This window comes from Tachypleus tridentatus, chromosome 3 (genome assembly GCF_004210375.1).
Source record: "Tachypleus tridentatus isolate NWPU-2018 chromosome 3, ASM421037v1, whole genome shotgun sequence".
Taxonomy (NCBI): Eukaryota; Metazoa; Arthropoda; class Merostomata; order Xiphosura; family Limulidae; genus Tachypleus; species Tachypleus tridentatus.
Window position 1 is genome coordinate 48,418,492 of NC_134827.1, and position 109,812 is coordinate 48,528,303.

The following is a 109,812-nucleotide window of genomic DNA, read 5'->3' on the forward strand; positions in this document are numbered from 1 at the left end:
CAGGAAGAGCTAATCTTGTGCTAATTTGTATTCCAGACTTCATTTCTGGCACCAACATAATTGTAACCGTCATCTCCTTTCACCAACAGTCAATACTGAACCATGATGTGGAATCAGCATAGGTTTCACTAACCGACACAAAATTGATGGCACCTTGACTGCTGGCAGCAACAAGGAGATATTTCTACAGTAACGTTAATTACCGTCTTCCAGCAGACCGTAACCCTACAGTGAAAATTTATCTTAACGGTGAAAAAGACAATGGAACTATGGTTTCACCTGGACAAAGTCCTTATGTGACCAATCTTGAAGAAGAAAGACGGACAAATAGAAGTTTCATCTCCTACCATCCAGTGTGCAAAATTCAAATCTCTTATTAACTTTAAATACATGAACGGGGGTCAACACGAGCATGTTACGACCTTTCTACAGCATGTCATTCAACACTGAGATATCAACCATTCATTTCAGTTTACAATGTTGATTTAGCAACATAGAACTTATCAGATACAATAGAGTTATACTGTAAAAACTGTAGTTATCGATTTCGAAAGTTCCAGAGATTACGAAAACAAAACACACAAACTGAAGAACAGACAAAATATTTTTATTATTCAAGTTAGTTCCATCTTACGCTACGCCTTCTCGGACACAACATCACCAGTTCACAGGCAAAACTTGAGGTAAAACAATTTTCTAAAAAAAAATCATCATTTACGTACAACAGACGTGTACACTTATCACGTTTCCTGAAAATACACTTAATAAATTTGTAACTATAGACAGCATTCCCTTTCCAATTGGACAGATCTTTTTGACATCATTTGTTAATTGGTTGTTGCATTTTCAAACGCACAAATATTAAAGTTATTTTCCCGAGTCGAAGTTCAACCCTAACCTACATATCTTCCAACCAAACCTGTCACCAGCTTCTGATAAAATAGTTTCTAGTATGTTGACAAACTTTGTAAAGTACAGTTTTACATCTGACATCAGTAGGGAAGTAACACATCAGATAAACAGACGTCCATAATTTCAAATCCCTGATGGATACAACATTCAGATCAGTAGTAAATTTGAAGAATAACTGGCCATGCAGAATTAACTTGATAATTATAGTAAATAACGTACATAAAAGACGAAAACAGGTTTCCATAGTCGATAAAGTTCCATCACTCGGTCCGTAAGATTTTATGTTGTTTTCAACACGGGGCTAAAGTTGCTATTAGAACTACAGAAGAGGCTAACTTGGAAGTTGAGTCATTTCTTTAGGTCGGAGTTTCTTAAGAAAAAAAATCTTCCAAATTGTCAATATTGCTAAAGCAGCGTCATCTGTGTTCAGATGATTGAAACATCTATCAGCGCCCCCTATCTATAAGAACAAAGTTTTTGTACAACGAAACGTCAGCCAACTTCAGTCTTTCTATTGTGATTAAGTTTATGTTACCACACAAAACTTTTAACAAATTATCGTAACATAACAATTAAACATAATGTCACCAATCGAAGCTCTTCTTACTCGAATAAACTGATCTTTGGAATCGCTTCCACATTACTAAACCTTATGAAAATGATTCAAAGGAAACACTTCCACCTTAATAAACCTTATTAAAGTATTCTCTCGAATAAACCTCCATGCTAATAAACTTTAATAAAGTGATTCCTGGATTCACTTCCATATTATTAAACCTTTTTAAAGTCATCTCTGGAACCACTTCCATGTTAATGAGCCTTGTTAAAGGGCTTCCTGGTTTCACTGTCACGTGACCAAGTCGTAATGAAGCGATCGCTGAGTTTGATTTCCTACATATGATCATGTACTCAAGGGCCATCCTTTAAAAAATCATTATTCTTGTGACATTAAACTTTGTCCAGAATAAAAAATGCAGTTCCGTTATTAATACAGAAATTTGTCCAACCATCGCTGTGATGCAATTATTAACACAGAAACTTGTCCCTAACACAGATTCATGTCCAAATGGTAATGTGATGAGTTATTTTTACAGAAGCTTGTTCCTAACACAGGTTCACGTCCGAATGGTAATGTGATGAGTTATTTTTACAGAAGCTTGTCCCTAACACAGGTTCACGTCCGAATGGTAATGTGATGAGTTATTTTTACAGAAGCTTGTCCCTAACACAGGATATATCTGAGACTGACTTCTGTACTTACCTATATGTTCATTTTATCTTACCTTTGTTTTTACACATATTTCACTCTTCGTTCTAGTGATACAACATCAATTTAAACCCCAGGTCCATAATGTGGTCACCACTAAGGACAACACTGCACTTCTTCAGTGTCACGTTCCATCTGTCGTTCGTCAGTTTGTAAGTGTAGAATCGTGGTCACGTAGTGATGGTGTCGTGTACAGACAAAACCACTCGGACGGTAAGTGGACAGATGAACAAATGTTTGTGGTAAGATTTTAACTACATCAATTTATTATTTTTATTATTCAAGCGCCAATTAGTTTTAATATTCTATTTAAGAAACCTTTTATTCATAGCCAGAAATAAAGAAGTCCACCTTGATAATTGTAGTTCACACATGTCCTTCCGGGTGCATGATTGTAGGTTAGTGTCAAGTTTTTTTTCTATCTAAGCCTAAATTTAATATCATGTTTGAATATCCATGTGACTATCATGCTTATTTTTTCTCTTGTAACATGTAATGTTCAATCATGTTACTTAATGTTCCACTTCATGTACAGAGAGATTATCGAGTCATTTCCTTTCGAATCTCATACTTAAAGGATTGGACTAGCCCTAATCCCTTTTCTTTAATGCGCATGCGTTGAATGTTTATGGTAATAAGATTGGAGATTATGTGGCTCATTCAGGACAAAATTCCATCTCTCAGTAACAGTATAATCCTGTTCGCCTTTAAGACGATAAAAATAAATGTTACTTTCAAAGAAATGTTATATAAGAAATCATCTGTCTGTTCTGTCATCGTTTTCTTAGATAGCGATTTGAAATTCGACGGATATTCACAGACTGGGATTTTGTCTTCCATCATTTTGCGAGGGTTTTGTGAAAGAAATGTTTTATATTATAACAAAGATCTACATTAGGATATTTTACTTGTTTACCCTGGAATACAAAATATTATCTTGTAAAATGAAACGGGTAGACACAAATATAGAAGAAAGCATGTGTTTTCTTATAGCAATGCCACATAGGGCTATCTGCTGAGCCCACCGAAGAGAATCGAACCCCCAATTTTAGTGTTGTAAATTCGTAGACTTATTGCTGTACTAGCGTGTGGCTAGAAGAAAGCTGTTTAGATGAAAGACTTCTGATTTCTGACACTCTTAATTGTACTATGACTATTGGAATTAAAGATAAAGTGTCTATATGACATTACTGGTCTTTACGCTAACAACCAGTGGAATACGGACCAAAATACAAGAGTGTTCAGTATTCGTTTATCTTCAAGTGTTCCGGCGGAATTATTAGGATGTTTTTTAAAAAGACATTTTTCCAGATATGAGTTAGTGGTCAATGTTGGATTACGGTTGAAGATCCAACGTTCGAGATTTGATAACGTAAACAGCGTACTCGTTATTTTTTAAATTTTAATTCAGACAAAGAACGTCTTTGTGGCGGTATATGGTACCGGGTATGTACCTCTGGTTTTGTCAATAGCTAAGAATTAGATACTTGCTTGTTTGCTTGCTTGTTTTTGAATTTCGCTCGAAGCTACATGAGAGCTATCTGCAGTAACCGTCCCTAATTTACCAATGTAAGACTAGAGGGAGGGCAGCTAGTCATCATCACCTACCGCCAACTCTTGGGCTACTCTTTTACCAACGAATTGTGAGATTGACCGTTACATTATAACACCCCCACGGCTGAAAGGGCGTGCATGTTTGGTGCGACGGGGATTCGAATCCGCGACTCTCAGATTACGAATCGAACGCCTTAACCCACCTGGCCATGTCGAGCCGTCAGTGTTTAGTAGTTCTTATTGGAAACAGTAAACCAGAATCATACGTGGATATCTATAGAAAGAAATGCTGCTCAACTATTCAAAGTTTGTGTCCTTTAGAGTATCGAAATTATGTTAAATTAAATTAACACTAAAAACAAATGATTCTCTCAACCTTCATAACTATATACACATCGCTTTGAATCGATACCCGTTCTTCAAAGGTTCCCTTTTTGTTTTCTTTCTGAAACAAAACACAGAATCCTAAAGAAAGATTGGAAAGCCTAAGTTGTAATAAAGAAAACTAAATAGCGATTCGTTTTTGATCAAACCCCTCATTTGTTGAACGCATGCGCACATTGTATCCATCTTTTCACTCTAACTAATTAGTGATTGGAAGCTACATAGAATAAAAAATAAAATAAAGTGAGACAGTCCACTCACTGTTACTGTTAATTAGATTATATTAACGTATTTCGTCTCTAGTTTAATAAAAAATAGCGACTTTTTGAATCAGCATTTTTATTATTTTTTTTTTCGTTTCACAAGATTTTTAGATTTGTTGTCACAGCAAGAAAGAATTCTTATCCGGATAAGAGTAGACTAAGAGTTGGCGGTGGGTGGTGATGACTAAATGCCTTTCCTCTGGTCTTACACTGCTAAATGAGGGACGACTAACGAAGATAGCCCTCGTGTAGCTTTGCGCGAAAGCAAACAGATAAAATTAAGCACTTTGTTAGCAGATTTCAGTACAATATTCAAATAAAAATCATAATTAGTATTCGACACAATTTGAAATAAGAACTGTTTTCAGATTCGATGTTAAAATAAACAACTTATCAATAAACATACTGTTTGCTTTTATTGATTTCAGATAACGTTCGTGTTCTTCAGACAGGAGAAATGCTTGTATATAATGTGGTAAATGATAACACACAATACACCTACATGTGTAAAGCCAAGCACAGACTGACCGGATACATCGCTACTAGCGCCACCTATGGGAAGCTCACAATACAAGGTACATTATAAATGGAGTTGTTAAAGCCAGCGATGTCTGTGCGTTAAGATAATTTTAATTTGCATATAAATAGAAGGTTTCACAACAACATTAAGCTATTAAAGCTAATACTCGTATTGTTTATAAATATTTAAAAATCTAGGAGATTAACTTATGACCTTCAACATATTCAAGGTATCAAAAACCACTATTGTCAAACCATGCTAGGACTACATCAAGTTGCTTTGACAGCTGTGAGTCACGCATTCTAATAATCACATGACTGGCACAGTTTTTTTTTATGTCGTATATTATTTACATAAGGTCAAATATTAGTAAAATAATAATTGTATTTACATTTCTACAGGCTGCTAAAACCTAAAGTTGTTAATCCTATAAAGTTATTTTTGCAGAACGACACCTGATATCTTAAATTCTATAGTCACTATTTACATCTCATTTTGCTTTGCTATTTCTAAGGTTTCTAGTTTTGTTCATCTTCGATATTTTTGCTGCTTGCTTCCTGTGAAAGTTCTAGATTTAATTAGTTAATTAATTAGACTGTCTCTTGAAGTGTTCGCCAATTTACTAAGAAATGACAAGGAGCAAAAAACTCTAAAACCGATTATTCTTGACACAATGAATAACAAAATATTTAATTGTAAGCTTTATATTTTTACTCGTAATACAATAGAACACAATCGGTCTGAAAATAAATTATTATTAGCAAATACTTGTCTGCAATGTATGCAATTAAAATGAGTATTTTAATATACTGTATGTAATTAAAAAGGAGAAATTATGTTCCCAAAATCTTAAATAAAACGAATATTTTTCAGGAGGTTCAAACAGTTATTGCTTCGTACAACGTTTAGAAAAAAAGAATTTATCGATATATATAGATGTACAACTATTCTCATTTTTTTTTGTTTTATTTATACAATAATATAATTAGAATTATGACGAATCTGTTTGGCTTATGTGTTTTTATATTTTCGCTCAAAACAAGAATGGAAAGCTATATTTTCGTTAGAACATCTGTACTTATCTATTGTTGTATTTGTTTGTGTTTAGTCAAACATTGTAGACGTAGAAACAAATACCTCGGTATAAACATTTTACAATATTACACACAATAGTCATAGTATCTCACAGAAGTCACAATGTTTTATGAAACTACGAGAACCGCAGTATTGTAAGTCGCTAGAGTCACGTACATTAGTTACAGTAGTCACACGTAAGTTGTGGTGATACGTAAGTTGTGGTGTCTTACAAAGAGTCACAACTCTTTGTCGAGTTTCACAAGAATCCCAGTATCTTAAAAAGTCACAGAAGTGTTACAGTATATTACAGTGACGTGTAAGAATTACAACATTCTAAAGTTTGGAGAATAAATTTAACATTATAATGAAAACTTTATTTTATGTCAAAAGTTACAGTTCTTTATTATTGTCCCTTCGTGTATCATATTCTGTTGTAAATGTGTTTAAAATAAACGCGAACTGGAAGATATGTAATGATGCAGTTTACAGTAAAATATATATGAACTATTCTTATATTAAAGAAGGAACAGTTTATAAAACTGTTATCAATGTTTTTATGAAACAACTCAATAGGAAATGAGAATAAGTTTATTGGGTTGCAGTGAAACAAAATGAGTTATTTGGGCTTTACTCACCACGGGTATCGAAATCCGGTTTTTAGAGTTGGGTTTCTAGACATGAACATATTTAAAGGGAAATACAAATAGGTTTTTAGTTACAAACACATTCAACTGGTAATATGAATGGATTTCTATACATCAACACATCCAACTGGTAATATGAATGGATTTCTATATATCAACACATCCAGCTGGTAATATGAATGGATTTCTATATATGAACACATCCAACTGGTAATATGAATGGATTTCTATATATCAACACATTCATCTGGTAATATGAATGGATTTCTATATATCAGCACATTCAACTGGTAATATAAATGGATTTCTATACATCAACACATCCAACTGGTAATATGAATGGATTTCTATACATCAACACATCCAACTGGTAATATGAATGGATTTTTATATATCAACACATTCAACTGGTAATATGAATGGATTTCTATATATCAACAAATCCAACTGGTAATATGAATGGATTTCTATATATCAACACATCCAACTGGTAATATAAATGGATTTCTATACATCAACACATTCAACTGGTAATATGAATGGATTTCTATACATCAACACATTCAACTGGTAATATGAATGGATTTCTATATATCAACACATCCAACTGGTAAAATTAATGATTTTCTATACATCAACACATTCAACTGGTAACTTTAATGGATTTATAAGGTTTTTGGGATATCCTCATGTTTTCAGTATACATATTGTAATAACCAACTGTATCGTTTTGTTTTATGAATTTCTAACAAATCAGGGTTGAGGTAAGACAGCTTTCCTACTTTATTTAGAGCCTCATGGACCATCGAGCCCAAGGTTTGTTTTAAAATGCTCATCTGTGAAAGTACTTGAGGGACAACAATCCGAGTTACCATGTGTTACAGAAGGCTGGCCTGTTCCAACTGTTAGGTAATTAAGTCAAACATGGAAACGTTTATGTTAACTATAAATGTATTTCTTTTATCTTAAAACACTCGTTATATTGAAAGGTGATTGTACTTCCAATTACCAACCTGGCTGTCTACTTATATTTACCTGTTTCTATGTGATTGGCTGTCTATCTATCTACGTATTTCTGGCTGTCTGGCTGTCTACTTATATCTACCTGTTTTTATGTGATTGGCTGTCTATCTATCTATGCATTTCTGTGTGTCTGGCTGTCTACTTATATCTACCTGTTTCTGTTTGATTGGCTGTCTACCTATCTACGTATGTCTTTCTGTTTCTCTGGCTGTTTACTTATATCTACCTGTTTCTATTTGATTGGCTGTCTATCTATCTATGTATTTCTGTGTGTCTGACTGTCTACTTATATCTACCTGTTTCTATGTGATTGGCTGTCTATCTATCTACGTATTTCTGGCTGTCTTCTTACCAGCTAGTTTCTCTCTGTCAGTTTAACTTTATTTCTTCTCGTTGTATTGGTTGTGCAGCTAAATGTCTGTTTTTTTTTTCTCTTTATCTGCTTGTGTGTATGACTGTCTATTCACCTGTACTATTATTCGCTCATTATCAGCTAATATTTTACTTTGGTTTTCAATTTGCTTTTGTCTGACTCTCTTTGTTCTATTGTCTTTTCTTTGCGAATGTATTTCAACATATTTAAATATCTATATACTCAACATAGAACCTTTAATCTGAACTGTTATTATTGTGTTATTAAAAGTTAAATAATAACATCAAATATTTAATAATTTTGTTTATTTTAATGCAAAGCCAAGCATTTAATCTAAGAATGTTAATTCAAGTTTAACTGTAATTGTTTCTTTACTTCTCTGGAAGTTAGTTCTGGATAGTAATAATTCATCATAATTCATTTAAAGTGAATACGTTGAAGAAATTATCGCAGTAATAGTTTACCTAACGAAATTATGAAGACTGTGAGAAATCACTGATTAAGACAGGTTCTGGTTAACACTTACATCTGTTACTTTGAATAATTCTTAAATCAGTCAAGTCTAGTTCACTGGTTAAAACAGGTTCTGGTTTAACTCTTACATCTGTAACTTTGAATAAGTCTTAAATCAATCAAGTCTAGTTCACTGGTTAAAACAGGTTCTGGTTTAACTCTTACATCTATTACTTTGAATAATTCTTAAATCAGTCAAGTCTAGTTCACTGGTTAAAACAGGTTCTGGTTTAACACTTACATCTGTTACTTTGAATAATTCAAACATGTGGTCAGCTTCCGGTCAGTTACATCTTCCTTTCTTTGTGAACCTGACGATGACCGAAACAGGTCGAAACTTTGTTCGCTCCTCTACTTAAAAAAATTTTCTCAACCCAAACGAGCCGTTTTTATATACATGAAATCTTAAACCGTTCATTATGGAACCTTTGTTAATGGATATGGACATTAAACGAACACACAGACATATATAAATGTATCTTAGACCCTTTATATTCTACAGTGATGAAACTTTAACTTCGACAGATGGTATAAAGAGTATAATGGAAAACTTGAGTCTCTGCCAGCCACAGAGAGAGTGTCGTCTGACCATGGTATATTGACCATTCGTGACACAGAGAGGTATGATGAAGGGTTATATGTCTGTATCACCAATAACAGTGTGGAAGAGAAGAGGGAAAAAACTATTCTCAAAGTAACCAGTAAGTCACCTTTGAATTATCTGTGTTAGGGCTGACCCTCTTTGGAATGGTCAAAACGTAATTACATGTGTTATGGGCTGACTCTCTTTGGAATGGTCAAAACGTAATTACATGTGTTATGGGCTGACCCTCCTTCGAATAGACAAAACGTAATTACATGTGTTATGGGCTGACTCTCTTTGGAATAGACAAAACGTAATTACATGTGTTATGGGCTGACCCTCTTTCGAATGGACAAAACGTAATTACATGTGTTATGGGCTGACCCTCTTTGGAATGGACAAAACGTAATTACATGTGTTATGGGCTGACCCTCTTTGGAATGGACAAAACGTAATTACATGTGTTATGGGCTGACCCTCTTTGGAATGGACAAAACGTAATTACATGTGTTATGGGCTGACCCTCCTTGGAATAGACAAAACGTAATTACATGTGTTATGGGCTGACCCTCTTTGGAATAGACAAAACGTAATTACATGTGTTATGGGCTGACCCTCCTTGGAATAGACAAAACGTAATTACATGTGTTATGGGCTGACCCTCCTTGGAATAGACAAAACATAATTACGTGTGTTATGGGCTGACCCTCTTTGGAATGGACAAAACGTAATTACATGTGTTATGGGCTGACCCTCCTTGGAATAGACAAAACGTAATTACATGTGTTATGGGCTGACCCTCTTTGGAATGGACAAAACGTAATTATCCGTGTTAGGGCTGACTCTCTTTGGAATGGACAATGTAATTATCTGTGTTAGGGCTGACCCTCTTTGGAATGGACAAAACGTAATTATTTGTGTTAGGGCTGACCCTCTTTGGAATGGACAAAACGTAATTACATGTGTTATGGGCTGACCCTCTTTGGAATGGACAAAACGTAATTACATGTGTTATGGGCTGACCCTCCTTGGAATAGACAAAACGTAATTACATGTGTTATGGGCTGACCATCTTTGGAATAGACAAAACGTAATTACATGTGTTATGGGCTGACCCTCCTTGGAATAGACAAAACGTAATTACATGTGTTATGGGCTGACCCTCCTTGGAATAGACAAAACATAATTACGTGTGTTATGGGCTGACCCTCTTTGGAATGGACAAAACGTAATTACATGTGTTATGGGCTGACCCTCTTTGGAATGGACAAAACGTAATTACATGTGTTATGGGCTGACCCTCCTTGGAATAGACAAAACGTAATTACATGTGTTATGGGCTGACCCTCTTTGGAATGGACAAAACGTAATTACATGTGTTATGGGCTGACCCTCCTTGGAATAGACAAAACGTAATTATATGTGTTATGGGCTGACCCTCTTTGGAATGGACAAAACGTAATTACATGTGTTATGGGCTGACCCTCCTTGGAATAGACAAAACGTAATTACGTGTGTTATGGGCTGACCCTTTTTGGAATGGACAAAACGTAATTACATGTGTTATGGGCTGACCCTCCTTGGAATAGACAAAACGTAATTACATGCGTTATGGGCTGACCCTCTTTGGAATAGGCAAAACGTAATTACATGTGTTATGGGCTGATCCTCCTTGGAATAGACAAAACGTAATTACATGTGTTATGGGCTGACCCTCCTTGGAATAGACAAAACATAATTACATGTGTTATGGGAATAATAAGCGAATGTGAATCATATAAAAATATTTTTAAGTTATTAAAGTGACTTTAAGCCACTGACATACATATATATATATCTATTCATTCATGTTGTTTTGTTTGACTGTTTGGAATTAAGCACAAAGTTATTTGTGCTCTGCCCATAATATGTATCTAAACCCAGTTTTTAGTGGTGTGAGTCTACGCACATACCGTTATACCACTGAGGGGGATTATTTGTTTTTTCTCAATTCTCACTCTAAATATTTATTGCATTTTCAAAGTAAAATCGTACGAGCACTGAAACCAGTCAGTAATTAACCCAAACACCGTGGTTAATCAGTAACATATGAAATTCATAATTAATCCAATTAAAATAGATCCGGTTAATGTTCTATTTGTTATTTGACTAATGAAAGTTGTTAAACAAACTGAAACGGTTCCTGCTTATCAAATATTCGGAAAAATTACTTTTAAATTGGCGCATGCGCATAAGAATTGAAAAACACGTGATTAAATGTAATTATTCAAAAGAGAATGTAACTACCTCTAATTAACTAACATTTACACGTTCAGTAACACTTTTAAAACCCAGCTGACAATTATATACATTTGTATCTAACGTATTAAGTTTGATACGAGATAGCTTAGATAATTTTCTAAGAAAGTGATTTATATGCCACTTTTAATTGAGTTGAATTATATGAATGCATTATCCAATAAATAGCATTATCGAATAAATAATTTTGTTTCTCTATATTTAACGTATGTTTGCATTTTCTTGCAGGTCGATTAAAGATCATGGTTATACCTAAAGTCCAAGTAGTTCAGATAGGTGGTGCAGCTGTTCTCAACTGCACCATTAATGGTTTTCCCATTAACGCCATCACATGGCTGAAAAATGAGCGACCTCTAGTGGTAAACTCAAGAATTTCCTATTTGTCTAAGACGGTAATGAAGATTTCATCAGTTGTAAGAAGTGACAGTGGAATGTACCAGTGCTTTATCTTCAACAACGATGAATCCGGACAAGGAACATCTGAATTAACAATAAGAGGTCCCAAGTCGTTCGTTTTACTTGTTTCTTGTTATTATTAGTCCTAAGAATGTTTTACTTGTTTCTCCTAACTGTTAGTCCTAAGAATGTTTTACTTGTTTCTCCTAACTGTTAGTCCAGAGGAAGGTTTTCTTCTTTCTCCTAACTGTTAGTCCAGAGGAAGGTTTTCTTCTTTCACCTAACTGTTAGTCCAGAGGAAGGTTTTCTTCTTTCTCCTAACTGTTAGTCCAGAGGAAGGTTTTTTTCTTTCACCTAACTGTTAGTCCTAAGGAGTTTTCTTGTTTCTTATTACTGTTTGTCCTAAGAAGTTTTCTTGTTTCTTATTACTGTTAGTTTTAAAACATTTCTTGTTTGTATTTACTGTTAGTCCTAAGGCTTCGATTTACTTGATTCTTTTTATTGTAAGTCCAAAGGCGTTCGTTTTACTAGTTTCTTCATGTTGTTAGTCCTACGATGTTTTCTCGTTTCTTCATGTTGTTAATCATAAGGTGTTTTCTAATTTCTTTTTAATGTTAACCCTAAGGTATTTTTTCATTTTCTCATGTTGTTAGTCCTAAGGTGTTTTTGTTTTCTGTACTTTTACAGAAAAGTAAAAAAAGTCTTAAGGATTTTTTCCACCGTTAACCCTAAAACGTATTTTCTTGTTTCTTTTCGCTGTTAATCATAACGCCTTTTGTACCTTATATTTTTCTTTAGTGGTGCATTTCTTTAATTAGAAACGTTCATCAGAATGTATGTTAGTAGGACCTAATGGAAGTAGTCAGTAATTTAAGTTTATAACTATCCAGACACAGCTACAACTAGCTGTTTTTTTACTCTGGGCTACCAATCGCAATTAACTTTCTATATTAGTCAGTAATATTCTTTTTATAATTTCATTTCAGATGTTGCACCAATCTTGGCTTCCAGTTTTCCAGAAACAACTGTACACCCTGGTACGTCAGTATCTCTAATGTGCACAGCCACGGCTAATCCAATTCCAAACATTGCATGGTTCGTGGATAAACAGCCTCTCCATGATACCTACCGAATATCTCTGAGTAGCCACCTATTTGTTGAGGATAGCGTAGTGGGCCAACTTAATTTGACGGACACGAGAGTGGAAGACGGTGGAAGATACACATGCGTTTCTTCCAATGGGGTTGGTTCGGTTGAACACTCTAATAGACTTAACGTTTATGGTCCTCCATTTATCAGACCTATGTGGAACATGACTGTGGTATCAGATCATACTCTCGTGCTCAGATGTCCCTTTGGAGGGTTTCCAGTGGAAAGAATTACGTGGGAAAGGGGTGAGAACGCGCTTCAGAGTAGAACTCACTTTTCATTTTTAAACTCTAAGTGTAGCTCATAGCAACGTGTTTCTATGACGTTTTTTATTCCATTGTTTTACCTTTTTATGTCGTGTCTTTGCAATATTACGGAATGTTTATATAGAAAGCTATATAGACTTTGCTTTCCTAAGCTGTTTACGATACACTTATCTAGCTGTATGGTACATTTTTTTAGTTGTATGGTACATTTCTCTCGCTGTATACTACATTTCTCTAGCTGTATACTACATTTTTCTAACTGTATGGTATATTTTTCTAGTTGTATACTACATTTCTCTAGCTGTATGGTACATTTTTCTAGTTGTATACTACATTTTTTTAACTGTATGGTACATTTCTCTAGCTGTATACTACATTTCTCTAGCTGTATGGTACATTTCTCTAGTTGTATACTACATTTCTCTAGTTTTATGGTACATTTTTCTAGTTGTATACTACATTTCTCTAGTTTTATGGTACATTTCTCTAGTTGTATACTACATTTCTCTAGTTTTATGGTACATTTTTCTAGTTGTATACTACATTTCTCTAGCTTTATGGTACATTTTTCTAGTTGTATACTACATTTCTTTAGCTGTATGGTACATTTTTCAAGTTATATACTACATTTCTCTAGCTTTATGGTACATTTTTCTAGTTGTATACTACATTTCTTTAGCTTTATGGTACATTTTTCTAGTTGTATACTACATTTCTCTAGCTGTATGGTACATTTTTCTAGTTGTATACTACATTTTTTTAACTGTATGGTACATTTCTCTAGCTGTATACTACATTTCTCTAGCTGTATGGTACATTTCTCTAGTTGTATACTACATTTCTCTAGTTTTATGGTACATTTTTCTAGTTGTATACTACATTTCTCTAGTTTTATGGTACATTTCTCTAGTTGTATACTACATTTCTCTAGTTTTATGGTACATTTTTCTAGTTGTATACTACATTTCTTTAGCTGTATGGTACATTTTTCAAGTTATATACTACATTTCTCTAGCTTTATGGTACATTTTTCTAGTTGTATACTACATTTCTTTAGCTTTATGGTACATTTTTCTAGTTGTATACTACATTTCTTTAGTTGTATGGTACATTTTTCTAGTTGTATACTACATTTCTCTAGCTTTATGGTACATTTTTCTAGTTGTATACTACATTTCTCTAGCTGTATGGTACATTTCTCTAGTTGTATACTACATTTCTCTAGCTTTATGGTACATTTTTCTAGTTGTATACTACATTTCTCTAGCTTTATGGTACATTTTTCTAGTTGTATACTACATTTCTCTAGCTTTATGGTACATTTTTCTAGTTGTATACTACATTTCTTTAGCTGTATGGTACATTTTTCAAGTTATATACTACATTTCTCTAGCTTTATGGTACATTTTTCTAGTTGTATACTACATTTCTCTAGCTGTATGGTACATTTTTCTAGTTGTATACTACATTTCTCTAGCTGTATGGTACATTTTTCTAGTTGTATACTACATTTCTCTAGCTTTATGGTACATTTCTCTAGTTGTATACTACATTTCTCTAGCTTTATGGTACATTTTTCTAGTTGTATACTACATTTCTCTAGCTTTATGGTACATTTCTCTAGTTGTATACTACATTTCTCTAGCTTTATGGTACATTTTCTAGTTGTATACTACATTTCTTTAGCTGTATGGTACATTTTTTTCAAGTTATATACTACATTTCTCTAGCTTTATGGTACATTTTTCAAGTTATATACTACATTTCTCTAGCTGTATGGTACATTTTTCTAGTTGTATACTACATTTCTCTAGCTTTATGGTACATTTCTCTAGTTGTATACTACATTTCTCTAGCTGTATGGTACATTTTTCTAGTTGTATACTACATTTCTTTAGCTGTATGGTACATTTTTCTAGTTGTATGCTACATTTCTCTAGCTGTATGGTACATTTTTCTAGTTGTATGGTACATTTCTCTAGCTTTATGGTACATTTTTCAAGTTATATACTAAATTTCTCTAGCTTTATGGTACATTTTTCTAGTTGTATACTAAATTTTTTAGCTGTATGGTACATATTCAAGCTGTATGTTATAATTTTCCAGCTGTATCTCACATTTCTCTAGCTGTATGGTACATATTCAAGCTGTATGTTATAATTTTCCAGCTGTATCTCACATTTCTCTAGCTGTATATTACACTTCTTTAGCAGTACGATACATTTCTCTAGTTGTATGTATATCTAGCTATATGTTATATTTACCTAGTGTTACATAATGCTGATATATAGTTGATAGCATTTAGATTTTTTCACAGCTTCATACTCTGATAAGTAAGTCACGTGTTTTACAATGTACGTTGTTACAGATACATACTCCGATATGTAAGTCACGTGTTTTACAATGTACGTTGTTACAGATACATACACCGATATGTAAGTCACGTGTTTTACAATGTACGTTGTTACAGATACATAATCCGATATGTAAGTCATGTGTTTTACAATGTACGTTGTTACACATACATACTTTGATATGTAAGTCACGTGTTTTACAATGTACGTTGTTACAGATACATACTTGGATAGGTAAGTCATGTGTTTTACAATGTACGTTGTTACAATACATACTTTGATAACGAAGTCACGTGTTGTGAATTTTTTTCCTTTCTGAACGTTATATGTATTCTAAAAACGTGATTATCTCACGTCTAAACAAATCAGTTTATTTTTATAAGCTGGATACCTAAAACAAGTGTCCACGTAAACCGTCATCTGACTTTCAAAGCAAGATATTTAGAAATAATGAGACATTCCTAAACTTTAGAACAGGTAAGGAGCAATCTATGTAGGAACCTAACAGTATCAGTATCCAGTATCAAATCCACTAGTTTAACAGTATCAGTGTCCAGTATCAAATTTACTAGTTTGACAGTATCAGTGTCCAGTATCAAATCCACTAGTTTAACAGTATTAGTGTCCAGTATCAAATCCACTGGTTTAACAGTGTCAGTGTCCAGTATCAAGTCCACTAGATTAACAGTATCAGTGTCCACTATCAAGTCCACTAGTTTAACAGTATCAGTGTCCAGTATCAAGTCTACTAGTTTAACAGTATCAGTGTCCAGTAACAAGTCCACTAGTTTAACAGTATCAGTGTCCAGTATCAAATCCACTAGATTAACAGTATCAGTGTCCAGTATCAAGTACACTACTTTAACAGTATCAGTGTCCAGTATCAAGTCCACTAGTTTGACAGTATCAGTGTCCAGTATCAAGTCCACTAGTTTGAAATTATCAGTGTCCAGTATCAAGTCCACCAGTTTGACAGTATCAGTGTCCAGTATCAAATCCACAAGTTTAACAGTATTAGTGTCCAGTATCAAGTCCACTAGTTTGACAGTATCAGTGTAAAGTATCAAGTACACTAGTTTAACAGTATCAGTGTCCAGTATCAAGTACACTAGTTTAACAGTATCAGTGTCCAGTATCAAGTGCATTAGTTTATTTATTACAGGACGAATTCTTCTTCCATTAAGTCATCGTGAAGAGGTTGGAGAAGACGGGACTCTGACTATTCGTGGTGTCCACAAGCAAGTGGACGAAGGGAAATACACCTGTACAGTACAAAATTCGGAAGGTCAGATAGCCAGTGGCTCAACATTCATCTCAGTGGTAGGTAGGTCACAAGAAGAAAATCATTTTACTTATCAGTGTATAGTGGGTTTGTAGTTTAGTACAACGTGTTTCAGTAAGAATTCTAAAGTGATGGGTTTAATTGGTCAGCAGTGAATAAAAGCTACTTAATTATTTCAAACTGTTGGTCAGCAATCAATAGTAGCTACTTAATTAGTTTACACTGACAGCCAACAATCAATAGAAACTACTTCATTAGTTCACACTGATAGCCAACAATCAATAGAAACTACTTAATTAGTTCACACTGATAGCCAACAATCAATAGAAGCTACTTTATTAGTTCACACTGATAGCCAACAATCAATAGAAACTACTTCATTAGTTCACACTGATAGCCAACAATCAATAGAAACTACTTCATTAGTTCACAATGACAGCCAACAGTTAATAGAAACTACTTCATTAGTTCACACTGATAGCCAACAATCAATAGAAACTACTTAATTAGTTCACACTGATAGCCAACAATCAATAGAAGCTACTTCATTAGTTCACACTGATAGCCAACAATCAATAGAAGCTACTTCATTAGTTCACACTGATAGCCGACAATCAATAGAAACTACTTAATTAGTTCACACTGATAGCCAACAATCAATAGAAGCTACTTTATTAGTTCACACTGATAGCCAACAATCAATAGAAACTACTTCATTAGTTCACACTGATAGCCAAAAATCAATGGAAACTACTTCATTAGTTCACACTGACAGCCAACAGTCAATAGTAACTACTTGATTAGTTCACACTGATAGTCAACAGTCAATAGAAACTACTTAATTAGTTCACACTGATAGCCAACAATCAATAGAAACTACTTCATTAGTTCACACTGATAGCCAACAATCAATAGAAACTACTTAATTAGTTCACGCTGATAGCCAACAATCAATAGAAGCTACTTAATTAGTTTACACTGATAGTCAACAGTCAATAGAAACTACTTGATTAGTTCACACTGATAGCCAACAGTCAATAGAAACTACTTAATTAGTTCACACTGATAGCCAACACTCAATAGTAACTACTTGATTAGTTCACACTGATAGTCAACAGTCAATAGAAACTACTTGATTAGTTCACACTGATAGTCAACAGTCAATAGAAACTACTTGATTAGTTCACACCGATAGTCAACAATCAATAGTAAATACTTGATTAGTTCACACTGATAGTCAACAGTCAATAGAAACTACTTAATTAGTTCACACTGATAGCCAACAATCAATAGAAACTACTTAATTAGTTCACGCTGATAGCCAACAATCAATAGAAACTACTTAATTAGTTCACACTGATAGCCAACAGTCAATAGAAACTACTTAATTAGTTCACACTGATAGTCAACAATCAATAGTAACTACTTCATTAGTTCAGACTGATAGTCAACAATCAATAGAAACTACTTAATTAGTTTACACTGATAGTCAACAGTCAATAGAAACTACTTGATTAGTTCACACTGATAGCCAACAGTCAATAGAAACTACTTAATTAGTTCACACTGATAGCCAACACTCAATAGTAACTACTTGATTAGTTCACACTGATAGTCAACAGTCAATAGAAACTACTTAATTAGTTCACACTGATAGCCAACAGTCAATAGAAACTACTTAATTAGTTCACACTGATAGCCAACACTCAATAGTAACTACTTGATTAGTTCACACTGATAGTCAACAGTCAATAGAAACTACTTAATTAGTTCACACTGATAGCCAACAGTCAATAGAAACTACTTCATTAGTTCACACTGATAGTCAACAGTCAATAGAAACTACTTCATTAGTTCACATTGATAGCCAACAGTCAATAGAAACTACTTAATTAATTCACACTGATAGCCAACAATCAATAGTAACTACTTGATTAGTTCACACTGATAGTCAACAGTCAATAGAAACTACTTAATTAGTTCACACTGATAGCCAACAGTCAATAGAAACTACTTCATTAGTTCACACTGATAGCCAACAATCAATAGAAACTACGTGATTAGTTCACACTGATAGCCAACAGTCAATAGAAACTACTTCATTAGTTCACACTGATAGCCAACAATCAATAGAAACTACTTGATTAGTTCACACTGATAGCCAACACTCAATAGAAACTACTTCATTAGTTCACACTGATAGCCAACAATCAATAGTAACTACTTGATTAGTTCACACTGATAGCCAACAATCAATAGAAACTACTTGATTAGTTCACACTGATAGCCAACAGTCAATAGAAACTACTTCATTAGTTCACACTGATAGCCAACAATCAATAGAAACTACTTGATTAGTTCACACTGATAGCCAACACTCAATAGAAACTACTTCATTAGTTCACACTGATAGCCAACACTCAATAGAAACTACTTCATTAGTTCACACTGATAGCCAACAATCAATAGTAACTACTTGATTAGTTCACACTGGTAGCCAACAATCAATAGAAACTACTTGATTAGTTCACATTGATAGCCAATAGTCAATAGAAACTACTTGATTAGTTCACACCGATAGCCAATAGTCAATAGAAACTACTTCATTAGTTCACACTGTTAGCCAACAGTTAATAGAAACTTCTTAATTAGTTCACACTGATAGCCAACAGTCAATAAAAACTACTTAATTAGTTCACACTGATAGCCAACAGTCAATAGAAACTACTTCATTAGTTCACATTGATAGCCAATAGTCAATAGAAACTACTTAATTAGTTCACACTGATAGCCAACAATCAATAGTAACTACTTGATTAGTTCACACTGATAGTCAACAATCAATAGTAACTACTTGATTAGTTCACACTGATAGTCAACAGTCAATAGAAACTACTTAATTAGTTCACACTGATAGCCAACAGTCAATAGAAACTACTTCATTAGTTCACACTGATAGCCAACAATCAATAGAAACTACGTGATTAGTTCACACTGATAGCCAACAGTCAATAGAAACTACTTCATTAGTTCACACTGATAGCCAACAATCAATAGAAACTACTTGATTAGTTCACACTGATAGCCAACACTCAATAGAAACTACTTCATTAGTTCACACTGATAGCCAACAATCAATAGTAACTACTTGATTAGTTCACACTGATAGCCAACAATCAATAGAAACTACTTGATTAGTTCACACTGATAGCCAACAGTCAATAGAAACTACTTCATTAGTTCACACTGATAGCCAACAATCAATAGAAACTACTTGATTAGTTCACACTGATAGCCAACACTCAATAGAAACTACTTCATTAGTTCACACTGATAGCCAACACTCAATAGAAACTACTTCATTAGTTCACACTGATAGCCAACAATCAATAGTAACTACTTGATTAGTTCACACTGGTAGCCAACAATCAATAGAAACTACTTGATTAGTTCACATTGATAGCCAACAGTCAATAGAAACTACTTGATTAGTTCACACCGATAGCCAATAGTCAATAGAAACTACTTCATTAGTTCACACTGTTAGCCAACAGTTAATAGAAACTTCTTAATTAGTTCACACTGATAGCCAACAGTCAATAAAAACTACTTAATTAGTTCACACTGATAGCCAACAGTCAATAGAAACTACTTCATTAGTTCACATTGATAGCCAATAGTCAATAGAAACTACTTAATTAGTTCACACTGATAGCCAACAATCAATAGTAACTACTTGATTAGTTCACACTGATAGTCAACAGTCAATAGAAACTACTTAATTAGTTCACACTGATAGCCAACAGTCAATAGAAACTACTTCATTAGTTCACACTGATAGCCAACAATCAATAGAAACTACTTGATTAGTTCACACTGATAGCCAACACTCAATAGAAACTACTTCATTAGTTCACACTGATAGCCAACAATCAATAGAAACTACTTCATTAGTTCACACTGATAGCCAACAATCAATAGTAACTACTTGATTAGTTCACACCGATAGTCAACAATCAATAGTAACTACTTGATTAGTTCACACTGATAGTCAACAGTCAATAGAAACTACTTGATTAGTTCACACCGATAGTCAACAATCAATAGTAACTACTTGATTAGTTCACACTGATAGTCAACAGTCAATAGAAACTACTTGATTAGTTCACACTGATAGTCAACAATCAATAGTAACTACTTGATTAGTTCACACTGATAGTCAACAGTCAATAGAAACTACTTAATTAGTTCACACTTATAGCCAACAGTCAATAGAAACTACTTCATTAGTTCACACTGATAGTCAACAGTCAATAGAAACTACTTCATTAGTTCACATTGATAGCCAACAGTCAATAGAAACTACTTAATTAATTCACACTGATAGCCAACAATCAATAGTAACTACTTGATTAGTTCACACTGATAGTCAACAGTCAATAGAAACTACTTAATTAGTTCACACTGATAGCCAACAGTCAATAGAAACTACTTCATTAGTTCACACTGATAGCCAACAATCAATAGAAACTACTTGATTAGTTCACACTGATAGCCAACACTCAATAGAAACTACTTCATTAGTTCACACTGATAGCCAACAATCAATAGTAACTACTTGATTAGTTCACACTGATAGTCAACAGTCAATAGAAACTACTTGATTAGTTCACACCGATAGTCAACAATCAATAGTAACTACTTGATTAGTTCACACTGATAGTCAACAGTCAATAGAAACTACTTGATTAGTTCACACTGATAGCCAAAAGTCAATAGAAACTACTTAATTAGTTCACACTGATAGTCAACAGTCAATAGAAACTACTTGATTAGTTCACACTGATAGCCAACAGTCAATAGAAACTACTTCATTAGTTCACACTGATAGCCAACAATCAATAGAAACTACTTGATTAGTTCACACTGATAGCCAACACTCAATAGAAACTACTTCATTAGTTCACACTGATAGCCAACACTCAATAGAAACTACTTCATTAGTTCACACTGATAGCCAACAATCAATAGTTACTACTTGATTAGTTCACACTGATAGCCAACAATCAATAGAAACTACTTGATTAGTTCACATTGATAGCCAATAGTCAATAGAAACTACTTCATTAGTTCACACTGTTAGCCAACAGTTAATAGAAACTTCTTAATTAGTTCACACTGATAGCCAACAGTCAATAAAAACTACTTAATTAGTTCACACTGATAGCCAACAGTCAATAGAAACTACTTCATTAGTTCACATTGATAGCCAATAGTCAATAGAAACTACTTAATTAGTTCACACTGATAGCCAACAATCAATAGTAACTACTTGATTAGTTCACACTGATAGTCAACAGTCAATAGACACTACTTAATTAGTTCACACTGATAGCCAACAGTCAATAGAAACTACTTCATTAGTTCACACTGATAGCCAACAATCAATAGAAACTACTTGATTAGTTCACACTGATAGCCAACACTCAATAGAAACTACTTCATTAGTTCACACTGATAGCCAACAATCAATAGAAACTACTTCATTAGTTCACACTGATAGCCAACAATCAATAGTAACTACTTGATTAGTTCACACCGATAGTCAACAATCAATAGTAACTACTTGATTAGTTCACACTGATAGTCAACAGTCAATAGAAACTACTTGATTAGTTCACACCGATAGTCAACAATCAATAGTAACTACTTGATTAGTTCACACTGATAGTCAACAGTCAATAGAAACTACTTGATTAGTTCACACTGATAGCCAACAGTCAATAGAAACTACTTAATTAGTTCACACTGATAGTCAACAATCAATAGTAACTACTTCATTAGTTTTTCTTTTGGTAAGAAATCAAAGTTTTCTTAAGTTATTAGACATCATACAGAAGTAAATAAAAGAACCGAATGTTAAACTTATGTTTTAGTCGGAGAAGATAATGTAGTTTCCTCTTTTCTCTACTTAGTTTTAAAACTTGTTATTTTGCTTCAGTTCATGTTGTTTTTATTTTCTTCCTTATTATTGAAGTAGTTTCACGAATATCAGTGACGCCAAGTGACTTCAACTATTATTAAGCGGAATTCTAAAATAAATTATTTTGCAAAGAGATGAATCATATTGTGCAATAAGTCCATCAAACAGGGATTACCACTCACTGTATACGAGAGTACTGCTAGAACTCACTGTATACGAGAGTACTGCTAGAACTTCATGTTTTATTCAGCAATCTTACGTCTCAATTATTTAATCAAACAATTTTTATATTAATACTGAAAACTCGGAGATTTACAGACATTTTTTATTTGTTTATTACACGAAACGTCTGACAGTTGGTTGTTGTAAGTCCATTAACAAAACGCCTGTTTTCATTTGACAATTATTTTTGATCTGTTTTTCCCAGTGGCTCCAGTAATAGATGACAACTTTTTTCCTGATAAAGTTACCGTAACAGAAGGAATGACGGCTCGGCTCTACTGCAGTGTGGCTGAAGGAGAGCCCCCCATAAAAATACACTGGGTGAAGGACGGAGAAATACTGATGACCAAAGGTCACGTGAATGTAGATAACTCTCAGGAATATTCAGTGGTTGTTTTCAAGCACGTGACCGCAAGAGACAATGGGAAGTACACGCATTGCCTCCAACAGTGCAGCCTCTGTTAACAGGACCACAGAGCTGATTGTCAATGGTTTGTGGTATTTCTTTCTGTACCTACATTTCTGTACAGACTAACTGAGTCTCTGAACATCTCGGGTGCAAGCTAACCCGTGGAATTAAATTGGTGCGTCAGTTGTTCATCTTATGTTGATCTATTTAACACTAGTTTCGGCACGTTTTTGTAACGCATTATTACACTGGCGCTAATATTTATAATAGTTTTACTTATTTTCAGGCCCGGCATGGCCAGGTGGGTCAAGGCGTTCGACTCGTAACTCGAGGGGCGCGGGTTCGAAACCCTGTCACACCAAACATACTCACCTTTCAGCCGTGGGGGCGTTATCATTACGTTACGGTCAATCCCACTATTCATAAGTAAAAGAGTAGTCCAAGAGTTGGCGGTGGGTGGTGATGACCAGCTGCCTTCCCTCTAGTCTTATACTGCTAAATTAGGGATGTCGCTCGTCCACAGCTCTCGTGTAGCTTTGCCACCAGATTGTTTTATCTTATCACTTACTAGCAAATGATAGGAAAAATGTGCTTCTATTTTTTATTGAGATAATAAACATTAAAAGTGCAACAAAATACATAAATGTGCCAATATTGAAAAAAAGACCTACTGTTTTCAAGAAGTCTCTCAATATGAAATTTGGTGGGGGTCTAACCCTCTCATGACTATCTTCATGCTATCCTGTGTCACTGCACCAAGTTTGATGCTTATTGTTCAAGAAATGTTGAAATGTAAACGTTGGGTAGATATACAACATGCATTTTTTTTTCCCCCGTACCTCTGCCCCCTCTAGTGGCACAGCGGAATGTCTGCGGACTTACAACGCTATAGACCACGTTTCGATATCCGTGTTGGACATAGCACAGACAGTCCGTTTGTGTTTCACTACAAATATGTTTAGTGATTCCAAAACTTATGTCTGTCATTTGATGTTAAGATAAATAATGGGCTGTTTGTGATATGTCTACTATAAATATCGAAGTCCACTTCTTAAGCTATAAACTTTCAAAGTTACAGCCTAGCCACCAGGAAGCTATCTATTAAAACATTTTTTATACTCACATATTTTATTGTTTTACCTATTTATCAACAGGCTTAGTTTTTAGTTCACGTTTTTCAGAATAAAACACAGTAAATGTATTTTTTAATTACAAAATGTATTAATACTGATAATAAATACGTCAGTGCACCAGATATAAAGTAGAAATTCAGCCCCTCATCTTCAACGATACTGATCGCCATCAAGCGGTAAAAATATAAACAAATACTAGTTGTATTTGGTGATTAAAAATGCTTAAATCACCGCAAAAATACATGTTAAGTCTACGGACTTTAAACATGAAATTCCATAATACCAGTGCACAAATAGCTCATTGTGTAACATTGCGCTTAAAAAATAAAAACAGCATGAGAAAATTATTTGTTTATTTTCACCATGAACATTTTCTATAAGACAACCGTACGTTTTGGTACCAATATTTTTTACATTACTTGAAATATTCATGAAATAATAAATAAAGTAAATTCTGTTTCCTCATGCTCAGTGCCACCTAGGTGGATTATTTCTCCCACTAACAAATCAGCGGTCGAAGGTCGAGACATTTATTTAGACTGCTCAGCTAGTGGTTCGCCGCGACCCGTGATAACATGGAGAAAATCCAAAGGTAAAGTAATAATGAGATTTGTAGTTTCGTTATAATTTATGTAAAGAGAAAGTCGAACTCGGTACAAAGTGTTTAACATGTAATAGGCCTAACTGTAATGTCTTGTGGAAAGTGTAATTAATTACGACCGTGCGTCACTGGCTTGGGAATGTTTATAAAACACCGCAAAAACAGTTTTCTGTAACTTTATTTAAAATCCAAAGGTAAAGTAATAATGAGATTTGTAGTTTCGTTATAATTTATGTAAAGAGAAAGTCGAACTCGGTACAAAGTGTTTAACATGTAATAGGCCTAACTGTAATGTCTTGTGGAAAGTGTAATTAATTACGACCGTGCGTCACTGGCTTGGAAATGTTTATAAAACACCGCAAAAACAGTTTTCTCTAACTTTATTTAAAATCCAAAGGTAAAGTAATAATGAGATTTGTAGTTTCGTTATAATTTATGTAAAGAGAAAGTCGAACTCGGTACAAAGTGTTTAACATGTAATAGGCCTAACTGTAATGTCTTGTGGAAAGTGTAATTAATTACGACCGTGCGTCACTGGCTTGGAAAAGTTTATAAAACACCGCAAAAACAGTTTTCTGTAACTTTATTTAACGTAACTAAAACCAATAAACTAGACAAAGAAGGTTTTTAATCAAACGTTACTCACTGTAAATATGTAAACATGTGTAACAACCGTACAGAGTGAATAAAAGAACTTGTGTAACACCCGTACAGAGTCAATAAGTGAACTTATGTAACACCTCAACACAGTAAATATGTATATTTGTATAATATGTTTACCGTGAACTCTCAAAATTGTGTAACGTGTACATATGATGTGAACTTGTATAACGTGTATATATCATGTAAACTTATGCAACATGTGCAGACAGCTCCTAAACTTCTATAACATATGTATGTGTTCATGTAATATGTGTATATGATGGACGTGAAAACTTGTGTAACGTGTGTAAAAAGCTTATGTAACATGAGTATACATTCAATGTATGTGCATGTGTAACACTGGTCTTCTGTGAATTTACATCTATGGTAAACAATATACTTCAACATAAATATATATATTTTTGTTCTTAGAACGTCACATGATTTTTTATCCAGTAGTTATTACAATATAACTCCCATCGTGAAGTACTTGAAACTGTATAATAGTCGAGTTTCCGTATGAGACTGTAATCGTATTTGATGTACAGATCAGAAAGACATTACTCTGATTAAAATGTAAGCTAAGATAGGAGACAAAAAATCAGTCATGTTGTGATACTTTCATGTCTTCCAGGAGAAAATCCAGGAGATTTTGTTTATTTATACTCGAACTCCCGAGTGCAAATCTTTGGAAACGGTACACTGCTTTTCCGAAACGTTCAGGAATCAGATGAGGGTTATTTACTGTGTCAAGCAACGAACCGTATCGGTATTGGACTACGACAGCTTACTTTTCTTGAAGTTCAGGGTAAGGAAGTTCATGTATTGTTACTAGTTTTATTGTGGTCTGATATCACCTGTGATTTATTGATAAGTAATGTATTGTTACTAGTTTTATTGTGGTCTGATATCACATGTGATTTATTGATAAGTAATGTATTGTTACTACTTTTATTGTGGTCTGATATCACATGTGATTTATTGATAGGTCATGTATTGTTACAAGTTTTATTATGGTCTGATATTACCTGTTATTTATTGATAGGTCATGAACTGTCACTAGTTTTATTGTAGTGTGATATAACCTGTGATTTATTGATAGGTCATGTATTTTTACTCGTTTTATTGTGATCTGATATCACATGGGATTTATAGATACGTCATGTATTGTTACTAGTTTTTTTATGGTCTGATATCACCTGTGATTTATTGATAGAACATGTATTGTTACTAGTTATATTGTGGTCTGATATCTCCTGCGATTTATTCATAAGTAATGTATTGTTACTTGTTTCTTTATGGTCTGATATCACATTGATTTATTGATAGGACATGTATTGTTACTAGTTTTATTGTGGTCTGATATATCCTGTGATTTATTCATAGGTTATGTATTGTTACTAGTTTTATTGTGGTCTGATATCACCTGTGATTTATTGATAGGTCATGTATTGTTACTAGTTTTATTGTGGTCTGATATCACCTGTGATTTTTTGATAAATTATGTATTGTTACTAGTTTTATTGTGGTCTGATATCACCTGTGATTTACTGAGAGGTCATGTATTCTTACTAGTTTTATTGTGGTCTGATATATCCTGTGATTTATTGATATGTTATGTATAGTTACTAGTTTTATTGTGGTCTAGTATATCCTGTGATTTATTGATAGGTCATGTATAGTTACTGGTTTTATTGTGGTCTGATATCTCCTGTGATTTATTGATAACTAATGTATTGTTACTAGTTTTATTGTGGTCTGATATCACCTGTGATTTATTGATAAATAATGTATTGTTACTAGTTTTATTGTGGTCTGATATCACCCGTGATTTATTGATGGGTCATGAACTGTCACTATTTTTATTGTGGTCTGATATAATCTCTGATTTATTGATGGGTCCTGTATAGTTACTAGTTTTATTGTAGTCTGATATCACCTGTGATTTATTGATAGGTTATGTATTGTTACTAGTTTTATTGTGGTCTGATATCACCTGTGATTTATTGATAGGTTATGTATTGTTACTAGTTTTATTGTGGTCTGATATCACCTGTGATTTATTTAAAGGTCATGTATTGTTACTACTTTTATTGTGGTGTGATATCTCCTGTGATTTATTGATAAGTAATGTATTGTTACTAGTTTTATTGTGGTCTGATATCACCTGTGATTTATTGATAGGTTATGTATTGTTACTAGTTTTATTGTGGTCTGATATCACCTGTGATTTATTTAAAGGTCATGTATTGTTACTAGTTTTATTGTGGTCTGATATCTCCTGTGATTTATTGATAAGTAATGTATTGTTACTAGTTTTATTGTGGTCTGATATCACCTGTGATTTATTGATAGGTCATGTATTGTTACTAGTTTTATTGTGGTCTGATATCACCTGTGATTTATTGATAGGTCATGTATTGTTACTAGTTTTATTGTGGTCTGATATCACCTGTGGTTTATTGATAGGTTTTGTATTGTTACTAGTTTTATTGTGGTCTGATATCACCTGTGATTTATTGATAGGTTATGTATTGTTACTAGTTTTATTGTGGTCTGATATCACCTGTGATTTATTGATAGTTCATGTATTGTTACTAGTTTTATTGTGGTCTGATATCACCTGTGATTTATTGATAGGTCATGTATTGTTACTAGTTTTATTGTGGTCTGATATCACCTGTGATTTATTGATAGGTCATGTATTGTTACTAGTTTTATTGTGGTCTGATATCACCTGTGATTTATTGATAAGTAATGTATTGTTACTAGTTTTATTGTGGTCTGATATCACCTGTGATTTGTTCGGTCATGTATTGTTACTAGTTTTATTGTGGTCTGATATCACCTGTGATTTATTGATAGGTCATGTATTGTTACTAGTTTTATTGTGGTCTGACATCACCTGTGGTTTATTGATTGGTTATGTATTGTTACTAGTTTTATTGTGGTCTGATATCACCTGTGATTTATTGATAGGTTATGAATTGTTACTAGTTTTATTGTGGTCTGATATCACCTGTGATTTATTGAGATGTCATGTATTGTTACTAGTTTTCATGTGGTCTGATATCAACTGTGATTTATTGATAAGTAATGTATTGTTACTAGTTTTATTGTGGTCTAATATCACCTGTGATTTATTGATAGGTCATGTATTGTTACAAGTTTTATTGTGATCTCATATTTCCTGTGATTTATTGATAAGTAATGTATTGTTACAAGTTTTATTGTGGTCTGATATCACATGGGATTTATTGATAAGTAATGTATTGTTACTAGTTTTATTGTGGTCTAATATCACCTGTGATTTATTGATAGGTCATGTATTGTTACAAGTTTTATTGTGATCTCATATTTCCTGTGATTTATTGATAAGTAATGTATTGTTACAAGTTTTATTGTGGTCTGATATCACCTATGATTTATTTTAAGGTCATGTATTGTTACTCGTTTTATTGTGATCTTATATCACATGGGATTTATTGACAGGTCATGTATTGTTAGTGGTTTTATTATGGTCTGATATCACTTGTGATTTATTGATAGGACATGTATTGTTACTAGTTTTATTCTGGTCTGATATCACCTGTGATTTATTGATAGGTTATGTATTGTTACTAGTTTTATTGTTGTCTGATATCACCTGTGATTTATTGATAAGTAATGTATAGTTACTAGTTTTATTCTGGTTTAGTATATCCTGTAATTTATTTATAGGCCATGTATAGTAACTAGTTTTATTGTGATCTGATATCATCTGTGATTTATTGATGGGTCATGTATAGTTACTAGTTTTGTTGTGGTCTGATATCTCCTGTGATTTATTAATAGGTCATTAACTGTCACTGGTTTCATTGTGGTCTGATATCACCTGTGATTTATTGATAGGTCATGTATAGTTACTAGTTTTATTGTGATTTGATATCTTTTGCAATTTATTGATGGGTCATGAACTGTCACTAGTTTTTTTGTCGTCTGATGTCACCTGTGATTTATTGATAAGTAATGTATAGTTACTAGTTTTATTGTGGTCTGATATCTCCTGTGATTTATTAATAGGTCATGTATAGTTACTTGTTATATTGTGATTTATTGATGGGTCATGTATAGTTACTAGTTTTATTGTGGTCTGATATCTCCTGAATTTATTGATAAGTAATGTACTGTTACTAGTTTTATTGTGGTCTAATATCACCTGTGATTTATTGATAGGTCATGTATTGTTACAAGTTTTATTGTGATCTTATATTTCCTGTGATTTATTGATAAGTAATGTATTGTTACTAGTTTTATTGTGGTCTGATATCACCTATGATTTATTGTAAGGTCATGTATTGTTACTCTTTTTATTGTGATCTTATATCACATGGGATTTATTGACAGGTCATGTATTGTTACTGGTTTTATTATGGTCTGATATCACTTGTGATTTATTGATAGGACATGTATTGTTACTAGTTTTATTGTGGTCTGATATAATCTGTGATTTATTGATGGGTCATGCATAGTTACTAGTTTTATTGTGGTCTGATATCACTTGTGATTTATTGAAAAGTAATGCATAGTTACTAGTTTTGTTGTGGTCTGATATCTCCCGTGATTTATTAATAGGTCATTAACTGTCACTGGTTTCATTGTGGTCTGATATCACCTGTGATTTATTGATAGGTCACGTATAGTTACTAGTTTTATTGTGGTCTAGTATATCCTGTGATTTATTGATAGGTAATGTATAGTTACTAGTTTTATTGTGATTTGATATCTTTTGCGATTTATTGATGGGTCATGAACTGTCACTAGTTTTATTGTTGTCTGATGTCACCTGTGATTTATTGATAAGTAATGTATAGTTTATAGTTTTATGTGGTCTGATATCTCCTGTGATTTATTAATAGGTCATGTATAGTTACTAGTTTTATTGTGGTCTGATATCTCCTGAATTTATTGATAAGTAATGTATTGTTACTAGTTTTATTGTGGTCTAATGTCACCTGTGATTTATTGATAGGTCATGTATTGTTACAAGTTTTATTGTGATCTTATATTTCCTGTCATTTATTGATAAGTAATGTATTGTTACTAGTTTTATTGTGGTCTGATATCACCTATGATTTATTGTAAGGTCATGTATTGTTAATCGTTTTATTGTGATCTTATATCACAAGGGATTTATTGACAGGTCATGTATTGTTACTGGTTTTATTATGGTCTGATATCACTTGTGATTTATTGATAGGACATGTATTGTTACTAGTGTTATTGTGGTCTGATATCATCTGTGATTTATTGATGGGTCATGTATAGTTACTAGTTTTATTGTGGTGTGATATCACTTGTGATTTATTGAAAAGTAATGTATAGTTACTAGTTTTGTTGTGGTCTGATATCTCCTGTGATTTATTAATAGGTCATTAACTGTCACTGGTTTCATTGTGGTCTGATATCACCTGTGATTTATTGATAGGTCATGTATTGTTACTACTTTTATTGTGGTGTGATATCTCCTGTGATTTATTGATAGGTCATGTATTGTTACTACTTTTATCGTGGTGTGATATCTCCTGTGATTTATTGATAAGTAATGTATTGTTACTAGTTTTATTGTGGTCTGATATCACCTGTGATTTATTGATAGGTCATGTATTGTTACTAGTTTTATTGTGGTCTGATATCACCTGTGGTTTATTGATAGGTTTTGTATTGTTACTAGTTTTATTGTGGTATGATATCACCTGTGATTTATTGATAGGTTATGTATTGTTGCTAGTTTTATTGTGGTCTGATATCATCTGTGATTTATTGATAGTTCATGTATTGTTACTAGTTTTATTGTGGTGTGATATCACCTGTGATTTATTGATAGGTCATGTATTGTTACTACTTTTATCGTGGTGTGATATCTCCTGTGATTTATTGATAAGTAATGTATTGTTACTAGTTTTATTGTGGTCTGATATCACCTGTGATTTATTGATAGGTCATGTATTGTTACTAGTTTTATTGTGGTCTGATATCACCTGTGGTTTATTGATAGGTTTTGTATTGTTACTAGTTTTATTGTGGTATGATATCACCAGTGATTTATTGATAGGTTATGTATTGTTGCTAGTTTTATTGTGGTCTGATATCATCTGTGATTTATTGATAGTTCATGTATTGTTACTAGTTTTATTGTGGTGTGATATCACCTGTGATTTATTGATAGGTCATGTATTGTTACTACTTTTATTGTGGTATGATATCATCTCTGATTTATTGATGGGTCATGTATAGTTACTAGTTTTATTGTGGTCTGATATCACTTGTGATTTATTGAAAAGTAATGTATAGTTACCAGTTTTGTTGTGGTCTGATATCTCCTGTGATTTATTAATAGGTCATTAACTGTCACTGGTTTCATTGTGGTCTGATATCACCTGTGATTTATTGATAGGTCATGTATAGTTACTAGTTTTATTGTGGTCTAGTATATCCTGTAATTTATTGATAGGTAATGTATAGTTACTAGTTTTATTGTGGTCTGATATCTCCTGTGATTTATTAATAGGTCATGTATAGTTACTTGTTATATTGTGATTTATTGACAGGTCATGTATTGTTACTGGTTTTATTATGGTCTGATATCACTTGTGATTTATTGATAGGTCATGTATAGTTACTAGTTTTATTGTGGTCTAGTATATCCTGTGATTTATTGATAGGTAATGTATAGTTACTAGTTTTATTGTGATTTCATATCTTTTGCGATTTATTGATGGGTCATGAACTGTCACTAGTTTTATTGTTGTCTGATGTCACCTGTGATTTATTGATAAGTAATGTATAGTTAATAGTTTTATGTGGTCTGATATATCCTGTGATTTATTAATAGGTCATGTATAGTTACTAGTTTTATTGTGGTCTGATATCTCCTGAATTTATTGATAAGTAATGTATTGTTACTAGTTTTATTGTGGTGTAATATAACCTGTGATTTATTGATAGGTCATGTATTGTTACAAGTTTTATTGTGATCTTATATTTCCTGTGATTTATTGATAAGTAATGTATTGTTACTAGTTTTATTGTGGTCTGATATCACCTATGATTTATTGTAAGGTCATGTATTGTTACTCGTTTTATTGTGATCTTATATCACATGGGATTTATTGACAGGTCATGTATTGTTACTGGTTTTATTATGGTCTGATATCACTTGTGATTTATTGATAGGACATGTATTGTTACTAGTTTTATTGTGGTCTGATATCATCTGTGATTTATTGATGGGTCATGTATAGTTACTAGTTTTATTGTGGTCTGATATCACTTGTGATTTATTGAAAAGTAATGTATAGTTACTAGTTTTGTTGTGGTCTGATATCTCCTGTGATTTATTAATAGGTCATTAACTGTCACTGGTTTCATTGTGGTCTGATATCACCTGTGATTTATTGATAGGTCATGTATAGTTACTAGTTTTATTGTGGTCTACTATATCCTGTGATTTATTGATAGGTAATGTATAGTTACTAGTTTTATTGTGATTTGATATCTGTTGCGATTTATTGATGGGTCATGAACTGTCACTAGTTTTATTTTTGTCTGATGTCACCTGTGATTTATTGATAAATAATGTATAGTTACTAGTTTTATTGTGGTCTGATATCTCCTGTGATTTATTAATAGGTCATGAACTGTCACTAGTTTTATTGTGGTCTGATATCACCTGTGATTTATTGATAGGTCATGTATAGTTACTTGTTATATTGTGATCTGATATCATCTGTGATTTATTGATGGGTCATGTATAGTTACTAGTTTTATTGTGGTCTGATATCTCCTGTAATCTATTGATAAGTAATGTATTGTTACTAGTTTTATTGTGGTCTGATATCACCTGTGATTTATTGTTGGTCATGTGTTGTTACTAGTTTTATTGTGGTCTGATATCACCTGTGATTTATTGAAAAGTAATGTATAGTTACTAGTTTTGTTGTTGTCTGATATCACCTGTGATTTATTGAAAAGTAATGTACTAGTTTTATTGTGGTCTGGTATATCTTGTGATTTATTGATAGGTCATGTGTAGTTACTAGTTTTATTGTGGTGTGGTATCATCTGTGATTTATTGATGGGTCATGTATAGTTACTAGTTTTATTGTGGAGTGGTATCATCTGTGATTTATTGATGGGTCATGTATAGTTACTAGTTTTATTGTGATCTGATATCGCCTGCGATTTATTGATGGGTCATGAACTGTCACTGGTTTTATTGTGGTCTGATATCTCCTGTGATTTATTGATAAGTAATGTATAGTTACTAGTTTTATTGTGGTTTGATAACTCCTGGGATTTATTGATAAGTAATGTATTTTACTTGTTTTATTGTCGTTTGATATCACCTGTGATTTATTGATAAATAATGTATTGTTACTGGTTTTATTGTGGTCTGATATCACCTGTGATTTATTGATAAGACATGTATTGTAACCAGTTTTATTGTGTTCTGATATATTCTGTGATTTATTGATAGGTCAAGTATAGTTACTAGTTTTATTGTGGTCTGATATGACTAATGATTTATTGATAGGTCATGTATAGTTACTAGTTTTATTGTGGTCTCATATATCCTGTGATTTATTAATAGGTCATGAACTGTCACTAGTTTTATTGTGGTCTGATATCATCTCTGATTTATTGATAGGTCATGTGTAGTTACTTGTTTTATTGTGAGCTGATATCATCTGTGATTTATTCCTTGGTCATGTATAGTTACTAGTTTTATTGTGGTCTGATATCATCTCTGATTTATTGATGGGTCGTGTATAATTACTAGATTTATTGTGGTCTGATATCACCTGTGATTTATTGTTGGTCATGTGTTGTTACTAGTTTTATTGTGGTCTGATATCACCTGTGATTTATTGGTAAGTAATGTATTGTTACTAGTTTTATTGTGGTCTGATATCACCTGTCATTTATTGATAGGTTATGTATTGTTACTAGTTTAGTGTGATATGATACCACCTGTGATTCATTGAGAGGTCATGTATTGTTATTAGTTTTATTGTGGTCTGATATCATCTGTGATTTATTGATGGGTCATGAACTGTCACTATTTTTATTGTGGTCTGATATCATCTGTGATTTATTGATGGGTCATGAACTGTCACTGTTTTTATTGTGGTCTGATATCATCTCTGATTTATTGATGGGTTGTGTATAGTTACTAGTTTTATTGTGGTCTGATATCACCTGTGATTTATTGAAAAGTAATGTATAGTTACTAGTTTTGTTGTTGTCTGATATCACGTGTGATTTATTGAAAAGTAATGTACTAGTTTTATTGTGGTCTGGTATATCTTGTGATTTATTGATAGGTCATGTGTAGTTACTAGTTTTATTGTGGTGTGGTATCATCTGTGATTTATTGATGGGTCATGTATAGTTACTAGTTTTATTGTGGAGTGGTATCATCTGTGATTTATTGATGGGTCATGTATAGTTACTAGTTTTGTTGTGGAAGTATTATCATCTGTGATTTATTGATGGGTCATGTATAGTTACTAGTTTTATTTTGGTCTGATATCTCCTGTGATTTATTGATAAGTAATGTATAGTTACTAGTTTTATTGTGGTTTGATAACTCCTGGGATTTATTGATAAATAATGTATTGTTACTGGTTTTATTGTGGTCTGATATCACCTGTGATTTATTGATAAGACATGTATTGTAACCAGTTTTATTGTGTTCTGATATATCCTGTGATTTATTGATAGGTCAAGTATAGTTACTAGTTTTATTGTGGTCTGATATGACTAATGATTTATTGATAGATCATGTATAGTTACTAGTTTTATTGTGGTCTGATATCACCTGTGATTTATTAATAAGTAATGTATTTTTACTAGTTTTATTGTGGTATGATATCACCTGTCATTTATTAATAGGTCATGAACTGTCACTAGTTTTATTGTGGTCTGATATCATCTCTGATTTATTGATAGGTCATGTGTAGTTACTTGTTTTATTGTGAGCTGATATCATCTGTGATTTATTCCTTGGTGATGTATAGTTACTAGTTTTATTGTGGTCTGATATCATCTCTGATTTATTGATGGGTCGTGTATAGTTACTAGATTTATTGTGGTCTGATATCACCTGTGATTTATTGATGGGTCATGAACTGTCTTTATTTTTATTGTGGTCTGATATCATCTCTGATTTATTGATGGGTCGTGTATAGTTACTAGATTTATTGTGGTCTGATATCACCTGTGATTTATTGATGGGTCATGAACTGTCACTAGTTTTATTGTGGTCTGATATCACTTATGATTTATTGATAAGTAATGTATAGTTACTAGTTTTATTGTGGTCTAGTGTATCCTGTGATTTATTGATAGGTCATGTATATTTACTAGTTTTATTGTGATTTGATATCTCCTGCGATTTATTGATGGTTCATGAACTGTCACTGGTTTTATTGTTGTCTGATATCACCTGTGATTTATTGATAAGTAATTTATAGTTACTAGTTTTATTGTGGTCTGATATCATTTGTGGTTTATTGATAGGTTATGTATTGTTACTAGTTTTATTGTGGTCTGATATATCCTGTGATTTATTGATGGCTCATGAACTGTTACTAGTTTTATTGTGATGTAATATTCCACATGTACCCTGTTTTTTTCAAGTTAGGTGTTTTGCCTCTTGGTTCGTTACCATAAGATGTAAATTGTAGAGTGGTTTTCTATCACCAGATGACTTGCAGTCAGTATTGATAATTTCTAAGCCAAAAGTTTTTTGATTGGCTATTAGAACTTTAATCAACGTCTGGAATCACTGCACAACAATTTTTTTGAAAAGTTTTGCTTCCTGAAAAGTTTTTGCTGATTGTGACAGGTACCTGGTGGGTTTGCACAAATATAGTTTTGGTTTTGCTTCATCACGTAGGAACTCTGAGAAATAGACAGTTTACTGTTTACCGGCAAAAACATATTTAATTGCCATTATGTTTCTAATATGCTGTTAAGTTCAACATAATTAAAAGAGTTTTGCTCCTGACTTTCGTTTGTATTCAGTGTCCGGTGCATCACGTTGCAGTGTCCACAATAGTCAGCAAGCATTGAGAATTCCAGTTGCTCTGATATCGTTTTTCCATTGTAGCAAAACTGAAAATTTCAATGAAACGGTACGTGATGGGCAAATTTGGATATGATTTTCGTGATCAGCATCTATATATGTAGAGTAACACCCAACAGTGTTCAAGAAGCAAAAACTTTGTTGTGCAGTGAAATGAAAGACAAGTCAGTGTTGTGAGATTAAAGTTAGCCTTATACTGTTTTATCTCCAGCTCTACCTCGATTTGACCTGCCATATAAAAGTGAGACTACTTTGAAGGGTCAAGATACACAGTTAACCTGCTTATCAAGAGGTGAACAACCAATGAATATTGTTTGGAAGAAAGGAAATCAATACGTAAAGAATTATAAATACGGACGGTGCGTAGTTAATTTAACTCATTTCTTTCTTTAAGAAAAGAAAGTGTCACTTACATAAGTGTTACTATGAGACTGGTACATTAATGTTCTAGTATCTCACACACATAAAAAAAATCCAGAAGTATAAACTACATTAAAGCTGGTCGTATTAAACAGTATGTATTTCGATTACCTACGTACTCTGTACGGCCATTCTTACAATGCAAGGTATAAAATAAGACAATCTTCTAAAATGTAAACATCTATAATAATCTATTTTCATTTTCTATATGATCATACATTAAATCAGGTAATCTTTATTTTGTATGATCTTCGCATGAGATAGTTGAGAAAAGATAGTTGGTCGCTCCATATTTAGTATTGTATTTCTGAGAAATGTTATTACATGGTTAGTTTTTTGTATCAAGTGTTAGGAGTTAGGTTTTAACGTGAAACATAGTGACAACATCTCTGTTGTCTTTACGTTGTCACAGCAGGAACATTCTTGGTTTTAAGACCTAAATAACTACTGAGGTCTCTACAGAATCACAACAAGTTCTATTCGGATTACTTTAAAAGTCTGAACTACTCAGATATTTAAACAGTATTACATCAACATCTGTAAGAATCTCTGTGTGAGTTTAACATGTATGTTGTAATAAGGACCCCACACAAAACAATATGTTACAATATTACCTTATCACTAGTGTAATTTAACTTTCACTTCCAAATGTTGTAATTGTATCCTTGAAATATATCTTTATCAGATTTGCTAATCTTGAGACTTTTTCAGGTGTGTGCAAAGGTTTAAAAACTTTTTGTCTAAAATAAGAATGTGGAAAAAGCTTACAGTAAACTTCACTTTCCAAAACAGGTTTGTAATCAGAGAAACGGATGGTGATAAAAGTAAAACGTCAACATTAACCATCCTGAAGTCGTCCAGAGATGACTCTCATCTCTACACCTGTATCGTAACCAACAGTTTTGGAAAAGACGAGATGAACATTCAGTTAATTGTACAAGGTAGGCTAAAACATAGGTGCTTCACGGTTTTGTTTGTGTCCGTTGATTTAGGTTAATAAAAAAATACACCACTCTTTAACTAGGGTTAAAAAAAAAAGGAACTTTATACAGAAATCACATGATTACATTTTACACGTTATCAGTTACTGTGGGAAATAGTTTGATCATGTGTGGGAGTTTTGTAAAAATTAATTAGAATTATACAGGAGTGATAGACGTGTAGTGTTCAGTTATGATAAAGTACCTAGAATGTCAAGGTTATACAGTAGTGAGACACGTGTAGTGTTTAGTTATGTTAGAGTAACCAGAATGTCAAGGTTATACAGTAGTGAGACACGATTAATGTTTAGTTATGTTAGAGTAACTAGAATGTCAAGGTTATACAGTAGTGAGACACGTGTAATGTTTAGTTATGTTAGAGTAACTAGAATGTCAAGGTTATACAGTAGTGAGACACGTGTAGTGTTTAGTTATGTTAGAGTACCTAGAATGTCAAGGTTATACAGTAGTGAGTCACGTGTACTGTTTAGTTATATTAGAATACCTAGAATGTCAAGGTTATACAGTAGTGAGACACGTGTATTGTTTAGTTATATTAGAATACCTAGAATGTCAAGGTTATACAGTAGTGAGACACGTGTAGTGTTTAATTATGTTAGAGTAACTAGAATGTCAAGGTTATACAGTAGTGAGACACGTGTATTGTTTAGTTATGTTAGAGTAATTAGAATGTCAAGGTTATACAGTAGTGAGACACGTGTATTGTTTAGTTATGTTAGAGTAACCAGAATGTCAAGGTTATACAGTAGTGAGACACGTGTATTGTTTAGTTATGTTAGAGTACCTAGAATGTCAAGGTTATACAGTAGTGAGACACGTGTAGTGTTTAGTTATATTAGAGTACCTAGAATGTCAAGGTTATACAGTAGTGAGACACGTGTAGTGTTTAGTTATGATAAAGTACCTAGAATGTCAACGTTATACAGTAGTGAGACACGTGTAGTGTTTAGTTATATTAGAGTAACCAGAATGTCAAGGTTATACAGCAGTGAGACACGTGTAGTGTTTAGTTATGTTAGAGTACCTAGAATGTCAAGGTTATACAGTAGTGAGACACGTGTAGTGTTCAGTTATGATAAAGTACCTAGAATGTCAAGGTTATACAGTAGTGAGACACGTGTAGTGTTCAGTTATGATAAAGTACCCAGAATGTCAAGGTTATACAGTAGTGAGACACGTGTAGTGTTTAGTTATGTTAGAGTACCTAGAATGTCAAGGTTATACAGTAGTGAGACACGTGTAGTGTTTAGTTATGTTAGAGTAACCAGAATGTCAAGGTTATACAGTAGTGAGACACGTGTATTGTTTAGTTATGTTAGAGTAACTAGAATGTCAAGGTTTTACAGTATTGAGACACGTGTAGTGTTTAGTTATGTTAGAATAACCAGAATGTCAAGGTTATACAGTAGTGAGACACGTGTAATGTTTAGTTATGTTAGAGTAACCAGAATGTCAAGGTTATACAGTAGTGAGACACGTGTAGTGTTTAGTTATGTTAGAGTAACCAGAATGTGAAGGTTATACAGTATTGAGACACGTGTATTGTTTAGTTATGTTAGAATAATTAGAATGTCAAGGTTATACAGTAGTGAGACACGTGTATTGTTTAGTTATGTTAGAGTAACCAGAATGTCAAGGTTATACAGTATTGAGACACGTGTATTGTTTAGTTATGTTAGAGTACCTAGAATGTCAAGGTTATACAGTAGTGAGACACGTGTAGTGTTTAGTTATATTAGAGTACCTAGAATGTCAAGGTTATACAGTAGTGAGTCACGTGTAGTGTTTAGTTATGATAAAGTACCTAGAATGTCAACGTTATACAGTAGTGAGACACGTGTAGTGTTTAGTTATGATAAAGTACCTAGAATGTCAACGTTATACAGTAGTGAGACACGTGTAGTGTTTAGTTATGTTAGAGTAACCAGAATGTCAAGGTTATACAGCATAGAGAGACGCGTGTAATATTTAGTTATGTTAGAGTAACCAGAATGTCAAGGTTATACAGTAGTGAGACACGTGTAGTGTTCAGTTATGATAAAGTACCTAGAATGTCAAGGTTATACAGTAGTGAGACACGTGTAGTGTTTAGTTATGTTAGAGTAACCAGAATGTCAAGGTTATACAGTAGTGAGACACGTGTATTGTTTAGTTATGTTAGAGTAACTAGAATGTCAAGGTTTTACAGTATTGAGACACGTGTAGTGTTTAGTTATGTTAGAATAACCAGAATGTCAAGGTTATACAGTAGTGAGACACGTGTAATGTTTAGTTATGTTAGAGTAACCAGAATGTCAAGGTTATACAGTAGTGAGACACGCAGTAGTGTTTAGTTATGTTAGAGCAACCAGAATGTGAAGGTTATACAGCATTGAGACACGTGTATTGTTTAGTTATGTTAGAGTAATTAGAATGTCAAGGTTATACAGTAGTGAGACACGTGTATTGTTTAGTTATGTTAGAGTAACCAGAATGTCAAGGTTATACAGTAGTGAGACACGTGTATTGTTTAGTTATGTTAGAGTACCCAGAATGTCAAGGTTATACAGTAGTGAGACACGTGTAGTGTTTAGTTATATTAGAGTACCTAGAATGTCAAGGTTATACAGTAGTGAGACACGTGTAGTGTTTAGTTATGTTAGAGTAACCAGAATGTCAAGGTTATACAGTATAGAGACACGTGTAATGTTTAGTTATGTTAGAGTAACCAGAATGTCAAGGTTATACAGTATTGAGACACGTGTTGTGTTTAGTTATGTTAGAGTAACTAGAATGTCAAGGTTATACAGTAGTGAGACACGTGTAATGTTTAGTTGTGATAGAGTACCTAGAATGTCAAGGTTATACAGTAGTGAGACACGTGTAGTGTTTAGTTATGTTAGAGTAACCAGAATGTCAAGGTTATACAGTATTGAGACACGTGTTGTGTTTAGTTATTTTAGAGTAACCAGAATGTCAAGGTTATACAGTATTGAGACACGTGTAGTGTTTAGTTATGTTAGAGTAACCAGAATATCAAGGTTATACATTATTGAGACACGTGTTGTGTTTAGTTATGTTAGAGTAACTAGAATGTCAAGGTTGTACAGTAGTGAGACACGTGTAATGTTTAGTTGTGATAGAGTACCTAGAATGTCAAGGTTATACAGTAGTGGGACACGTGTGGTGTTTAGTTATGTTAGAGTAACCAGAATGTCAAGGTTATACAGTAGTGAGACACGTGTAATGTTTAGTTGTGATAGAGTACCCAGAATGTCAAGGTTATACAGTAGTGAGACACGTGTAGTGTTTAGTTATGTTAGAGTAACCAGAATGTCAAGGTTATACAGTATTGAGACACGTGTAGTGTTTAGTTATGTTAGAGTAACTAGAATGTCAAGGTTATACAGTAGTGAGACACGCAGTAGTGTTTAGTTATGTTAGAGTAACCAGAATGTCAAGGTTATACAGTAGTGAGACACGTGTTGTGTTTAGTTATGTTAGAGTAACCAGAATGTCAAGGTTATACAGTAGTGAGACACGTGTTGTGTTTAGTTATTTTAGAGTACCTAGAATATCAAGGTTATACAGTATTGAGACACGTGTAATGTTTAGTTATGTTAGAGTAACTAGAATGTCAAGGTTATACAGTATTGAGACACGTGTAGTGTTTAGTTATGTTAGAGTAACCAGAATGTGAAGGTTATACAGTAGTGAGACACGTGTAGTGTTTAGTTATGTTAGAGTAACCAGAATGTGAAGGTTATACAGTAGTGAGACACGTGTAGTGTTTAGTTATGTTAGAGTAACCAGAATGTCAAGGTTATACAGTATTGAGACACGTGTTGTGTTTAGTTATTTTAGAGTAACCAGAATGTCAAGGTTTTACAGTATTGAGACACGTGTAATGTTTAGTTATGTTAGAGTAACCAGAATGTCAAGGTTATACAGTATTGAGACACGTGTAGTGTTTAGTTATGTTAGAGTAACTAGAATGTCAAGGTTATACAGTATTGAGACACGTGTATTGTTTAGTTATGTTAGAGTAACCAGAATGTCAAGGTTTTACAGTATTGAGACACGTGTAATGTTTAGTTATGTTAGAGTAACCAGAATGTCAAGGTTATACAGTAGTGAGACACGTGTAGTGTTTAGTTATGTTAGAGTAACCAGAATGTCAAGGTTATACAGTAGTGAGACACGTGTAATGTTTAGTTATGTTAGAGTAACCAGAATGTCAAGGTTATACAGTATTGAGACACGTGTAGTGTTTAGTTATGTTAGAGTAACTAGAATGTCAAGGTTATACAGTAGTGAGACACGTGTAGTGTTTAGTTATGTTAGAGTACCTAGAATGTCAAGGTTATACAGTATTGAGACATGTGTAATGTTTAGTTATGTTAGAGTAACCAGAATACAGAAGGTTATACAGTATTGAGACAAGTGTAATGTTTAGTTATGTTAGAGTAACCAGAATGTCAAGGTTATACAGTATTGAGACACGTGTAGTGTTTAGTTATGTTAGAGTAACTAGAATGTCAAGGTTATACAGTAGTGAGACACGTGTATTAACCTCTTAACAATTCCTCTGTGTAAAACCACATATTTAACAGTTTTTACTCTAAAGCTACATTAGTATTAAACTATTAACAAATCCTCCAGACAAAACTACATAGCAGTATTTGCTATAAACCTGCATAACCTAGATTAGTATAAAACTGTTAACAATTCTTCTATGTAAAACTAACAGTTGGGTTTTCTTATAAATCTTTGTTAACGTTAAAACTGTTAGCAATCGTTATATTTTAAAATACTTTACTTTCAGTTTTTACTATAAACCTAGGTAACACTAAACACCGATAACACCGTAAAAACACTGTTTTCAGACTAAAGTAAACTGTTTTTCAGAACCACCCGACCCACCGTGGAACTTAACAGCTGTTAACGTCACCAGCAGATCTATAACTGTTCATTGGTTGAATGGCTTCAGCGGGAACAGTGAAATACTTCGACATCTCGTGCAGTACAAAGTTGATAAAGGTAACGAGAACATACGTTTATAACTGTGTGCATTGAATATTCATTACAATTCGTTTCTAGAGTTAATCTGTTGTCTTGACATTGCTTCTTCCAGTAACAAATCTACTCTAACTTATGTTTATAATATGACTGTCCTAGACAGTGTTTGTTGTTGAACTAGCATATTGTTATTCTCTCCTATAGTTAGTTGTTGAATCAGTTAAAGTTTTGCTGCTTGTGTTATGAATAGTTCTTAAGATATTATTTATCTGACTGTATTATGACAACTTGTAAGATAGTAGTGATTTCCTTGTGTTATAAATAATTTATTTATCTTATTGTGTTATGAATAACTTGGATGATATTAATTATCTTATTGTGTTATGAATGACTTGGATGATATTAATTATCTGATTGTGTTATGAATAACTTGGATGATATTAATTATCTGATTGTGTTATGAATAACTTGGAAGATATTAATTATCTGATTGTGTTATGAATAACTTGGATGATATTAATTATCTGATTGTGTTATGAATGACTTGGAAGATATTAATTATCTGATTGTGTTATGAATAACTTGGATGATATTAATTATCTGATTGTGTTATGAATGACTTGGATGATATTAATTATCTGATTGTGTTATGAATGACTTGGATGATATTAATTATCTGATTGTGTTATGAATGACTTGGATGATATTAATTATCTGATTGAGTTATGAATGACTTGGATGATATTAATTATCTGATTGTGTTATGAATGCCTTGGATGATATGAATTATCTGATTGAGTTATGAATGCCTTGGATGATATTAATTATCTATTTGTGGTATGAATGCCTTGGATGATATTAATTATCTGATTGTGTTATGAATGACTTGGATGATATTAAATATCTGATTGTGTTATGAATGACTTATAAGATATTAGTTTTCTGACTGTGTTATATGTTATATCTGAACTTTTCTGTAACTTTACAACACTTAGAAGCTATTTTACAATCCATTAACATTTCTCAGACCTTTACAGCCAATGACTCATTGTTGAGAACTATGCTACAATACTTTTTCCAGTTAACTGGAAAGCGGAATTATGCTGTATGTATCTTCATATGGTTGGAACCTCACGTCTGTCAAGTCCGTCACGACGTTCCATTTACAAAACGAACATTTTGTTTCTCAAAGCCAAAAGAAAAGTAGGCCTTCTGATAGCGTACAGCAATGATGGATTTTTAGACAAATTCGTTGAGGTGTCTATTACGTCATCTTAGAGATGCAGACCATCGTCAACACGAATACTGGCTACATTCCGCGTAGCAACCTCTAGTGAAAATACTGTTAGTCACGCTCAGTATTGGACAAATTCGTTGAGCTCTCTATTACGTCCCCTAAAAGCTGAATATCACTGTTGACATTAAAAGTGGCTATATTCAGCATATGTAACGCCCTCTGGTGATCATTATGAGTACCAATTTTCAGTATTGAACAGTTTCTTGAGCTTTCTAGCACATAGTTCCAAAGATTTTTGTTTGTTGTTTGTAGCCCAAAGCTACACAATGGGCTGTTGATGCTGAGTCCACCACTGGTATCTAATCCTGGGTTTTAACATTATCAGTCTTCAGACTTATAGCTGAGTCACTGGGGGCCTCGTGTTAACTGCAGTATTATAAAGTTGTGGTGTTTTTATAACGCAGTGTATAAACATACACCTACTAGTGTGTCAGGGGTAAGAATCGGTGTTCTATACCTGATAATTACACTTACTTAATCATAAGTAAACAAAGAAAACCCCTAATGTAGGTAAAATGTGACGATTTCGTTTATTTACCGCCGAACAGCTATTATCGCTGTAATACATCAACTTTACCACTCGTGGAGACCCGGCATGGCAAGGTGGTTAAGGCACTCGACTCGTAATCCGAAGGTTGCGGGTTTGAATCCCCGTCACGTCAAACATGGTCGCTCTTTCAGTCGTGTGGGGGCGTTATGATGTGACGGTCATTCCCACTATTCGTTGGTAAAAGAGTCGCCCAAGAGTTGGCGTTGGGTGGTGATGACTAGCTGTCTTCCCTCTGGTTTTACCTACTAAATTAGGGACGGCTAGCGCAGATAGTCCTCGTGTAGCTTTGTGCGAAATTCAAAAACAAACAAACAAACCACTCGTGGAAAGTTTGTTACGATTTCTTTTAAATTAATTTATCCATATTCGAGCAATAGTTTGAGAAATCACAGCTGGTAGAATAGAACCAATTCATATCATATCTTGATATCATTGGTTAAAAGTATGTTCACGGAATTTATTGAATTTCGTGTGTTATAAGACAATAAGGTCTCTCGAAGACATCGTTTACGACGTATGGTTTTTATGACAACATAAGTTTTTTTTTGTTTTGTTTTTTACTTTTCTATCGAACTTTCCAAGAATGTCTGTACGAAGCATTTAAAATGCTCCACATTCTTAGACAGATATTCGTAAACTATAAAGTAAAATTTGCTCTAATGTTTAGATTTTTGGATGGACTCAACGATGCAGCTGATAATCCCTGGTGTCGAGTGTCACTTCCCTTCAAAACCTTCAACCAGTGACCACATATAATATTCGTATACTAGCCGAAAATAGTCAGGGACCCAGCGATCCGAGTAACGAGATAGAAGTAACCACACTGGAGGAAGGTAAATAGTAGTTCTATACATAAAGATATTTAAAATATTGAGAGTTTATTAATTACATAAGGGGGAAACCCTTACGTTTAAACTAAGATAATTAATAGGGCTCATGTCAACTTGGTTTGACATGTTCAGGAGGAGAGGGCGTTAGAATTGCAATCTGTGGATCGCAGGATCGAAACCCGTTCCCGAAATACCTTTTAGCCAATGGGAAGTTATAGTGTGACAACCAATCCTACTATTGGTTGATGAACTGTAGCATGAGAACTGGCAGCAGAAAGTACACACTTTCCTGGAATATCTAAGAACGAAATTCAACAAACAAACCATAACTCATGAAGATTTCTAAACATAACACTACAGCTATTGATTTATCATATTTTTTGTTCTGCTGTGTCTGCTGCTTAACGTAACCCTAACAGCTCGTGACTCAAATAAGAATAAAAATTCAAATATTATCATTATATCACGTAATCCTAATCATTAACAAATGGTTTTCCCATTTGTTTGTTAATTATATACGATGAATGTCGTAACAGGTGAAAACATAAACTTACTTAATATGATGAAAATACGAGTTTAATGTTCCTAGAACTCACGTTAAATCAAATTTACATTGTTTACATAATAATAACACATTTATAAAGTATTATTGCTTAAATAATAATTAATCTGTAAATTATATATCATTGTTTGAAAGCAATCATATTTCACAGTGATTTATTTTCCTTTATGTAGCGCCATCTGGTGTCTCTACTCAGGTGAACGTTTATTCCGCTGGTTCTCAGTCTCTCAAGGTTATGTGGAAGGTAAGACCAGAGCCGTGTAAAAAATTTATTTTCTTAAAGAGAATTAGGTCGAGACAAATCGACTAGAAGCTTTTGTTCATTTTCGTCTTTCCCAGCCAGTAAATAAAACTCTGCGGAATGGGCAGATAAAGGGTTACAACGTGGGTTTCCGGAAGACAAGCACTGATGAGCCGTACCAAATAAGAGACATCGCTGCTGTAACGTCAGCCTCTGAGACTGATGGCTGGCACACCACGTACCTGACCAACCTGGACAGACTAACCAACTACAGCGTTGTGGTGCAAGCCTACAATAAAGCAGGTTTCGGACCCATGACCAAAGAAGTCATTGCATCAACACTGGAAACTGGTATGTTCTATACACTGAAATACAAGTTTTGGTTTCAGTTTTCTGATATTCTCAGAGGACATAACCTCAGTATCAAACTCAGAATTATCTATCATAATAAAAAATCGAATTTCAATTAAAATTATAATTTTCAACTTGAAGGTCGACTTATGCGCACGTAAACTGAACTCAGCCAATAGAAATGGAGTACAGCAGTCCCTAATTTTAATTACGTCTTTACCACAGGCAGGCATACAGAGAAAACCATTAGCTGTGCCACTTTATTTGTCAGGTTCCTCGAAACGGAATAAGAGATTTGACTGTAACGTTTATAACGCGTTCACGGCTAAAAGATCAGAGCGTGTTCTTCGGACGAGTGTCTCGAGTCCCAGATATTTGGGTTTCTAGCAAAACATTATAATCACTGGCTCACAACACATAATTCTTATATTGTGATTTAAGAATAAATGTTTGAAACTATTATTTCATGAGTAACTTAACATCGACTCAGAAGAATTCTAAGATTTCCAAGTACAATGGTTTTCTGTTTAAAGAACTGTGATAATTATATTAAGAATACTAAGAACTATGATAGTTATATTGTTCCTGATATTAACAATACCAAGGTAAAAACAAGGTAAGTACTTCAACAATACTTTTACTGCCAAAGTGCAAGTTCCAAGGAAGACAGCTTCAACAATACATATATTTTCACAGTACAAATTTCAAACAAGGTAAGTACTTCAACAATAGTTTTACTGTCACAGTACAAGCTTTAAAGAAGGTAAGTACTTCAACAATAGTTTTACTGTCACAGTACAAGTTTTAAAGAAGGTAAGTACTTCAACAATACTGTTACTGTCACAGTACAAGCTTTAAAGAAGGTAAGTACTTCAACAATACTGTTACTCTCACAGTACAAGCTTTAAAGAAGGTAAGTACTTCAACAACACTGTTACTGTCACAATACAAGCTTTAAAGAAGGTAAGTACTTCAACAATACTGTTACTGTCACAGTACAAGCTTTAAAGAAGGTAAGTACTTCAACAATACTGTTACTCTCACAGTACAAGCTTTAAAGAGGTTAAGAACTTCAACAATGGTTTTACTGTCACAGTACAAGTTTTAAAGAAGGTAAGTACTTCAACAATACTGTTACTGTCACAGTACAAGCTTTAAAGAAGGTAAGTACTTCAACAATACTGTTACTCTCACAGTACAAGCTTTAAAGAAGGTAAGTACTTCAACAACACTGTTACTGTCACAATACAAGCTTTAAAGAAGGTAAGAGTACTTCAACAATACTGTTACTGTCACAGTACAAGCTTTAAAGAGAGGTAAGTACTTCAACAATACTGTTACTGTCACAGTACAAGCTTTAAAGAAGGTAAGTACTTCAACAATACTGTTACTGTCACAGTACAAAGCTTTAAAGAGAGATAAGTACTTCAACAATACTGTTACTGTCACAGTACAAGCTTTAAAGAGATTAAGTACTTCAACAACACTGTTACTGTCACAGTACAAGCTTTAAAGAGATTAAAGTACTTCAACAACACTGTTACTGTCACAATACAAGCTTTAAAGAAGGTAAGTGCTTCAACAACACTGTTACTGTCACAGTACAAAAGCTTTAAAGAGAGGTAAGTACTTCAACAATGCTGTTACTGTCACAGTACAAAGCTTTAAAGAGGGTAAGTACTTCAACAATACTGTTACTGTCACAGTACAAGCTTTAAAAGAAGGTAAGCACTTCAACAACACTGTTACTGTCACAGTCAAGGTTTAAAGAAGGTAAGTACTTCAACAACACTGTTACTGTCACAGTACAAGCTTGAAAGAAGGTAAGTACTTCAACAATACTGTTACTGTCACAGTACAAGCTTTGAAGAAGATAAGTACTTCAACAATACTGTTGCTATCACAGCACAAGGTTTAAAGAAGGTAAGTACTTCAACAATACTGTTACTGTCACAGTACAAGCTTTAAAGAAGGTAAGTACTTCAACAATACTGTTACTGTCACAGTACAAGCTTTAAAGAAGGTAAGTACTTCAACAATACTGTTACTGTCACAGTACAAGCTTTAAAGAAGGTAAGTACTTCAACAATACTGTTACTGTCACAATACAAGCTTTAAAGAAGGTAAGTACTTCAACAATACTGTTACTGTCACAGTACAAGCTTTAAAGAAGGTAAGTACTTCAACAATACTGTTACTGTCACAGTACAAGCTTTGAAGAAGATAAGTACTTCAACAATACTGTTGCTGTCACAGTACAAGGTTTAAAGAAGGTAAGTACTTCAACAATACTGTTACTGTCACAATACAAGCTTTAAAGAAGGTAAGTACTTCAACAATACTGTTACTGTCACAGTACAACCTTTGAAGAAGATAAGTACTTCAACAATACTGTTGCTGTCACAGTACAAGGTTTAAAGAAGGTAAGTACTTCAACAATGCTGTTACTGTCACAGTACAAGCTTTAAAGAAGGTAAGATACTTCAACAATACTGTTACTGTCACAGTACAAGCTTTAAAGAAGGTAAGTACTTCAACAATACTGTTACTGTCACAGTACAAGCTTTAAAGAAGGTAAGTACTTCAACAATACTGTTACTGTCACAGTACAAGCTTTAAAGAAGGTAAGTACTTCAACAATACTGTTACTGTCACAGTACAAGCTTTAAAAATGGTAAGTACTTCAACAATACTGTTACTGTCACAATACAAGCTTTAAAGAAGGTAAGTACTTCAACAATACTGTTACTGTCACAGCACAAGCTTTGAAGAAGATAAGTACTTCAACAATACTGTTACTGTCACAGTACAAGCTTTAAAGAAGGTAAATACTTCAACAATACTGTTACTGTCACAGTACAAGCTTTGAAAGAAGATAAGTACTTCAACAATACTGTTGCTGTCACAGTTACAAGGGTTTAAAGAAGGTAAGTACTTCAACAATACTGTTACTGTCACAATACAAGCTTTAAAGAAGGTAAGTACTTCAACAATACTGTTACTGTCACAGTACAAGGTTTAAAGAAGGTAAGTACTTCAACAACACTGTTACTGTCACAGTACAAGCTTTAAAGAAGGTAAGTACTTCAACAACACTGTTACTGTCACAGTACAAGCTTGAAAGAAGGTAGTACTTCAACAATACTGTTACTGTCACAGTACAAGCTTTAAAGAAGGTAAGTACTTCAACAACACTGTTACTGTCACAGTACAAGCTTTAAAGAGGGTGGCATTACTTCAACAATACTGTTACTGTCACAATACAAGCTTTAAAGAAGGTAAGTACTTCAACAATACTGTTACTGTCACAGTACAAGGTTTAAAGAAGGTAAGTACTTCAACAATACTGTTACTGTCACAGTACAAGCTTTAAAGAAGGTAAGTACTTCAACAATACTGTTACTGTCACAGTACAAGGTTTAAAGAAGGTAAGTACTTCAACAACACTGTTACTGTCACAGTACAAGCTTTAAAGAAGGTAAGTACTTCAACAACACTGTTACTGTCACAGTACAAGCTTTAAAGAAGGTAAGTACTTCAACAATACTGTTACTGTCACAGTACAAGCTTTAAAGAAGGTAAGTACTTCAACAATACTGTTACTGTCACAGTACAAAGCTTTAAAGAAGGTAAGCACTTCAACAATACTGTTACTGTCACAATACAAGCTTTAAAGAAGGTAAGTACTTCAACAATACTGTTACTGTCACAGTACAAGCTTTGAAAGAAGATAAGTACTTCAACAACACTGTTACTGTCACAGTACAAACTTTAAAGAAGGTAAGTACTTCAACAATACTTTTACTGTCACAGTACAAGCTTTAAAGAGGTAAGTACTTCAACAATACTGTTACTGTCACAGTACAAGCTTTAAAGAAGGTAAGTACTTCAACAATGCTGTTACTGTCACAATACAAACTTTAAAGAAGGTTAAGTACTTCAACAATACTGTTACTGTCACAGTACAAGCTTTAAAGAAGGTAAGTACTTCAACAACACTGTTACTGTCACAGTACAAGCTTTGAAGAAGATAAGTACTTCAACAATACTGTTACTGTCACAGTACAAGGTTTAAAGAAGGTAAGTACTTCAACAATACTGTTACTGTCACAATACAAGCTTTAAAGAAGGTAAGTACTTCAACAATACTGTTACTGTCACAGTACAAGCTTTGAAGAAGATAAGTACTTCAACAATACTGTTGCTGTCACAGTACAAGCTTTAAAGAAGGTAAGTACTTCAACAATACTGTTACTGTCACAATACAAGCTTTAAAGAAGTTAAGTACTTCAACAATACTGTTACTGTCACAGCACAAGCTTTGAAGAAGATAAGTACTTCAACAATACTGTTGCTGTCAAAGTACAAGGTTTAAAGAAGGTAAGTACTTCAACAATACTGTTATTGTCACAGTACAAGCTTTAAAGAAGGTAAGTACTTCAACAATACTGTTACTGTCACAGTACAAGCTTTAAAGAAGGTAAGTACTTCAACAATACTGTTACTATCACAGTACAAGCTTTAAAGAAGGTAAGCACTTCAACAATACTGTTACTGTCACAATACAAGCTTTAAAGAAGGTAAAGCACTTCAACAATACTGTTACTGTCACAGTACAAACTTTGAAGAAGATAAGTACTTCAACAATACTGTTACTGTCACAGTACAAGCTTTAAAGAAGGTAAGTACTTCAACAATACTATTACTGTCACAGTACAAGCTTTAAAGAAGGTAAGTACTTCAACAATATTGTTACTGTCACAGTACAAACTTTAAAGAAGGTAAGTACTTCAACAATACTGTTACTGTCACAATACAAGCTTTAAAGAAGGTAAGTACTTCAACAATACTGTTACTGTCACAGTACAAGCTTTGAAGAAGATAAGTACTTCAACAATACTGTTACTGTCACAGTACAAGCTTTAAAGAAGGTAAGTACTTCAACAATACTGTTACTGTCACAATACAAGCTTTAAAGAAGGTAAGTACTTCAACAACACTATTACTGTCACAGTACAAACTATAAAGAAGGTAAGTACTTCAACAACACTGTTACTGTCACAGTACAAGCTTTAAAGAAGGTAAGTACTTCAACAATACTGTTACTGTCACAGTACAAGCTTTAAAGAAGGTAAGTACTTCAACAATACTGTTACTGTCACAGTACAAGCTTTAAAGAAGGTAAGTACTTCAACAATACTGTTACTGTCACAGTACAAGCTTTAAAGAAGGTAAGTACTTCAACAATACTGTTACTGTCACAGTACAAGCTTTAAAGAAGGTAAGTACTTCAACAATGCTGTTACTGTCACAGTACAAGCTTTAAAGAAGGTAAGTACTTCAACAATGCCGTTACTGTCACAGTACAAGCTTTAAAGAAGATAAGTACTTCAACAATACTGTTACTGTCACAGTACAAGTTTTAAAGAAGGTAAGTACTTCAACAATACTGTTACTGTCACAGTACAAGCTTTAAAGAAGGTAAGTACTTCAACAATACTGTTACTGTCACAATACAAGCTTTAAAGAAGGTAAGTACTTCAACAACACTGTTACTGTCACAGTACAAGCTTTAAAGAAGGTAAGTACTTCAACAACACTGTTACTGTCACAATACAAGCTTTAAAGAAGGTAAGTACTTCAACAACACTGTTACTGTCACAGTACAAGCTTTAAAGAAGGTAAGTACTTCAACAACACTGTTACTGTCACAGTACAAGCTTTAAAGAAGATAAGTATTTCAACAATACTGTTACTGTCACAATACAAGCTTTAAAGAAGGTAAGTACTTCAACAACACTGTTACTGTCACAGTACAAGCTTTAAAGAAGGTAAGTACTTCAACAACACTGTTACTGTCACAATACAAGCTTTAAAGAAGGTAAGTACTTCAACAACACTGTTACTGTCACAGTACAAGCTTTAAAGAAGGTAAGTACTTCAACAACACTGTTACTGTCACAGTACAAGCTTTAAAGAAGATAAGTATTTCAACAATACTGTTACTGTCACAGTACAAGCTTTAAAGAAGATAAGTATTTCAACAACACTGTTACTGTCACAGTACAAGCTTTAAAGAAGGTAAGTACTTCAACAATACTGTTACTGTCACAGTACAAGCTTTAAAGAAGGTAAGTACTTCAACAATACTGTTACTGTCACAGTACAAGCTTTAAAGAAGGTAAGTACTTCAACAATACTGTTACTGTCACAGTACAAGCTTTAAAGAAGGTAAGTACTTCAACAATACTGTTACTGTCACAGTACGAGCTTCAAGGTACGTAAGTACTTCAAATATATGCTACACAACACTTGAAGGACATTTAGTAGCGGGATTCCGTCTCTAGAAGGAACATCTGTCTTCACCAGATCTATGAAGACCGGCTCACGATGTAACGGTATTTAATCAAGGATTAGATTACGTTGAGTCATGTTTTCGAATGTTTTAGGGCTAGGAAACTCAATGTTCTAGCAAACAGGTTTTATTGATGTCTTTAAAATTACCCTGGCAACAAATTGTTGACAGTGAGTGATAGGCGTGGCCCACTTTACGTGTCAGTTAGTATCGTTTAGAAGATACTTTATAAATTAATTGTACATAGCTGATGTGGAAGAAAACCGTTTTTAGTCCAGTGCTAGACAAAACGTTTAAATATTCAAAATGTTTGTATGTAGTCGCGTTAAAGAGAAGGAAACACAGTATTATTAGAATATAATCAATATGCATGCTTATAATATCTTGTAATAATTGTTTTCTTCCAGAACTTACCTCTCAAAGGAAATGTGGTTTAGTTTTTATGTAGAATATGTTCCCTAAAAGACGATATTCAAAACCAATACTGTTTGAATTCGTCATGACGAGAAACCCGCTTGAAGGAAAAATGTATCTCTCGCCCATTGACACGCACCTAGCAACAGTCATTGTAAAATGTCTTTCGTTAACTTGAAGATGACCTAAGAAAGTCAAAAACGTTGTTTTATACTTTATTTTAACATAAGTTTCAATATCTGATATCTTTAGACACATTGTTAATGTTTGAATGTTGTTCACTCGGTATGTTACGTATAACAAAAGAATCCAAATTAAATATTTAATATTTCATGATTCAGTTTACGGATTTTAATGCACCACTTTACTTGCAGTTTCGGCCCAACGTTTACTAATGTTTTTAGTAGTTTGACTCGATCTGCGCAGTTTAATATATAATAATGTGGTGCTACGTATAGGGAAACTGGTGTCAGCTCCATCATACACACATATTTACTCAAGACAAATCGTTAGTCAATATAGAAGGAAACTTGATGTTTTTAATTCAGCTAAAAATAAAATAAATGTTAGAAGGAAATAATAAGTGAAATATAAACAGAACCGTTATACAAACACAACAGAATTTGTATCACACGTGGTTGAAATAAAACACCTTAACGAAATCAGTTTGTTAGATTCAGTCAAACATAAAAAAAATATTTATAAAATTGTGAGTAAACGACTGTCCTTTTCAATTTTGAACTAATAAATATGAGATAGTTTTTGTGGTGTATGTCCTCTTCAAAACACACTTAATAACAAAACACAAGGTAATATTACCAGATTTGACCAAAATCGTAGAGTTCATTTAAACAGATGAAATATACAGGTACTTTGTAAGGAGGTGGGTGTTATACTAATGAATCAGTTAAACAGGTGAAATATACAGGTACTTTGTAAGGAGATGAGTGTTATACTATTGAATCACTTAAACAGGTGAAATATGCAGAAACTTTGTAAGGAGGTGGGTGTTATACTAATGAATCAGTTGAACAGGAGAAATATACAGGTACTTTGTAAGGAGGTGGGTGTTATACTAATGAATCAGTTAAACAGGTGAAATATATAGGTACTTTGTAAGGAGGTGAGTGTTATACTAATGAATCAGTTGAACAAGTGAAATATACAGGTACTTTGTAAGGAGGTGGGTGTTATACTAATGAATCAGTTGAACAGGTGAAATATACAGGTGCTTTGTAAGAAGGTGGGTGTTATACTAATGAATCAGTTAAACAGGTGAAATATACAGGTGCTTTGTAAGAAGGTGGGTGTTATACTAATGAATCAGTTAAACAGGTGAAATATACAGGTGCTTTGCAAGGAGGTGGGTGTATATACTATATACTAATGAATCAGTTAAACAGGTGAAATATACAGGTACTATGTAAGGAGGTGGGTGTTATACGAATGAATCAGTTAAACAGGTGAAATATACAGGTACTTTGTAATGAGGTGGGTGTTATACTAATGAATCAGTTAAACAGGTGAAATATATAGGTATTTTGTAAGGAGGTGAGTGTTATACCAAAGAATCAGTTAAACAGGTGAAATATACAGGTACTATGTAAGGGGGTGGGTGTTATATTAATGAATCAATTAAACAGGTGAAATATACAGGTACTTTGTAAGGAGGTGGGTGTATATACTAATGAATCAGTTAAACAGGTACTTTGTAAGGAGGTGGGTGTTATAGTAATGAATCTGTTAAACAGGTGAAATATACAGGTACTTTGTAAGGAGATGAGTGTTATACTAATGAATCAGTTAAACAGGTGAAATATACAGGTACTTTGTTAGGAGGTGGGTGTATATACTAATGAATCAGTTAAACAGGTGAAATATACAGGTGCTTTGTAAGGAGGTGGGTGTTATACTAATGAATCACTTAAACAGGTGAAATATACAGGTACTTTGTAATAAGGTGAGTGTTATACTAATGAATCACTTAGACAGGTGAAATATACATGTACTTTGTAAGGAGGTGGGTGTTATACTAATGAATCAGTTAAACAGGTGAAATATACAGGTGCTTTGTAAGGAGGTGAGTGTTATACTAATGAATCACTTAAACAGGTGAAATATGCAGAAACTTTGTAAGGAGGTGGGTGCTATACTAATGAATCTGTTAAACAGGTGAAATATACAGGTACTTTGTAAGGAGGTGGGTGTTATACTAATGAATCAGTTAAACAAGTGAAATATACAGGTACTTTGTAAGGAGATGAGTGTTATACTAATGAATCACTTAAACAGGTGAAATATGCAGAAACTTTGTAAGGAGGTGGGTGTTATACTAATGAATCAGTTAAACAAGTGAAATATACAGGTACTTTGTAAGGAGATGAGTGTTATACTAATGAATCACTTAAACAGGTGAAATATGCAGAAACTTTGTAAGGAGGTGGGTGTTATACTAATGAATCTGTTAAACAGGTGAAATATACAGGTACTTTGTAAGTAGGTGGGTGTTATACTAATGAATAAGTTAAACAGGTGAAATATACATGTACTTTGTAAGGAGGTGGGTGTTATACTAATGAATAAGTTAAACAGGTGAAATATACATGTACTTTGTAAGGAGGTGGGTGTTATACTAATGAATCAGTTAAACAGATGAAATATACAGGTACTTTGTAAGGAGGTGGGTGTTATACTAATGAATTAGTGAAACAGGTGAAATATACAGGTACTTTGTAAGGAGGTGGGTGTTATACTAATGAATCAGTTAAACAGGTGAAATATACAGGTGCTTTGTAAGGAGGTGAGTGATATACTAATGAATCTGTCAATGGTTTACAATATCACAAGCATGTATATTGTTGTAGTTATTGTTTGTTTTTTAATTTCGTGCAAAGGAAAACTTAATATAAACCCGAAGTCATCAGACATACACATTGCTGAGCTACTAGAAAAGAGATGTATTGAAACTCAAACCCACGATCCTATTGAATAAATGAGGCACCGAAACATACAGCTATTCCCTGTTCTATCTTCGTTAATGTAATGAAACATACAGCTATTCCCTGTTCTATCTTCATCAATGTAATGAAACATACATCTATTCCCTGTTCTATCTTCGTTAATGTAATGAAACATACAGCTATTCCCTGTTCTATCTACGTTAATGTAATGAAACATACAGCTATTCTCTGTTCTATCTTCATTAATGTAATGAAACATACAGCTATTACCTGTTCTATCTTCATTAATGTAATGAAACATACAGCTATTCCCTGTTCTATCTACGTTAATGTAATGAAACATACAGCTATTCCCTGTTCTATCTTCATTAATGTAATGAAACATACAGCTATTCTTTGTTCTATTTTCGTTAATGTAATGAAACATACAGCTATTCTCTGTTCTATTTTCGTTAATGTAATGAAACATACAGCTATTCTCTGTTCTATTTTCGTTAATGTAATGAAACATACAGCTATTCCCTGTTCTATCTTCATTAATGTAATGAAACATACAGCTATTCTCTGTTCTATTTTCGTTATGTAATGAAACATACAGCTATTCTCTGTTCTATCTTCATTAATGTAATGAAACATACAGCTATTCTCTGTTCTATTTTCGTTAATGTAATGCAACATACAGCTATTCCCTGTTCTATCTTCATTAATGTAATGAATTTTCGTTTTAAACTGATTATTGTTGCCATTTGAAAAATTAATTAATTAATGGCGAAATTTGCGTTTCTTAAACAACTTTTAAATGATTTTGTAAGACAGTTTTGAAACTGTAAATTAGTAGAATCAAACGTATAATTAGATTTTAATTTCGGATCTGGCGAACTGGGTTGGAATCCTGGCACCATCACAGTAATATTCCTCGCACTTTAAACTGTGTTTATATGTTTTATTGCATAGTGGTTATGACTAGCTGTTTATATGTGTGGCGGCAGATGGCGTTAAAATTTTTGTCATAAATGTAACAGCTTCATAATTTCAATACATAAAGTTTACACTACGATGTGTTTTGTTTGATACAGCGCCACCTACATCTCCTGTTGTCAAAGCTACAGGAGTAACCGCTACCTCAGCAAGTTTTCAATGGAGCAGAGATCCAAAAGACAAATCAGCAATCACAGGTGAGACCTCACTTGATCAGTTTCATCATTATAAACCTGAAAACTAACCTTAAGTTTTAACAAATTAACAGTCACAGGTGAGACCTCGCTTCATCTGTTTCACCATTATAAACCTGAAAACTAACCTTAAGTTTTAACAAATCAATAGTCTCTGGAGAGACTTCACTTGATCTGTTTCACCATTATAAACCTGAAAACTAACCTTAAGTTTTAACAAATCAATAGTCTCTGGAGAGACCTCACTTGATCTGTTTCACCATTATAAACCTGAAAACTAACCTTAAGTTTTAACAAATCAATAGTCTCTGGAGAGACCTCACTTGATCTGTTTCACCATTATAAACCTGAAACTAACCTTAAGTTTTAACAAATCAATAGTCTCTGGAGAGACCTCACTTGATCTGTTTCACCATTATAAACCAAAAACTAACCTTAAGTTTTAACATTTTCTCTTTCTCTTGAACTTTCTTTTTTACTCAAATTTTAAATTTCATCTCCACATAATAAAGGTTGGAGTTTTATACAGGGTTGGATACATTTTATATTCAAACAACTTAGCATATTACGTGATGAAAATATCCTTGAACATAATAACATTGGATAAAAAAGAAATATTGAATAGCTTGAGAGACCAGGACCATGCAGAAAGCGACCTGCAACAAGTCGTGCCCAAGTTTTAAGCAACAGGCGAAAATTTATGAACACAAAGGTCATTAACATAGTCCGTGTGTGTGCCCTAGACAATAAAACACGACAGATTCAAGGAGAAACACCATCTAGTAACAAAATTAATATAACATAGATTTATCAAGATAGCACTTTTACTCATGGCTCCCATTCAAATGTTCCATACCTCAAGGAGCTGGCTAATAAAATGGTATTCTTATTATGTCATACAATGTTGTAGTGTTGACGTTGCCTAGAGCAGTGCCTATGGATTTATATGTGACCAAACTATTACGTAGGACGCTACTAAACCATCAACTTACACAACTGATGGATTCAGTAAAGCCAGCAGGGAGGAATTGTGTACTTTATATATGACAGCCTTACAACGAAGTCTTTAACAATGAACAGTAAGCTATTGACTATCATTAAGATTCATGGTTGTCAGACAGATTATGAGTGTACTTGGTGAGGCTCAAATATCGTTTTAATATAATGTTTTCAACCTCTAGTGAGGTAACGTTTTGGTATTAGTTTGTCTTTTTTTTTTATAAAGAACCCTTTTTCTGTGATACTCGCCTGTTTTGTCTTTATTCTAGAATACATATTCCATTTTAAGACCACGAATGGAGAATGGTTGAAGCGACATCTACATAGCAACGATAACTCACTTACACTGAATGACCTTCGGTGTGGAACTCGATATGAAGCCTACTTAACAGCGTCTAACTCACTGGGAACTGGTGAGCCTAGTCAGACAATACGTTTTCGAACAAAAGATTCCGGTACGTAAGTCTTTACAAGTTAGAAACAAAACACAAAATTAGAAGACACGAGGAAACCTATAATGAACGTTTTGCATAATTTTGTATACGTGTGTTTGTTATACAAATATCTTCTTTCTCACAACAGGTGAAATTGAAAAGAGATCTTTGACGTAGAGGTCTGATGCGTTCCTTGATTGGCCACACCCTCTATTGTGGACTTTAGCTTGGATCAGCGTAGTTAAATTAACTTAGGTTACTATATGGTGAAATAAAACTGACTGAAAACACCTTAGATGCTGTGTTCACGTGTGCTTGTATTCGTTTGGTTTGCTGACTCAAGCTGTTCTGACGAGTGTTGAATGGACAAAAGTCTAGTCCAAAAGGCAATCAAGCAACGTATTAGGCTCTGCTGTGAAAAGAAATGTTGAATGTATAAATGATCACTAAACAATTGGTTCGATATATAATACTAAATAATTCATTCGAAGATATGTCATAATATTATTTACTTACCAAAGTTAATTTAAGTTACTATACGGTGAAACGAAACAAGTTCTAAATACCTTACATATTCTCTCTGTTTCACGTGATTTGTCTGGAATTTATAACAACAAATGAATGGCTTGTTTTAAACAATTGACTGCATTATTCGTTTTGCTGCTACTGTTACTGAAACATATAGGGTTTCACTCCCGTATTTTTTCTAGTATAACGAAGTGTAATCCAAAGGGAAGAACTCAAAGAAAGTCAACGATACAGAAAAGTCAAAAGTCAATACTTGATTTATATTCAGATCTTCCAAGTTTTAAGTAAATATGACATATAAAAACATCCAACGTCGTCCACTGCTTACATTTCTGACAAATCTCAATTAGTGTTTTTCTTATTGGTTCTAGTACCTGTCCCTCCTCCGAAAGATCTGTTCCTTGAAGTCCATGGCACTTCACTAGTCCTTCTACTGACCACATGGAAAGATGGCGGCTGTCCCATTAGAAACTTCACGGTGTTGTACAAACCAAAAACACAGCACAGATGGCACAACGTTTCACACCAGGTTTCTTACGGCAACAAAAAATTTACTATACCGTTTCTGAAACCAGGGGAGACATACGAACTTCTAGTGACCGCTCGTGGAGATGGTGGAGCCATTCAGGTCAAATACGAGTTTCAGACTCACCGTGTAATCACTACATTTGGTAAGTGCGTTTTCAACGTTTTATACCAAGATGATAAATAATACAAGGTTTATAGTTTTTGTATGAAGCTACAAAGTTGTTTTCTGACAGATGTCAGTTGTAAAACATTTGTTGCTATTTGTTGTACAACGTGACACATATGGGATTTTGTTTGTTCGTTCGTTTTAATTTCGCACAAAGCAACACGAGGGCTACCTGCGCTAGCCGTCCCTAATTCAGCAGTGTAAGACTAGAGAAAAGGCAGTTAGTCATCACCACCCCAGGCCAACCCTTGGACTACTCTTTTGCCAACGAATAGTGAGATTGACCGAAACATTATAACGCCCCCACGGCTTAAAAGGCGAGCATGTTTGATGTGACTGGAATTCGAACCTGCGACCCTCAGATTACGAATCGAACGCTTTAACCACCAGGCTATGCCAGGCCGGACCAATTCAACTAATTTTATAATAATGACATTTCAGTTGTTTTATACTAATAACGTGTCCAAGTTTCACGGATACATTAAGGTTGAGACTTCTCATCACACTACAGTGAATGATTAGGATCTGAGGAGGTTCTTCTAACTTATAGAAGGTAAATCTAACGTTATTCGTTTATTCAATATAAACACGTTTACCTCGAGAAGGAGCGGCGGGGGGAAGTAAACTTTCTGATTTCTCTTATTTATGATTTTCTTTGGATGTGTCTGTCATTGCGGACAATAGCTATTTTGTTTGGATGTGTCTATCATACTGGTCAATAGCTATTTTGTTTGGATGTGTCTATCATACTGGTCAATAGCTATTTTGTTTGGATGTGTCTATCATACTGGACAATAGCTATTTTGTTTGGATGTGTCTATCATACTGGTCAATAGCTATTTTGTTTGGATGTGTCTATCATACTGGTCAATAGCTATTTTGTTTGGATGTGTCTATCATACTGGTCAATAGCTATTTTGTTTGGATGTGTCTATCATACTGGTCAATAGCTATTTTGTTTGGATGTGTCTGTCATACTGGACAATAGGTATTTTGTTTGGATGTGTCTATCATACTGGTCAATAGCTATTTTGTTTGGATGTGTCTATCATACTGATCAATAGCTATTTTGTTTGTATGTGTCTATCATACTGGTCAATAGCTATTTTGTTTGTATGTGTCTATCATAGTGGACAATAGCTATTTTGTTTGGATGTGTCTATCATACTGGACAATAGGTATTTTGTTTGGATGTGTCTATCATTGTGGACAATAGCTATTTTGTTTGGATGTGTCTATCATAGTGGACAACAGCTATTTTGTTTGGATGTGTCTATCATACTGGACAATAGCTATTTTGTTTGAATGTGTCTACCATTGTGGTGAATAGCTATTTTGTTTGGATATGTCTATCATACTGGTCAATAGCTATTTTGTTTGGATGTGCCTATCATACTGGACAATAGCTATTTTGTTTGAATGCGTGTATCATAGTGGACAATAGCTATTTTGTTTGGATGTGTCTACCATACTGGACAATAGCTATTTTGTTTGGATGTGTCTATCATTGTGGACAATAGCTATTTTGTTTGGATGTGTCAACCATACTGGACAATAGCTATTTTGTTTGGATGTGTCTATCATAGTGGACAATAGCTATTTTGTTTGGATGTGTCTATCATAGTGGACAATAGCTATTTTGTTTGGATGTGCCTACCATAGTGGACAATAGCTATTTTGGTTGGATGTGTCTCATACTGGACAATAGCTATTTTGTTTGAATGCGTGCATCATAGTGGACAATAGCTATTTTGTTTGGATGTGTCTATCATACTGGAAAATAGCTATTCTGTTTGGATGTGTCTACCATACTGGACAATAGCTATTTTGTTTGGATGTGTCTACCATACTGGACAATAGCTATTTTGTTTGGATGTGTCAGCCATACTGGACAATAGCTATTTTGTTTGGATGTGTCTATCATAGTGGACAATAGCTATTTTTTTTAATGCGTGCATCAGAGTGGACAATAGCTATTTTGTTTGAATGCGTGCATCATAGTGGACAATAGCTATTTTGTTAGGATGTGTCTATCATACTGGACAATAGCTATTTTGTTTGGATGTGTCTATCATACTGGTCAATAGCTATTTTGTTTGGATGTGTCTACCATACTGGACAATAGCTATTTTGTTTGGATGTGTCTACCATACTGGACAATAGCTATTTTGTTTGGATGTGTCAGCCATACTGGACAATAGCTATTTTGTTTGGATGTGTCAGCCATACTGGACAATAGCTATTTTGTTTGGATGTGTCTATCATAGTGGACAATAGCTATTTTCTTTGAATGCGTGTATCATAGTGGACAATAGCTATTTTGTTTGGATGTGTCTATCATACTGGACAATAGCTATTTTGTTTGGATGTGTCTATCATTGTGGACAATAGCTATTTTGTTTGGATGTGTCTACCATACTGGACAATAGCTATTTTGTTTGGATGTGTCTATCATTGTGGACAATAGCTATTTTGTTTGGATGTGTCTATCATAGTGGACAATAGCTATTTTGTTTGGATGTGTCAACCATACTGGACAATAGCTATTTTGTTTGGATGTGTCAGCCATACTGGACAATAGCTATTTTGTTTGGATGTGTCTATCATAGTGGACAATAGCTATTTTTTTTTAATGCGTGCATCATAGTGGACAATAGCTATTTTGTTTGAATGCGTGCATCATAGTGGACAATAGCTATTTTGTTTGGATGTGTCTATCATACTGGACAATAGCTATTTTGTTTGGATGTGTCTATCATAGTGGACAATAGCTATTTTGTTTGGATGTGTCTATCATAGTGGACAATAGCTATTTTGTTTGGATGTGTCTACCATACTGGACAATAGCTATTTTGTTTGGATGTGTCAGCCATACTGGACAATAGCTATTTTGTTTGGATGTGTCTATCATAGTGGACAATAGCTATTTTTTTTTAATGCGTGCATCATAGTGGACAATAGCTATTTTGTTTGAATGCGTGCATCATAGTGGACAATAGCTATTTTGTTTGGATGTGTCTATCATACTGGACAATAGCTATTTTGTTTGGATGTGTCTATCATACTGGTCAATAGCTATTTTGTTTGGATGTGTCTATCATACTGGTCAATAGCTATTTTGTTTGGATGTGTCTGTCATACTGGACAATAGCTATTTTGTTTGGATGTGTCTGTCATACTGGACAATAGCTATTTTGTTTGGATGTGTCTATCATACTGGTCAATAGCTATTTTGTTTGGATGTGTCTGTCATACTGGACAATAGGTATTTTGTTTGGATGTGTCTATCATACTGGTCAATAGCTATTTTGTTTGGATGTGTCTATCATACTGGTCAATAGCTATTTTGTTTGGATGTGTCTATCATACTGGTCAATAGCTATTTTGTTTGTATGTGTCTATCATAGTGGACAATAGCTATTTTGTTTGGATGTGTCTATCATACTGGACAATAGGTATTTTGTTTGGATGTGTCTATCATTGTGGACAATAGCTATTTTGTTTGGATGTGTCTATCATAGTGGACAACAGCTATTTTGTTTGGATGTGTCTATCATAGTGGAAAATAGCTATTTTGTTTGAATGTGTCTACCATTGTGGTGAATAGCTATTTTGTTTGGATGTGCCTATCATACTGGACAATAGCTATTTTCTTTGAATGCGTGTATCATAGTGGACAATAGCTATTTTGTTTGGATGTGTCTATCATACTGGACAATAGCTATTTTGTTTGGATGTGTCTATCATTGTGGACAATAGCTATTTTGTTTGGATGTGTCTACCATACTGGACAATAGCTATTTTGTTTGGATGTGTCTATCATTGTGGACAATAGCTATTTTGTTTGGATGTGTCAACCATACTGGACAATAGCTATTTTGTTTGGATGTGTCTATCATAGTGGACAATAGCTATTTTGTTTGGATGTGTCTATCATAGTGGACAATAGCTATTTTGTTTGGATGTGCCTACCATAGTGGACAATAGCTATTTTGGTTGGATGTGTCTATCATACTGGGCAATAGCTATTTTGTTTGGATGTGTCTATCGTACTGGACAATAGCTATTTTGTTTGGATGTGTCTATCGTACTGGACAATAGCTATTTTGTTTGGATGTGTCTACCATACTGGACAATAGCTATTTTGTTTGGATGTGTCTACCATACTGGACAATAGCTATTTTGTTTGGATGTGTCTATCATTGTGGACAATAGCTATTTTGTTTGGATGTGTCAACCATACTGGACAATAGCTATTTTGTTTGGATGTGTCTATCATAGTGGACAATAGCTATTTTGTTTGGATGTGTCTATCATAGTGGACAATAGCTATTTTGTTTGGATGTGTCTATCATACTGGACAATAGCTATTTTGTTTGAATGCGTGCATCATAGTGGACAATAGCTATTTTGTTTGGATGTGTCAACCATACTGGACAATAGCTATTTTGTTTGGATGTGTCTATCATACTGGACAATAGCTGTTTTGTTTGGATGTGTCTATCATACTGGTCAATAGCTATTTTGTTTGGATGTGTCTATCATTGTGGACAATAGCTATTTTGTTTGGATGTGTCTATCATTGTGGACAATAGATATTTTGTTTGGATGTGTCTATCATTGTGGACAATAGCTATTTTGTTTGGATGTGTCTGTCATAGTGGACAATAGCTATTTTGTTTGGATGTGTCAACCATACTGGACAATAGCTATTTTGTTTGGATGTGTCTATCATAGTGGACAATAGCTATTTTGTTTGGATGTGCCTACCATAGTGGACAATAGCTATTTTGGTTGGATGTGTCTATCATACTGGGCAATAGCTATTTTGTTTGGATGTGTCTATCGTACTGGACAATAGCTATTTTGTTTGGATGTGTCTATCGTACTGGACAATAGCTATTTTGTTTGGATGTGTCTACCATACTGGACAATAGCTATTTTGTTTGGATGTGTCTACCATACTGGACAATAGCTATTTTGTTTGGATGTGTCTATCATTGTGGACAATAGCTATTTTGTTTGGATGTGTCAACCATACTGGACAATAGCTATTTTGTTTGGATGTGTCTATCATAGTGGACAATAGCTATTTTGTTTGGATGTGTCTATCATAGTGGACAATAGCTATTTTGTTTGGATGTGTCTATCATACTGGACAATAGCTATTTTGTTTGAATGCGTGCATCATAGTGGACAATAGCTATTTTGTTTGGATGTGTCAACCATACTGGACAATAGCTATTTTGTTTGGATGTGTCTATCATACTGGACAATAGCTGTTTTGTTTGGATGTGTCTATCATACTGGTCAATAGCTATTTTGTTTGGATGTGTCTATCATTGTGGACAATAGCTATTTTGTTTGGATGTGTCTATCATTGTGGACAATAGATATTTTGTTTGGATGTGTCTATCATTGTGGACAATAGCTATTTTGTTTGGATGTGTCTGTCATAGTGGACAATAGCTATTTTGTTTGGATGTGTCAACCATACTGGACAATAGCTATTTTGTTTGGATGTGTCTATCATAGTGGACAATAGCTATTTTGTTTGGATGTGTCTATCATACTGGACAATAGCTATTTTATTTGGATGTGTCTATCATACTGGTCAATAGCTATTTTGTTTGTATGTGTCTATCATACTGGTCAATAGCTATTTTGTTTGTATGTGTCTATCATAGTGGACAATAGCTATTTTGTTTGGATGTGTCTATCATAGTGGACAACAGCTATTTTGTTTGGATGTGCCTATCATACTGGACAATAGCTATTTTGTTTGAATGCGTGTATCATAGTGGACAATAGCTATTTTGTTTGGATGTGTCTATCATACTGGACAATAGCTATTTTGTTTGGATGTGTCTATCACTGTGGACAATAGCTATTTTGTTTGGATGTGTCTACCATACTGGACAATAGCTATTTTGTTTGGATGTGTCAACCATACTGGACAATAGCTATTTTGTTTGGATGTGTCTATCATAGTGGACAATAGCTATTTTGTTTGGATGTGTCTATCATAGTGGACAATAGCTATTTTGTTTGGATGTGCCTACCATAGTGGACAATAGCTATTTTGGTTGGATGTGTCTATCATAGTGGACAATAGCTATTTTGTTTGGATGTGCCTACCATAGTGGACAATAGCTATTTTGGTTGGATGTGTCTATCATACTGGACAATAGCTATTTTGTTTGAATGCGTGCATCATAGTGGACAATAGCTATTTTGTTTGAATGCGTGCATCATAGTGGACAATAGCTATTTTGTTTGGATGTGTCTATCATACTGGACAATAGCTATTTTGTTTGGATGTGTCAGCCATACTGGACAATAGCTATTTTATTTGGATGTGTCTATCATACTGGAAAATAGCTGTTTTGTTTGGATTTGTCTATGATACTGGACAATAGCTTCTTTTAAAAATTGGGTTTTCTGTTCCATTTCATTAAAAAGCCTGAAAGAAACAGTGTATAGAACTTATTTTTATTTTTTCAGTTACCAGGTATGTAAAATGAAATATTGTTGTCTTGTGAAGTTCCCATTACTTGCATTATATGTTAGTCTTAGCTGATACAGCATTCATATGAAAAACTATTAATCTATAGAAAATTGTCTTTCTCTTTTACCATATACATTTCTTAGTATGTTGGTGAGAAATGTTTTTTGGAGAATGAATTTCTTTATCCTATAATCACTCCTGGATTTGCTTACCTGGTGAACGTGACATATGTTTTGTAGGTATTGCTGGTAGTTGTTCATGTGCGTGATTAGAGAATTTGATCTTGGGTAAAAACGGAAATTGAAATATCGCGAAAAGAATTGAAAATGAACGCTAAAAAATTGTTAAACTTAAAAGTTCCTATGCACATAATATTCAAATACAACGATGTACTTTCAGTTATTATTTCCATACAACTGGGTCAGTTTTGAATGGCCGTTGCTAGTGCCTTCATCGCGTGAGTAATAAGAGTTATTTTTATTGCATTATTTATCTGTTTATTTAATAACTTGTGTTTAATATAAGAATGAAACAGGTTGTGTTTTTTTAAAAAAACACATGTCATTATTGCAACAAAATTCACTCGATACAATCCAGGATTTAATTTATTAATATTACTATGAAGATACGAATCCAATATATTCATGTTTTACAAATACGTTAAATATAGAAAGTTTATTATTTATTATCATCACGTATTTATCGAATTTTTACACACAAAAAAAACACGTAAGTTTAGCGAAACTGAAAAACTGGAACCTTATTTTTTAATTAGAATCTTTTTAAGCACCCGTAACACTGCTACAATACCTGATCTGTATGTAAGAATGGAAAAGGAAAATTAAAATATTTATAAATATTTATGAAAGGTGAGCAGTGTTAGAAAGATAGTCTTGAGGTAAAAATATTCAGAATAACTTTGCAATGATTTCTCGTTTTCTGAGAGACTTGGGAACTTTGATGAAGCGTTAACTTTACTTGGTTGTGATATGTGTTATTGTACATTTGAAATCAATGAATTGGGTTAGGGTTAGCACTTCAATATCAATGTAATGTAAAGGATGTCGAGTTCTCTTTATAAAAATACGACATTAGGCTAACAAAGCAGGTCTTAAAGGCCTCTTAAACAACACATGTAAACCGGTGATACTGTTTGAAATACATGAAGTCATATTTTAAACTGATATTAAAAGTAATAACTCAAACGTTGAATCCATTTAATATATTCATTGTTTTACTATAAGAACTGTTCGCATTGTAGGTTTAGTACATTTCTAGGACTAACCCGAATATTCTGATTTGGGTAAAAACATAGACATACATACATGCGTTCTGATTGGTAGAAGTTTATTCGTATTTGCATGTAATTAAGCACAGAGCTACACATGGGCCAATCTGTGCTCCGCCTTCCACGAGTATCGAAAACGGTTTATAACGATATAAATCTGCAGATATACGGCTGTGCCACCTGGTGGGCACAAGTTTCTGTCATATATCAAATGAATTATATTAATTACTGTAACTGTTGTGTACCAGATGTTGTTGTTAGTGTTTTGTACTACAGTCTTGGTTGAATAACTGCACATATTGATGTTATTATCCACACGCACGTAGTAGTTGTTGTGTAGAAACAGAGAATATAACATTTAATGAAACCAAACATACACGAGTTGTTCTAGTGGTTTGTCTGAGTTGTTTTGAGCATTAACTCATTAAAGCACACCTGTTTTGTATAAAAGGGTGTGATTCTCGTATATTCGTTTCGAAACAGGTCAACGTTTTGCTCAGACATTTTATCTGTACATGGTATAGAGGTATGCCTCATCACATTTCACAAGTTATAGGGTATCATATTGTTGAACTATCCAGAAATGGCATGAAACAAACGGACATTACCTATCAGCAGGATACTTCCCGTGTACTGTATCCAGAATCCTAAAACGTCATCGGTTTACAAGAAAATCTACTGGTAGACACTGGAAGACTACTGTCCAATGACCGTGTTAACAGATCAAAGTCAAAAGAAGTCTTGCAACACCTTACGACAGGAATGACGTGGACACATTCATTCCAGGGTATTCAGAAGGACAGTGAATATGACGTTGAGTAAATAAGGTTATTTTGTAAGAAGGGCTATCTACAAACAACTATTAACCAGAGCTCACTGTATTGCTTGGGAAAGACATCTGATGGTAGGATTCTTGTTCATCGTTCGCCAGGAAGACAGGTGAGTAAAGACTGTCTTTCCTACTGGGAATACACAGAAGGTGGTGCATTACATCTTTAGGCAGCTATTCATCATAGTGAAAAACTACTCTTCATATCCTCCAGGGCATCTCAACGGCATTTCCTATAAACATCACAAGGAGAAGATATTTCTAAGGTAATTTATGGCAATGCTTAGCAATAATTTTTGTTCCAATATGACAATGCTACTGACCACAGTCTTGTAATTTATAAGATTATCTCGACAAGGAGGACGTTAAAGTTTGCCATGGCCAGTGAAGTCTCAAGGTTGTAATTCCATTTGGAGTTGTTGAGCAGATCTGAGCCGAAAGAGTGCTAACCTTAACTTTAAACCGTACTGCTGCTGAGTTACAGTGGCATTTAGTGACACGTTGGGATGAAATTATGTTGGATTACATCAATAACCTCATCGACAGCATGCCACATCGTCTTTTGAAGATTATTAGAGTACGAGGACAACCAACCATGCACTGAATGTTTAATATAAACTGATATAAGGTTAGAGCCGTTATTTCTAACAATATTTTTATTTTCCATTTTCTTACGGAAAATATGGAAGGGTATGGAAGGGTTGTATGTTTTAGTAAGGTTTTGTAGTGATAGGTGAAATATCTAATTAATACATCTAGGAATGGCCAGGTGGTTAATGTGCTCAACTCGCAATCCGAAGGTCGTGGGTACGAATCCCTGTCACACCAACCATGCGAGCCCTTTCAGCCGTGGGGGTGTTATAATGTAACAGTCAATCCCACTATTTGTTAGTAAAAGAGTAGCCCAAAAGTTGGCGGTGGGTGATGATGACTAGCTGACTTCCCTCTAGTTTTACACTGCTGAATTAGGGACGGCTAGCACAGATAGCCTTAGAGTAGCTTTGTGCAAAATATAAAAAAAATTTAAAATAATTGCACATCTTTCTATAGATGTCTTATAAAATTATTTACTGTTCTAACAAATTGTTAATGATGTCCATAGAACCTGTCTCACCACACCTGTTACATGAGTAAATTTTTAATATAACATGCATTTCTCAGTTTGCCACGTGTCATGTTTTCATGTCTGTAGTGAAACAAAATCGCATGTGATGTGTCATGTTTTCATGTTTATAACGATACATAATCGCATGTGATGTGTCATGTTTTCATGTTTATAACGATACAAAATCGCATGTGATGTCATGTTTTCATGTTTATAGTGAAACAAATGCTTCGTGAATTTTTATACAATTTTCTTTCCTTCCTCAGTTGCTTCGTCTACAGTGAAACACAAAAGTCGTGCCTTGCCGTTCCATAAGAACCTGATTCTTATTGTACCTGTTGTTGTGTCTGCGTTTGTTGTTACCCTGATTATCATCATAGTAGTTGTCTGCTTACGTAAGCATCCAACAGAGGGAAGAACTTCAGGAAGTGGTAAGTACCTCGTTTATCATATTCTGTTTAAATAAAACTTTAATGAACAAAGTTTTAAACTACTTGTCTTTCCCAACGATCGTCAATCGTATTTCTTAGTTTTATTAATCATGTCTTTTTAACTGAGAATATATGATTCCAGTTCGCCAGCGAGGGAAGCAATCAGCAGACGAAAACGTCGTAATGGGAGACTTGTCGGAAAAGCTCACAGGTACCACAAAGACTGGAAGAGAACGACAGAGCTACTATTCATCACCAACAAGAAGGCCCATTCTCACGTCCCACATTGGAACCAGAGGTGCGTTTTATCATGAATACTTGAATTCCAAAATGCTGTCAAAATAATGTCTGTTTGGACAGGAAATGTATCAAAATAAGAGTAACAGTAATAATTGGCATCCCAGAAGGTAAGGTTTATCAAGAAAGTTGCGTCTCCTAAAGTAGAACAAAGGGGTAAGGTTTATCATGAGAAAACGATTGGTATCCCAAAGTGGATCCACAAGGTTTATCAGGGTATTGAGCTGTATGAGGAGCATTTCTTTGTTTGCTTGATTTGAATTTTGCGCAAAGCTATACAATGCAGCAATGTAAGACTAAAGGCATTTCTTTGTTTGCTTGATTTGAATTTTGCGCAAAGCTATACAATGCAGCAATGTTAGACTAAAGGGAAGGCAGCTGGTCATCACTACCCACTTTGGCTTCTCGTTTACTAACGAATAGTAGAATTGACCGTCACAATGCCTTCATGGCTGAATGGGCAAGTATGATTGGTGCGACGGAGATTCAAACCCTCGACCCTCAGATTATGAGAGGAAGGTCTTAACCGCCTAGCCATGCCAAGTAGCCTATGAAGAATGATTGGCATCCCAAATTTCTACAAAAAATAAGGTTCGTCTAAATGTCTCGTCTCACAAAATAGAAAAAGAGAAAATTTACAAACAATTAATTACATGATTTTTAAAAGGGCGTCAATTGTAAGAAGTTTTATTCACACGAGGTAAGTTTAATTAATAAACAAAAGAAATTTGAAAGTGGAAGTAGAGATGGTTCGACTGGCATCCCAAAGCTCATCCAATAATAAGATTTTTTAAACAAATGACATCCCAAATTTGAAGAACACTTTTGTAATGTTTCAAAATAAACAAAGACGAGCATCCCAAGATTGGACAAAATGAATATTGTTGTTTTTTAAACAAGTGATCTTCCAAAAATACACGGACTAACATCCTGATTTACAGCAACAAAGAGTGGTTACTTTATATGAGTAGTTCTTCATTGTAGATAAAGATTGGTATGATAAATGGAATAACTATATAAAATTTGTAATGTACAACAGTTCCCTAACGTTAATAATACTAAGTAGAACTGACTTGTGACTAGCTGAAACAATAAATTAAATAACTTATATGATTATCCTACAAACAGGAACATAACCAGAATAAAATAAGTGAATTACACAAACGAGACTTGATCAGCTTGTAGAAAGTCTGTTACAAAGAAAAAGACCTCATAAACAGGACTTGATCAGCTTGTAGAAAGTCTGTTACAAAGAAAAAGACCTCACAAACAGGACTTGATCAGCTTGTAGAAAGTCTGTTACAAAGAAAAGACCTCACAAACAGGACTTGATCAGCTTGTAGAAAGTCTGTTACAAAGAAAAGACCTCACAAACAGGACTTGATCAGCTTGTAGAAAGTCTGTTACAAAGAAAAAAGACCTCACAAACAGGACTTGATCAGCTTGTAGAAAGTCTGTTACAAAGAAAAAGACCTCACAAACAGGACTTGATCAGCTTGTAGAAAGTCTGTTACAAAGAAAAGAGACCTCACAAACAGGACTTGATCAGCTTGTAGAAAGTCTGTTACAAAGAAAGAGACCTCACAAACAGGACTTGATCAGCTTGTAGAAAGTCTGTTACAAAGAAAGAGACCTCACAAACAGGACTTGATCAGCTTGTAGAAAGTCTGTTACAAAGAAAGAGACCTCACAAACAGGACTTGATCAGCTTGTAGAAAGTCTGTTACAAAGAAAGAGACCTCACAAACAGGACTTGATCAGCTTGTAGAAAGTCTGTTACAAAGAAAAGACCTCACAAACAGGACTTGATCAGCTTGTAGAAAGTCTGTTACAAAGAAAGAGACCTCACAAACAGGACTTGATCAGCTTGTAGAAAGTCTGTTACAAAGAAAAAGACCTCACAAACAGGACTTGATCAGCTTGTAGAAAGTCTGTTACAAAGAAAGAGACCTCACAAACAGGACTTGATCAGCTTGTAGAAAGTCTGTTACAAAGAAAAAGACCTCACAAACAGGACTTGATCAGCTTGTAGAAAGTCTGTTACAAAGAAAGAGACCTCACAAACAGGACTTGATCAGCTTGTAGAAAGTCTGTTACAAAGAAAAGAGACCTCACAAACAGGACTTGATCAGCTTGTAGAAAGTCTGTTACAAAGAAAGAGACCTCACAAACAGGACTTGATCAGCTTGTAGAAAGTCTGTTACAAAGAAAGAGACCTCACAAACAGGACTTGATCAGCTTGTAGAAAGTCTGTTACAAAGAAAGAGACCTCACAAACAGGACTTGATCAGCTTGTAGAAAGTCTGTTACAAAGAAAGAGACCTCACAAACAGGACTTGATCAGCTTGTAGAAAGTCTGTTACAAAGAAAAGACCTCACAAACAGGACTTGATCAGCTTGTAGAAAGTCTGTTACAAAGAAAAAGACCTCACAAACAGGACTTGATCAGCTTGTAGAAAGTCTGTTACAAAGAAAGAGACCTCACAAACAGGACTTGATCAGCTTGTAGAAAGTCTGTTACAAAGAAAAGACCTCACAAACAGGACTTGATCAGCTTGTAGAAAGTCTGTTACAAAGAAAGAGACCTCACAAACAGGACTTGATCAGCTTGTAGAAAGTCTGTTACAAAGAAAAAAGACCTCACAAACAGGACTTGATCAGCTTGTAGAAAGTCTGTTACAAAGAAAAAAGACCTCACAAACAGGACTTGATCAGCTTGTAGAAAGTCTGTTACAAAGAAAGAGACCTCACAAACAGGACTTGATCAGCTTGTAGAAAGTCTGTTACAAAGAAAGAGACCTCACAAACAGGACTTGATCAGCTTGTAGAAAGTCTGTTACAAAGAAAAAGACCTCACAAACAGGACTTGATCAGCTTGTAGAAAGTCTGTTACAAGAGAAAAGACCTCACAAACAGGACTTGATCAGCTTGTAGAAAGTCTGTTACAAAGAAAGAGACCTCACAAACAGGACTTGATCAGCTTGTAGAAAGTCTGTTACAAAGAAAAAAGACCTCACAAACAGGACTTGATCAGCTTGTAGAAAGTCTGTTACAAAGAAAAAGACCTCACAAACAGGACTTGATCAGCTTGTAGAAAGTCTGTTACAAAGAAAGAGACCTCACAAACAGGACTTGATCAGCTTGTAGAAAGTCTGTTACAAAGAAAAAGACCTCACAAACAGGACTTGATCAGCTTGTAGAAAGTCTGTTACAAAGAAAGAGACCTCACAAACAGGACTTGATCAGCTTGTAGAAAGTCTGTTACAAAGAAAGAGACCTCACAAACAGGACTTGATCAGCTTGTAGAAAGTCTGTTACAAAGAAAAAGACCTCACAAACAGGACTTGATCAGCTTGTAGAAAGTCTGTTACAAAGAAAGAGACCTCACAAACAGGACTTGATCAGCTTGTAGAAAGTCTGTTACAAAGAAAAGACCTCACAAACAGGACTTGATCAGCTTGTAGAAAGTCTGTTACAAAGAAAAAGACCTCACAAACAGGACTTGATCAGCTTGTAGAAAGTCTGTTACAAAGAAAGAGACCTCACAAACAGGACTTGATCAGCTTGTAGAAAGTCTGTTACAAAGAAAGAGACCTCACAAACAGGACTTGATCAGCTTGTAGAAAGTCTGTTACAAAGAAAAAGACCTCACAAACAGGACTTGATCAGCTTGTAGAAAGTCTGTTACAAAGAAAAAGACCTCACAAACAGGACTTGATCAGCTTGTAGAAAGTCTGTTACAAAGAAAGAGACCTCACAAACAGGACTTGATCAGCTTGTAGAAAGTCTGTTACAAAGAAAAAGACCTCACAAACAGGACTTGATCAGCTTGTAGAAAGTCTGTTACAAAGAAAAAGACCTCACAAACAGGACTTGATCAGCTTGTAGAAAGTCTGTTACAAAGAAAAAGACCTCACAAACAGGACTTGATCAGCTTGTAGAAAGTCTGTTACAAAGAAAAAGACCTGATAACCACAATTACTGTTTTAAGCTTCTCTTTCTGGGTAAAAGACCTGATACTCATGATTAGTCTGTGAGTTTTATGTCACTGATAAGAAAACTTTATAACCAAGACTAGTTGTTAATATTCTGTTGCTAGGAAGAAGACCTGATAACCAAGATTAGTTTGTTAATATTCTGTTACTAGGAAAACCTGATAACCAAAATTAGTTGTTAATATTCTGTTACTAAGAAGAAGACCTGATAACCAAGATTAGTTTGTTAATATTCTGTTACTAGGAAGAAGACCTGATAACCAAAATTAGTTTGTTAATATTCTGTTACTAGGAAGAAGACCTGATAACCAAGATTAGTTTGTTAATATTCTGTTACTAAGAAGACCTGATAACCAAGATTAGTTTGTTAATATTCTGTTACTAAGAAGACCTGATGACCAAGATTAGTTTGTTAATATTCTGTTACTAGGAAGAAGACCTGATAACCAAGATTAGTTTGTTAATATTCTGTTACTAAGAAGACCTGATGACCAAGATTAGTTTGTTAATATTCTGTTACTAGGAAGAAGACCTGATAACCAATATTAGTTTATTAATATTCTTTTACTAGGAAGAAGACCTGATAACCAATATTAGTTTGTTAATATTCTGTTACTAAGAAGACCTAATAACCAAGATTAGTTTCTTAATATTCTGTTACTAGGAAGAAGACCTGATAACCAAGATTAGTTTGTTAATATTCTGTTACTAGGAAGAAGACCTGATAACCAAGATTACTTTGTTAATATTCTGTTACTAGGAAGAAGACCTGATAACCAAGATTAGTTTGTTAATATTCTGTTACTAGGAAGAAGACCTGATAACCAAAATTAGTTTGTTAATATTCTGTTACTAGGAAGAAGACCTGATAACCAAGATTAGTTTGTTAATATTCTGTTACTAAGAAGAAGACCTGATAACCAAGATTAGTTTGTTAATATTCTGTTACTAAGAAGACCTGATGACCAAGATTAGTTTGTTAATATTCTATTACTAGGAAGAAGACCTGATAACCAATATTAGTTTATTAATATTCTGTTACTAGGAAGAAGACCTGATAACCAATATTAGTTTGTTAATATTCTGTTACTAAGAAGAAGACCTGATAACCAAGATTAGTTTGTTAATATTCTGTTACTAAGAAGAAGACCTGATAACCAAGATTAGTTTGTTAATATTCTGTTACTAAGAAGAAGACCTGATAACCAAGATTAATTTGTTAATATTCTGTTACTAAGAAGACCTGATGACCAAGATTAGTTTGTTAATATTCTGTTACTAGGAAGAAGACCTGATAACCAAGATTAGTTTGTTAATATTCTGTTACTAAGAAGACCTGATGACCAAGATTAGTTTGTTAATATTCTGTTAATAGGAAGAAGACCTGATAACCAATATTAGTTTATTAATATTCTGTTACTAGGAAGAAGACCTGATAACCAGTATTAGTTTGTTAATATTCTGTTACTAAGAAGAAGACCTGATAACCAAGATTAGTTTGTTAATATTCTGTTACTAAGAAGAAGACCTGATAACCAAGATTAGTTTGTTAATATTCTGTTACTAAGAAGAAGACCTGATAATCAAGATTAGTTTGTTAATATTCTGTTACTAAGAAGACCTGATGACCAAGATTAGTTTGTTAATATTCTGTTACTAAGAAGACCTGATGACCAAGATTAGTTTGTTAATATTCTGTTACTAGGAAGAAGACCTGATAACCAAGATTAGTTTGTTAATATTCTGTTACTAAGAAGACCTGATAACCACAATTACTGTTTTAAGCTTCTCTTTCTGGGTAAAAGACCTGATACTCATGATTAGTCTGTGAGTTTTATGTCACTGATAAGAAAACTTTATAACCAAGACTAGTTGTTAATATTCTGTTGCTAGGAAGAAGACCTGATAACCAAGATTAGTTTGTTAATATTCTGTTACTAGGAAAACCTGATAACCAAAATTAGTTGTTAATATTCTGTTACTAAGAAGAAGACCTGATAACCAAGATTAGTTTGTTAATATTCTGTTACTAGGAAGAAGACCTGATAACCAAAATTAGTTTGTTAATATTCTGTTACTAGGAAGAAGACCTGATAACCAAGATTAGTTTGTTAATATTCTGTTACTAAGAAGACCTGATAACCAAGATTAGTTTGTTAATATTCTGTTACTAAGAAGACCTGATGACCAAGATTAGTTTGTTAATATTCTGTTACTAGGAAGAAGACCTGATAACCAAGATTAGTTTGTTAATATTCTGTTACTAAGAAGACCTGATGACCAAGATTAGTTTGTTAATATTCTGTTACTAGGAAGAAGACCTGATAACCAATATTAGTTTATTAATATTCTTTTACTAGGAAGAAGACCTGATAACCAATATTAGTTTGTTAATATTCTGTTACTAAGAAGACCTAATAACCAAGATTAGTTTCTTAATATTCTGTTACTAGGAAGAAGACCTGATAACCAAGATTAGTTTGTTAATATTCTGTTACTAGGAAGAAGACCTGATAACCAAGATTAGTTTGTTAATATTCTGTTACTAGGAAGAAGACCTGATAACCAAGATTAGTTTGTTAATATTCTGTTACTAGGAAGAAGACCTGATAACCAAAATTAGTTTGTTAATATTCTGTTACTAGGAAGAAGACCTGATAACCAAGATTAGTTTGTTAATATTCTGTTACTAAGAAGAAGACCTGATAACCAAGATTAGTTTGTTAATATTCTGTTACTAAGAAGACCTGATGACCAAGATTAGTTTGTTAATATTCTGTTACTAGGAAGAAGACCTGATAACCAATATTAGTTTATTAATATTCTGTTACTAGGAAGAAGACCTGATAACCAATATTAGTTTGTTAATATTCTGTTACTAAGAAGAAGACCTGATAACCAAGATTAGTTTGTTAATATTCTGTTACTAAGAAGAAGACCTGATAACCAAGATTAGTTTGTTAATATTCTGTTACTAAGAAGAAGACCTGATAACCAAGATTAATTTGTTAATATTCTGTTACTAAGAAGACCTGATGACCAAGATTAGTTTGTTAATATTCTGTTACTAGGAAGAAGACCTGATAACCAAGATTAGTTTGTTAATATTCTGTTACTAAGAAGACCTGATGACCAAGATTAGTTTGTTAATATTCTGTTAATAGGAAGAAGACCTGATAACCAATATTAGTTTATTAATATTCTGTTACTAGGAAGAAGACCTGATAACCAGTATTAGTTTGTTAATATTCTGTTACTAAGAAGAAGACCTGATAACCAAGATTAGTTTGTTAATATTCTGTTACTAAGAAGAAGACCTGATAACCAAGATTAGTTTGTTAATATTCTGTTACTAAGAAGAAGACCTGATAATCAAGATTAGTTTGTTAATATTCTGTTACTAAGAAGAAGACCTGATAACCAAGATTAGTTTGTTAATATTCTGTTACTAAGAAGAAGACCTGATAACCAAGATTAGTTTGTTAATATTCTGTTACTAAGAAGAAGACCTGATAACCAAGATTAGTTTGTTAATATTCTGTTACTAAGAAGAAGACCTGATCACCAAGATTAGTTTGTTAATATTCTGTTACTAAGAAGACCTGATGACCAAGATTAGTTTGTTAGTATTCTGTTACTAAGAAGAAGACCTGATATCCAAGATTAGTTTGTTAATATTCTGTTACTAGGAAGACCTGATAACCAAGATTAGTTTGTTAATATTCTGTTACTAGGAAGAAGACCTGATAACCAAGATTAGTTTGTTAGTATTCTGTTACTAAGAAGAAGACCTGATATCCAAGATTAATTTGTTAATATTCTGTTACTAGGAAGAAGACCTGATATCCAAGATTAGTTTGTTAATACTCTGTTATTAGAAAGAAGACCTGATAACCAAGATTAGTTTGTTAATATTCTGTTACTAAGAAGACCTAATAACCAAGATTAATTTGTTAATATTCTGTTACTAGGAAGAAGAACTGATAACCAAGATTAGTTTGTTAATATTCTGTTACTAGGAAGAAGACCTGATAACCAAGATTAGTTTCTTAATATTCTGTTACTAGGAAGAAGACCTGATAACCAAGATTAATTTGTTAATATTCTGTTACTAGGAAGAAGACCTGATATCCAAGATTAGTTTGTTAATACTCTGTTACTAAGAAGACCTAATAACCAAGATTAATTTGTTAATATTCTGTTACTAAGAAGACCTGATGACCAAGATTAGTTTGTTAAAATTCTGTTACTAGGAAGAAAACCTGATAACCAAGATTAGTTTGTTAATATTCTGTTACTAAGAAGACCTGATGACCAAGATTAGTTTGTTAATATTCTGTTACTAGGAAGAAGACCTGATAACCAATATTAGTTTGTTAATATTCTGTTACTAAGAAGACCTAATAACCAAGATTAGTTTCTTAATATTCTGTTACTAGGAAGAAGACCTGATAACCAAGATTAGTTTGTTAATATTCTGTTACTAGGAAGAAGACCTGATAACCAAGATTAGTTTGTTAATATTCTGTTACTAGGAAGAAGACCTGATAACCAAGATTAGTTTGTTAATATTCTGTTACTAGGAAGAAGACCTGATAACCAAGATTAGTTTGTTAATATTCTGTTACTAGGAAGAAGACCTGATAACCAAGATTAGTTTGTTAATATTCTGTTACTAGGAAGAAGACCTGATAACCAAGATTAGTTTGTTAATATTCTGTTACTAAGAAGAAGACCTGATAACCAAGATTAGTTTGTTAATATTCTGTTACTAGGAAGATCTGATAGCCAAGATTAGTTTGTTAATATTCTGTTACTAGGAAGATCTGATAGCCAAGATTAGTTTGTTAATATTCTGTTACTAGGAAGATCTGATAACCAAGATTAGTTTGTTAATATTCTGTTACTAGGAAGAAGACCTGATAACCAAGATTAGTTTGTTAGTATTCTGTTACTAAGAAGAAGACCTGATATCCAAGATTAATTTGTTAATATTCTGTTACTAGGAAGAAGACCTGATATCCAAGATTAATTTGTTAATATTCTGTTACTAGGAAGAAGAACTGATAACCAAGATTAGTTTGTTAATATTCTGTTACTAGGAAGAAGACCTGATAACCAAGATTAGTTTGTTAATATTCTGTTACTAGGAAGAAGACCTGATAACCAAGATTAATTTGTTAATATTCTGTTACTAGGAAGAAGACCTGATATCCAAGATTAGTTTGTTAATACTCTGTTACTAAGAAGACCTAATAACCAAGATTAATTTGTTAATATTCTGTTACAAGGAAGAAGAACTGATAACCAAGATTAGTTTGTTAATATTCTGTTACTAGGAAGAAGACCTGATAACCAAGATTAGTTTGTTAATATTCTGTTACTAGGAAGAAGACCTGATAATCAAGATTAGTTTGTTAATATTCTGTTACTAGGAGGAAGACCTGATAACCAAGATTAGTTTGTTAATATTCTGTTACTAAGAAGAAGACCTGATAACCAAGATTAGTTTGTTAATATTCTGTTACTAAGAAGACCTGATGACCAAGATTAGTTTGTTAAAATTCTGTTACTAGGAAGAAAACCTGATAACCAAGATTAGTTTGTTAATATTCTGTTACTAAGAAGACCTGATGACCAAGATTAGTTTGTTAATATTCTGTTACTAGGAAGAAGACCTGATAACCAATATTAGTTTGTTAATATTCTGTTACTAAGAAGACCTAATAACCAAGACTAGTTTCTTAATATTCTGTTACTAGGAAGAAGACCTGATAACCAAGATTAGTTTGTTAATATTCTGTTACTAGGAAGAAGACCTGATAACCAAGATTAGTTTGTTAATATTCTGTTACTAGGAAGAAGACCTGATAACCAAGATTAGTTTGTTAATATTCTGTTACTAGGAAGAAGACCTGATAACCAAGATTAGTTTGTTAATATTCTGTTACTAGGAAGAAGACCTGATAACCAAGATTAGTTTGTTAATATTCTGTTACTAGGAAGAAGACCTGATAACCAAGATTAGTTTGTTAATATTCTGTTACTAAGAAGAAGACCTGATAACCAAGATTAGTTTGTTAATATTCTGTTACTAGGAAGATCTGATAGCCAAGATTAGTTTGTTAATATTCTGTTACTAGGAAGATCTGATAGCCAAGATTAGTTTGTTAATATTCTGTTACTAGGAAGATCTGATAACCAAGATTAGTTTGTTAATATTCTGTTACTAGGAAGAAGACCTGATAACCAAGATTAGTTTTTTAATATTCTGTTACTAAGAAGAAGACCTGATAATTAAGATTAGTTTTTTAATATTCTGTTACTAAGAAGAAGACCTGATAATTAAGATTAGTTTGTCAATATTCTGTTACTAGGAAGAAGAGCTGATAACCAAGATTAGTTTGTTAATATTCTGTTACTAAGAAGACCTAATAACCAAGATTAGTTTGTCAATATTCTGTTACTAGGAAGAAGACCTGATAACCAAGATTAGTTTGTTAATATTCTGTTACTAAGAAGACCTGATAACCAAGATTAGTTTGTTAATATTCTGTTACTAGGAAGAAGACCTGATAACCAAGATTAGTTTGTTAATATTCTGTTACTAGGAAGAAGACCTGATAACCAAGATTAGTTTGTTAATATTCTGTTACTAGGAAGAAGACCTGATAACCAAGATTAGTTTGTTAATATTCTGTTACTAAGAAGAAGACCTGATAATTAAGATTAGTTTGTCAATATTCTGTTACTAGGAAGAAGACCTGATAACCAAGATTAGTTTGTCAATATTCTGTTACTAGGAAGAAGACCTGATAACCAAGATTAGTTTGTTAATATTCTGTTACTAAGAAGACCTGATAACCAAGATTAGTTTGTTAATATTCTGTTACTAGGAAGAAGACCTGATAACCAAGATTAGTTTGTTAATATTCTGTTACTAGGAAGAAGACCTGATAACCAAGATTAGTTTGTTAATATTCTGTTACTAGGAAGAAGACCTGATAACCAAGATTAGTTTGTTAATATTCTGTTACTAGGAAGAAGACCTGATAACCAAGGTTAATTTGTTAATATTCTGTTACTAGGAAGAAGACCTGATAACCAAGGTTAGTTTGTTAATATTCTGTTACTAGGAAGAAGACCTGATAACCAAGGTTAGTTTGTTAATATTCTGTTACTAGGAAAACCTGATAACCAAGATTAGTTGTTAATATTCTGTTACTAAGAAGAAATCCTGATAACCAAGATTAGTTTGTTAATATTCTGTTACTAGGAAGAAGACCTGATAACCAAGATTAGTTTGTTAATATTCTGTTACTAAGAAGAAGACCTGATAACCAAGATTAGTTTGTTAATATTCTGTTACTAAGAAGAAGACCTGATAACCAAGATTAATTTGTTAATATTCTGTTACTAAGAAGACCTGATGACCAAGATTAGTTTGTTAATATTCTGTTACTAGGAAGAAGACCTGATAACCAAGATTAGTTTGTTAATATTCTGTTACTAAGAAGACCTGATGACCAAGATTAGTTTGTTAATATTCTGTTAATAGGAAGAAGACCTGATAACCAATATTAGTTTATTAATATTCTGTTACTAGGAAGAAGACCTGATAACCAGTATTAGTTTGTTAATATTCTGTTACTAAGAAGAAGACCTGATAACCAAGATTAGTTTGTTAATATTCTGTTACTAAGAAGAAGACCTGATAACCAAGATTAGTTTGTTAATATTCTGTTACTAAGAAGAAGACCTGATAATGAAGATTAGTTTGTTAATATTCTGTTACTAAGAAGAAGACCTGATAACAAGATTAGTTTGTTAATATTCTGTTACTAAGAAGAAGACCTGATAACCAAGATTAGTTTGTTAATATTCTGTTACTAAGAAGAAGACCTGATAACCAAGATTAGTTTGTTAATATTCTGTTACTAAGAAGAAGACCTGATAACCAAGATTAGTTTGTTAATATTCTGTTACTAAGAAGACCTGATGACCAAGATTAGTTTGTTAGTATTCTGTTACTAAGAAGAAGACCTGACATCCAAGATTAGTTTGTTAATATTCTGTTACTAGGAAGACCTGATAACCAAGATTAGTTTGTTAATATTCTGTTACTAGGAAGAAGACCTGATAACCAAGATTAGTTTGTTAGTATTCTGTTACTAAGAAGAAGACCTGATATCCAAGATTAATTTGTTAATATTCTGTTACTAGGAAGAAGACCTGATATCCAAGATTAGTTTGTTAATACTCTGTTATTAGAAAGAAGACCTGATAACCAAGATTAGTTTGTTAATATTCTGTTACTAAGAAGACCTAATAACCAAGATTAATTTGTTAATATTCTGTTACAAGGAAGAAGAACTGATAACCAAGATTAGTTTGTTAATATTCTGTTACTAGGAAGAAGACCTGATAACCAAGATTAGTTTGTTAATATTCTGTTACTAGGAAGAAGACCTGATAATCAAGATTAGTTTGTTAATATTCTGTTACTAGGAAGAAGACCTGATAACCAAGATTAGTTTGTTAATATTCTGTTACTAAGAAGAAGACCTGATAACCAAGATTAGTTTGTTAATATTCTGTTACTAAGAAGACCTGATGACCAAGATTAGTTTGTTAAAATTCTGTTACTAGGAAGAAAACCTGATAACCAAGATTAGTTTGTTAATATTCTGTTACTAAGAAGACCTGATGACCAAGATTAGTTTGTTAATATTCTGTTACTAGGAAGAAGACCTGATAACCAATATTAGTTTGTTAATATTCTGTTACTAAGAAGACCTAATAACCAAGATTAGTTTCTTAATATTCTGTTACTAGGAAGAAGACCTGATAACCAAGATTAGTTTGTTAATATTCTGTTACTAGGAAGAAGACCTGATAACCAAGATTAGTTTGTTAATATTCTGTTACTAGGAAGAAGACCTGATAACCAAGATTAGTTTGTTAATATTCTGTTACTAGGAAGAAGACCTGATAACCAAGATTAGTTTGTTAATATTCTGTTACTAGGAAGAAGACCTGATAACCAAGATTAGTTTGTTAATATTCTGTTACTAGGAAGAAGACCTGATAACCAAGATTAGTTTGTTAATATTCTGTTACTAAGAAGAAGACCTGATAACCAAGATTAGTTTGTTAATATTCTGTTACTAGGAAGATCTGATAGCCAAGATTAGTTTGTTAATATTCTGTTACTAGGAAGATCTGATAGCCAAGATTAGTTTGTTAATATTCTGTTACTAGGAAGATCTGATAACCAAGATTAGTTTGTTAATATTCTGTTACTAGGAAGAAGACCTGATAACCAAGATTAGTTTGTTAGTATTCTGTTACTAAGAAGAAGACCTGATATCCAAGATTAATTTGTTAATATTCTGTTACTAGGAAGAAGACCTGATATCCAAGATTAGTTTGTTAATACTCTGTTATTAGAAAGAAGACCTGATAACCAAGATTAGTTTGTTCATATTCTGTTACTAAGAAGACCTAATAACCAAGATTAATTTGTTAATATTCTGTTACTAGGAAGAAGAACTGATAACCAAGATTAGTTTGTTAATATTCTGTTACTAGGAAGAAGACCTGATAACCAAGATTAGTTTGTTAATATTCTGTTACTAGGAAGAAGACCTGATAACCAAGATTAATTTGTTAATATTCTGTTACTAGGAAGAAGACCTGATATCAAGATTAGTTTGTTAATACTCTGTTACTAAGAAGACCTAATAACCAAGATTAATTTGTTAATATTCTGTTACAAGGAAGAAGAACTGATAACCAAGATTAGTTTGTTAATATTCTGTTACTAGGAAGAAGACCTGATAACCAAGATTAGTTTGTTAATATTCTGTTACTAGGAAGAAGACCTGATAATCAAGATTAGTTTGTTAATATTCTGTTACTAGGAAGAAGACCTGATAACCAAGATTAGTTTGTTAATATTCTGTTACTAAGAAGAAGACCTGATAACCAAGATTAGTTTGTTAATATTCTGTTACTAAGAAGACCTGATGACCAAGATTAGTTTGTTAAAATTCTGTTACTAGGAAGAAAACCTGATAACCAAGATTAGTTTGTTAATATTCTGTTACTAAGAAGACCTGATGACCAAGATTAGTTTGTTAATATTCTGTTACTAGGAAGAAGACCTGATAACCAATATTAGTTTGTTAATATTCTGTTACTAAGAAGACCTAATAACCAAGATTAGTTTCTTAATATTCTGTTACTAGGAAGAAGACCTGATAACCAAGATTAGTTTGTTAATATTCTGTTACTAGGAAGAAGACCTGATAACCAAGATTAGTTTGTTAATATTCTGTTACTAGGAAGAAGACCTGATAACCAAGATTAGTTTGTTAATATTCTGTTACTAGGAAGAAGACCTGATAACCAAGATTAGTTTGTTAATATTCTGTTACTAGGAAGAAGACCTGATAACCAAGATTAGTTTGTTAATATTCTGTTACTAGGAAGAAGACCTGATAACCAAGATTAGTTTGTTAATATTCTGTTACTAAGAAGAAGACCTGATAACCAAGATTAGTTTGTTAATATTCTGTTACTAGGAAGATCTGATAGCCAAGATTAGTTTGTTAATATTCTGTTACTAGGAAGATCTGATAGCCAAGATTAGTTTGTTAATATTCTGTTACTAGGAAGATCTGATAACCAAGATTAGTTTGTTAATATTCTGTTACTAGGAAGAAGACCTGATAACCAAGATTAGTTTTTTAATATTCTGTTACTAAGAAGAAGACCTGATAATTAAGATTAGTTTTTTAATATTCTGTTACTAAGAAGAAGACCTGATAATTAAGATTAGTTTGTCAATATTCTGTTACTAGGAAGAAGAGCTGATAACCAAGATTAGTTTGTTAATATTCTGTTACTAAGAAGACCTAATAACCAAGATTAGTTTGTCAATATTCTGTTACTAGGAAGAAGACCTGATAACCAAGATTAGTTTGTTAATATTCTGTTACTAAGAAGACCTGATAACCAAGATTAGTTTGTTAATATTCTGTTACTAGGAAGAAGACCTGATAACCAAGATTAGTTTGTTAATATTCTGTTACTAGGAAGAAGACCTGATAACCAAGATTAGTTTGTTAATATTCTGTTACTAGGAAGAAGACCTGATAACCAAGATTAGTTTGTTAATATTCTGTTACTAAGAAGAAGACCTGATAATTAAGATTAGTTTGTTAATATTCTGTTACTAGGAAGAAGACCTGATAACCAAGATTAGTTTGTTAATATTCTGTTACTAGGAAGAAGACCTGATAACCAAGATTAGTTTGTTAATATTCTGTTACTAAGAAGACCTGATAACCAAGATTAGTTTGTTAATATTCTGTTACTAGGAAGAAGACCTGATAACCAAGATTAGTTTGTTAATATTCTGTTACTAGGAAGAAGACCTGATAACCAAGATTAGTTTGTTAATATTCTGTTACTAGGAAGAAGACCTGATAACCAAGATTAGTTTGTTAATATTCTGTTACTAGGAAGAAGACCTGATAACCAAGGTTAATTTGTTAATATTCTGTTACTAGGAAGAAGACCTGATAACCAAGATTAGTTTGTTAATATTCTGTTACTAGGAAGAAGACCTGATAACCAAGATTAGTTTGTTAATATTCTGTTACTAGGAAAACCTGATAACCAAGATTAGTTGTTAATATTCTGTTACTAAGAAGAAATCCTGATAACCAAGATTAGTTTGTTAATATTCTGTTACTAGAAAGAAGACCTGATAACCAAGATTAGTTTGTTAATATTCTGTTACTAGGAAGAAGACCTGATAACCAAGATTAGTTTGTTAATATTCTGTTACTAAGAAGAAGACCTGATAACCAAGATTAGTTTGTTAATATTCTGTTACTAAGAAGAAGACCTGATAACCAAGATTAATTTGTTAATATTCTGTTACTAAGAAGACCTGATGACCAAGATTAGTTTGTTAATATTCTGTTACTAGGAAGAAGACCTGATAACCAAGATTAGTTTGTTAATATTCTGTTACTAAGAAGACCTGATGACCAAGATTAGTTTGTTAATATTCTGTTAATAGGAAGAAGACCTGATAACCAATATTAGTTTATTAATATTCTGTTACTAGGAAGAAGACCTGATAACCAGTATTAGTTTGTTAATATTCTGTTACTAAGAAGAAGACCTGATAACCAAGATTAGTTTGTTAATATTCTGTTACTAAGAAGAAGACCTGATAACCAAGATTAGTTTGTTAATATTCTGTTACTAAGAAGAAGACCTGATAATGAAGATTAGTTTGTTAATATTCTGTTACTAAGAAGAAGACCTGATAACCAAGATTAGTTTGTTAATATTCTGTTACTAAGAAGAAGACCTGATAACCAAGATTAGTTTGTTAATATTCTGTTACTAAGAAGAAGACCTGATAACCAAGATTAGTTTGTTAATATTCTGTTACTAAGAAGAAGACCTGATAACCAAGATTAGTTTGTTAATATTCTGTTACTAAGAAGACCTGATGACCAAGATTAGTTTGTTAGTATTCTGTTACTAAGAAGAAGACCTGATATCCAAGATTAGTTTGTTAATATTCTGTTACTAGGAAGACCTGATAACCAAGATTAGTTTGTTAATATTCTGTTACTAGGAAGAAGACCTGATAACCAAGATTAGTTTGTTAGTATTCTGTTACTAAGAAGAAGACCTGATATCCAAGATTAATTTGTTAATATTCTGTTACTAGGAAGAAGACCTGATATCCAAGATTAGTTTGTTAATACTCTGTTATTAGAAAGAAGACCTGATAACCAAGATTAGTTTGTTAATATTCTGTTACTAAGAAGACCTAATAACCAAGATTAATTTGTTAATATTCTGTTACAAGGAAGAAGAACTGATAACCAATATTAGTTTGTTAATATTCTGTTACTAGGAAGAAGACCTGATAACCAAGATTAGTTTGTTAATATTCTGTTACTAGGAAGAAGACCTGATAATCAAGATTAGTTTGTTAATATTCTGTTACTAGGAAGAAGACCTGATAACCAAGATTAGTTTGTTAATATTCTGTTACTAAGAAGAAGACCTGATAACCAAGATTAGTTTGTTAATATTCTGTTACTAAGAAGACCTGATGACCAAGATTAGTTTGTTAATAATTCTGTTACTAGGAAGAAAACCTGATAACCAAGATTAGTTTGTTAATATTCTGTTACTAAGAAGACCTGATGACCAAGATTAGTTTGTTAATATTCTGTTACTAGGAAGAAGACCTGATAACCAATATTAGTTTGTTAATATTCTGTTACTAAGAAGACCTAATAACCAAGATTAGTTTGTTAATATTCTGTTACTAGGAAGAAGACCTGATAACCAAGATTAGTTTGTTAATATTCTGTTACTAGGAAGAAGACCTGATAACCAAGATTAGTTTGTTAATATTCTGTTACTAGGAAGAAGACCTGATAACCAAGATTAGTTTGTTAATATTCTGTTACTAGGAAGAAGACCTGATAACCAAGATTAGTTTGTTAATATTCTGTTACTAGGAAGAAGACCTGATAACCAAGATTAGTTTGTTAATATTCTGTTACTAGGAAGAAGACCTGATAACCAAGATTAGTTTGTTAATATTCTGTTACTAAGAAGAAGACCTGATAACCAAGATTAGTTTGTTAATATTCTGTTACTAGGAAGATCTGATAGCCAAGATTAGTTTGTTAATATTCTGTTACTAGGAAGATCTGATAGCCAAGATTAGTTTGTTAATATTCTGTTACTAGGAAGATCTGATAACCAAGATTAGTTTGTTAATATTCTGTTACTAGGAAGAAGACCTGATAACCAAGATTAGTTTGTTAGTATTCTGTTACTAAGAAGAAGACCTGATATCCAAGATTAATTTGTTAATATTCTGTTACTAGGAAGAAGACCTGATATCCAAGATTAGTTTGTTAATACTCTGTTATTAGAAAGAAGACCTGATAACCAAGATTAGTTTGTTAATATTCTGTTACTAAGAAGACCTAATAACCAAGATTAATTTGTTAATATTCTGTTACTAGGAAGAAGAACTGATAACCAAGATTAGTTTGTTAATATTCTGTTACTAGGAAGAAGACCTGATAACCAAGATTAGTTTGTTAATATTCTGTTACTAGGAAGAAGACCTGATAACCAAGATTAATTTGTTAATATTCTGTTACTAGGAAGAAGACCTGATATCCAAGATTAGTTTGTTAATACTCTGTTACTAAGAAGACCTAATAACCAAGATTAATTTGTTAATATTCTGTTACAAGGAAGAAGAACTGATAACCAAGATTAGTTTGTTAATATTCTGTTACTAGGAAGAAGACCTGATAACCAAGATTAGTTTGTTAATATTCTGTTACTAGGAAGAAGACCTGATAATCAAGATTAGTTTGTTAATATTCTGTTACTAGGAAGAAGACCTGATAACCAAGATTAGTTTGTTAATATTCTGTTACTAAGAAGAATACCTGATAACCAAGATTAGTTTGTTAATATTCTGTTACTAAGAAGACCTGATGACCAAGATTAGTTTGTTAAAATTCTGTTACTAGGAAGAAAACCTGATAACCAAGATTAGTTTGTTAATATTCTGTTACTAAGAAGACCTGATGACCAAGATTAGTTTGTTAATATTCTGTTACTAGGAAGAAGACCTGATAACCAATATTAGTTTGTTAATATTCTGTTACTAAGAAGACCTGATAACCAAGATTAGTTTGTTAATATTCTGTTACTAGGAAGAAGACCTGATAACCAAGATTAGTTTGTTAATATTCTGTTACTAGGAAGAAGACCTGATAACCAAGATTAGTTTGTTAATATTCTGTTACTAGGAAGAAGACCTGATAACCAAGATTAGTTTGTTAATATTCTGTTACTAGGAAGAAGACCTGATAACCAAGATTAGTTTGTTAATATTCTGTTACTAGGAAGAAGACCTGATAACCAAGATTAGTTTGTTAATATTCTGTTACTAAGAAGAAGACCTGATAACCAAGATTAGTTTGTTAATATTCTGTTACTAGGAAGATCTGATAGCCAAGATTAGTTTGTTAATATTCTGTTACTAGGAAGAAGACCTGATAACCAAGATTAGTTTTTTAATATTCTGTTACTAAGAAGAAGACCTGATAACCAAGATTAGTTTTTTAATATTCTGTTACTAAGAAGAAGACCTGATAATTAAGATTAGTTTTTTAATATTCTGTTACTAAGAAGAAGACCTGATAATTAAGATTAGTTTGTCAATATTCTGTTACTAGGAAGAAGACCTGATAACCAAGATTAGTTTGTTAATATTCTGTTACTAAGAAGACCTGATAACCAAGATTAGTTTGTTAATATTCTGTTACTAGGAAGAAGACCTGATAACCAAGATTAGTTTGTTAATATTCTGTTACTAGGAAGAAGACCTGATAACCAAGATTAGTTTGTTAATATTCTGTTACTAGGAAGAAGACCTGATAACCAAGATTAGTTTGTTAATATTCTGTTACTAAGAAGAAGACCTGATAATTAAGATTAGTTTGTCAATATTCTGTTACTAGGAAGAAGACCTGATAACCAAGATTAGTTTGTCAATATTCTGTTACTAGGAAGAAGACCTGATAACCAAGATTAGTTTGTTAATATTCTGTTACTAAGAAGACCTGATAACCAAGATTAGTTTGTTAATATTCTGTTACTAGGAAGAAGACCTGATAACCAAGATTAGTTTGTTAATATTCTGTTACTAGGAAGAAGACCTGATAACCAAGATTAGTTTGTTAATATTCTGTTACTAGGAAGAAGACCTGATAACCAAGATTAGTTTGTTAATATTCTGTTACTAGGAAGAAGACCTGATAACCAAGGTTAATTTGTTAATATTCTGTTACTAGGAAGAAGACCTGATAACCAAGGTTAGTTTGTTAATATTCTGTTACTAGGAAGAAGACCTGATAACCAAGGTTAGTTTGTTAATATTCTGTTACTAGGAAAACCTGATAACCAAGATTAGTTGTTAATATTCTGTTACTAAGAAGAAATCCTGATAACCAAGATTAGTTTGTTAATATTCTGTTACTAGAAAGAAGACCTGATAACCTAGATTAGTTTGTTAATATTCTGTTACTAGGAAGAAGACCTGATAACCAAGATTAGTTTGTTAATTTTCTGTTACTAGGAGGAAGACCTGATACCCAAGATTAGTTTGTTAATATTCTGTTACTAGGAAGAAGACCTGATAACCAAGATTAGTTTGTTAATTTTCTGTTACCAGGAGGAAGACCTGAGAACCAAGATTAGTTTGTTAATATTCTGTTACTCGTAAGAAGACCCAATAACTATGATTAGTTTGTTAATTTTCTGTTACTAGGAGGAAGCCTGAGAACCAAGATTAGTTTAATATTCTGTTACTAGGAAGAAGACCCAATAACTATGATTAGTTTGTTAATATTCTGTTACTAGGAAGAAGACCCAATAACTATGAATAGTTTGTTAATATTCTGTTACTAGGAGGAAGACCTGAGAACCAAGATTAGTTTGTTAATATTCTGTTACTCGTAAGAAGACCCAATAACTATGATTAGTTTGTTAATATTCTGTTACTAGGAAGAAGACCTGATAACCATGAATATGCTGAACCTTATGCTTCTGTTCCTCCACCAAGACGTGTACCAGATGGTGTGATCAGAGACTGTATAAAAGATAGGGTACATCATTGTTCACTGTTATTATTAATGATTGTGTAAAACATATATTTTTAAAATATATGATCATTAGCAAAATTCTTTATGTATTAACTGGAAAAAAAACTCGATAAAATATATTTGCTTTTTGCAATATATTTTTCACAATTCGAGGGCTGTTCAAAAAATACACGGACTGTTTGAATTGCGCGGCTCCAGTTGGTTCCAGAGAAATCCGCTTGGTGTCCCTAGGTTTGCACAGATCAGCTGATTACGACGCCATTTCCCGATTGCAGATATCTTCATTTGTGTATTAGCTTCGCGGTTTTAAGTGAAGTGCGATTTTTTCGTTTGGCGGATTTCAGAATGAATGACCTGAAGGAGCAACGACTTGCTGTGAAATTTTGTGTTAAACTTGGAAAATCTGCGACTGAAACTTTTGCTATGCTTAAAACGGCTTACGGTGATGTTGCTATGAAGCGTACGGCATGTTTCAAGTGGCATGAACGTTTTAAGGATGGTCGACAGTCCATTGAAGATGATGAGCGTCCTGGACGTCCTTTCACGTCAACTAACGACCCACACGTCGACAAAATCAACACCCTGCTGCGGGCAAATCGACGTCTGACTGTGAGGGAGCTTGCTGAAGAGTGTGGGATATCAGTTGGATCTTGTTACGAGATTTTGACCGAAAAATTGAAGATGCACCGCATTGCTGCGAAATTCAGCTTTCAGAATTCGTGAGCTTTTGGCCAAACACTCGATCACTGTTCTTCCCCACCCCCCTACTCACCTGACCTTGCTCCTTGAGATATTTTCTTGTTCCCCAAACTCAAAAGACCCTTGAAAGGAATAAGATTTGAGACGATTCCCGAGATTAAGGTAAATGCGACGAAGGAGCTGGAGGACATTACAAAAGAAGCGTACCAGGACTGTTTCAACAAGTGGAAACACCGTTGGGATAAGTGTGTGCGTTGGGGAGGAGAGTACTTTGAAGGGGTCCAAGACCTGTAACTTCTAAATAAAGTACATTTTGTTTTATGACGTCAGTCCGCGTATTTTTTGAACAGACCTCGTATTATAAATACTGGTTTCCTTGTATATTTTCTTACACCGAGCGTTATACCAGTATGTATAATTGTAAGTAAAGAAAACAAGTTGTCTGAATGTGTGCAATCTTTAGAATGACGTTTCAATCACAGTACTCTTGAGAACCAGCTATGTTTGAATGTTACAATAACTCTAGAAATATGTCTGTAAGTATAACTATAAAAACATTTTAACATGCATGTGGTTAATAGTGAAAACAACAACTAATATTTTAATGCTCTGAGTATGTCATAATTTAAGAAATAAATCTGTGAAGTTAATAATATGTTTGTTTGGTTTGAATTTCGAGCAAAGCTACTCGAGGGCTATCTGCGCTAATCGTCCCTAATACAGCAGTGTAAGACTAGAGGGAAGGCATGATCTAATCGTCCCTAATATAGCAGTGTAAGACTAGGGAGAAGGCATGAGCTAATCGTCCCTAATATAGCAATGTAAGACTAGAGGGAAGGCATGAGCTAATCGTTCCTAATATAACAGTGTAAGACTAGAGGGAAGGCATGAGCTAATCGTCCCTAATATAGCAGTGTAAGACTAGAAGGAAGGCATGAGCTAATCGTCCCTTATATAACAGTGTAAGACTAGAGGGAAGGCATGAGCTAATTGTCCCTAATATAGCAATGTAAGACTAGAAGGAAGGCATGAGCTAATCGTTCCTAATATAACAGTGTAAGACTAGAAGGAAGGCATGAGCTAATCGTCCCTAATATAGCAATGTAAGACTAGAGGGAAAGCATGAGCTAATTGTCTCTAATATAACAGTGTAAGACTAGAGGGAAGGCATGAGCTAATCGTCCCTAATATAGCAGCGTAAGACTAGAAGGAAGGCATGAGCTAATCGTCCCTAATATAGCAGTGTTAGACTAGAAGGAAGGCATGAGCTAATCGTCCCTAATATAGCAGTGTAAGACTAGAGGGAAGGCATGAGCTAATCGTCCCTAATATAGCAGTGTAAGACTAGAGGGAAGGCATGAGCTAATCGTTCCTAATATAGCAGTGTAAGACTAGAGAGAAGGCATGAGCTAATCGTCCCTAATATAGCAGTGTAAGACTAGAGGGAAGGCATGAGCTAATCGTCCCTAATATAGCAGTGTAAGACTAGAGGGAAGACATGAGCTAATCGTCCCTAATATAGCAGTGTAAGACTAGAGGGAAGGCATGAGCTAATCGTCCCTAATATAGCAGTGTAAGACTAGAGGGAAGGCATGAGCTAATCGTCCCTAATATAGCAGTGTAAGACTAGAGGGAAGGCATGAGCTAATCGTCCATAATATAGCAGTGTAAGACTAGAGGGAAGGCATGAGCTAATCGTCCCTAATATAGCAGTGTAAGACTAGAAGGAAGGCATGAGCTAATCGTCCCTAATATAGCAGTGTAAGACTAGAGGGAAGGCATGAGCTAATAGTCCCTAATATAGCAGTGTAAGACTAGAAGGAAGGCATGAGCTAATCGTCCATAATATAGCAGTGTAAGACTAGAGGGAAGGCATGAGCTAAGCGTCCCTAATATAGCAGTGTAAGACTAGAAGGAAGGCATGAGCTAATCGTCCCTAATATAGCAATGTAAAACTAGAAGGAAGGCATGAGCTAATCGTCCATAATATAGCAGTGTAAGACTAGAAGGAAGGTATGAGCTAATCGTCCCTAATATAGCAGTGTAAGACTAGAGGGAAGACATGAGCTAATCGTCCCTAATATAGCAGTGTAAGACTAGAGGGAAGGCATGAGCTAATCGTCCCTAATATAGCAGTGTAAGACTAGAGGGAAGGCATGAGCTAATCGTCCCTAATATAGCAGTGTAAGACTAGAGGGAAGGCATGAGCTAATCGTCCCTAATATAGCAGTGTAAGACTAGAGGGAAGGCATGAGCTAATCGTCCCTAATATAGCAGTGTAAGACTAGAGGGAAGGCATGAGCTAATCGTCCCTAATATAGCAGTGTAAGACGAGAGGGAAGGCATGAGCTAATCGTCCCTAATATAGCAGTGTAAGACGAGAGGGAAGGCATGAGCTAATCGTCCCTAATATAGCAGTGTAAGACTAGAGGGAAGGCATGAGCTAATCGTCCCTAATATAGCAGTGTAAGACTAGAGGGAAGGCATGAGCTAATCGTCCCTAATATAGCAGTGTAAGACTAGAAGGAAGGCAGCTAGTCATCACCACCCACCGCCAACTCTTGGGCTACTCTTTACCAACGAATAGTGGGATTAACCGTCACATTATAACGAAACCCCGTCGCACCAAACATGCTCGCTCTTTCAGCCGTAGGGGCGTTATAATGTGACTGTCAATTCCATTATTTATTAGTAAAAGAGTAGCCCAAGAGTTGGCGGCGGGTGGTGATGACTAGCTGCCTTTTTCTAGTCTTACAATGCTAACTTTGGGACGGCTAGCGCAGATAGCTCTCAGTAGCTTTGCGTGAAATTTAAAACAAACCAAACCAAACAAACCATATATACTTCATAATGGAGAACGATATTTAATATTTCAATGATTGGTCTACATTTCGGTACAACATGAATATATAAATAAATATACAAGTTATATATATATATTATATTAATTCCATCATGTGAATTCTAATTATGAGAAGAAACACGAACATGAACATGTGCAATGTGAATTCTAATCATGAGAAGAAACACGAACATGAACATGTGCAACGATGACATACAATTTAAGAACAAAGAGTGACCGTTGGTCAGTCTAGTCATGGCTGAACTGTATGTGTATATATGTACTTAAAGCGAGGTTACGTCATTCAAACCATCTCTTATGTTTATCACTTCCCCTGACAACATATTCGAAAGGCCAACCACTCTCTTAGAAAAATAAAACTGTCTTACCTCAAGATGCCCCCTAACCCTGCCAAAAATTTATATTTGTTCTTTACTTTTATCACTTTCATTGTTAAGTATAAAGAAAAAATGTAACGACATTACTGACGTCTTTAACAATTAGATATTCCTGTATCATATGTCAACTGTGGAGTGAAGGATAGAGTGCATCTGAAACACATGTTGTATAAGTCGAACGCTTTTAAAAAGCCTAGTAATAAGTTGTTGTGTTAACTACGATTTCAGTATTTAACTTTCAATAATTCTACAATGTTTATCATGTGACATGTGATTGGTGTTTTTTGTAACAATAGCCTAACGAAGGAACCATCAGAAGTACTTTCAGTCGACCAGAAGGAGATATTTGGAACGGTAAGTTGTCAGAGAGAGGATTTGGAATATCTCGTGCAACATGTGAAAGTTATTCCTTTACAGTTTAAATGTATCGTATCTTCCTATAGACAATACTGGGACAGTAACTGTTGTATTGACTAATGTCTTCATTGATTAGCGTAATGAAAGTCGAACATTTCGTGTTTTGTATTACGATTAGTGAATGTCCTAGCAAATGTTGCAGTGGTTGTATTATGTTATAATTTTGTACTTATGGAAAACGTGGTTGGCACAAAACAGGTAACCCATTGTGTAACTTTGTGGTTAATTACAAACAAAGAAACTGACGTAAATAGAAAGCTTCCAAAAAAACGTAAAAATAGTATAAATATTGGAAAAAAATCGATAACTAATAAATTGGTTTTCCATTTTCATATAAACGTAGTTCAGGCATGCCCCAGTAGTTCGCGTGTCAGACGAAATCAAGGGTTCATGACTTGTATCTCAAAATTGTACTACGTCATCTGGAAACCGTGAGTGCGTTATTAGAGTAGCTCAAAGACTTTGCGGTGGGTACTGTTAATTAGCTACCTTCCAATCGGCCCCAAATTATAGACGGGTAACGCAGATGGATTATTTGCAGCTTTTCGTGAAACAAAAAAGTTGCCCTTAACCTGGGCTGTCCCATAAATTTAGATTAAAATGTGATTTTTTTTTTTTTAAGTATTGAGGTAAGTCGTTATTCAACAACTAATTAGTTTGTCCGAAACGTTGCGTAAATGAATGTACTAATATCAGAGATGTTATTTTGAACCTCTGCTAACATTAAAATGTTGTGTTTTTATTTTTCATTTAAAACATCAGTTGTTTTTAAATTTTACCTTCTTATTTTTGTATTTCTGTTTATTAACACTAGATGGCAGAAGTACTCAACCACCAGGATTATGGGAAAGGTACGAACCCAGCAGCAATTCTAGCCAATCAGAAAACAGCAACGACAGAACAAGCAGCCAATACAGTGTAGGCAGACGGATTCAGGTGTAAACGATTGGCTGGATTGTATTTTATCACTTTTTTGTCCTCCACAATGTGTGTAGTCACTGTTTCCCAACTTTGTCTTTGTTGATAAAGAATTTAACCCTAGTCAATCGAATATTACATATCATTTCTTATTCTTTCCGGTCTGTAACAGGTACAAACGTTGTCTGTGTATCAAAGTTGCTCCAATAAACATGTTATCAAATTTCTTTAATTTTCAAAACACTGGTATAATTCAGCTCCACTGAGTAATATATTTAGATTAAATACCGAAATACCAAATGTAAATCTTAAAAGTATCATGAATTTAAAAACAAAAAATAATATTTATATATCATATTTATCTACCGAATAAGGTGAAATTAGATATTGTCGTGTAGCGTCATCTATTGAATTAAATCGGCAATTTGTATCTCAAAACGTCTGGTATGGATATTTATTAACACTTTTATTAATAAACAGATACTAGCCGTTTTGAGATACATTTGTATTCCAGGTATGTTTCTCGTCATCAAGAAATAGGGAATATGTAATACCACCATTAAATAACCGTTTTAATAAAGTCTACAAACCCTAAATTGATCTGTTTCAGTTTGCTGGTTCATGTGGTAGAGCTACGTGTATCATGATGTAAGACTTACTATTACCACCACAAATTGTCACGAAGAATTTTCTTCAGAGTAACTTATCTACCAATTTCACTTTAATATAGATGAAGTTCACTTTAAAACCAGACTGGTAATCTAAGACCCTAACTTCATTACCAAGTTCATTCTCTGGTACCTTAGTGCTTTAGCTGTTATATTCTCTCTTTGAATAGATTATTTTGACGACATATATTTACCCACTACTTTATTTTTTTCTCTCCTCTCCTCTAACTTATAAGTGTTTATTCTATCTTCTACAATACATAGATATAACTTGTTTATCTAATCACACTACATCACTATATAAAATTATACACGAAGGGAAACTCTAATTATTGTACAAAACAATAACTGTATCTCGTTTATGAATTAGACAATTGGTTATCACCAAGTGCATCAAAACCTGGTTTCTGACGTTGTAAGTAATCAGACATTCCTCTTTGCCACTAGAGGGCGCAAGTGTTTCCTACTTGCAATTTTAAAAATAAGGGCTGAAACGTGTAGTCGTACTTTCATGAAAATTGGGTGCATTCTAAACGTAAACCTTGAATTAACAGACTATATAACGTTAGGTGTTGAGTATAAAACAGCAACACATATACGTTCTAAACTGAATAAGTTAAAGACAGAAAGAAATATAATTTGACAAGGAAGTTTCAAAGTTTAAATACGACTTATTCTAACTTATACATCATTTTAAAATTTAAGCCCATTTTTACCTGACATCAACTCATAAAACATTTTTGAAATTTAAACCGAACCTAAGAAGAAATAAACTCATAACACGTTTTGAAATATTGATTCAGTTCCATTAGGTTTTTTATGACATAATAATTTTCAAGTTTATTTCGAGTTGTATTAAACATAAGAAATCTACAGTCTAAATTTAACCTCATTTGACCTCGACTAAAAAGATAATTTTAAAATCTAAACTTTATAATAATTTTTAAAAATTACACCTAGTCTTAACATAATTAATTAAACTGTTATGAAAATGTTTAAACTTATGTCCTGTCATTCTAGACCTGAGTGATGTTGTAATCTAACACAGAGACACCTGTGAGATTACACTTCAACTATTTACTTAATTGTTTAAACTTAAGTCCGGTAATTCTACACCTGAGTGATGTAGTAATCTAAGACAGAGACACCTATGAGATAACACTTCAACTATTCACTTATATGTTGAAACTTAAGCCCGGTCATTCTAGACCTGAGTGATGTAGTAATCTAAGACAGAGACACCTATGAGATAACACTTCAACTATTCAATTAAACTTGTTCTGAAAACATTTTCACAAATTTTCATCGTCTCGTGCATCACGTATACCAAATATATATGTTTCATCAAATAATTAACAGTCTATATCAACATGGTGGTATGTGTGATACAAATAATTTTACCCTGCTATTTATTATGACTTGTATGTAATGAATCCAGTTTATTCCAGAAACTTTTCTAATTTTACAACTGGATTTTCTGTATATCTGAAATTAGTTCCCTTAAAAAGAAAGGATTTCCAGAAAACGAGGCAAAAAAATACGTCGATTTTTGTTAGTTTAAGGCTTAACATATATACAAAAGAAAACCTAAACACATTAGGTCACGTGTGAATTACCAACAACTATCATATTAATCCTACTATTAGTTTAAAATTTCAATATTTAGAATTTTCAGACCAGACGTTAAACTTGAATATATTAATCTTTAAGTTACAAATTTATTGTTACAATGCTCAATATATCTACTTTTAATGTTGTGTATTTATATTGTACAGATTAATTTGTGTTGTTAGCCAAGTATATAAGGCACTCGACTCGTAATCTGAGGGTCGCGGGTTTGAATTTCCGTCACACTAAACATGCTTGCGCTTTCAGCTGTGTTAACTTGTGTTGTTAACTTAGTATATAAGGCTCGGCATGGCCACCTGGTTAAGGCACTCGACTCAATTCTTTTCTGTGTAGCTATTTTAACATGTTTAATATTTTAGTTGTTGTTGTGATAATTCATTCCAAAATTTATTTTTATCTCCTAAGCTCTTTTTCTAAAGCAAGATGTTAATGCTATTTTCTCTCACACATTCACGGATTTTGAAAACAACTTATTTTCTATATTTTAATCTTCTCTTATTCAGTTATCATCATTCGTCGAAATTTGTTTGTTTATTGAAAAGGAAAGTTACATTGGGCTATCTTCCGTGTTCATTGCGAGGAATCGAAGCTCGAATTTTTAGAGTTATTAAACTGTGTCACCTTCACTCTCCCAATCTTCTGTTACTTCTGGTGCTTAAAGTCAAAACTGCGCCATGTATCGTTCACCGTCGGGAATCTAACCCTGGATTTTAACATTATAAATCCATATACTTATTGCTGCCCTATCAAGGGTTTCTTTGAGCTTGTAACATGAAACGTTATAATCTACTTCAATATTGTGATTAATTCGTGGACAGAAGAAACAGAATTTTTTGTAAAATTTGGGAAGCAGTAATATATTATAAACTAGTGAAGATATTGTAATATTATTATTAATTAATAATCTACATGTATAATTCAAAGTTTCTCCAGTATAAAACACTAAGTTCAGGTAAACTAGGTGTACAATGTAATTATACAGGGTGTTCGGAATGTCACTCTGCACTTATATATGTATATGGCTACAAAACTGCACAGTGACTTTCGGAACATCCTGCAGAACTCTCAAGTTTTATCAACACTTGGTTTATTTTCACCTCTACTTTTTTATGTATACAATCCAAATATACATATAATAATATTTTACACTTACCCATAACATGTAGCAGAAATGTACACCCTAATTCAGGCTCGGCATGGCCAGGTGGTTAAGTTACAAGAATACCTATCGTACCAAACACGCTCGCCCTTTCAGCCACGGGGGCATTATGGTGTGACAGTCAATTCCACTATTGATGGGTTAGAGCAGCCCAAGAGTTGGTGGTGGGTGGTGATGACTATCTACCTTTTCTGTAGTCTAACACTGCTAAATTAGGGACGGTTAACGCAGATATCCCTCATGTAGCTTTGCGCTAAATTCAAAACAATTCAAATCCACTCATTACGGTCCTTAAAACTGTTTCCAAACCAGACTGTAATGTTAGTACATTGTAGTCGTGCACGACCCATACATTTAAAAAGTGTCCTCAACTTGTAACTTATTGTTCATGATTAGACTGAAATATCAAAGAACCAGTTTTTGTAAAGTAAACAGTGTACGGTTTCTATAAGAACCTCTGTTTAGAAACAGGTTTATCATGGAAACACGCAGTAATGCGTGTTTTTTCGTTGGTAAAAGAAGCCCAAGAGTTGGCGGTGGGTGGTGATGACTAGCTGCCTTCCCTCTAGTCTTACACTACTAAATTAGAGACGGCTAGCACAGATAGCCCTCGTGTAGCTTTGCGCGAAATTCAAAACAAACCAAATCAATATGTCACGAGAATCTGTTCGTACACGTGACCGAGATTATGTATTTAAGCATTTTGATGATATGATGAAACGTAAAGGTTAAGTGACTGGGAACTAGAATGGGGACGTGGTACAATGTGGTGCTGGTCGTGGGGACGTGGTACAATATGGTGCTGGTCGTGGGGACGTGATACAGTGTGGTGCTGGTCGTGGGGACGTGATACAGTGTGGTGCTGGTCGTGGGGACGTGATACAGTATGGTGCTGGTCGTGAAGACTTGGTACAGTGTGGTGCTGGTCGTGAAGACTTGGTACAGTATGGTGCTGGTCGTGGGGACGTCATACAGTGTGGTGCTGGTCGTGGGGACGTGGTACAGTATGGTGCTGGTCGTGGGGACGTGGTACAGTATGGTGCTGGTCGTGGGGACGTGATACAGTGTGGTGCTGGTCGTGAAGACTTGGTACAGTGTGGTGCTGGTCGTGAAGACTTGGTACAGTGTGGTGCTGGTCGTGAAGACTTGGTACAGTGTGGTGCTGGTCGTGGGGACGTGATACAGTATGGTGCTGGTCGTGAAGACGTGATACAATATGGTGCTGGTCGTGAAGACTTGATACAGTGTGGTGCTGGTCGTGAAGACTTGGTACAGTGTGGTGCTGGTCGTGGGGACGTGATACAATATGGTGCTGGTCGTGAAGACTTGATACAGTGTGGTGCTGGTCGTGAAGACTTGGTACAGTATGGTGCTGGTCGTGAAGACTTGGTACAGTGTGGTGCTGGTCGTGAAGACTTGGTACAGTGTGGTGCTGGTCGTGAAGACGTGATACAATATGGTGCTGGTCGTGAAGACTTGATACAGTATGGTGCTGGTCGTGAAGACTTGGTACAGTATGGTGCTGGTCGTGAAGACTTGGTACAGTGTGGTGCTGGTCGTGAAGACTTGGTACAGTATGGTGCTGGTCGTGAAGACTTGGTACAGTATGGTGCTGGTCGTGAAGACTTGGTACAGTGTGGTGCTGGTCGTGAAGACTTGGTACAGTGTGGTGCTGGTCGTGAAGACCTTGGTACAGTATGGTGCTGGTCGTGGGGACGTGGTACAGTGTGGTGCTGGTCGTGAAGACTTGGTACAGTGTGGTGCTGGTCGTGGGGACGTGGTACAGTGTGGTGCTGGTCGTGAAGACTTGGTACAGTATGGTGCTGGTCGTGAAGACTTGGTACAGTGTGGTGCTGGTCGTGAAGACTTGGTACAGTGTGGTGCTGGTCGTGGGGACGTGATACAGTGTGGTGCTGGTCGTGGGGACTTGGTACAGTGTGGTGCTGGTCGTGGGGACGTGGTACAGTATGGTGCTGGTCGTGGGGACGTGGTACAGTATGGTGCTGGTCGTGAAGACTTGGTACAGTATGGTGCTGGTCGTGAAGACTTGGTACAGTGTGGTGCTGGTCGTGGGGACGTGATACAGTGTGGTGCTGGTCGTGGGGACTTGGTACAGTGTGGTGCTGGTCGTGGGGACGTGATACAGTGTGGTGCTGGTCGTGGGGACTTGGTACAGTATGGTGCTGGTCGTGAAGACTTGGTACAGTATGGTGCTGGTCGTGAAGACTTGGTACAGTGTGGTGCTGGTCGTGAAGACTTGGTACAGTGTGGTGCTGGTCGTGGGGACGTGGGTACAGTATGGTGCTGGTCGTGGGGACGTGGGTACAGCATGGGTGCTGGTCGTGGGGACGTGGTACAGTGTGGTGCTGGTCGTGAAGACTTGGTACAGTGTGGTGCTGGTCGTGGGGACTTGGTACAGTGTGGTGCTGGTCGTGAAGACTTGGTACAGTATGGTGCTGGTCGTGAAGACTTGATACAGTATGGTGCTGGTCGTGAAGACTTGATACAGTGTGGTGCTGGTCGTGGGGACTTGGTACAGTGTGGTGCTGGTCGTGAAGACTTGGTACAGTGTGGTGCTGGTCGTGAAGACTTGGTACAGTGTGGTGCTGGTCGTGGGGACTTGGTACAGTGTGGTGCTGGTCGTGGGGACGTGGTACAGTATGGTGCTGGTCGTGGGGACGTGGTACAGTATGGTGCTGGTCGTGGGGACGTGATACAGTGTGGTGCTGGTCGTGAAGACTTGGTACAGTATGGTGCTGGTCGTGAAGACTTGATACAGTATGGTGCTGGTCGTGAAGACTTGGTACAGTGTGGTGCTGGTCGTGAAGACTTGGTACAGTATGGTGCTGGTCGTGAAGACTTGGTACAGTGTGGTGCTGGTCGTGGGGACGTGATACAGTGTGGTGCTGGTCGTGAAGACGTGGTACAGTGTGGTGCTGGTCATATTCCATACTTCAAACTTCAGTGGTAAATAAAATAACATGATTGAACTGCACGTGGACTCACGTGCCCAGTAGTAATGATAATACCAATAAAACAGAAACTAACAGATTGAGAATTACCAGCAGGGCTGGTAAGTGTATAGAAATTTAAAAATAGTACCTTAAAATAACGTAACAATAGTTTCAACGTCAATGGCACTTCTAGTGATCAAAACATATAAACTTGTATTAATTTCTTACGCTAATAAGGAGGTCTCCCTTCCCCCGAATGACTCAAGCCACTTTTCGAACATCCTAGAGATTTCGTGAAACAAATATTGTTGATTCTTACTCCCAAGAATTTTCCACAAATTTAGAAAACAGGATGCATTGCGCAATACACATCAAACAATATACGTCACATGCATCAAACTGAAACACACATAGTTATTAAAAAAATACGTAACATTAAGTCCCTGACACTGAACATAAGTTGTCCAAAACAAACAACTTGTACAAAATGAAAACAACATGTATTCTTGACAACTAGTGTTGTCACTATCAATCTATGAACAAAAGCCAAAGATTTCAGTCGAGACAAGTTGGTAGAAAGCAACGCAAAACAGGGTCGTCTCCAGCTGCCACGTTTTCAAAACTTTAATGGTGGTCTAATATGTGTCGTTTTCACATCCACAAACAGGCAGAAGTCATATAAAATAAGTAACGTCGCTGAATTTGGTGTAAACCAATTATGTCATAACGTTTTACCGTCTTCTACTGCAATTTGTAAGTCATGAGGACATGTTAAGCGTAATAAAAACCATGCTTACTTTCTTTATGGATGGTTCTAAATGAAAGTTCGTCTGTGGGCTCAGCCTTGACTTGAGTAACCGGGTTGTTGCTTTCCAGATCCTCTCTGTTGAATGTGTACCTCTGTAGCTACTTTCCAAATACCCTCTACTGAATGTGTAACTCTGTAGCTACTTTCCAGATACCTTCTACTGACTGTGTAACTCTGTAGCTACTTTCCAGATACCTTCTACTGAATGTGTAACTCTGTAGCTACTTACCAGATACCATCAACTGACTGTGTAACTCTGTAGCTACTTTCCAGATACCTTCTACTGAATGTAACTCTGTAGCTACTTTCCAAATACCTTCTACTGACTGTGTAACTCTGTAGCTACTTTCCAAATACCCTCTACTGAATGTGTAACTCTGTAGCTACTTTCCAGATACCTTCTACTGAATGTGTAACTCTGTAGCTACTTTCCAGATACCTTTACTGAATGTGTAACTCTGTAGCTACTCTTCCAGATACCTTCTACTGAATGTTTAACTCTGTAGCTACTTACCAGATACCTTCTACTGACTGTGTAACTCTGTAGCTACTTTCCAGATACCTTCTACTGACTGTGTAACTCTGTAGCTACTTTCCAGATACCTTCTACTGAATGTGTAACTCTGTAGCTACTTTCCAGATACCTTCTACTGAATGTGTAACTCTGTAGCTACTTTCCAAATACCTTCTACTGACTGTGTAACTCTGTAGCTACTTTCCAAATACCCTCTACTGAATGTGTAACTCTGTAGCTACTTTCCAGATACCTTCTACTGAATGTGTAACTCTGTAGCTACTTTCCAGATACCTTTTACTGAATGTGTAACTCTGTAGCTACTTTCCAGATACCTTCTACTGAATGTTTAACTCTGTAGCTACTTTCCAGATACCTTCTACTGACTGTGTAACTCTGTAGCTACTTTCCAAATACCCTCTACTGAATGTGTAACTCTGTAGCTACTTTCCAGATACCTTCTACTGAATGTGTAACTCTGTAGCTACTTTCCAGATACCTTCTACTGACTGTGTAACTCTGTAGCTACTTTCCAGATACCTTCTACTGACTGTGTAACTCTGTAGCTACTTTCCAAATACCCTCTACTGAATGTGTAACTCAGTAGCTACTTTCCAGATACCTTCTACTGAATGTGTAACTCTGTAGCTACTTTCCAAATACCCTCTACTGAATGTGTAACTCTGTAGCTACTTTCCAGATACCTTCTACTAAATGTTTAACTCTGTAGCTACTTTCCAGATACCATCAACTAACTGTGTAACTCTGTAGCTACTTTCCAGATACCTTCTACTGAATGTGTAACTCTGTAGCTACTTTCCAGATACCATCAACTAACTGTGTAACTCTGTAGCTACTTACCAGATACCTTCTACTGACTGTGTAACTCTGTAGCTATTTTCCAAATACCATCTTCTGAATGGGTAACTCACGAGTTCTGTGTAATCTCACTTGGTGTATTCGATATATCAAGATGGTTCACTAATTGTATTGCACATACCAACCAATTCTCTCAGCTCTTTGAAGGTTTTTCACATGCTTTGGAAACTAAAAGTCTCTTGAGTTTTCAAAAAAACACTGGTCAGTCAGTATCTACTTGTATTGGCTCTCTGACTGTGTCATAATCTGAGAAAACGAGCTTGTTGATACGTTTATCAAGACACTTTGTTGATGAAGTCATAAACTTACCTATTATATAACTAGACTTTCAGATTAAGCCTAATGTTAGAGTAAGGTCACTTAATTTGGGTAGGACTCGAAGGAGGCAACTGTGCTTGCATTGGCTATTCTTCGGCCACAGTTTTATTATACCATTTTCTCTTACAAACTAATGATTTGTCCGTCAGTACTTTCCTGTTCAAGTTGTAATTGATCATGTGTCATTTTTATTCGGTTGTTATGATATCATATAATAGCACCATTGTGTATTTCGTATCTCAGTGGTATTAATCAATTACATTTGAAAACAACGAGTATTTAACATGGTCTAGTTGTTTGTGGGCACTTTTTTAAGTTGTCTGTTTCCGGCCACCTTTCAGCCATTATTTTTAATACTGTAGTTTTAACTATCTTTATTTTACAAAAGTAATAATATATATGTTTGGCAGTGGAACCTGCTCGATGTCTTTACAATAAGTCTCCAAGACTGGTATATTAGATTTTAGGATCGCTGGACGAAATAAAACAAGACAGTAAACAAGTTTAATCGAGAGATGTCATTGACATTCGCTGACTTTTTTGCTGAGAGATGTCACTGACATTTCCTGACTTTTCTGCTGAGAGAAGTCAATGACATTTCCTGACTTTTCTGCTGAAAGATGTCACTGACATTCCCTGGCTTTGCTGCTGAGAGATGTCACTGACATTTCCTGACTTTTCTGCTGAGAGATGTCACTGACATTCCCTTACTTTTCTGCTGAGAGATGTCACTAACATTCCCTGACTTTTCTGCTGAGAGATGTCAATAACATTCCATGACTTTTCTGCTGAGAGATGTCATTGACATTCCCTGACTTTTCTGCTGAAAGATATGAATGACATTCCCTGACTTTTCTGCTGAGAGATGTCATTGACATTCCCTGACTTTTCTGCTGAAAGATATCAATGACATTCTCTGACATTTCTGCTGAGAGATGTCACTGACATTGCCGGACTTTTTTGCTGAGAGAAGTCACTGACATTCCCTGACTTTTCTGCTGAGAGATGTCATTGACATTCCCTGACTTTTCTGCTGAGAGATGTCATTGACATTCCCTGACTTTGCTGCTGAGAGATGTCACTGACATTCCCTGACTTTGCTGCTGAGAGATGTCATTGACATTCCCTGACTTTGCTGCTGAGAGATGTCACTGACATTCCCTGACTTTGCTGCTGAGAGATGTCACTGACATTTCCTGACTTTGCTGCTGAGAGATGTCACTGACATTCCCTGACTTTGCTACTGAGAATTGTCAGTGACATTCCCTGACTTTTCTGCTTAGAGATGTGAATGACATTCCCTGACTTTGCTGCTGAGAGATGTCACTGACATTCCCTGACTTTTCTGCTGAAAGATGTCACTGACATTCCCTGATTTTGCTGCTGAGAGATGTCAATGACATTCCCTGACTTTTCTGGTGAGAGATGTCAATGACGCCTTCTGACATTTTTGGTACATTTTTATGCCCTACAATCCGAGCTCCAAAATACCTATCTCTATATTATATTTTCTTAGTGGAATCGGGCCCTAAAGTCTGAAAGCTAGCATTGCTAGGTAGTTAGAGCATTTGATTTGTAATTTGTTGTTCGGATCAGCGTCCCACCAAACATGTTCGTCCTTTAAGCCATAATGGCATGATGTTGTGACGACTGATCCCACAACACTATGTAACAAAATGTTTACTTTTTCTTGTTCCTGGACAGAAAGTGTTATTTACCAATTGCTTATGTCTAAAGTAAATAGAGAAGACCTATTTTGCTCTTTAAACTTTGATTTTATAACCTGGGAGCGTAATAACGAAAACATGATGGGAGACTATGTTTGAGGTTTGATAGGTGAAAGTGATTTACATTATGGTCGCACATCTCGAAAAACTACTTACTTCTAAACATTTTTGTATAACTTTAGTATAAATACATGTAAATCTTGATTCATATGTTGTTTTATTCAGATCTTATGTAAATGAAAATGTGCAAATTTGTCCGTTTTTACATATAAAATAGGTTAATTTCTAAATTTCATTATCCAGGTCACAAAAGCAAAGTTTGAAGGGAATAATGGCCATTTTCTGTACTTTTACAACGTAAGCAATTAAGAAATAACACATACTATCCAGGAACAAAATTTGTGTTACATTGTGTTATTCATTAGTAAAAAAAAGTGGTCCAAGAGTTGGCGAAGGGTCCTGACTATGTGCCTTCCCTCCCGTATTTTACAGCTAAATTAGGGACGACAAGTATAATTATTCTGTCTGTAACTGTGCGCGAAATTCAAAATAAACCAAACTCTAAACATGCATATAATAACATCTCAGTCTCTCTAGCTCACTGATAGTAAACCAAGTTGACCTGACGTTGACTAATGGCATGTTTTGTTGTGCAAGCTCATAGTTCGAACATGGCCTCCGATTAATCACGCTTTTATAGATGTTTTCATAAAACTTATTCGACATGTTTTCTACAACGACATTGTCAAGGAGAGGACAACACATAATTAAAGATACACTTTGTCTTCTGACACTCGTGAAAGCGTCGGAAAAATGAAGCAACCGGTCAGCAAATTTTTAACTGGACAAACCTTCAACATGCTGAGAACTGATGTGTTCGTCCAGGCGTTTGTCTCTCGTTTACGTCGGCCACTTTCCGCGCTGCGTTTGAAAAGCTGCGCATCCAGTCAAAGGTGAACAATAACTTTTGAACTGACGGGAGAACAACCATGAAAATTGATGGTTTCATATGACATTGTACAATAAACTTTTAGAAATTAATCATACGTAAATAATAAAAATATATATTTACTGTATGTAACTGTTGGGCAGATGAAATGTTTAACAATTACATTATGTGGTGGAAGATATACGTAACTCAGACAAGTGGAACCAAGACTACAACACAGTTAACTTTTTTAAAGTCCATGAAGTTAGTTGGTTTGATAGATCAATGTGAGGTTCTACCGTCACTGGGGACGAGCGCTTTATTTGATATTATTAATTTAAAAATAGCTTCTAACAAAGAATATTTGAAGTCCGTATTTTAAGAGTTTATAAAGCTTATAAGTAAAATCCGGGGTTCGATTCCCTATGGTATACGGAGCGCAAATAATTTGTTTAGTTTTGCGTCAAAACAATAATGTACGTTTACAATTCATAACCAAAAAAAAATAAATTCTATAAATAAAATCTTTACCTCTTAGAGAGCTTAAAATAATTAATTAATGAAGAGTGACTGTTTCAATAATTATAATAATAACTTATTAGTAGATACCGTATAAAACTGTTGTAAATATTAATCTTTGGATTCAGATTGTTACAGAAAAAATATATTGTATTCAATCACTTCTCTCGCACCCAGGACCTTATTTCCCTTAATAGGTGTTAGCATTAGATAGTTAATTACAAAGGTAATGAAATTTACATTCAAAACTTTTCTAGACATGAAACCATTAATCAATATGTTTTTACCAGATATCAGACTTGCATTATGCTTTGTGGCTGTGCTATAAGAAAACACACATACACGTTTTGTTAACACTACGTTACAGAAATGACAGACAAAAATATCTGTACTGTCCACAGGAACAAACAACAATAATTTAGCAGGGTGTGGATGAACCATACCCAAACTGATAT

The 109,812-nt window shown here is 34.1% G+C and overlaps 2 protein-coding genes across 2 annotated transcripts; both read left to right on the plus strand.

The window, feature by feature from the left end:
• Nucleotides 1-269: 269 nt before the first annotated feature.
• LOC143245844 (cell adhesion molecule Dscam1-like) lies at nt 270-23,528 on the plus strand. Its single transcript, XM_076492100.1, has 9 exons — nt 270-353; nt 2,257-2,392; nt 4,809-4,955; nt 7,413-7,530; nt 9,056-9,231; nt 11,640-11,909; nt 12,794-13,201; nt 16,739-16,900; nt 23,269-23,528. The coding sequence occupies exons 1-9, from the start codon at nt 270-272 to the stop codon at nt 23,526-23,528; spliced, it is 1,761 nt and encodes a 586-aa protein (XP_076348215.1).
• Nucleotides 23,529-38,150: 14,622 nt separating this feature from the next.
• On the plus strand, nt 38,151-97,552 carry LOC143245845 (cell adhesion molecule DSCAM-like). Its single transcript, XM_076492101.1, has 13 exons — nt 38,151-38,340; nt 43,288-43,419; nt 46,016-46,078; nt 46,811-46,881; nt 46,977-47,229; nt 58,035-58,133; nt 59,399-59,584; nt 60,463-60,762; nt 70,782-70,946; nt 71,089-71,244; nt 91,883-91,983; nt 96,216-96,273; nt 97,151-97,552. The coding sequence occupies exons 1-13, from the start codon at nt 38,151-38,153 to the stop codon at nt 97,276-97,278; spliced, it is 1,902 nt and encodes a 633-aa protein (XP_076348216.1). The 3' UTR covers nt 97,279-97,552.
• The last annotated feature ends 12,260 nt before the right edge of the window (nt 97,553-109,812 follow it).

Bases quoted from the DNA above. Each gene is read 5' to 3' on its own strand.
- LOC143245844 (XM_076492100.1), top strand. From the start codon at position 270: ATGGTTTCACCTGGACAAAGTCCTTATGTGACCAATCTTGAAGAAGAA. The intron at 9,232-11,639 runs GTAAGTCACCTT...ATTTTCTTGCAG, and splicing joins AACTATTCTCAAAGTAACCA to GTCGATTAAAGATCATGGTT. The intron at 11,910-12,793 runs GTCCCAAGTCGT...ATTTCATTTCAG, and splicing joins ATCTGAATTAACAATAAGAG to ATGTTGCACCAATCTTGGCT.
- LOC143245845 (XM_076492101.1), top strand. From the start codon at position 38,151: ATGTGGAAAAAGCTTACAGTAAACTTCACTTTCCAAAACAGGTTTGTA. The intron at 91,984-96,215 runs GTACATCATTGT...TTGTAACAATAG, and splicing joins GAGACTGTATAAAAGATAGG to CCTAACGAAGGAACCATCAG. The intron at 96,274-97,150 runs GTAAGTTGTCAG...TATTAACACTAG, and splicing joins AGAAGGAGATATTTGGAACG to ATGGCAGAAGTACTCAACCA.